Consider the following 144,179-nt stretch of genomic DNA (forward strand, 5'->3'; position numbering starts at 1 on the left):
CACATTTTCCATGATAACTATTGCAAACGTTTTCTTATTTCTTCAAACTTCCTATCATACTTTCTATTCTCTTCCTACTGGATCCTTTGATAAGACACAGAAGGACCCATTCTCCTACATTATGGTAGCACTCCTTGCTTTGTAGCTCTTCTCACTTTTCTTTAAGAAGTAATAGACAATTTTGGCTGGAGGATGAAGAGAGGAAGGGAGAGATAAAATGACAGCAGAAGGAATGATGGTAAAGTTCAGTGAAAGTGAGAGGATCTAGGGACATGTAAAGAAAATTAAAGACAGTGATGGTACTGTTCCTTGCCCAGGTTGGCTGCCAATTCCACTAGCCATACCCTGGGATACGGTAAATGTATCCAGACATGGTCTGAGGTCTCCTTCAGCAAACAGATTCCTGAGGGAACATTTTCCACCAGATCCTTTGTTACAATTCCTGTCCCATGAATGAATGTGGATCCTAATGCTAGAAGTCCTAGAGTCTTAAGCCTGCTGATTAGTCATATAGGGAGTATGAGTCAAGCATCTTGAAAGAACTGTGATAACATTACTTTGCCAGATCAAAAGAGATGTTTATAAGCCCTAAAACTCCTATGTGAGAATTAATCCTGAGAGCAAACATCTGAGGTCTAGGAGAATGATAACCCTATAGCTATTCATAGATATGAAATATTGTATGCTAGACAGCCAGGTGGGACAGTGGCTGGAATGTAGAACTCAGGAAGATTCAAGATCATATCCCTCAGACCTCATAAGGATATCAGTCAGCTGTTCTGATACCTTCTTTTTTGAAGGACTGTAGCCCTTCAACTAATGGAGACAATAAAACCTTTACCTATAAAGCCAAAGGATGATAATTTTTCCTGATCACTCCTACTGGGTCATTTGGAAATTTCCCCTCTGAAATTGGAAATTTCAGATACATTATCCTTATAAATGGGATTTCTTATCTCAGGACTTTAGATCCCTGCCTTGACAGCTAACAGCAGATTTTCCCTTATCACAGATCCCTGGTTCCCAGAAGGATGACTTTTAATACATGGTCTTGCTTTAATTGACCACCTCAATCTTTAGCAATTTGTTTTGTTCTTATCTTGAATTTAAGGGCTCTATAAGAGTTTGATAGCCTATTGACAAACCAGATTGATTCTTACCATCACTGAAACTAAGTAAATGTGAATGAGGTTAAAGTAGCTCTAGAGAGGTAGATGGGATAGTGAATAGGATAAAGAACTTGAAAGTAGGACAGATCTGAGTTCAAATACTGCTTTCAGTATTTATTAACTAGGTGATCCTGAGCAAGCCATTTCAACCTTTCTTGATTTTCTCATCTGTAAACTGGGGATTACAAAAACCCTCTTTTCAAAGGGTTGTCTGAGGATGAATGGACTCAATAGCATATGTATAAGCACTCTGCAAATCTTCAAATATGATGTATTACTTATCACTATAATACAACATAAAAATGTTCAGTTAACTGATTTAGAAATATTATTACCATTAGAACAAAAACTAGGTATCAATATGAAACCTCAGTCCATCGGTCAAAAAACCTGGGAGGAAGTTAAAAATTAACTACAAAGTAAAATGAAAAGTTTTAACTTTCAGGAATTAAGGCCAAAGTATTTCTGATGAAATCTGGGATGTCACATGATTATTTATTTGCCTGCAGGATCCTGGATAATGGTGAGAAAGTCTTCAGGAGCAAGAATCGACATTTTATTCTCCCTCAGGTTTGTCTTTGATCTTTTATGATAGGAATTGGTTTTCCCCTTTGTGTGCTTTCTCCCATTTAATAACTGTGTTTACTAAGACCTTGAGGACAGCATCTTTGGTAAAGGTGAGGGGTGGATCAATAGTGCAATGCAGATTTATTATGCAGATTTATTATACTTTCCTTCCTTTGGGAATAGATAAGAGTTTTGAGTGAATTTGTTTAAGAGAGAAGGCAATCATCTGGAATATTCTAAGATGATTTCATTAAAAACATATGCAACACATGGTCCAAAGGGAAAAAAAATTTGTGAATTATCTCATTTGTGACATGGAAGTATAATCAGAAGGACCTTAGATTTTGAATCAGAAGACTTGGTTTAGAATCCTGGCTCTGATATTTATTAACTTTGTGACCTTAAGCAAGCTGATTAACCACCATGCACCTCAGTTTCTCCATTTGTAAAATAAAAGTATTGAATTAGTTAATTGCTAAGTTTTCTCACAGCTCTAAATCCAACCATCTTTTATCCAAGTATTCTCTTCCAAAGTGCCCAAGGCCTCATAGGAGAGTTATCATCATTCATCCCAACTGTGAATTACTTAATCAGATCAACACCTAAATGAACACATGGGAACTAGAACTTTGATTGGCAGAGGGAAAGGAGGAAAAGGAGTCAGGAAGGACACTCCTGATTGGGGAGGAAGTTAAGGGAGGAATCTAACAGCCAAAAGAAATTATGAAGAAAAAAGAGCACTGACTGCCCAAAAGTGGGCCCTCTAAGTGTTCAATCTATGTTTATTACTGATAGTAATATTGAAAGAGAGAGTATGAGAGAGGAAAAGAAATTAGAAAATAATAGGAATTTCAACTGACTACTTTATAATTTTTTCAGGTAGGAGTCTAATAATTTATGTGAATTGTCAGTTCCTGAGCTGAGGTAGCAAGACTTGCTTGGAATATAGTATATATCAGATTTATATGTTCCATTCAGTGCTACAAATTCATCCCAGATTCCCTAATTTAATCTAATGTCTGTCTGTATTCATCTATCATCTATCTATCTATCATTTATCTATCTGTCTGTCTGTCTATCTATCTATCTATATACCTATCTATTTATCATCTATTTCTTTATCTCCCTATTCCTTTCTTACTGTTGAAGGCACCCTGTCCACTGTCCCATACGTCTGCATAACTGTTTAACTTAATTCACGATTACTTAGTTTCGGTGATGGTAGAGTCAATGTGGTTTGTCAACAGACAATAAAACTCTCACAGGATCCTTAAATTTGAGATAAAAAAAATTACTAAAGAATTGAGCAATGAAAGCAATACCCACGTCTTATGAGTAGCAGCAACAAACAATGAGCATCAAATATATGTAAGGAACCAAACCCTCATCACACTTGCAAAGAAAACAGAAAAAACTGAAAGAAGTGAACCTGGCACCTACGTTCTCTTTATTTATTATCATTAGACTACTGTGAAAGGTAGGAGAGATTTGGATATTTGAAAGACTTTTGTTGTATGTTCTTTCAGATATCACAGGTTTAGAAATCTGCCAATTATCCTTTGGTGACATTTAGGTCCCCATGTATATACCTTGAAGCAGATGTATGCACCTTTTGAATTAAAGGTTTTGGGGAGAGAGGGGCTTTCAGACTTTTAAATCATGACTTGTAGCCATTTGGGAAATGGTTGAGGTATTTATTCTCTTCCTCTTTTACCTAAACCTATTCTCTAAAAGCAGCATCATAGAATGGAAAAAGCAGATAGGTAATACATAACCTGGAGTCAGGAAGAAATGGATTCAAATCTGGCCTGAGATACTTATAAGCTATATGACCTTGGACAAGTCACTTCATCTTTGTTTACCTCAGTTTCTTTATCTGTAAAATGGGGAAAATAACACCACCTACTTCCAAGGATTGCTGTGAAGATCAGATATTATAGTTTTAAGTCACTTAGGACAGTTCCTGGCATACAATATGTACTCTAGAAATGTTCAATCATTTCCCAGTCATATCTGACACTTCATAACCAATTGCGGGGGGGGGGGGATTTCTTGGCAAAAATATTGGAGTGGTTTGCCATTTTCTTTTCTAAATCACTTCATAAGTGAGGAAATTAAGGTTAAAAAAAAGTTGTGAGCCCAGAGTCACACAGCTAGCAATTGTCTGAGGAAGACGAGTCTTTTAGCCTCCTAGTCCAATACTATCCACTGCATCACCTCGCTGTCCATATAAATCAGCTATTATTTTGAACTCAAACATCTTAGGTTTGTTTTTGTCACCTGTGTGACTCTGAGCATGTCACTTAACCTTTCTGAACTTCTGTTCCTCATCCATAAAAAAAGTGGATTGGACTAGCTAACTTCTAAGATCCCTTTTAGCTCTAAATCCATAATATGATATTACTGTTGGCAATTCTTGCCAAGGATTGAGCAAAGACAGTGACTCTCTACTTTCTATAGCTTGGTATATATAACCACTGATGAAAAGCTGGACTTGGAGTCAGGGTGATCCTCTGACATATATTGGCTGTGTGGTTCTGGGCAAGGAACTTAATCCCTCAGAGCCAAACAACTCTCTAAGATTACAACTTGCACTTCAATTGCCAATTTGCATTTCTACAAAGGGTTTTCTAATAAAAAGCTCATTACATGGTGAACTCACAGGCCCAGATAAAAGAAAAAGAATTATATTAATTTGGTTTTGTCTTCCTCAGTATCCTATATGAGATACTTTGATGTAGAGGAGATAAGATGTTTTTAATCTTAGATTGTTAAACATTCTCTTTTTAAAAATTTTTTTTATTTAATGGCCTTTTATTTACAGGTTATATTTATGGGTAACTTTACAGCATTAACAATTGCCAGACCTCTTGTTCCAATTTTTCCCCTCCTTCCCCCCACCCCCTCCCCCAGATGGCAGGATGACAGTAGATGTTAAATATATTAAAATATAAATTAGATACACAATAAGTATACATGACCAAACTGTTATTTTGCTGTACAAAAAGAATCGGACTCTGAAATATTGTACAATTAGCCTGTGGAGGAAATCCAAAATGCAGGTGGGCAAAAATATAGGGATTGGGAATTCAATGTAATGTTTTTAGTCATCTCCCAGAGTTCTTTCGCTGGGTGTAGCTGGTTTAGTTCATTACTGCTCCATTGGAAATGATTTGGTTGATCTCGTTGCTGAGGATGTCCAGGTCCATCAGAATTGGTCATCATATAGTATGGTTGTTGAAGTATATAATGATCTCTTGGCCCTGCTCGTTTCACTCAGCATCAGTTCATGTAAGTCTCTCCAGGCCTTTCTGAAATGATCCTGTTGGTCATTTCTTACAGAACAATAATATTCCATAATATTCATAGACCACAATTTATTCAGCCATTCTCCAACTGATGGGCATCCACTCAGTTTCCAGTTTCTAGCCACTACAAAGAGGGCTGCCACAAACATTCATGCACATACATAAACATTCTCTTTTCAAAGGAAGGTGGATTTTTCTACTAAGATATAAATGAAGTTATCAAATCTATAGCTATAACTTGACTATAGTTTTTTTATAACTTGATAAAATTCCTTAAAGGAGAAAAAGTCTATCTGATTTTGAGCGTTAGTGGTCAGTGAACAAAATCAGTAAGATATTTTTTGTGGAATGCTAGTAATTTCTTAATTTCAGATGTATAAAATGTCAAGGAAAGGACTTCAGAATTTCACTTAGTACAACTCATACCTCGAGAACCCATTATCAACAATTGGTCATCAAACTACTTAAAAATTCTAATAAGGAAGAATGCGCAACCTACTAAGGTAGTCCATTCTCCTTTGGGTTAGCTCTAATTTTTAAGAAGTTCTCCCTTAGATTCTTTTTATACAGCAAAATAATGTTTTGGTCATGTATTAAAAAAAAAAAAGTTCTCCCTTAAAATGATTTTAATATGTCTTTCTGAAACTTCCCAACTTCTTTCCTTTTACCAGTCAAAACTTTTCTCATAGCTCTGCCCTCTTGGACAAACACAATTAAAATTCCTCTTGTATTCTTAAAGGGATCTCTCATACTCATATTAAGTGTTATCTTATCTAAAATTAAAAAAAAACCTCATGTCTTTATATTGATTCATTGATAGTATGGTCTTGAGATCTCTCAACATCCTCCTTGAATTACTCTGGAAACTCTCCAGTTGATCAGTATCAGTCCTAAAATATGGATTTCAATGTGGATTTACTAGGGTAAATTACAATAGGACCATGAATGCCTGTATTCTGTATAGTATTCTTCCTTCAAGGACTTCGATATTGTACTAGCATTTTTGCTTATCACAGCACCCTATTGACTCCTTTTGATTTTACAATTCATTAAAACTCATTTTTCAAATTAACTTGAGTAGCCTCATCTCTCCATCTTATTGTACTTGGGAAGAATTTTCTTTTCATGTAGCTGATAACCTCTTCATCTAGAAATAAGACTTATCCTTATTAGATGTCTATACAATAGTATATTTGGACTGTCTACCATGTCAAGGTATTTTAAAATCTTGATTGGCGTCCATTGTGTTATCTTCAAATATGATGGATTTATTTGAGTCATTCCGGACTCTTAGAGATAAGAATAAGACCTGGACATGTGCCTTCATTGGTACATGAAATAAGATAGGATCTGACCAAGACAGAATAAGATGGAAAAAGTTTCTCCACATTTCTAACAGAAAGCTAGGCAGTCTGGTGGCTAGACAATTACTTACTATCAGGAAGATCTGAACTTAAATTGGCCTCAGACATTTCCTAGTTAGATGACCTAGAACAAGTCCCTTAATTCTACTGTGTCTCCTCATAAGTAAAATGGGGATAATAATAGCACCTACATTATAGGGTTGCTAAGATTGTGATGATAAAATAATATTTATAAAGTACTTCCCCAAATTTAGTTATATGTAAATGTCAATCCCTACCATTTTTTAAAATTTTGGACTCTTTTCCTACTTGATCAATAAATTTCATTACTTCTTCACACATATACTCCATAACTAATTGTTAACAAGTCTTCCCCCAAACTGGCTGGCTGACTCTAAATTTATCAGTAACATTTTTTAAACCTTCAGTATATCTCTTATTTTACTTACAGGATATTTTCTCTGCCTTCTCCAAGAGTTGATGAAAATAAGTTTCCAGTAGGATCTTTGTCTTTATCTTTTTGGCCAGTAAGATATCATCTTCCTTCTGTAGACAATCAATCAGTCAATAAATCTTTATGATATCCCAGGCAGTAAGCCAGTGGGCAGAGATGAGGAGACAAAGTATTACAGGAATGGGAAAGAAAATGTCAAGAGCCAAGAGGTGGAGTATTTTTCAAAGTGAAATGGAAATATCTTCACATATCTGCCAAGAGCTGACGATGGATAGGATACTGGGTCTAGAAGACTTGCATTTAAGTCCGGCCTAGACACTTAACAATTGTGTGACTCTGGGTAAATCAACTAACCTTTGCCTCAATTCCTACAATGATGATAACAACACCTACCTGGCAGTGTTGTTATAAGGATTAATATTTGCAATGTGCTTAACACAGTGTTGGCACATAGAGAAAATGCTTATTCTCCTCCTTTAGACTCATCTGCCACTATTTGTTAGCTGTATTCTCTATGTTTGCTACGTCACGTATTTCCTCCATTTCAGATGCCTTATTTTCTGAGACATACTGTGGGGACCCAATGCAGCATCCTTTTGTTCTGAATATGTTTCAGCACTGAATTTCAGTTCCTCACAGCAAAAACTTTCCAAAATAACACTGAATTTATTTTTATTTTCTTTTTTTGAGAAAAATTCCTCAAATGAATAGCCTTTCTAGTTTGGTGTGAACTGTGTGTGATTTCTTGTTAGCAAATTTGAAATATGTCATGAATTGTACAAAGTTTCTTTTCTATATAATAGGGTAAAATATTTGTTAATGTGAATTCTTTTTTTTTTAGGTTGACTTTTTTTTTTAATAACGTTTTATTGACAGGACACATGCATGGGTAATTTTTTTTTTTACAACATTATCCCTTACCCTCATTTCTGTTCCAACTTTTCCCTTCCTTCCCTCCACCTCCTCCCCTACATGGCAGGCAGTCTTATACATGTTAGATATGTCATAGTATATCCTAGATACAATCTATGTGTGCAGAACCGAATAGTTCTCTTGTTGCACAAGAATTGGATTCAGAAGGTAAAAATAACCTGGGAAGAAAAACAAAAAATGTAAACAGTTCACACTTATTTCCCAGTGTTCCTTCTCTGGGTGTAGCTGATTCTGTCCATCATTGATCAAATAGAACTGAATTAGATCTTCTCTTTGTCGAAGAAATCCACTTCCATCAGAATACATTCTCATACACTATCGTTGTTGATGTATATAATGATCTCCTGGTTCTGAATGTAAATTCTTAATAGACATATTCAGAAATATATGATGCAATCTCATGGAAGTTCTTTTCAATTGTACTAATGGTGGTTTTCTTTCAGAAGGTAAAAAAACAATTCTTGGAAAAAGAAAAAACATAATGGCTGTCCCAGAAGATGATAATATAATCAAAGAGAGCATTAATTTACAAGACATGCAACTTGATGAAAATCAGCTGAAAAAAAAAGGTAAAGCCATGAAAGTGTTATAGAGCAAAGAATCTCTCTCTACACTGAAAAGTCATGAATTCATTTCGGTGAATTTATTGGATACTTACTTGAAACAAAGTATTCAGCACCAACTTAATAAATATCTATTGAATATTTTCTCTGTGTCAGGAAATTCATAAGATCCTGGTGATAGAAACAAAAAAAAATGCTCCCTTTCTTGAAAAAGTTTGCCTTTTATTGCAATAAGATATAAACAGATAAAGAATTGTAAGGTAATTTGAGGATGGAGAACACATTAAAAACTCATGGAAGGCAGAGATCAAGGAATCTTTACATGGAAAATGACATCTGAGCTACCTTGGAGGAAGCTAAGAATTCTGAGAGGTAGAGATGAGGAAGCATTCTAGGAATGGGTAACAGCCAGTTCAAAAATTTTCCAGTGTATTCACATTCATTTAGCTTTTCTAATTAATGTTTAGTGTAAGGCGCATGGGAACAGGAGATAGAATGCTCAGTTTGAGAAACTGTTATTAGATCATTTTGACTGAAATAGAGTATGTGAATGGGATTTAGAAATAAATCTAGTACAATATATCTGTGACTCTACTCCAGATGCTGGAATTCTGAGAGCTCCAATTCCTTGAGATACGGGGTAAGAATTGCCCCATCCCATAAAAGAAAAGGACGTAGCTATACAGTAAATGGAAAAATGTTCCCCTATCTTTATGTCAATCCCAGATCAGAATCATGTGGATAGCCAATCGTATTGAGCTAGACTTAAAGTCAGCCAGTTGGGATATTTTTCATTCAAGAGAAAATGCCATGAAAAAAATTGAGGCAGGATAACCCTACCTCATCCTGTGCCAAAAGTCATTCTTCCAACCTTTCCTATGAGAATTTCACCTGCAGTTTATGGAGGCAATCCCCTGGGGTTGCTGGCATCATGGATCAGTGACTTAATAGCATTTCTTTACAATTATACCTAAAGTCAAACAGAATGACATCAGCTGGAAGATCTTAAATAACAAATTCCAATAATTATAGCTCCAGGTGGATTCGTCTTTAAATACACTTAACCTTCCCCTCTGCCTTTATATAGTTTTCTTCTTATTACTGGAATGTATTTGCTTCTCATCTCCACATCTTAGAATTCCTAATATTTTTCAAAGTTCAACCTATATAGTATATAATAATTATTATATTATATATTATGACACAATATATTTTGAAATATATAATATATTGATATTGTAATAATGTGTTATAATATATTCTATAAAATATATTAATATATAGAATTAATTAATCATTAATGAATTAATAGATAATCCAACAAAGGAGATTGAGAAGTAATGGTCATACAGGTAGGAGGAGATCCAGGAGAGAGCAGCAGCACAGAAGACAAAGGAGGAGATTATTCAGAAGGAGGAAATGATCAACAATTTCAAAAACTTCAGTGAATTCAAGTATGTTCATGACCAATAGACCTTTCAGTTTGAAACCAAACTAAACTTTATTACTAAACTTCGCAGAGCACTTTCAGTCATATGGCAGAGCTTATTAGGGGTTGAGAAATGAAGACAGTATAGACAACTTTTTTAAAGAAGTTTGACTATGAAAGAGAAAAAAAGATATAGAGTCCAACTCTTCATGACTCCATTTGGGGTTTTCTTGACAAAGATATTGGAGTGGTTTGTCGTTTCCTCCTCCAATTCGTTTTTTTTAATTTCTTTTTTAAAAATTATTATTATTTAATAGCCTTTTATTTACAGGTTATATGCATGGGTAACTTTACAGCATTAACAATTGCCAAACCTCTTGTTCCAATTTTTCCCCTCCTTCCCCCCTCCCTCTCCCCCAGATGGCAGGATGACTAGTAGATGTTAAATATATTAACATATAAATTAGATACACAATAAGTATACATGACCAAACTGTTATTTTGCTGTACAAAAAGAATCAGACTCTGAAATATTGTACAATTAGCTTGTGAAAGAAATCAAAAATGCAAGTGGGCATAAATATAGGGATTGGGAATTCAATGTAATGGTTTTAAGCATCTCCCAGAGTTCTTTCTCTGGGCGTAGCTGGTTCAGTTCATTACTGCTCCATTGGAAATGATTTGGTTGATCTCGTTGGTGAGGATGGCCAGGCCCATCAGAACTGGTCGTCATATAGTATTGTTGTTGAAGTATATAATGATCTCCTGGTCCTGCTCATTTCACTCAGCATCAGTTCGTGTAAGTCTCTCCAGGCCTTTCTGAAATCATCCTGTTGGTCATTTCTTACAGAACAATAATATTCCATAATATTCATAGACCACAATTTATTCAGCCATTCTCCCACTGATGGGCATCCACCCAGTTTCCAGTTTCTAACCACTACAAAGAGAGTTGCCACAAACATTCGTGCACATACAGGTCCCTTTCCCCTCCAATTCATTTTTACAGAAGAGGAAAAGAAGGCAAACAGGCTAAAGTGACTTGCCAGGGAAATATCCTGAAGATAGGGAAAGGCCTTAAAGTTATATCATATAAGAGACTGAAAGACTTGAAGATGTTTAACCTAAAAAAGAAGAGTGGGGGGCATAATAGCTCTCTTTAGATATCTAAGAATTCATATGACAGAGCGATTAGACTTTTTCTCTTTGGCCCCAGAAATATGAACCAGCAAAGAATTGAAAAGTGATTTAAATGTGTTTGTTTATATGGTTTACTTTATATATGTTTATATAAAATGTATGTTTAATATTATATATATCCATGTATATCCATGTGTATATATATAATTTATTTCCACATTGCAACTAATCTTTAAGAAACTACTATTTGTGAGTTTGGACCTTGTGCCAAAGACTAACTATATAATTATCTTAAAAGATTAAAAATATTCCTCCTTTCTCCAACTATATATTTGTTAGGAAAAATTTTCTTCAGCCAAGCACTTAAACCAAAATAATATAGGACAACGACTTCAAGGCAGCTGTAGAAATAAAATCCAGCTGTCTTCTATTAATCCAAACAATAATGAGATTTGAAAGAATTTTTGTTTAGAAAATCAATTTTTCATTTAAAATGTTATACATATTAACACTTAATTAATTTATTAATTATTTAAATTAATAAAAACATTTTAATGAATGCAGTTATTAATGATAGGTATAACCCCAAATCTTTCTATAAACAAAATCTCTTTGTGATTCTCAACAATATTGTGGAGTTATGTAAGGAGCAATAATCAATCTGAAACTCAAGGAGCAAACGATCAGTTGATGAAACATGCTTGCCTTTTCTTGGTAGAAAGGCAGAGAACTTTAGAATCAAAATGCTATATTATGATGAGAGTTCCTTAGTCACTTTTGATTTTTTCTTTTCCCTATTATAAAACAGGGTTCATAGAATAGAACTTATCAGGAAATTATTATGATGCAAAAACAAAACAAAAGAAAAATGTGGCAAATGGAATGGGCTATTTATTTAGTTGGTAACCCTATAATAACAATCCACACTAGCTTATTACTCTACTTTCTACAACCTAATAAAACCAGATTGTCAATTAATTAAGTAGCAAGCACATTATATAATTTGGTTAAGAGGTGATGCTACCATATGGCACCAGCCAAGTAGCTTGAACCAAGGATAATCAGTAAATGTGCATGTTGGTTGACTTTGCAAAAGCCTACAGTATCTTCTCTGCTCACCAGAAAGTATTAATTCATTCAACTTTTATACTACTTTTGCTTTCCCTTTTCACTCCCCATCCCTAAGGTTCCAATCTCACTCAGCTTTCTGTGAATGAACTTTCATTCTGAGTCAATATAATCTAGTGTTCTGTAAAATATGCTTCAAAAATTATTAAAATGGAAACATCGCTAACATCTAGTCTAAAAAATACTATCCTACAAATAAGAAATATGCTCTCTTCTTGAGCAGCTTTATTCATAAGATTTACATGATTGACTTTAGTGACTACATAAATTTGCAAATACACACACACACACACACACACACACAATAAGGTAATCAAAATGGAGCTGAGTTGTGGTAAAAATGATGAAGAAGCAGGTCTGCAAATGCAATATTGTCCTAAACAGAGAAATCCTTCCCTAAAGAAACTGTAAAACAAAAGAAATTAAGCTCCTACCCATTGGTGTCAAAGTCCCAAAACATCATCTAGGGATCTATTTGCCACTAAGATAATCTTTTTAAAATCTTACCAGCCAAGGAAGAATTTAACATAAATATAAAACAACAAGAAGAATTTTCTTAAAATGAGGTTGTTAGAGAAGTTAGAGATAGTTAACAGAAGTTTTCTGAAATGAAAAAAAAATCATTCTAGCCTGGAATAGCACCAGGAACACTGGGTCCATTAAACAAATGATAATAATCTTACATTATCTAACAAACAACCAGTTAAAAAGCATTTATTGAGAATCTATTATTTGACAAGAACTATATCAAGTGCTAAAGATTCTCAATCAATGCTTAAAAGACACACAAACTTTTCTTTTTCTTTTTTTTTTTTAATTATAGCTTTTTATTTACAAGTTGTATGCATGGGTAATTTTTCAGCATTGGCAACTGCAAAACCTTTTGTTCCAATTTTCCCCCTCTTTCCCCACTCCCTCCCACAGATGGCAGGTAGACCAATACATGTTAAATATGTTAAAGTATATGTTAAATACAATATATGTATACATATCTACACAGTTATTTTGTTGCACAAGAAGAATCGGACTTTGAAATAATATACAATTAACCGTTGAGGGAAATCAAAAATGCAGGCAGACAAAAACAGTGGGATTGGGAATGCAATGTAGTGGTTCACACTCATTTCCCAGAGTTCTTTCACTGGGTGTAGCTGGTTCTATTCATTATTGAACAAATGGGACTGATTTGGTTCATCTCATTGTTAAAGAGAGCCACATCCATCAGAATTAATCATCATATAGTATTGTTATTGTTGTTGAAGCATATAATGATCTCCTGGCTCATTTCACTCAGCATCAGTTCATGTCAGTCTCTCCAAACCTCTCTCAAATCATCCTGCTGGTCATTTCTTACAGAACAATAATATTCCATCACATTCATATACCACAATTTATTCAGCCATTCTCTAATGGATGGGGATCCACTTAGTGGATATCATTTTATCATTTTAAGGCTTGTGTGCTTCTTAAGCCAGAGATGTACATGGATCACAATACAGAACACATACACATATGCACATCTTCTCCTCAGTTTAACTCATGAGATATTTCTTGAGAACTTACTATATACTAAGCTACACCCTAAAAGAGATTTAAAAAAACTGTATTAATCATAGTGCACTCTTTCTAGGATTTTTTACTTCCCCTTCATGCATAAATTTCTTGAAAAATGTATCCACATGATACATTCTCACCATATATTATTTCCTCAAGCCCTTAGAATCTGACTTCTGACAAACCAATTCATTCATCATTCACTCATTCAACAAGCGTTACTATGTGCTTGTTGTGTACTATGTACACACTGCTTGGATGGTAGAGATAAAAAGACAAAAATGAGATAATCTTTCTCTGAACCAGTTTTCCTTCTCTCTCAAGTTTTATTTATTACTTCCTAAAAACCCAGCGATTTTCTTTCATTTATCATCCTCCTTGACATTTTGGTAACCTTTAGCAGTATTGACCAACCCTTCTTTCTGGAAATCTGTCCCTTGGTTTGTGAGACATGACACTTTGCTGGTTCAATTCACAGTTCTTAATTTCTCCTTCTGCCTCATCAACATTTTAAAAATCTATTCATTAATATTTTAATCAATATTCTTTTCTGTATTTTCTTTCTATCCTAATCTTTATTCATTTGCAAACTCATTCACTCCCATAATTTTAATTATCATTTCTCTTGAAATGAGTTGCAAAAGTTATCATTTTTGCTGACTTTTCTCCTGAATTTCATATGCCCAGAAGACTTTTTCCTCCAGGATATCCCACTGACACTTGGACCTCAACACAACGAAAACTAGTATTATCATCTCATCTCAAAACAATTCCATTTCTCTTTTTGACTTTTGTGTTTCTGACAATAGCCTCAATTCCTTCTTTTCCCCATTGTTGTTATCTTTGACTTCGCTCTCTTCTTTTCTTATATTGTAGAGATATCATTGATCTTTTTGATTCTGATTCCAAGTCTGTTTTTTTTTTCTTTTTCCCCCAGCAATCATCTTAGTTAGGGACACCATTACTATCTGTCCGAACTAATTGCATTCTCTTAGTCAGCCTGTGGACTTCTGGGCTTTTGTCTAGAAGTTTGTCTTTATTTGTCTTGCTATACTTTGTCTTGCAGAACATCATCAGATTAATTTTCCATATGAAATATGGTAATGTTCCTCCTCTCTTTGAAAATATTTCATTTCCCCCTACTGTCTATTAATTAAAATTCAGTCTTGTTACTCAAGTCTTTCAATTTTATAGTAGCACACTCAATTTCTTTTGACTCTCCTTTTTTATTGAGCTAAAAACAAAATAATAAAAAAACATAATTTTTTTCATTCAATATTACAAATAATTTTGCTGGATATGATTTTTTGGCTGCAGACCTAATTATTTCGATTACCAGTTTATATGATTTCAGGACCTGTGGTCTTTTATTGTGATTTCTGATGAGTCTTATACAATTCTTGTTGTAGCTCCAAAATATTGTTTTTTTCTTGTTTCTTGCAAAATTTTTTCTTTGATCTGGGAGTTTCGAAATCTGGCAATAATATTCTTACATGTTTTCTACAAAGGATTTCTTTGAGGTGGTAATCAGTGAATTTTTTCTATTTCTGCTTTTTCCTCATATTCTATCATTTCAGGACAATTTTCTTGGGTTGTTTCTTGCATTATTGCATCAAGATTCTTTTCTTGGTCATGGTTTTCAAGTAGTCCTATTATTTTTATATTTTCTCTTTTTGATCTGTTCTCCTGATCTGCTTTTCTTATATGATGTTTCACATTCTGTTCTATTTTTTCATTCTTTAGATTTTGTTTTGTTATTTCTTGGTCTCTTATAGCTTCACTGGCTTCCAACAGTAAATTTCTACCTCAACTATATTTCATCCAATCTGGACTACTGAAATTAGATATTGTATAGCCCACCTTTTTCTGCCTCTGAGACTTTGCTTGTGTTTAAACAAAGCCCCACAACATCTCAACTCTTTGTTGAATTATTTCCCATTTGTTAAAGTCTAACTTAATTGTTACCTATCTTGCCAATTAGTCATTATTTCTGTAGTTTACCATCTCTCTTTTCCTGTAAACTACCCATAAAATTTTATTTGGATCCCTCATGAATTCATTATGTATTTTATGTTGTAATAATATTGCATATGTCCTAAATCTCTTCTTGTCCTTTAACTTCATCACAGAGTCACTGAATTTAAGAATTGGAAGAAAATTCAAGGCACATCTATTCCAACCTATAACTATCAAGAGATATTTTCTACAATGACTCCAACAAGTAGACATGTAGTTTCTGTTGGAAAGAATACAGTTAGAAAACTTATACCTTTATATAGCCAGCACTTTTGAAAGGTTCTAATTTTTAGAATACTTTTCCTTAAATTCCCCATATATGAAATATCTGTCCATTTTTACTAGTTTTGCCTTCTGAGACAGGGCTCTAGTCCCTCTTCTGTATGATTCTACTTTATCTGTTGATCACCTTCCCTCATACTTACCCCTCCCTCCAATTGAGGTCACTTGCCAACACTTCTATTTTCTCCCCTTATTCTCATTTTATCATGAAGACACCTTCCTCCATTCTTGTCTCATATAAAGTGGTAGCTAACTCTTACCCTGCCAAAGTACACTCCTTAACATGCATCTTTAATAGCATAATTTTCTGACTTCTTTAGCACATTATTTCTTATATCATCATCACTTACTACTCTCACTAATCTTCAATCTATCCCTATCTACTGACTCCTTCCTTGCTTCCTATAAACACACTCATGTGTCTTCCATCCTAAGGAAAAAAACCCCAAAACAAAAATACTCTCTTTCTTGATCCTCCATTTATCATATTATATCTCTTTATATATATTTTATATAAATTTATATGAATGTATATATAAATATATATAATAACCTATACATATTATGTATCTTGAATATACCAAATTGTTTCCATATTATTCCCCCAATCTAAAGATCACTTCTTGAGGACAGAGGGTTTTTAACTTTTTTGTCTTCAATGCTTAGCACAGTGCCTGGTACAAAGTAAGAATTTACAAAATGTTTCTTATTGGTTGATAATAAGGATAAGAGTCTTACGTATGAATTTAAAAATTCAACTTTTGATGCTCAATATGAGAGGCACAACTAGACAATAAGTCATCTCAAAGAAGAACTAGAGGTTTTAGAATTCTGAAAAATCAAGGTGACTACACACAGTGTGATAGGCAGTCCTCTATCATCCCCACAAAATTGGAAACAGCCTAAATTAAGAGTTTTAGTGTCTGGGATTAAGAAGGTAATAGCCCTAGTTTACTCTGCTTTAATCAAATCTGGAGTGTTGAGTTCAGCTATGGGTATCACATTTTAGGAATTATACCAATAAACCTGGGAATATAAGGAGGAGGTCCACCAACTTGGTAAAAGGTCTAAGGATCATTCCATATAGTTTAGTTGAAGAAACAATAGTATTCCTGCTGAATAAGAGAACATGTATTTTGGGTGTGTGACCAATGCAACTATATTACTTAGAATATTAAATATATTCCATTTTGTTCCAGAGAATAGAATGATAAACCTGAATGGAAATTGCAGAGATGAATTTGAGTTCAAGTAATGGAAGTGTCATTATATTATATTTAGTAAACTGATAAATATCATGAATTAGATGTGTTCTCTCATTTAAGGTCATTTGAACCAGGATAAGCCAAATGGAGATATAAGGAGATTCTTGCCGGACATGGATTGTTCTACTTGGTTTCTAAGATCTACTGCAATTCTAAAATCATGTGATTAATGATAGCTCTATTTTTTTGTGAGTCAATAAGATAACATGGAAACAGTACTGTACTTGGCATCAGAAGACCTGGGTTAAAGGTCCAGATGCTCCACTTAGTGGCTGTGTGATCATGGGCAAATACTTTACAAGGTTAATGTGAAGGTAGCATTGGGTAAACTCAAAAGTACTATATAAATGTGAGCTATTATTGTTGTTATATTTTATTCCTTTTGGATTTTGCTCTTTTCTTTGTGTTCAAAATTCCTCTTCACTATTTCAAAACCTCCTTTTCCAAGTTATTTTACTTTTCCTTTTTCATCTTTTTCCAGTGAATAATAGCCTATGTACTCTGAGAATATAAGCATCTTTCTCAGGTTCTAGTGTTTTCAGGAAATTTTTCATGTTACATGAAGGGAGAGAATAAATTTAGTAGAGAGTAAAGAATTATGGGCAATAGTGTTTCCTTTAGTAAACTGATGAATATCATGAATTAGATGTGTTCTCTCATTTAAGGTCATTTGAACCAGGATAAGCCAAATGGAAATATAAGGAGACACTATTGCCCAATCAGGAAGATTTAGATTCACATCCCAACCAGGCATTTAATAATTCCACAAACCGTTTCAACTCCTAATCATCACTTTTCTCATGTAAAATGACAGCATTAAGCTTGATGGCCTCTTAAGGTTCCTTCCATCTTTGAATCTATAGACATATATCTGCTGGAATCCTACCTTTATCCCTGATCAAAGAGGAACTGGGTCCCTTCTCATTTGAAATCTACAAGAAAAACTTCAATAACCACTTCTCAGGAAGAATCTTTTATTTTTTTTATTATTAAATAACTTTTTATTGACAGAACCCATGCCAGGGTAATTTTTTACAACATTATCCCTTGCACTCACTTCTGTTCCGATTTTTCCCCTCCCTCCCTCCGCCCTCTCCCCAAAGCAGTCCTATACATGTTAAATAGATTACAGTAGATCTTGGATACAATATATGTGTGCAGAACCAAACAGTTTTCTTGTTGCTCAGGGAGAATTGGATTTAGAAGATATAAATAACCTGGGAAGAAGAACAAAAATGCAAGCAGTTTACATTCATTTCCTAGTGTTCTTTCTTTGGGTGTAGCTGCTTCTGTCCATCCTTTCAGGAAGAATCTTTTAAAGAAAAAAAAAAAAAACTTAAGGAAATTGGTAGCTGAAAAAACCACATTCTTTGACCTAAAGAGGTTTGTGATTGGGTTTGATCACCTCCTGCTTGACAAATGAGAAGTTTCAGAATCTGGATTTGGGGCCAGGGTTTCTGTTGGTTCTGGAACAAGTTATTTCCTCCCTTTCCCACAATATCTGGATAAAAATAAAGGCAGCATCCTAGCCAAGATTTTAGGTGATCTAGAAGTTAGAGGTAGTGTAGAGTAAGGATGCAACAAAGGACAAGCAGAATCCAATGGAGGAACAGCACCCAGTGGAGCAATGTTTGACAAAATAATATTCTGTAGAGAGAGCAGCAGCAGCAGCAGCAGCATGCTTTGGAGATTACAAGAATATCTCCCTGTATCTAGTAGTGACTAAAAGAAGGAAGATTATGAGATTAGTGTCAATAGGAGCTGAACACATAGAAAGAAATTTGTTATGTGGTGTTTTTATATGAATTCATCTTCTGTGGGTCTGCCTTCACCATAGCTGTTCTATGGCCACATGTGTTCCTTATTTGTACATCCCTCCACATGTATGCCCTAACTAGTTTTGCACCCCTCCCCCATGTGTATGTCTTTCCATGTCTTTTATCTCTATATGTCCACCATTTTTCTTGTGTTTATTTTAGGTCACCTATGTTTATGGGTGAATGTTTTATTGCTACTTTTCTCATTATACCTGCCATTCTACCAAATACCTCTTATTTTGAGTGAATCGTGTGCTCTGTCTCATTATTTAAAAATAAATACATTTACAAGGACTCATGTGTAATTTTTAGGGTTGTGAACCCACAGCATACATGGTGTACTCTAAAATGGAAGGAAACACTCCTGAAGAGATTTACTCCCTATAAGTTGGGGGAAGGTACCCCTGTGAGCTATAAGTATATAGTGAATAAATGATATATATATGTATATATATAATGAATATATATATATATATACATATATAATGAATAATATATATATAAAATGAATAAAAAATTTAACATTTCTAGTACTGGCAAACAAGAAAAGAATTATTAAGTATCAGGGTAAGGTGCAAGAGGTATATTTTATATCCAAGTTCAAATTCACTTTCTTCCCATAATCTATAGATTATTTGTCCCTTTATAATATGCGCACACAATATGTGTCTACTCCAGAGCAGGTGTATAGGAATGTATGTTGGCAGGGGTTATGGAAATGGTGAAAGGTATGGAGTGGAAACAGTTTGGCTGGATGAAAAATAATTAGTCTTGAAAGAAAAGAGAATGTAAAGGGATGAGATTCATAGTTACAGGATGAAAAAAGTACAAGAATAATTGGTACAGTTTGATTGAGGTTGATTGGGTGATGAGGATATTCTCTTGGGATCTATTTCAATCCAATATTTGCCCTGCCAACCATTGCCTTTTATACTATTCTGTTCAAATGCCCGTGACAAACAATAGACTAAGCAGAAAGACAATGGCCCTATGCAGGTCTTACTAAAATATTTTAGTCTAAAGAGACTATTAGCACAATAACTCTTTATTTGTTCTCCAGTTCCAGGATTCTGGTCAGTAAGATATGGTCTGGCAATCATCATACACTTCTGTCTATTTGTAACTACCTCACAAAATTTGAGTCTGAGTATTGCCATTGTTGCCATGGTGAACAGTACAGGCCAGTCTAATCAGACCAATGTTTCCATGAAGGGGCAGTCTGATGTCACCCCAGATGCAGGGGTAAGTTGATGACAGATCAAACTTTTTCATTGATTGATTAATTCCAAAATCATGTCTTTTTTCTATCATATGTGATATTGTGTTAGGCCCTAGAAATCATACAGATACAATGGAAGGGTGGACTCTACTAGACAGACTAATATATCATAAACTTAAGGCCCTTCACCATCCTGTTTGTCCTGCTCTAGTCACTCTTCGGTTTATCAGTGTCCAACGATGGGCAATACTTCAGGTGAAGACTAAAATGAAAAAAAAATACAGTGAGATGATTACTCCCTCATTACTAGAAATGATCTTCCCCCTAATACAGTAAAATAATTCATTATTACATTATTAAACAATTGGTGGTACAGTCAAGAATATCTGATTTCAAATCCAGTCCCCAATATTTACTTGCTGTATGACTCTGGGGAAACCACTTAACTGCTATTTGCCTCAGTTTCCTCAACTGTAAACTGAGGATAATTGTGGCATCTATACAAGTTACTTACCCTGCATTTGCCTCAATTGCCTCATCTGTAAAATAACATTAATAACAGCATCTCCCTCTCAGAGTTATTGTAAGGATCAAATAAGAAAAACGATCTTATTTTAAGAAAAAGGATTTAAAAAAAGATCAAATAAGAAAAAGGATCAAACAAGAATAAGGTGATTAGGATAGTTCCTGGCTCGTGGTAAATGCTATATAGTATTAGTTCTTTATAGTCATCAATAATATGAATTCCGATCTAAGCCTTGAAAGAAGACAAAAATTTGGAGAGATTAAGATTAAGAAAAACTGCAATTTTAGAATGGCAAATGGCCTGTGGAGGAGGGAAGAAGTCAACAAATTACTAGTGACTGGAATATGGTTTATGAAGTAGGAACACATGTGAAGAAATAATCTAATAATAAGGATGGTTAACATTTATGTAGCACTTGAATATTCGCAAAGCATTTTTTCATATTATCTCATTGAATCTTACATAGTATCTTATTTACATAATATCTCATTGAATCTTACATAGTATCTTATTTACATAGTATCTCATTGACTCTTACATAGTATCTTATTTACATAGTATCTCATTACATAGTATCTCATTGCATCTTACATAGTATCTTATTTACATAATATCTCATTGAATCTTACATAGTATCTTATTTACATAGTATCTCATTGACTCTTACATAGTATCTTATTTACATAGTATCTCATTACATAGTATCTCATTGACTCTTACATAGTATCTTATTTACATAATATCTCATTGAATCTTACATAGTATCTTATTTACATAGTATCTCATTGAATCTTACATAGTATCTTTTTTACATAGTATGTCATTGAATCTTACAACAATGATGCTATCATTATTTTCATTTTACAGATGAAGAAACTGTTGAGATAGGTTAAATAACTTGTCCATGATTACATATTGAATATGTAACTAGTAAAGGACAAAATTAAAATTCAGGCCTTTTTGACTCTAATTTCAGAAATGTATCCATTCAACCATCTGGCTGATTAGTTGAAACACTGAGGAAAAGATAGGTTGGAGCCAGCTTTGTTAAAGGTTCTGATTCCAACTGGCAAAGTTGTCATTTTTCCCTCTAAACAATGAGAAGATACTAAATGTTTTGGGGCAGGGTAGTGATATAGTCATCTATAGTTTGGGAAGATTATTTTGGCATCTTTGCAAGGAAAATATTAGCCAACAAGTCAATAATCTTTTATCAATTACCAATTATGTTTCCAGAACTGAGTACAAAGAAAGACAAACGATAATTTCTGCCCTCAAGAAGCTTATAATCTCGTGGGAGAGATAATAAGGAAGTAAATACATGCAGATAAATACAAAGAAGCTACCATTTGGACAAATTGGAGATAATTAACAGAAGGAAGGCATCAGAATCAAGAGGGGTTGGTAAAGGCTTTTTTGTGAAAGGTAGGATTTTAGTTTCAACTTAAAGTGAGAGAATACAGAAAGTGGAGATAAAGAGATAGAGAAATTAATTAGGAGGTTATCATATTAGATTAGACAAGAATTTGTCAGGGCTGCAATTATGATAATGGTGATGTTAACGTAGAGTGATGAATTGGAGAGATCATTTGGAGGTAGAATCCATAAGACTAACAAACTGGCTGGATATTAGGAGTAAAGGAGAGGGAAAAAATCGTTAAATCCTCCAAATATATAAATTTAGGATGATGGAAAGGCAGTTTGCTCAACATAAATAGAATTAGAAAAAGGATTATTTTATGGTAGTGAATCATAATCAGTTCCATTGAAGTTGAAAAATCAAAAAGATATTTGATATGCAATTGATAATATGAGACTGAAGTGCAAGGGAGAAATTAACTGGGATCTGGGAGTCAAGATGATACTTCAAATCATGATGAGATGAGATGAAATCATCAAAAGAAAGGCTTGAGAGAGAAGAGAACTCTAGGAAGAATTGTGGGGAGCATAGTGTGTATTATAATAAGGGCATGGAGTATAAAGTCATAGAAAAAGAAAATTGAGAAAAGATCATTGAGAGGCAGAGCCAAGATGATAGAGTAAAAAGAATTTTTATCCTACCTCACTTCCCACACCAAGGTGTGGAGAAAGCACCATGCAGAATTCTGATTGAGAGAAAGAAGGAGAAGTCACAGTGAGTTATTTTTTTTTACAGCCCAAGGTGGCTTAAGGAAACAGAATTCTGTGGATATTTGGGAAAGTGGTGACAGGGAGCATTACAATGCCTGGTGATGAAAAGAAGCAGGGAACAAAATCAGGAAGCAAAGAATCAAAGAGAGATCCCAAGATATCCCTGAGCAAACATTGATTGTAAGAACAGATGCCATCTGGCAGCTCTGTCACCTACCCATTTCTAGGTCATAGATTCAGAGTAGAGAGATATGGTTGTGAGCATTGAGCTCTAATATGGAACAAAGTCTGGGAGGCAAACAATAGATGTTTGGCTCTGATCTCAGAAGCAGAGTACAGTATCCCGTATCAAAGGGGAACAAATGATTTAATTGCCCTAAACTGCCAAACCTCCCATTGGGCCAATAGTTTCTGAAGCAAACAGAAGTTTACAGAAACAACCAACCAATCAGAAGTAGACTGAAATATGGGCCAGGAATTTGTAGAACTCAGACTACAAGAGCAATGATCATACCACTTTGGAAGGCATGACTAGAGCTGTCAAAGAAGCAGAACATCATGAGTGGACAGAAGCTCAGGTTAGATATTCCTACACATCCCAGAGTTAACATAAAATCCAAAGTCAATAAGTATGTTGGCTAAATGAACCAACAAAAACAAAATCATCTCATCATAAAAACTTATTTATGGTGACAGGGAAGTTTAAGATAAAACACAAAAGAAAATAAGTTGAAAAAAATCTATATGTAAAATCTCACCCACCCTCTCCCAATGCACTTGGACACAAGTTCAATAAAAATTGCTAGGAGAATTAAAAAGGAAGTTAAACAATTATTTTAAAAACCAAATGAGAGGGGTAGCTAGGTGGCTTAGTGGATAAAGCACCAGCCCTGAAGTCAGGAGGACCTGAACTTTGATTGGGAGAACCAAGGAGAAGTCAGAGTGAATTATTTTTTACAGCCCAAGGTGGCTTAAGGAAACAGAATTCTGTGTATATTGGGGAAAGGGTCATGACAGGAACAGGCCATTAGTAGTGACATTGAGCATTACAATACCTGGTGTTAAAAGGAAGCAGGGAACAAAAACAGGAAGCAAAGAATCAAAGAGAGATCCCAAGGTATCCCTGAGCAAACATTGATTGTAAGACAGGTGCTTTCTGGCACCTTAACACTTCCTCAGACCTCAGACACTTAACACTTCCTACCTATGTGACCTTGGGCTTAACCCTAACTGCCTCAGCAAAAAAAAGAAATACCAAATGAGAGCAGGAAAGGAAAGGATAGGAAAATGGATAAGAGTGAATGAAGAAAAAATATTGTAATGCCGGAGAAATTGAGGCAAGATAGAGATTAGAGAGTTTTTAATATTTTATTTGGATTTCTGAGAGGAAGATATTTTTGGTCCCAGAGCTGATGTCTCAAAGCATTTGGCAGCAGCATTAGCTTAAACATCAGCAAGGAATGTGTGTTTCCAATGAAATAAATATATGTGGCTCTTAAGCTATCACGGTAGACAAAGGCAGGGGGATGGAGTCCAAACTCTGGTGAGTGGGACTCTCCAAGAAGGAACCATCAATCCAATTCTGACAGGTTAGGGGGTAGAACCATAAATTTTGATAAACTGGGAGTAAAGGAGATGTCCAGCTAGAGCCAGGAAGTCTAAAACTTAGAGATAGAGGATATCAGTTAGGTATCTGAGATAGGACATCTGGAGTTTTATGACTCTTTTGGAATGTCAGAATAGCCAGCTACAGCCCTAATTATCTCAGTCCTAATGGTCAGGAAGAGGGATTGCAACCAGGGGGATTGCGGCAGAACAATTCAAGGAACCAAGGCAGAACAATTCAGGGAAACTGAGGCAGAATAATTCAGGGAAACTGAGGCAGAACAATTTAGGGAAAATGAGGCAAGACAATTAGGGAAACTGAAGCAGTACAATTAGGGAAACTGAGGCACAACTATATGAAAAGAGAATTTGTAGCTTGGATTAAGAAGACTAAAACCTTACTAAAGAAAGTCATTCCTTGAAAATTAGGTCAAATGGGAGCAAATGATTCCATGCAACATAGAGAAATAATAAAATCAAGTTTATAGACTGAAAAAAATGGGGGTGTATGAAGTATCTCATAGGAAAATCAACTGATTCAGAAAACAAGTAAAGGGGAGATAATTTAGGAAAAACTATCCATATATCTTAGAAGCAAAAAGAAAAGTAGAAATTGAAAGCATTGACTGCTCACTTTCTAAAGGAAACCTCAAAATGAAAACTTCCAAGAATTTTGTAACTGAAATCCAGAGGTCTCTGATCATAGAAAAAATACTGCAAGTATCCAGAAAAAAACCTATACCAAGGAGTCACAATCAGTACCACATGTAGTTTAATAGCAACCAGTATAAAGGAGTGAAGTTGGAATATGATATTCTGAGGCAGGGGTCCTCAAACTTTTTAAATAGGGGGCCAGTTCACTGTCCCTCAGACTGTTGGAGGGACGGACTATAGTCAAAACAAAAACTTTGTTTTGTGGGCCTTTAAATAAAGAAACTTCATAGCCCTCGGTAAAGGGGTTAAACATCCTCAGCTGCTGCATCTGGTCTGCGGCCGTAGTTTGAGGACCTCTGTAAATCTAAGGCAAAGACTTACCAACTAAAAATAACCTATCTAGTAAAATGAGTACAATTTTACAGGGGGCAAATGAATACTTAATGAAATAGAGGACTTTCAAGCATTCTGAGGAAACCATCAAAACTGAGCTTGAAATAAGGCACAAAAATTCAGGAGGCTAAAGAACCATAAAAAGGTAAATATGAGTGAGAAGTCCTAAGGGACTATACACAGTTAAACTGATTACATTTTTATATGGGGACTAACACTTCTTTCCTTCTGATTAGAAGGACTGATAGCAGAACAAAAATTTTCTCTCAAAGCTTCCCTTAAAGAGAGTCCAGGAGCTCAAGCAATATCACTTTTCCCTCCAGTTTCAACTCTCACACTCCACCATTCTCCATCCCTTCCAACCTTCATCACCACGAGATTGCTTTGGTATTTGGGTACTCAGACTTTATCAGTACCTTCAGTTGTCTTGTCCTTCTGATTGGAGGGCTGGAGAGAAAAGCACAAGTCCCCTCCCCAAATTTCCCATCAAAGGGTGCCCAAAAGTTCAACAAACTCTTCACCTGCTTGATCTCAACTGCATTATCATTATTTCCAGGCACTTAATACTCTCTATGCCTCCACCCATGCTTTTCAGCTTCCTTTTGTGTAATCCCCATTAGATTATAAATTCCGGCTCTCTTTCTTTTTTCTTATTTGTAGGCCCAATACTTAGCATAATGCTTGGCACATTGGAAGTAATTTGTATTTTACTGTATTTTGGAGAAGGTACATATAGCTTATCAGAATTTCATTATCAGGAGTCATAGAACTCTAATTAGACAGAGGCCTTGGATGTGATTCTATTGTATTTAGATGATTTCCAGGGAAGAATAGAATAGGTAGAGAAAATAAATGCAATAAGAGAGAAAGGGGAGGAAGAGGAAGAATGAGGAAAATTATCTCACATTAATGGGATGAGTAAAGAGGACTTTATACAATAAGGATGGAGAACTGGACAGGGAATAGATGATGTCTTGCTTTCAAATGAATTTATTAAAAGAGAGAATAATAAATATGTACAAAACTTGGGTACAGAAATATATCTTTACCAACAAGTAAATGAGAAAGAAATGGTTAAGGGAAATGGAAAGAAGAACAAAAGTTAGCATAGGTTAGGGGAGAAATTAAAAACAAGAGGGCAATGGGGGAAAAGAGGATAAGTGTAAGAGAATGGGATAGAGAGAAAATAGGCAGGTAATAATCATAACTATGAATGTGTTTGGGAGGAAACTATAAAACATAAGAGAATAGTAGACTGCATTAGAAACCAGAATTCAACAATATCTTGTTTAGAAGAAACACGTGAAACAGAAAAAAACATTCTAAATTAAAATAAGGGGCTAGAGCAGAATATATTATGCTTCATCTGAAGTTTAAAAAAGATGGAAGTAAAAAAAGGTATAGCAATCATGATTTCAGATAAACTAAAAGCAAAAATAGACCTAAAAATAGCTCACCTAGACAGTGCAGTGAGTAGAATGCCAGGCCTAGAATTAGAAGACTCATTTTTGTGAGTTCACATCTGGTCTCAGATGCTTACTAGCTATGTAACGCTAGGCAAGTATCTTAACCCTGTTTGCCTCAGTTTCCTCGTCTGTGAAATGAACTGGAGAAGAAAATGCAAACCATTCCAGGATTTTACCATGAAAATCCCAAATGGGGTCAGAAGGAATTGGATATTACTGAATGACAATAACAAAAAGAGCTAAGTGGGGAAAGATTTTGTTAGAAGACAACATACACAATGAATTAATATTAATATAAGACATTTATGTATCAAATGGCAAAGCATCTAAATTCTTTTTTTTATCAATATATGAGCAAACATTTATATTTTTATTGTTTGCTTGCATTGTTTTCTTCCTCATTTTTTCCCTTTTTGATCTGATTTTTCTTGTGCAGCACAATAATTGTATAATAAATAATAAATGTATATATACATATATTGGCTTTAACATATATTTTTAATATATTTAACATATATCAGATTACTTGCCATCTAAAAAAAGTGGGTGGGAGGAAGGGGAGAAATTTGGAACTCAAAGTTTTGTAAGGATCAATGTTGAAAACTTATCCATGCATATGTTTTGAAAATAGAAAGCTTTAATAAAAAATAAATTTAAAAAATAAGGTGAGTAGAACTAGGAGAAAAATTTATACAAAACAACTCCTATATCCAAGCTCTTGCAAAGAGTAATCGATTTCATCTTTCTAATATATCTTGAATATGCTGACTTCTCTCCTGTGACACTGTCATCATCAGGTACAAACCCTCATCAATCATGTCTTGATTATTGTAATCACGTGCAGATAAGTTTGTCTCAAGTGTCTTCCCATTCTAATCTATTCTCCTTTTGACCATTAAAGTAATTTTCCTAAAATGTGTGTTTGCTCATGTCATCCTCCTACTTGGTAAATTCCAGTGGTTTCCTGATATCTCCAGGAGCAAACACAAAATGCTCTGTTTGGGTTTCAAATCTCTTCATAATCTAGTCCTCTTCTATTTTACCAGTCTGCTTACACTATATTCCCAAAAACATACTTTTTAATTCAGCAACACTAATGTCTTGTTCTACAGACAAAACATTCCACTGATCAGCTCCCTGCATTCTCTCTGGCTGTCTCCTATGGCTAGAATAATTTTTTTTCATTCAGGACAATTAATGACCTCCTTGGATTCTTTTAAGCCCCAACTAAAAGCCCATCTTCTACAGAAAACCTTCCCCAACTCCACTTACTTCTAGTGCCTTTCCTCATTTCCCATTTGTTCTGTATATAGTTTGCTTTGTATATATTAGTTTTCATGTTGTATCCTTTATTAAATTGTAGTCTTCTTGAAGGCAGGGACTGCCTTTTGCTTCTTTTGCATCCTTATCACTTACTACAGTACCTGGCACAGAATAAGATTTTTAGCTTCTGATGTATATACTAGATCCATACTATTAGGATGATAAAGAAAAGTTCAAAACTTCAAATTCTCTGAGATTCATGAGGTACTACTCTGGCAGAGGGGAGGAGCTTTCTCCTACCCAACAATTCCTTTACAGTAACTTGGCTGGAGACTTCCACCATTAAGTTGCTGAATGATTGAATCCCTGGCTCCCAAAATGTTCTGCTACTTTATAGATAAACCACAGACTTGACCACATTTTCTCAGCTAATTCAAACATCCCTTCTATTCAACATCCACTTCCAGGTCATCCAATGGCTTTTAATGGCATCTACATCTACATCTTTCCCAATCTTAGTCTAAAGCCTATGATTCTATTGATTCAATAAAGAATCTTTATTATATATAATATAATATTATTATTATTTTATATATATTATATTATTATATATATCATATAGTTGAGGTATTAGAGCATAATATTTTGTCACTTTAAGTGGAATGGGATAATTGATTGGAACGACCTTCATCCTTACAATGTCTTTCTACTTTTTCTGAATGTATCAACTTTTCTAGAATGTTTTTTGTAACTTTATAATTCCACTCTCCTTTCTGCTCTTCCTTTAACATTGTCTTCTCTTTTCTTTTTCCTTCTGTATACAACTCATGTCATCTTCCTGTAGGAATCATTTAATATGTGTTTGTTAAAATGTGGAAGAAGAGTGGAAAGAATCCCCTTGTTGGATGGGAATGGAAGGCAACATAGAATTTTGAGCTGAAAGTGACCTTATATATGATCAAGTGCAACTATTTCATTTCCAAATGTGGAAACAGAGGTCAAAGAATATGAAATGAACAAATATGAAAATTCACTGGTGCAGAATAACAGAACTGAAATTCTAACCAGCTCCTCTGATTCAAAGTTCAGCCTTTCTTTCATTACACAAAGATGTCTCTCTTATACTGCAATTATAGTTCAATTTGGTCCTCTCCAGCACTGGTAAAACTATTGCATCTCCTACATGGACCATTTAGAAATGATATCTCCTTGTCTTGCAGGTCCCTGCTTATGACTGGAGTCCAGAAATTCAGGGAATAATTCTCAGTTCTATTACGTATGGTCAAATCATCACATTAACCCCAAGTGGGTATTTTGCTGGAGTGCTTGGAGCAAGAAAAATATTCATGATTGGATTGTTCATCTCCTCAGTTCTCAGCTTCTTGATACCATTAGCAGCAGCCCAAGGAATGGTTTACATAATTCTGACAAGGACAGCCCAGGGCATGGCCCAGGTACTAAGATATGTGCTAAACCTAACTAACATATAGTGTTCCTCAACTTTCTTTAGGGATTAAAAAATTATGGTATCGTCATTTCAGGGGATGGAATTTGGAACTTCACCATCTTTCTGGGTAAAATGGGCTCCGCCACTGGAACGGAGTAGAATAAGTAGCATTACCTCATCTGGTAAGAAGTCTAAATTGTGGTAGCTATGCTACATTTCCTTATTTCTTTATCACTATCTTCTATTGTTGGTTTACCAAAAAAGAGACTCCCTTAAAATAGGATTATAAATAGAAGAAGAACCCGGGATCCTGAATATTTGTGTATTTTTCTCTTAATTGCCTTAAATATTGTGTTACTTTAAAATGTCCATTACTCACTTTCCCTCTGTCCAATGGCCTACAGTCAGCATAATAATTTAACTTTCAATACCATAATTCACAACTTATTTGCTGTCTTCTGCTCAGGTGCAATTTTAGGGATCTTCACTGTCCTCCTTGTGGGTGGATTCATCTGTCAATCCCTAGGTTGGCCATACATCTTTTATATCTTTGGTAAGTTATCTCCCCTCAAATCTAAATGTTTCCATTGGGTTTTGGAATTTAACTATGATATTCTTGTAAGTTTTCCTCATATGGGGTCTTTCAGGTGATGAGAGGTGGATTTTAACTGTTTCTATTTTGCCCTCTTATTTTCACACTTCAGGACAATTTTCTTTAATTATTTCTTGTACTATTATATTGACACTCTTTTTTGTTGTAGTAGTTTTCAGGTACTTTTGTTCTTATGTTTTGTCTTAATTTGTTCTCCAGATCAGTTGTTGTTCTTGTGAGATGTATCATATTCTTTTCAATTCTAGTTTTAAAGGAATCATTATGGATCTCCTTTTCTAGTTAATCAACTAGATTCTTTTCATAATCACCTTGCTTTTTCTTGGATTGTTCTTATTTCTTGAAAAAATGGTTCTTTGATCTTTCTTATTTGATTTTTAAAGTCTTTTTGGAGTTCTAGAAGTCTTTTTTTTTTTTTGGCTAGATGTTCACTTGATGTTACTCTTGGGACAGGAGAGCTTTTTTTTCTACTTCAGTATTTCATTCATGGTAGGGCTTCTTGCCAAAGCTTAGAGACCATAAGTTCCAGAAGGTGAGTGCAAAGGATTGTTATGCCAAGTTCAAGGCACAGCTTGCTTTTTCTGGGCTTTATTTCTGGAAAACGCGGTGTTTTCTGACAATATCTTTACACTGCTAATCTCTCTTACTGGACTGAATGTATGCATTCAGGCATAAAAGAGTAAATTTTAAAGCATTTAAATTTTGCTTATAATCAGTCAACCAGTGTTTGTTGTGTCAGTATGCTAGATGCTAGAGATACAAGTACAAATAATAAAACAATCCCTATTCAAAGAGATCTTACATTTTAATTTATTATATAAATAAATATAAAGTAAATAATTACAAATATATGCAGCATAGATAAATATAAAATAATAATGGAAATAAAACACTAGTAATAGTTGGGGGATCAAGAAAGATTTTATGTAAAGTCTTGTGCTTGAGTTGTATATTAAGGAAGAGAATAACTCCATGAGGCACACTGGTATATGTGCACAATGGATAGAAGGAAAGTAATATAAAATGAGTCTATAAATTGTTGTTTTAGAAAATATTGTATAGGACATTAAATGCTAGACAGAGGCATTCAAATTTGGTTCCAGATGCAAAAGGAAGCCATTGTAGTTATCTGAATAGGGGACTCATTGTGAGATTTAACTTAAATAAATTAATTTGGCAGAAGTGTGTAAGATAGCCTGGAGTTATGAAAGACTTGAAGAATGGAGATTACTATTACTACAGTCATAAAGTTGATGAATCCTAAGCTAAGGTGGCATTTGTATGAGTGGAAAGAGGGTTTAGATGAAAGAAATATTGTAAAGGTAGAAATCTTAAGATTTGACAATTGTACATGTGGGGAGAGAGAATTAGGAGTTCAGGATGATACCAAGGTTACAACCCCAAGAGATTGGAAGGATAATGGTCCCCTTATACAAAAACAGAAGTTTGGGGAAAAGAAAGCTTTAGATGGAAAGATAATAGTTCTATTTTTAGAACTATTTTATTTTATTTTTTTTAGAATTATTTTATGTTTATCATTCCAGGTCATCAAATTTGAAATGTCCAAAAGACAAATTATGAAGACTATCATTTGGATAGTGTAAAAGGGGAAGACTATCCAAAGTAGTATTTTGAGTAATAATCTGACCACTACAAATAGTAAATCACCAGAGTTGACTGAGCCATCAAAGGTGACTGAAATGAAGCAATGAAATAAGTAGAGAGATAAGAAAGAGATATCACCAAAAATGCAGAAGGAGTATCTGGAATAGAAGATAGTTAACAGTGTCAAACTTAGCAGAGAAATCAACAAGGATGAACAATAAGAAAAGACCATCAAAGTTGACAATTAGGAGAATGGAAATCTTTATTTTCCCTTTTAGATATCATTGATAACTTTAGATAGAGCAGTTTCAGTTGAACGATGAGATCAGAAGTCAGATGAGCTTGGCTTAGAAAGGGAAGAGAGATATAAGATGATAGCTTGATGGTATGGTAGGATTTAGTAACAGAGATAGAGAGGAGAGGAGACAGGTATGTTTAAAAGCAGCTGAGAAACAACTACTCAATAAGGATAGGGGAGATTTTTTCTTCGATTCCTGGAATTAACTTCTTTCTCACATCAGCCTCTTAGAATTCTTAACTTCCTTCAAGGTTCTACTCTTGTATCACTTTCTAGATGAGATCACTCCAGACTTCCTCACTGTTAGTGTTCCCTCTTGAAATTATTTTGTATATATCTCACATTAACTTTTCTGTATGTATCATCATTCCCTATGGTAGAATGCTGGCAAGGACTGTTTCATTTTTCTCTTTGAAACTCCAAATGTGGGCAAAGTACCTTCCATTTTTATTAAATGTTTCATAAATATATTTTGAATGAATGTATGGCCTATGAACCTCTGTTTTATTCTGTGCTGTTTAATAGCAATATAAATGACTTAGAAAGAATGAAAATTGATTTCTATTTCATTGTTATGTTGATATAGAATGGGGAGGCATCGCTAACACACTAAATGGTAGTTGGTAACCACAAATATCTTGACAAGCTTAAATGCTGGGTTGTATCTAAAAAGGTGAATAAATGGAAATAAACTCTTATATTTTGTAATTTTTAAAATCAACTCTATGGTACAAGTTAGAAGAGATTCCTTAAGCAATTGTTTGCCTGAAAAAATAGATCTTGGTGTTTTGTCAGAGCACAACTTCCATATGGATTCATGTAATGGTATGGCAACTTAAAAGCTAATTTAGTCCTATGCTACATTAACAGAAAATACAAAACATATTGTGGCCTTATAGATCACATTCAGATTATTCGTTTGGGGGCAAGTCATTGTAAAAGGATTAAGACATTTGGTATTCTGGAACTTACCTGGAGAACAGCACCAAGGATAGTACAATCTCAAGTTTATGCCCTATGAGAATCAGCTGAAGGGACTGAAGGCTTGAAGAGAGGTTTAGGATGAACATGATGGTGTGGTAGATGATAGTGGGTATGGGGTGAATCCCACTGACTCTTTCTTGTGACTTAATACTGGTTCTAGTTCTGTCTTGGGAGAAAACTTTATTTAGAATTATAAAACAAGACAAAAAAACAAACTATTGTGTTGTTTGAATCTAGTCCCTGGGAAGTTGAAACACTTTTACTTTGCTGCTTAGAGATCCTTAATTAAGGACATAGGTTAGGCTGACCAGAAACCCAGTATTATCCAAAGATAGATGCAAGAAGATTTTTCAGTTATACATCTTAATCAGCCCATAGGTCTTATCTTAAAAATGGCCCTGTATGGATCAATCAGTTACTGTTTCCATATTCCTTTGTTTACAGACACTGGGGAAGAGGAAAATACCTCTTTTTCTGATTTCAAGAAAATAATCCTGTTTTCTGTCCTCCTTCCAAATTGGAAAGTCCCTAATTTTTCCTCCAATTAGAAATCATATTACCTTATAAAGTCTGGACTAGTTCTGTGGAGCCTCAGAGTCAGGATAAGCACAAGTCCTTGGTCTTTAGGGGGAGAGTGAAGGAGATGGACAAAACTACCAGGAGTTTTGCCAAGGATCCTTCCTTGATTCTAGAGTCCAGAATCTCCACACTTTTCTCTTCTCCATCCTGCAGCCAAGTGAAGTTCTCTCCCCTCTCTCACTCCATCCCCTTATTCTTACCAACCATTCTTTCAACTCCAAGCATTGAGCCAGCATTAACTGAGAGAAGAGAAATTCCAAACATATGCTAATAGGGTTATTGTCCATTAGGTAATTAGCCTTAAGTGCAGTTGTCTGATTCAAGCACACCTGTTAAGAGTTTCAGCCCTTTATATTACCTAATATGTGTATTCTGGTTAATTGTGATTTTTAATTATTAGATATCACTCAATCATTTTTAATGTACAAAAATCTGGCTCTCCTTGTATTTGGGGCCTAGTGTCAAAATTGAGGGGGAATACTAGTTCTGATTTGTTAGGCAGTTGGCCTTCATTGATTAACAAATCAATATGCTCAGAAGCTTTAACCTCTTTCCTCAGTCATTTCCTCTTTCATGCCATAATAGTAATCTTTATATCTTTGAAAGACTGAATTTTGGAAGATCAATTGGGTGTCTTCTGCTGGACTTTCAAAGGTAGAGCTAAGAGCAGTGGTTGAAATGTGCAAAACTATGAACTCAGAGACATAAAGAAAACTTTTAAACAACTAGTTGATTAAGGTGTAGTCGGGTCCTACAGAATGGCAGTTCTCCAGGCAAATGGCAGCTAACCAACATGATGCAGATAAAATTATTTTCAGTTAGAAATTGAACTATACTGACCATAAGATTCTTTCAAATCAAGAAATTTTTTTACTCTCTGATTTTGTGGGATTCCATAAGGCCCAGTCCTAAATAAGGGAGACTATATATCGAGAAGGAAAAAATGGTGGTTAGAAAGTTGAAATGATAGAATGAGTTTGGGGAAGAAATGAACAATAAAAGACATAAGATGAGTAAAAGATTTCTGAACATTGAAGCTATTACATAAAATACAGAGACAGATATTTGTGATATAGATATAGATGAAGACGTTGATATAAAGATATTAATATCATAGATATTAATATACATAGAGATACTGAGATATAAATGTTGATATGGATTATATAGAAATGATATAGATACAGAGAGACAGACAGACAGACACACACAGAGAATGAGAGAGAGAGAGAGAGAGAGAGATGAGAGAGATGCCAAGATGAGGCAGAATCATATCAAAGGAAGAAATCCATCAACATTATCTTGGTATTGTTTTTCCTAGGAGGAATTGGCTGTGTCTGCTGTGTTATTTGGTTTTTCCTAGTTTATGACGATCCCATAAATCACCCCTATATAAGTGAGAGTGAAAAGGAATACATCACTTTTTCATTGGCTGGAGAGGTATGTTAATAAAAACAGCTTACATTTATATTGTGTTTAATTGTTTACAAAAGCCTTTGTATATTAAACTACCAGCACTCCTAGCCTTAGTCTGATCACATTCACCAACCAGGCAAGAAAATTATCATATTCATTTGATCATGCGCTCCATTCAAAATTAGCCACTCTGCCAAAGTGCCAAGATCACTCTGGTTTTCCTTGGGAGGCAGCCATTTTCATCAATTGGTATCCCCAGTGTGGAGTTGGCCAATCAAAACCTCTTGAATCCTCTATTTCATTAGAAAAACTTTCCCCCCCAGAATATCACCTGTTTCTCAATTCATTCTCATTTCTGTGTATAGTTTATTGTGTCAACAAGAGGCATAGAATCTTAAATGCATTTACACTAGTAATGTATAGGCTAATGTATAGGCTACTCAGTTTCTCCCAGATGATCAGTCAACAGACATGACAAAAATCAAAGAATTCTAATGCAAAGTATTTAGGCCAATGAGCTATTCTCTTCCAAATCAAAAGTGAGGGGAAAATGTTCATGCAATAAACCAGAGCTTCCAAACATTCTTGACTTCCAAGATGGGCTTAGCTAATTGAAGGGATTCTGATTGAAAATAACTTAGTTCAAAAAAGGGAGGAGAAAGTTTTTTTTTTTTTAAATTACTTGAGTCTTACCTGGGACATTGGGCATACACTTAGAAAAAATCCTTGTGCAGAAGGATGCCGCTCTCTATTTTTCTTCTGCCAGCTTCCTCCATTCTTCCTGACTCTCCTGAATCACTGCTCACCTCATCAACTGACTGTCTCCCAGAAATACTATACTCCTCTTAGAGGATATTACTTCTTCAGGCAAATCAATTCCTCTTCATCGCTAATACAATCTTGATTTCTCGGTCCTGGGAATCCTCTCTCTCTCTCCCTCTTTTTTTCAAAGCTATTCTTCAGAAACTATTTTTCTACCTTGAAGAGTCAAGTGAAATGTTGAGAAAAAGGTCTCAGTTGTCTTTTTCATCATTCCAACTCCTACACCTTGCCCATAAAGCTCTTTTCTTTGAGCCTCAGCTTTATGCATCTCTAATCTAAAATTCTTGGCCCAGTGCCCTTTCCAAAAGAGGATGCCACCAGTTTTTCAGATTGTTGCTTCTACCTTATATTTGTGTTTTGATTTCTTAGAAACAAGGCTCTAATTAGCACAGCAAATGGAGTTTTGACCAACATGGACAAGGAAAAGGAAGAGAGAATTCTTCTTTCTGGCAATGACCATCCTCATACTTTACCTTATAATTCTCTGCACCATTGGCACGATTGTACCTGGGCTTCCCTATCTAACCTCCAATCACAATAGCACTTAATTCTTTAGTGTGAAGGCCCAGTCTATGAAAGACAGGATGTGCCTTTTCCCTGTATAATTACATTTCAGTGGGACTATCCCTGTACTTTCCCCTTTCCATCCCTACTAGCATTTTTTCTGAGTCACAGTTCTGGTCAGAAATGGTGAGTGATAGAACACTTTGCTTCAAGCAAAACTTCCTCTAGGCTTTATTTTCTGTACTGACTGTTGCATTTCCTTTTAGAACAGCTCTCCCAGTTGGTCTTTGCCCATCAATGCCATGATCAGGTCCCTTCCTCTTTGGGCCATCATAATCACTGGCTTTTGTCGATTCTGGTTAGTCACCAACCTGACAATATCACTGCCACTACTGATAAACATTATGTTTGATTTTGACATCAGAAATGTGAGTATATGATTCCTGATTTCTTTTATTTCTGTGAATGACTTATTCAATTCTCAGTTGCTTCCTATGAAGCTGATAAGACTTCTGTCATGGTAGGTAGGCATGGTGATATACAAGTTTACAGAATATTAGGGGTACTTAACCACACAAAGATGGGTATGGAAAAGTAAGCCTGAGTGAACCAATTATAAGACTTATCAACTTTATCATTTTATTCAAGAGCCAATCCTTGTGATTAGTCTGAGCAACCGAGTATTTTTTTTCTGGTATCCATGTCTTCCTTGAACAATTCTTCTCTTCACAGAATGGAATTCTGAGTGCACTGCCTTCTATTGCTGCATGGATCTGTATTACCATAGGAAGCCAAATGGCAGATTTCCTCTTGACCAAGAAGATTCTGAGTCTAGTAGTAGTTCGGAAACTCTTCACAGTTCTGGGTGAGGCATTTCCACATGGGCAATTAACCCTAGGAAATTTCTTACAGTAGACCTCAAATTTTTCCCAACAATGTGTGTATGGTTTTTTATGTGTCCTTGCTCCTCAGGAATGCTTCTCCCATCAGTATTCATCACAGCTGTGCCATACGTCAATTCCATCACTGCTATTACCTTACTGATGCTCTCTATGGGAATAAGCTGCCTGTGTTACTCGGGATTCATGATTAATTCCCTAGATATCGCTCCCAGGTAGGGCTCCCAGCCTCTTCCCCTCTTCCATATGCAGTGTGGGATAGTGGGAAGAGCACTGATCTTGGAGCTAAAAAGCTTGGGTACAAATCCCAGATGTTACACTTTGTATATGACCTAGAAAAAGTCCCAACTTTTTAAAATTTCAATTTCTAAATTTGTGGAATGGGATGAATATTACCTACTTCACAGGATTATTATAAGGAAAGGACTTTGTAAACTTTGGTGTCAAACTAAAAAAGAAAAAAGGGATCACTAAGCCACATATGAGGATTCCTGTGGGCTGCATATTGACTCAGAAAACCACATGTCAACATTATTTATATTTTATTTATTCTGTTAAATATTCTCTGGTTCCATTTTACTCTCATTCAGTCTACACCTAGTAGTACTATAGGCCACATGTGACCTGTGGGCTATATGTTTGACACTTCTGTTGTAAACTATAAATTGATAAATAAATGTGACTTACTGTTACTATGATCCTTTTTAAAAAGGCATTTTCTTCCACTAAGATTCTGTTCTGATGCTGCAGAGACATATGGAGGTGACATAGTTTTCAACTATAATGGTAGCAAAACATACCTGAACCTCTAGCTTTTCCTACCAATTTAGAAACTCTTTAAACACAGAATTGGTAATGGAGACTCTTTTTATTGCTCAAGGACCAGCCCAATTAAATACAATTTGTTATCATGTGCACATCAAGGCAAATTTTTTGGCTATTGCTACTCTCAGAGATGATCTATTGAGCTATAGAAAAGATTTCAATCTGCATTTGCAGAAGGAAAGAATGTCCACACATGAAACTCCAGATGTTGGAAGTAATAAGCTAACAAGTTTTTCAAAATCCACTAAACTGTGTCTTTAATGGAATTTTGCCCCATCTGGTAATAATTCTCAGCTATATGTATGATATTCTCTGAGGTAGGTGCCTGGATTATCAGATCTGCTCCTATTTGTTTTGGATCTATCAATCACCTCAATTCATAGAAGCAGACCACCCATAAAATTGAAGTTTATAAGTATAATAAGTGCTATGGGAACAGAACTGCCAATAGGATGTCTGTCTTTCATTTGGGACTAAACAACTGGTGACTGTTCATCCATTTCCAGAAAGAAATTAAATGAGCCAGCAAGTAATTTCTATCCACTTGATGATTTGCATCTCTTTGTACCCAGTCACAATATAACAAACTTAATTAGTGTGTTGACACCTATTCTTGGAGTTTTGTAGTATCCATCAGTATCATTCCTATTCTAATCACGGCAGGTGAAATAGAGAAAGGGACAGAAATTATTGAGATTCCATTATTGCCAAACTGTTGTAGATGAGTATTTTGAGAATTGGGATAATATTCTGGATATTCTTGGAAGGTGCTAAATATCTTGTCTCTGATGTTTCAAAAATGCCTGCCATTTGAATAAGGATCAGAGGAATAGTTGATGCTTTTGGACAAGAATAATTTTATACGACCCTACTGTTTACTTCTTTGTATTATTGTATATGCATATATATGCACATACACACATGTATGTCTATATAGCAAATGTATATATGTAAATATCCTTACAATTTGAATCTATATATACAATTTGTATATGTATGCATATCATATATGTAATATATATATATATATATATATATATATATATATATATATAGTGGGTCCTTCCAGTAGAACATAAATTTCTTGAGAGAAGAAATAGTTTTACAGTTTTCCCTTATCTCCCCAGTGTTTTGCCTCTAGCAGATGGTTAAACAAGAAATGCTTGTTTAATTGAATTAATCCAGGACTGAGGTTCAAAGTCTACTGCTTAGCAAGGCCACAAGACAAGGCATCAATCTATAACAATCGGGGACCTCAAAGCTTCATTATATGCTGTGTGGGTTTCATGTACTTTACTCAGGATACAGACCTTGTGTTGTGGACCCAGGACAAAAGTTATATTGTCATCTTAAGGCTCCCTAAGAATAGGAATGTAATTTGATGTCTCCTTGGTACAAATGAGCTACTATATCCGTGTGTTCCCTGATAGATTTTTAAGTACTGAGCCACGTACCATCGGATTATGTCTATTCGTGTCAGTGTAGAAGAGGTTAAAATTTAATTTGCTCCTAAAAGATTGGACCTATCAGTTATTGAAGTTACTGTTTTTCTAAGAGTCTATCTTCAAATAACCAACTAAATTTGTGATCTTTTTGAGCCAGTGATACAGATCAAAACTCAACCATGTCTGTTCATCTTGTGAAATTGTTATCTATATCCTCCTAGACCCTACAGGGGTCTGCCCTACATAAGAGAGCCCATTTTAGCTTTCTCTTGACATTGCCAAGGAACTAATGTAGAATTCAAACTGTCTACTTCTCATCCCTTGACTTCACTACCTTGTCAGACTATCTTCTTCTCCCATCATATATTTCCTTTTTTTCTTGTTTTTTTTTTTAAAGTTCTTCATAGGGTATATGTTGCAGATAGCTCATACCTACAATATTGCCCTTCTGATATTCATTTTTAAATCTTTGGAGATAATTGTATTCCATGTATTGATGCTGTACAATAAAATTTATGGTATTTTGGTATAAAAAAAAAAGACATTTATTTATATGAGAAGCTTGGGGTCATTGAAGAAGTCTTGCCACTTCCCAAAAATAATTCAACTCACTTTCCTGCTCCTATTCAATTTTTGTTATAATTTGTTGTCCAATTATACTGTCTAACGCAGATTTACAAACACAGATATACAAATTGAACAAACTCTACAACTTTCCCATCCAATTACATGTTATAAACATTCTTCATTTCCTTGGTTTTTACTGTATGAATGGTTAGGCCAAATTCTTTGGCATGATTATAAATCTCTTTCAGGAAGTTCTTCAGGGTTTTAGGACTCAATGTCACCACCTTAATATATGATTTGCAAACAGAAGCTTTGAATAATCCCAACATCCATAGAGAAACTCTCTTCAGGTGGGGCTTTGCACTTTTGCATCTCCATCACATGGTGAACTTTTTTTTTTAATTTGATGTCTTTCCTGATGTTTATCAGGTAGAGATCAGATGGTCTTTGAATGGGGTTATTTATTATATTGAAGCTACTTAGTATCACAGTTGATTTAATTTGAAAAACCTTGGCATGTTCAAAATAGACTTTTCCTTTTCATGCTCAGCAGTTGACCCTAGTTAAAAAAAACTTCAATACTTCAATCATCGCATGGTGGCCTTTTGGCAAATAGTTACAGTACTGTGATACAAGATTAACAGATATTCCAAGAAACAACTATATTTGTTATTACCTTTGGACATGCAGTAGATCTACTTTGTGAATTCCTTTCTTCATTTTTTCCATGGAGTTTCTGTGACTCATCCTTCCATTTGGCTCCAAAGTGCTTTCTTCTGATTTTATTTATTGAAAGAATGTGGACATTGATGTGATACAGCTATTTGTATGCAAGGTATACAATACTGTATACAATATTGTATACAATGTATACATTGTATTCCCTATTGCTGGTGTCTCCTCATTTTGTTTTTTTTGTTTTTTTGAGGGGAAGCTATTTATGATTTTTAAAAGATATGCTACAATTCTTAACCTCTCTCATTCATATATATACATATATGCCATCATTCTCATCTTTCCCCACCTTTTTTTTTATTGGAACCACCTAATAGCAAAGTAGGTATTGATTTAATCTAAAGGATCTTGTCAAGTTCTTCATAGAACTTTCCTAACTCTTCATCCTCACTAAGAAATGTTGGTATATAAGCTGCAATTGTTTAAATTGTCTTTTGGCAAATACATATCAGTACTACAATGTGAGAAAGCCTATGGAAAAATATTTTTATGCCTATATGATCCACAGTCAATATACTCCACCAGCTCCTTTCTTTGCCTCTCCGTGGAGGCTGTGACTCAAACTTTTATTTAGCTCCAAAGTCCTTCTTTCTTTGGGCTTTATTTATTGAAAAAAGTAAAGATTTATATGATTTGGGTCCTCTACAATATGTCCATTTATTGTTCATTAACCAAGAATTTTACATTTGGAATATTAACAACTAAATTCATATTTATACATACTCTAAAAACCAGTGTTATTATGGCACTTTTTGACCTCTTTCCACCATTCTATTATTGCAAAAGTGAAAGGTGCTATTATATAGAGCTTAGAGTCATTTTTCCATTTTTTTCGTGAGTTGTCATAGCCAAAAATTTCATCACCAAGTGGCCAGGTGAAGTTTTCCCATACTTAACAAAGCTGGTCCTGCTTTCAGTCTGTTACCATGGTTGTACTCAAAGCCTTGACAACATGGTAGAACCTTATAAAGCTTATACCTTTCTGGTTTAGTTTAAAGAACCCATAGTCATCTCCATACTGTAATGAAGCATCAGAGTAGGATTTTTAAAGGCCAAATGCCATTCAAACATGGAGTAATTTCTCATTTCAGGCTAATTGAAAAATCAGTTTCATCTGGAAACTTTTTTTTTTTTACTCTCAGATATACTAGTTTTCTTATGGGACTTGGAGGAGTTTTTACTATGATACCAGGAATTATTTCACCCATTGTTACTGGATACCTTATAAATCAGGTAAAACATAATCTCATTTAAGAAATAGAATTTAGACCCTGCCCTGACTAAACATTTTGTAGAGAGAAACACAAAATAAACCCCAAGCAGTTCTTGTCTCAGAATAATTTGAATTTTACTTATCAAGTGAAAACTACTTAGTAAAGAAAAGGAACTAGAGAGTGTTGAATCAACGAAGGGAAGAAAGTAAAAATTTATATAGCACCTACTATGTGTTAGGCACTATGCTACGTGTTTTTTGGTTAACAAACATTTCATTTGGTTTTCACAATAAGGCTTTGAGATAGACATTGTTACTATCTTTGTATTATAGTTAAGGAAACTGAAGCAAACAGAGCTTAAGTAACTTGTTCAGAGTCACACAGCTAATATATGCTCCAGGTTAGATTGTGCTTCCTGATTCCAGGCCTGAGTTAGTACAGGTAGTGATTTCATTGGTAAATCCAATTCTAAGATCTAAACTGTGATGGAATCTGTGACTAATTCTAATATAGCCTTCACAGAGATCACTTTGTTCATTTTTTTTTTTTTGGATAACCACCTAAGTAAGGATTTAATGATCTAAAAAATAGATTGCTAGAGATTTTAAAATATCAATCACAAGAATTTGTTTTTTAAAAAACCCTCTCGTTTATATTGCTGTTTACATTCCTAAGGACAACCACAAGCTAACATACAAGTACATGAATAAAACAGAACAAGTCATAATTCTATTGTAAATGCCTTTTGCCCTGTCCATGTTTTGAAGCTTGTTTTTTGTTGCCAATCAAGCTCTAAAAATTAATCTCTCCATAATGCAAGATGAAAACCCTATATTAGATCCTCTACCATGGGACTTTTCTACATTTTACCAGCAGGGAAAATTTGGAGACTTGGAAGAATGGAAAATTTTTGGAATGATACTAGTGTAAGTTTTATACCTACAGGATTCTGTATCTGGCTGTAAGAATGTCTTCTTGCTATCAGCTGCAATTAATCTGGCAGGAATGATCATCTATGTAATCTTTGGTCGAGCAGACATCCAGGACTGGGCTAAGGAGAAAAGACTCACGCGCTTCTGAAGGTTTATGAATGATGAGCCAAAGTCAAAACTTTTCTAGAAACTTCGAAAGGGTTTTTATTTGCTGTCATTTTATTTTTTTTCAATCACTCGAACTGCTGAAGTTTGAATTGCTTTTAATTCTATTCCCAGCTATTATTTTGAGACGCAAACTGTGTAAGCTAAACATACCTTCTAAAGAGTTTATATGAAGCCTGACTTGCTAAGGTGGGTTACATATACAGCATATTCTGATATCCTGTTTAACTGAACTTTTAAATGCCCATTGTATAAAGCAGAACTGTACAAATGCCTTAGGAGAATTCATCGATCCATGAAGGATATGATCTTATAGTAATTGATAGAAGAATTGTTATTTTTTTAAAAGCACTGAATTTGCTTTCTGACATTTTTCATCTGTGTCCCTACAATGTAGTTCTCTTTATCTAGATCACTAAAATTATTCATTGGGGCTTTAGTAACTTTTGCATTGGTGTCTTTTATCACAGACTCAATTTCTTCCTGACCAGATTGATTGCAATTAATGTTATTTTATAGAGGGAATCTGTGAACGTATAAAATTAAGAACACTAACCACATGCCTAGATGAAGAAATTGGCTTCCCTGAAATGGCTAAATCAGAAATATGTCATGCCAGGCCTCTAGCATCATACCAATAAATAGTTATCAGTGGATTCAGAGAGGTTTAGAGAACAGAGGTGGGATTTTAACTTGGAGAATGTAAAAAGTTAAAAGAGCTCTATAAGATCCTATAGTCTAGTCCACTCATTTTGCTGATGAGGAAACTAAGGAAAAAAGATGAAATGTAAGGAAAGTAGAGAGGATCACTGGGTATCAGGCAAGGCGACTAGGTAGTGCAATGGATAGAACGCCAGGTCTGGAATTAAAAAAAACCCTCATCCTCCTGAGTTCGAAACTGGCCTCAGACACTTACAAACTATGTGATCCTGGGCAAATAACTTAATCCTGTTTGCCTCAATTCCCTCATCTGTAAAATTACCTGGAGAATAAGATGTCAAATCATTCCAGTATCTTTACCAAGAAAACTCCAAAGATTCAAACCGAACTAAAGTGAACGAACAGCAACATATACCAGATCCTATGCTACATTCAGAGGATACCAATATAAACATGAAGATGGTCCTAGTCATTCTAATAGTAAAAGATAACATCTGTAGGGAAACAGTAGCCAGGGAAGAATGTTTTAGTAGTGTTCATTTGCTTATTGTTTTCAAAGTCAAAGTTAAAAAGCAAGAGGGGATGACATGAAGACAAAAAATGGAGCACACTGAAGATGTGTGAGGAACAAAGAGTAGTACAGTATAGTTGGATCATAGAGTGTATGCAGGTGAGCATACACAAGGATGAAGCCAGTTTGTAAAGAGTCATTAATTTAAAAAAAGAAAAATTTATATTTGATCCTAAAATTATAGAGTCAGTAGTTTTTTCTGTAAGACTTTGATATGGTCAGAGATGTGATTTGCAAAATGATTTTGTCACTTGAATGGAGGCTAGATTAGAATAAGGAAATACTTGAGGCAAAGAGTCAAGGTTATAAAGGAGAATTCAACATTCTTTGGGAAGAAGTGTTCTAAGGAAGAAACAAAAAATGACTTAAAAAGACATAAGGAAATTCTAAGCTATGATTATCAGTAAAATAAGAATGTGACATGGAAAAGTAATGAAAGCTACTAAACTTAGGGAACTAAATGAGCCCTGTTTTTTAGTCTATTATTGAAAAGGGTGGGATATGGAATGGTCCTAGATCATTTTTAGAGAAAGAAGCTTTTGTATTAAAGAATGGTGATGAAGAACCAGTCCATCATGTGAGGGGTCATCTCATCATGATCAGACAAAGACAAAATAGTGGGTGTTAATGAGTACCTGCCGAGTGCTACCAACACAGGGATTTGCTGGCCCAGTATAAATAAGAGAAGTATGCTGTCTTCTTGTGCTTTGTTTCTGGGATCTAATAGAGAATATTCCAAGGCCTGAATTATAACTGATCACTTCTGCTGACTCAAATGGAGACAAATTTACCGCCTAAAGGAACCAGAAAAGTCTTATTAAGAATTATGATTCCCTGATCAATGAGAGATGAAGGCTTTAAGGACATGGATTATCTCTTCAGTTATAATACCAATTGAAGGTAAGTGATTCAGAAGAGAAAGAAATATTTGGAAGATGATTGACTGGCTAAGAAGATGACATCTGAAGTCAGTATTTGCATTTCTGGATCTCAGTTAAAAATATAGGAGCAATGTTTGAATGGCATACAATTTACCAAGATCCATAGAAACATGCTTGTCTGAAGTCTAAGAAGTTTTATTCAATTAATACATCAACAAGTATTTATTAACCATTCATTATAAGCCAGGTTCTGTGCTGAATACTAGGTATACAAAAAAAGTTAAAAAAAAAAAACTATAGTCCATCTTCAATTCTATAATTCTATAATCAAAAACCATAAAAAAAAGGAAGAGAAAGAAAGAAAACTGACCCCAAAGATATGCCAAGGCTGGTACACAAAGAATATTGGGCAGATATAAGGAAATGGAATAACAAAAGAGAGGTCTAATAATTTATAGGTAATAATATTCAAAAAGAGAGCCAATAATAAAACTCATGACCTCAGATGCCTCTAAGTGATCTGCTTAGGATTTACATAATGGAAAATTAGCTACCAATGAGTTATTCAAAAGTAGAATGAACTGCTTTAAGAAATGGCAAACTTATTATCACTGATGGTCTTTAAAAAAATCTGAATTTTTGCTCACCGGGTTTATTGTGTAGAAAATCTTTATTCACACTTGAAGTGGACTTCAAGGCCTCTGATCACTGGCTTTGTTGTTCCCCTTCTAATAACAAAATTGTTTAATATCTCTACAAATTATTTGAAGTTCTGACTCTAGCTTGGGACATCAATGTTCAAAGAACATACAATGGTGTAAGAGAATTGAGAATTATCCTATGTAGGAAATGATTGAAGGAACTCTGGATACTTAGCCTGGATAAAGGGAATATTAGAGAGGAAAAAGCATTTCTCATATCTGTAGGACTGTTGTAGAGCAATAAGATTAGACTTAGAATTCTAGCTGCCACATGAATACAAAACCGAGAAATAACTGTTAGAATTTGCAAGCCAGACCTAAGTCTGATCCAAATATACCTGGGTTTTAAAAAGTTCTTTTTAAAGTAAAATTTAAGGTTTTTAAGTTCTTTGCCTGAGAGCTATAATCAATAATTAATTGGTTAATTTGTAGGTTGTTAAAATGGGGAGAGGAATTCTCGGGCGTGTGCATGTTGGATAAGATGGCCTCTGTTGTCTCTTCAAACTCTTAGGTTCTGTGATCCTAGGATTTACTCAAGATCAAAAAGTCCATAAGAGACAGAGTCTTCAGACCTCCTAAGTTCCAGTCTTTGGCTCTTTCCTCTATTTTTTTCTGAGGCAATTGGGGTTAAATGACTTGCCTAGAGTTACACAGCTAGGACATGTTAAGTATCTGAGGCCAGAGTTGAACTCAGATCCTCCTGACTTCAGGGCTGGTGCTCTATCCACTGCACCACTTAGCTGTCCTTCTTTCCTCTATTTTTACTGAATTGCAGTACATTCCCTGGAAAGAAGTCAGTTCTTCTCAGAATCTTTCAAAAAACATTCTCCCCCAAAAAGTGATGCATAGAAGAAATATCTTCCTTCCTTACCAAACCATTAATTCTCTCCATTTTCTACCTACAGTTCTATTTGGTTTAAACTCTATAGAATGATGCTACTAATTCCACCTTGGATATTCAACGCTTTGGATATTTCCACCTCTCTTAGCCTCTTCTCCCCTCTTATTGGATGACTTCAGAGTGGAATACTAAAATTCATTCAAAGCTTTCCTTTATAGAATGCAAACTTTGGTCTTTGCAGGTTAATGTGCTCTTGATCTACATCTCTGCTTGGTTTTAACTCCATGAAACAAGACATTCCCTCACTGCATACAACCTGTAATCTACTCCCTGACCACTTTCCTTTTCCATTAAATTGTAAGTTCCTTAATGACATGGACTGACTTTTTCTAATTTGTATGCCCAGTGCTTATGATAGTACCTAGCATATTGTAAGTGGTTAATAAATGTTTATTGAATTGAATTGAAAAGGGAGCAAGAGAGAACTCAGTAAAAATTAACCAGTGGACCAATCTTGCTGAATCTTCTTTTCTTCAGGCCAAACACCTCCAAGTCCTTGAAGATCCTCATATTGGCATCAACTTAAGACCCTTTACCATCTATCAATATTTGAAGTACCTTCATCATTTCTGGGTCATTCCTCCATTGTGGTTTTATTATTTTTCAATTCCTCTTCTGTCTTCCATGAAAATATCTCTGCATTGCTCCAGTTGCTAATAGTAGGTAAGCACCTAATGGAAAGGAATGGTTTGATTCCTGTTTTGTTTTGGTGTTCTGTTTTGGTTTGGCTTGAGTTTATATAGCACTAAGTACAATACCCAGTGTACACTTAGTGAGAAATTAATAAATTTTTATAATAATTTAATTCTTAATCATTCTTTGCTTTGTGATTCAAGGATTTTGACAGAGAAGTAATTTTCTTGATATACAGTGCTTCTTCATTAAATTCAATAAAAAATTATTAACCACCATTTTTATAAAAAAGCTTTGAGGATTCAAAGAAAAAAATGGGTATACCATGAAGGAGTTAATATTCTACTGATAGAGATATAGAATTTTTACACAGCAAAGAAAATTACACACATAAGTATAAGTATGTGTGTTTGGAAAGAGAGAATATATATTATAGTGCTGAAACTGGCCTGTGGTGACAATATAGATGTATATAACCTTTAAATCATGGGGACACAATGCAGATAGACAGACAGATAAATATATAGCTCAAACTCATATCAGTTACATTGTCTCCCAGGATTCTAAAGCATCATTGAAGGGTTAAAGTGCTATTGACTTAATCCCCCATTCTTTTATGGTTCTACTAGAGACTAATCACCCTGATTAACACTTCAGTTCTATTTAACCAATTAATGTCAATTGAAGATGTTTTTTACAAAATGGAAATTACTTCAAAGCAATGATAAGAACAGGAATGTAAACATTATATAATGCTTTAGGGTTTGCAAAGCATTTTGCATATATTATTTGATCTGTGAGGTAGGTGTTGTTATTATCTCCATTTTATAGATGTAGAAACTAAAGCTCAGAGAGTTTAAATGAGTTGGCCAGAATCACATAGATGTTAATTGTCTAAGGCAAGATTCAAATATAGGTCTTCCTACTCTAGGTTCAGGATTCTATCCCTGAAATGATTACATTTATTCATTCAGACTGTTAGTCAATCATTCAATAAACGTTTATGGAATGCTTACAATCTATCAAAAACTGCTCTGTGCTTTGGAGCTGAGAAAAAGGTAAGGAAAAAATAGCCCCTGCCTTAAAAGAACATGCAGTCTAATAGAGGGGATAACATGTAAATAACTAGCTACATTTAAGATATATACAGAGTAGGTAGAAAGTAGTTTAAGAGAAAAACTTCTTTCATTGAGCCAAAAAGGAAAATCTGATTGATCAATCAAATAAGCTAACCATACCTCTGGCATTTTTAAATAGATAGAAAAAGTTCAGCAATGAGTTCATCAATTGGTGAACTTATCTAGACATTATGGTGGTACAATTCAGAAGACTGGATCTATTTGAAGCTAAGCACCTGAAAAGAAATGGTTCTTTAGAGGAGGGAGAAAGAAACCGTTTCCTACCTCCTTTCTTTTCCCCTCCCAATGAGAAGAGATATTGGAACAGGAAAATAACACATTTAACCAGAAGCAAAGAAACACCATAAAGAAAAGAAGCAAAGAAATACCATATGTTTGTCATAAAGACAAACATAGATATTGAACAATTCAGAAAGATAACTGGCCAAGGGAAGAAGCAGTTTTAAGGAGTATGACCCTTTGTACCAGAGTTTATTAGCAATGGGTTCAATAAAGGTATCCAAGAAATTTTATAGTTTTAAATTTACATAGAAAGCATCTTATGTGAGTTTATAACCCAAGTAAGTTATCAATAAGAAAAAAAGTCTTTATATATTTAAAAATATTTAGAGAAGAAGTTTTGTGATATTAAAGAACTAGAAATAAACTGGTTGCCCATCAGTTAGGGAATGACTAAACAAATTGTGGTTCAAGAAGGTAATGGAAGATTATGGTGCTGTAAGAATATGAATTGATGTCAAATGAAGTGAGAGCCAAGCTCTCACATAGTAACCAAAATAATGTAAATGGAGAAAATGACACACCAAAAAATTAAAAGTAAATGTGATAAGATTATGAAGATCAAGTGAAATTTGAATGAAGAATTAGAATAAGACACCTCCAACTTATGCCTTCATAGAGGTGAAAGATCTAAGATGTTACATCTTGCACGTTTTTCATATTTTTTCACTATTTGGTTTGATGACTTTTTTTCATCTCCAAAAAGTACTATTTGTCATATGAGGTGTGGGGGAAGGATACATGAGGTTCATGTTATAAGAAACAGAAAAATCAACAAAAACCTTTAAAAAGCAAATATCTCATAATCTTGAATAAATATTGCTAAACTGACTTGGTGAAGATATTGATTTCCTCATTCTCTCTAGTGACCAATATTTTTAACTAGTGTGGTAAAATATTAGCAGCTGAATAAAGATATACATTCTTTCCAAAAATCTTATCTTTTAAAAACAGTATTTTAAATTTTAAAAACAGTATAAAGATAGTTTATGCATTTTTCACTCCAGTTTTTATGATGCAACAATTAAATTCTTTCTCCTGTTTGTTTTTTTACAAAGCTTTTTATTTTCAAAACACATGCATAGACACTTTTTTAACATTCACCATTTCAAAACTTTGTGTTCCAAATATTTTTCTCCCTCTCTTACCCCCACTCCCTTTCCTAGCTGTCAAATAATCCAATATATGTCAAACATGTACACTTCTGTTATATATATTTCCACAATCATCATGCTGCACAGGAAAAATCAAATCAAAAAAGGAAAAAAAGAAAAAAGAAAACAAAATCAAATGAACAACGATAAAAAAAAAAGTAAAACTACTACATTGTGATTCGCACTCAGTTCCCACAGAGATCTCTTTGGATGCAGATAGCTCTCTTCAATCACAAGAAAACAAAATTATTCTTTTATATGTGGCCATTGATTTTTACCTAGATGTGAGGAAATAAAGTTTTCTATCACTTGGGAACTGAGTAAGAATGATTTGGTTGGGCTATTATTGATCAGTTTTGTTCCACTTGGAAGTGTCAAAGATGCAGTCACCTATAATGAAATAATTGCAATCAAATAAAGAAATATCACATAGTGTCTTTAATCAATCATTTCTCTGAGAGGTGAGAGCATCCTTTTAAACAAAATAATAGCTGGAATTTACATAGTGCCTTAAGATTTACAAGGTGCTTTACATAAGTATTCTCAATAGATTCTCACAATGACCCTAGGAAGTTGATGCAATTTTTATTTCCAATTTATAGATAAGAAAACTGAGTTTGAGAAGCTAAATGGTTTGCCGAGGGTTAGGTAGGATTTGAAATCAGGGCATCTTGATTCCAGGTACAGCATGTCACCTATTGTACCAACTCATTACCTAAAATGAATTAAGGAAAGAATAGTGAATACATTTCTTAGAATACTCATAAGTTCAGTAGTCTGGTTCCACTGTCTTCTATTTGGTCATATTTGATCTGGAGTTTGGTGGTTTTATTATACCTTCAGTGATCATCTAAAAAGCAAGATTCACAAAAGCCAGAAGCCTGAGTAACATGATTAAATGGTTCTCCCATCTTACCTCATCCCAAATAAAAGAGGGAATTCATATTCCCTTCCTCAAAATAATGTTAAAGTTTAAACTTATTACAAACCACTTCTAGCAATCATGACTCCAAAAACAAAAGCCAGCATCCGAAAGGTCAAATACCTCTATTATGAAGCATGGCTTCACAATAACACCCTCTCTGAAGAACACAGATAAAAATTCTATCCCAATTTAGTGATTAAAGTCCTTAATCTTGAAAAGACAATTAAAATGTTAGGAGAGAAGTGTTGTCCACAGCTTTAAATTTTAATATCTCTTTGTCCATTGATCTACAAAGAATTTATCAGTTGTTTAAGGAGAATAGAAAATAATGTTCTAACTCTAACAATCTGTGATTTGGTGACTATGGATTACGTGCGATTTTTAATAATTTAAGTAGATTGGTGAATATGAAAGCTAGATTGTAAAGTGTTGAGTTGAAAGTTTGGTAGAGGTTAGGAAGGCTGTAAGCATATTGAGACACATTTTCTTACTGTCAGACACAGAAAAACACCATTTAAATTGAAGCTCATTTTTTGAATGGTTCTGGAAGGTTTACAGGAGGGCAATGCCAATTAGAAATAGAAAGAATATACTATATTTAACATATACTGGATTTCTTGTTGTCTAGAACTAGAGATAGGGGAAGGGAGGGAGAAAAAAATTTCCAAGGGTGATTGTTGAAAACTGTCTTTGAATATATTTTGAAAATAAAAAGCTATTCTGTCAATAAAAAGTTATTATAATAAAAAAATCCAGAAAAAAAGAAAATAAAAAGCTATTTAAAAATTTTTTTTAAAAGAAAGAAACAATATGTCAGCAGAGTGACATGGTTTAGTCAACTGGGAACATATGAGTAATCAGTTGATTCTAATTAGGGCATGTAGATGTAATTTACTTTATTTTTACTTCCATAAAACCACCCACAGTGGTATTACTACAGAAGGTCCCTATTTCTGTGGGTTTTTTTTTTGTAAGTGCTGTCAATCATGTTCTTTTGCAATAATTATTTTCTTTTACACATAGAGAAAATTACGACACCTCAGGTCCAAATGGTTATCTCATCTACTGGTTTACTGAGTTTATGTGAAATGAAAAGTTAGGAATACAATCACCATTTCTTAGGCCCTCAAGTTAAAAATATCCCTTCTATTTAGGCAGAGGTTTGGCTCTGTGTAAAAAAATGCTAGATTAGGAATTAATAAGATCTGAGTTCAAATCCTGCCTCGGACACTTAGTAGCTGTGTAACTTTGTACATGTTACATTGAGCAGCTAAGTAATTTAGCAGATTGAGTGCCGGGCTAGAGTCAGGAAGAGGAGTTCAAATCCTGCCTCAGACATTTACTTGCAGTGTGACCTTGAAGAAATTACCCTGTTTGCCTTAGTTTTTTCATTTGTAAAGTGAGCTGAAGAAGCAATTGGGAGGAAATATTAGGGATTTTTCAAATTGGGAAGAGGAGAACAAGGTGTAATTCCCTGAAAGCAGAAAAAGAGTTGTCCTACTTCCCCCTCCCATCCAATGGCTGTAAGCAATCAAAGGAACATGGAAACAATAAATGATTGTTCTGTATAAGGTCACTTTTCAGGTAAGCTATATAGATTACTTGAAATGTAAATTGTGATAAATTCCTTGATCAATCTTTGAATCTTATTGGGCTTCTGGTCAGATCAACTTTAGATACATTTAGTTAAGGGTATCTAAGCAGTAGATAGGGATTGTCCAGCTTCCCAGACACATGAGCCAAGGCAAATAACTTTGTCACAATTACCACAATTGAGTAAGTTTTCTCACAAAATAGAAATTGAATTAGACCTAGAATTGAATAGAAATGGAAATAAGCTAGCTCCAGAAATGAGCTGTCATTTGCTATTCTAATTCCTTTATTTAATGAGATTTGAAAAAAAAAATCTCCCCTCTCTTTCCACAACTCCAACCCCTTTATCTCTAAACCTTCCATTCACATTATGTCAGTGAAAACAGACTGCAACTTTCTTTAACTTTCCACCCATTCTTCTCTTAGATTAAACTTCTCTTTTTTTTCTCTCTCAGTGGAGTTAGATAAAAAGCCTTTCAAAACTGCTCCTTTCTTATTTTCATATTCTGATCCGATATTTCACTGCCTTTCTTCTACTTTCTCGGTGTCCTCGTCTTTATTTCCCAATCACATCCCAGACTATCTATAAAACTAATTTTTACACAGCTGAACTTCTCCTTGACAAGTTAGCACAAGTTTTTATTGTACAAAAACAATTATTTGCAATACGGTTATCTTTTGAAGTTTTTTAAAAGCTTACAAACGCATAATCTATTCCAAAATCTTTAGGTGACTTTGCTTTTAGTTTAATCAAATCCTGTTATATTATTCATAGAAAGAAATATGACAAGGTAAAATAGTTTCCCAAATGAATTTTACTTACTTTCAAGTTGCTCTTTGAGAGAGAGGTTAATAAAAGGTGGTTCTTAAGCAGCACATAAATTAAATTGCATACTTTTCAAAATTCAAAAATTTTGGAGCTCACTGTGAATACTTTCAAACTCACTGCAGTTCCTTCCTCCCCTTTAATATATGAAATAATCTTCCTTTCCTGTACTAAAACAACAATTATCATTTTCTAGGCAAAGACAAGAGATCTAAATACCGTTTCTATGTAACTCTCACAATGTTTTATTTTTATTTTTCCTTTAAACAAATTCTAAAGTGGTTCCTCAAAACTCAAAACAAAACAAAAAAAGATACCTTTCAAACCACAATTTGGAAATTTATAGCAGAGAAATTACATGTCAGTTAAATTTAATCTCTAGTTTATGATGCCTGCTATAATTTCTTTAGATGGGAGTGGGGTGGGTGGGAGTTTACCCTCTTTCTTTTTTGCTTTGTCTGACTTTCTAACTTGACCAGTTTCAAAAATTCCACAGGACAGTGTTCATTCTTTACATCCCTTTTTCTTTTCAGGACGCAGGAAAAAGTCTATTAGATTTATCAAGGTACACAATATAGACAATGTTAATAATATACTGGATGTTACACACACACACACACACACACACACACACACACACACACACAAAATATGTCCTCACTTTAGACCTCCTTAAGATCTCCTTAAATTTTTATAGTAGATGAACTTGTCAGCACCAAAAGTCTGTCCCTTCATCCTTGCAAAAGTTAAGTCCATTTTCTGTTTTTTAGCCATCTTGATAAAAAGTGAAACTAATTCAGGAGATCTTATTTCACTTCCCCTACAGCTGACATGGTTGAGGTGGCAAGTTAAGCCATTCCTAGGAACTGCTCCAAACACAGGAATTTTGTCACTAAAGCCGTTAGCTTAAAACACACAAGACTCCTAATGTTTGCTGTAGGTTATTTCTAGAGGTCCTAAAACACATAAACTTCTCTAGAATGTTTGCCCTTGGAGGTGGCTCTTAATTGTCATCCTAATCTGTACCCAAGGTCTATCCTAGAACACAAGGATTTATAAGCTGAAATATAGATCAAAAACAGGCAATTAGAATGCCTTTCAAACAAAGTAACACCGTGTAGATTAGTTATTTTTTCCCCAAATTTCTATTGAGGCATCTGAATATTGTTTGTCCACATGAACTGCCTTCATGTCTATATAATTCCAGCAACCTGCTGACTGCTCCAATTGTTTGAAACAGTCTCCTGGCATTAGAGAGTCCCTCTCTAATAGGGAAGATGTGGAGTTCTCCAACTTAACCTTGCTTTCACAGCTGAGTTGACAGTTTCATACACCCCCTTTAACTGTGGCTGTCAATAGAATAAGTCTTTGTCCAGGTATCCAGTTTATATATGAGGAAAGATGGCTAGACGGAGATATAGAAGAAACCAATTCCTTAATGGGTTCAAGTGATCAGAATGACATGTAAAACAAAAGGAATTATTTCAGTGCAAATCTTTATTTCAAGCAATGGGGATGACAGGGAAGGGGAGAGAGAAAAGGAGACCAGACATACAACTCAAACAGTAACATAGATCATAAATCATTTAAGGGTAGCACAGAGTTGGGGGACACACAGAATCTATTCCATTCAGGAGGAAAGGGATATTTTGGCTCTTGCTGGAAGAAATGATGTTCTTCAAAGTATTCTTCTAAATGGGGTTCTTACACTATGACTCTGGTTGACTTGACTATATTTGGCCAAATTGCATATCAAAGGTCAGTGATAAATAATTATTTTGGAAGTTTGCATATTAGGGAGAAAAAGCAAGTTGATGACGGGTAAAATGTTATTTCAAGGAGATAGCTGTATCAACCTTCAAAAAATGCTATTGCATTTTACCATAAACAAGTTCTATAAGCTTATATTTCTATGCATAGATTCTAGAAATTACAGCCTCCCTTAAGGGGAAACTGTCAGGGTAGTCTCCAGACTATCAGTTCTCATCTTAGAATGATATATGATACAAAAAGAAAAACAAAAAACAAAAAACAAAAAAACAAAACAAAAACAAACCTAGAATGATATATGATACAAAAAAAAAACCAAAAAATAAACCTTACCTGAAAAGCTAGATCTAGAATCATCAGGCTACCTGCATATCCATAGTCAAAAATTATTTTTAAATAATGTATACCATGTTTCAAGAACTGATAAATGAAACTCATTAAAATTAATTAAAGTCAGAGGACAAAAAGCAAATAGAAATAATTCATTGGTTACTTCCTGAAGAAAAAAAAGAAAACTTTCAGAAATTCCATAATTTAAATCCCAAGCTTTTAGGTGAAAAAAAAAAATACAGTAACTAGCTAGACAGAGAGAGTTCAAGTAACAAGAACCCATAGTTAATATAACAGAAGATGTGGTAACTTTGAGAGAGACCTTACAATATGAATTCCAGAAGCAATGGACAAAAACTTACAACCAATAATTTACTCCATTAAATGTCATAATTTTCCTATGGAGGAAAGCACTACGCATGAATAAAAAAAGAAATAAAAAATGAAAAAATTAAATTTTAATAACTTTTAAATTATCAACTTATAAATATATCCATAAAAAGAAAACTATAAAGTTAAATAAATATGAATTTTGGAAGAGGACATACAATGATGAAGTGTTTATATCCTATTAAAGCAGAAGAAACAAATATATATTTAAGAGTTATAGAAAAAGTTAAATGAGACAGAAGGTCTGGGTGATTTGTGTGCTGTCTTGATGGTTTTAGAAGACAGAAAAGAGAAAAGAATATGCTGGGAAAGAAAGGAAAAGGAAGAAGAGGGAACTTAGTATCTCATATAATGTGCTGTGTGAGATGACAAATATATCAAAAGGGAGAGAAACTGTATGAATACAGGCAACTCATGAACACCACTCTCATCTGAACCAGAAAGGATTACATCTATACCTACACACACACACACATACACACACATACAAACACACACACAGAGTTTAGCATAGTGCTTGGCATATTAAGCACTAACTTGGCAAATACTTTAGTTATTTATCTCTATAAAAAAATCATCTTAATTTAGTTTCTCTATCCAGTTAACCATCAAGCTGTTTTCTTGAGAAAATAAAAAGACAGTTAAAAATTAAACTGCAAAGGGAGATAAACTTTAATCTGGAAAAGGCAAGCCAAAGTATCTCTAATAAAACTGAATATGTTACAGGATGAAAGCTATTTGCTATCAATATCCTGCATGGTGATAAGAACATCTCAGTGAGGAAAGAAGGAGCATTCGGTTCTTCGTCAGGTTTGTCCTTCATATTTTCTGATTAAAATGTCCCTTTTGCACTAATGGGACTTTCCTCAATTCTCTTTATCTGAGCAATACCTAATTGACTGTTAAAGTTCTTTATTCAAAAGTTGTAACTGTCACAGTTGTGACGTTAATTCCTCATATTTTAACACCTCAAAAATAAAGAAAAGGATAAAGTAGGAAAGGGAATGAGTGATTGTTGTCATGGAGGTCAGGGATTTATAAACCATAATGATCTCTGGCTTAGAAACAGCTCTGTAGTATATCGTAAAGCTTCAGGATTATTTTTAGCCCATAAATTCTTTCAAAATATCTCTTGGAATGAATTATTTCAATCATTTCAGTCATCTAATTGAACATGTCAACAAGTATATTTTTGTTTACTAAGCAAGATTTGGAAGAAACAGTTTGGTGGGAAGGTAGGATACCAGACAATGCATAGTGGGGACAATGAATGTGCTTCAGGTTGAATAATTAATAAAATAAATAATAATAATAATGTAAATAGAATTCATATAGCATTTTAAGGTCCTCAAACAGATTACAAATCTTATTTGAACACAAGGATCTGGGTTCAAATCCTGAATCAGATATTTACTAATTATGTGAGGATGAGCAACATAGGGAAGCAAAGAAGGAGAAAGGGAAGTAAGCATTTATATATGCCAGGCACTATTCAGAGTGCTTTTTACAAATATTATTTCATTTGATCCACATAACAACCCTTCAAGGTGGATGCTATTATTATCCTCATTTTGTTGCTTTTTATTCGTTTTCCGTTGTATTTCACTCTGTATGATCCCATTTGGGGTTTTCTTGGGAAAGTTATTGGAGCAGTTTGCCATTTCCCTCTCCAGCTCATTGTACAGATGAGGAAACTGAGGTTAAGTGAGTAAATGTGGTTAAGTGAGGCATACAAGGTTAACTGACTTCCCCAGGGTTACATAATAAGTGTCCGAGACCAAATTTGAATTCTGAAATTTCTGATTTCAAGTCTAGTTTTCTATCCTCTGTGCCATTAGCTGTTCCTAATTAATTTAAATTTTAGGTTCCTGGAGCCTTCAAAGGTGGGTAGGGGGAAATTGGCTAGGGGGTGGATAAGTCCCTCAAAATCATTTGAACCTGGCCCTGCTAAGACAATTGCAGGGTGAGTTAATTAAATTACAACAGGGATGAGTTAATTAAATTTGACCAAATATAGCAGGCCAATGTTTGAGCTGATAATTTTGTACGGCTAGTGAATGATGTTATAAATATCCAAATGGTCTTTGGCAGAAAAAAGGTTCCTCACTTCTGCTTTAAAAAAATAGAAAAACCAATCCCCAAAACAAATTCTACACTAGATCTGACTGCCATGGACCAGGAGGAACTAATTGTTGAGATAAATTGCTAACACCTAAAAATAAACCAAAGATAGTGAGGGATAATACCTATTATGAAAAATAAATCATTTGGATCCCTGCTCTATTCTAATCACTATTAATCAATTTGATAGAATTATATCAAAATTCTGCACATAAGGCCCTAGAGCTATAAACTGCAGATTCTAAGTTTATTTGCTTAATTATAGGATGTTAGGGGCTTTCCACTCTTGTTTTTCCTTATCATGGTGACTAAGGCCAATGGCTGGGGAAGATGACACAATTACTTGGAAAGTCCTCCTAATTTATTTGTATACCACAGGACCAATCTCTTATCCAATAGGAACAGGTGACCATCTTATGACCACTCAGGTCACTGACCGATAGCTTGTACTATTTGCTCCTGCTTAACCTAAGAAGAAATCCATTCATTTTATGACCACCTACTCATTGGAGATACTTCTTGCTTCAACCAACTTTTAACCCTGCTGAAACAGTATTTTGCTTATTTTGGTCTGTGTATCATATGTCAATAATGAAATTATTTTGTACTTACTATAGCTAATCTTGAAAATCTGGATATCTAGCCCTATAAAAATAGAATCCTATAATGAGGAGGTATCTCAGATCATGAGGAAGATCTGAGGTCCACTTCATTATAGGGGACCATGGATTCTTCAACAGGTGCCATTGGCTCAGCGCTCTGCTTCAGTCTCTTTTATTGCTGTAGGTGGGACAATCTTAATCTCCAAAATGTGTTAATCAAAAAAAGGAGGCCCAAAGAACATGAAACCCTCTACTTGTATGACAAAAAATGAAAGCAGAGAGACAACAATGCTGCTCAAAGTTTATTTGAGTTTATTTTTTATGTTTTCTCTGCTGAAAAGTAAATGACTTTTGTCCTAGAAATGACAATGAAAAATTTGTAATAATTAACTAAAGAATGGTAGTTCTAGGAATTTCTAGTCTCACTGTTAAGGAATCTTACTATACTCTATTCTAAAAGTCACAATGCCATTTTAAAATAATATATTGATGTCCTTGTCTTTTTGTTGAACTCTGCTGGAATTATTAGTATAAGGTATAACCTGATGGTGATCTGAATCCTCTTAGAAACCCCACAAGGGAAACCAATGAAGTGTTTAACATGCAAATCTTACTATTTAAAAAATAGCAAAAACCTAAGTGATTTTATACTAGTTGGAAAGGAAATCTGAAAATGGACAACTGAGATTGAAGAGGAACAATAGTTTTGAACGGATTCAAGAAACAACATTATATAAGCAATCAACTCATTACATAAGTAAAGATACTCATGATATCAGAAAATAAGAGGAATATAGCAGAGATATCCCCTTTACTAGGCATGAACCAAAGTACAAAAATAAGACTCTATTTCACTACCTGAGACAGCTAGGTGGTACTATGGATAGAGTTTTAGGCCTGAAATCAGGAAGACTCAACTTCCAGAGTTCAAATCTGGCTTCAGATACTTACTTGCTATGTAATCCTAGGCAAGTCACTTCCCTCTGTTTGCCTCAATTGCTTCATCTGTAAAATGAGCTGGAGAAGAAACTCGAAAACCATTCCAGTATCTTTGCCAAGAAAACTCCAAATGGAATCACGAAGAGCCAGATATAAATGAAACAACTAACCAACAAAAACTTCATGATCTAACAGACTAATCAAAGCAGGCCATGACAAAGAGAAATCAAAAGTTGAAGAAAATAAGTACTTAGGATGTGAAACTGTCCAAGACTCTTAGGATTGCAGGCAATCAGTGAGGTTCAATGTCAATAAATTTTACTTGTCTGTTGATTGCCTGGTGCCATGGTTTTTAGCCATTTTACCAAGAAGCACAGTGAGGACCAGAAAAGAGAGGTGACTCTTCTAAATTATACAGCTAATACAGAACCAAGCCAAGGTCTATTCACTGCAACTCCAATGCCTTTTCCTACTGTACTGCACTGTCTCCTAAATACATTTAAATTTAAATATATTAATATTTAAATCTACAATAGTTGAATGTTGATGAATAAGGCAGCTACTTTTACTTTATATTTCTTTTAATTTACACTCCAAATCCAATGTGTTATAACATTTGAACTAATGATAACCAAGTTTATGCACAGCTTTATTAATAATCTGTCTTATGTCAAAAACACAATTGCTAACATATTTCTTAGTTAATTGTCCTAAAAAGGGGAAAAGCTTTCTAGACCAAAGGAAGTATCAACATTGATATGGGCTTCTTTGCTATTCTTTGAGCACAACATTTTATCTTCCAACTCTAGGTATTTGCCCTCACCATCCCCCATGTCTGCAGTGTTCTCCCTCTTTATCTCAGCCTACAAGCTTTCCTGGCTTCCTTCAAGTCCCAAGTAAAATGCCATATTCCACAGGAAGTCTTTCCTAACCCTCCTAATTCTAATGTTTTTCCTCTGTTATTGCCAATTGATCCTGCATATACCATACATGTATGCTATTGTCTCTCTCATTAGATTGTGAGTTGCTTAAAAGCAGAAACTTTTGGGGTTGATTGGTTTCTTTGTGTTTTTTTGGGGGGGTAGCCTTTCTTTGAATTCACAGTGCCTGGTACACAGTAGGCATTTAATTAATGGTTATTGACTAATTGGTCATTGGTGCATTTAGAAATGGCAGCTTAAGATGATTAAAAGAAATGTGCTAAAGAAAATAAAGAGCCTCTAGAATGAGTATTTAAATGTGTTGAGGAGAGCAAACATCACAGAGCTGACTATCAAAACGCATCATAAATATTAAAAAATTACGAACTAAAAGCCCAACGTTCTTCTTGATTGTAGATAATGATGATGATTTTAGAGAAAAGTACTCAAATACCTATCTGAGTCATGAGAAAATTGTATTTCAGAATTGAAGTTTACCATAGACATTGTTTTTTCAGGAGATGAACGCCAATTCCTGGGAAAGGACCAGCCATAAGAATTCTTTGGAAACTGCTAATACCTTGATGATGGAGAACACCAATCCACAGGAAGAACACAATGAGCAGCAGCACCCAAAAGTGAAAAGTAAGGTTACAGAAGTGCTATAAAGTGCATTTTTCCTCTCAAGAATGACTACCCAGAGACCTCTTGAATTCATTTAGATTCAGTCCAACAAATTGTTTATTTTGAATAGTGATTATCAAATTGCTTATATTGCTTATCTGCTGGATGGAGGAACTGTATTAGGTATTATGACAGATACAGAGATGAATAAGAAACACTCCTCCTCAAGGAATTTTACAGTTGTATTAATGAACAAATAAAATCACATATAAAAGCTTTCTATGTACCAAGTATTGAGTTAAGTGCTACAAATACAGATAAAATATCAAAGACAGTTCTTGCCCTCATGTTACTTATACATTATTAGACGAAGTCAACACATTAAGAGGAGTACTGGTCAGAAAAATATTTTGTTTTGGCAATAATCATCATAACAACTAGTATTTATATGCTGCTATAGATGCTATTTCATTTGATCCTCGAAATCTTGGAAGCTTATTATACCTATCTTAAATATGAGGAGCTGAAGGCATTAAGTGATTTGGGTATATACCATTATCTGAGGCAAGATTGGAACTCATCTCTTCCAAGTTCAACATTCTATCCACTATGCCATCTATGTTAGATTTAAAGGGAGTGTTTAAATGAATTAATGATTATCGATTGACACACACCTTATAGTAACAGTTAAAAATGTTTTTATGATTTTATGAATTAGAAAGCTAGTGGATTAGAAAAGTAGCAGAGAGCATACTCAAAGCATTACTTACGTTCTCTCAGCCATGGTCTCAGGTCTGAGTGACAAAGGAACTGAAAGGACGATCAGGAATAAAGTAGGAAGAAAAGCTAAGATAACCAAAAACAATACTAGATAAAAACAAAGCATGGCACATAGATGGAATATGTATATATACACCACTTCCCAGACAACTCTCTCCTTTCCAGGATCTGCCTCAATCCAGAACTGAAGGCCTCACTCCTGTAGTTCTGGACTCTGGTTAGTAAGCTCCTGATTTAGCCAATCTCAGGTTCATGACCATCCCCATGCTTTATGGTAGTGCACATACTCCCACTTTCTTACTTACATTCCCACTTTATCTCTGAAAACAGCAATCAAATGGGCACTACCATTTCTGGGAAGGACAAATCAATCAAATTCCTTTTTCCTAATTGCCATTCTTTCTTGACTTCACACTTCAAAACACTCCTCTCTGGCTATTTCTATGACTTGTCTTTCCACATTCGAATATAAGTTCATTCAAAGTAGGGACTGTCTTGTTTGCATGGGCGTGTAGCCCCAGTAGAGAGCCTGACACAGTGTTTGATAAATGCTTTTTTCATTGATTCATTTAATCACTCATAAAAACATAATTTATGGAATATTATAGATATCTGAAAAGAGGTACAAAGAAAGTACTTTGGGAATTCTTAAGATCATCCATATGTATTCTATTTTTATATACAGGGAATTCCAAAATTCTGTTATCTAATCACTATTATTGGTCATTCTATCTCTTCTGATGCATTATGACCCATAATTGTAGTTCTCTTTACCATGACTCCTAAAGCCTCTAGCCCCAGTTCTTTCCCAGGAAATTGCCCTTATATTGGATATATTGATCTCTCTTCCCTATGTCAATCTCTTGGTGAACCAATTTACTCCCACATCACTATCTACACTCAAAGCTCTTATCTTATGAACAGTCACATTTGCCAAACCCCAAATCTGGTTACCATCTCATCATCATCCTCTAAAAATCATAGTTAATATTTACATAGTATCTAATATGAACCAGGCACTGTGCTAAACACTTTACATGTATTATATTATCTGATCTTTACAATAATCCTTACAATAATGCAAGGCATTATAATTATCCCCATTTTACAGATGAAGAAGTGAAGGCAAAGAGAAGTTAAGTGATTTGCCCAGTTTATAAACAAGTAGGGACTTGATAAATCAATAAATAAAGACCTTTTTATTATATCCATCCTAATGTTCCATCTAGAGCTGAGGATGTATTATGTGTTCAGATAAGTTGAGTAACAGAAATATATCTGATTGATGATGCAATTAATTAACTATAGTTTATATATATATATATATATATATATATAGTTTTTCATTCTTCTCCAAGTTATTAGGGAAATGAAGTTATCATACAGGCACTATAGTCTACTTAAAACTAGTCCTAAAATTTTCAGAAAGAACAGAATAAAGAACACTGAAATTCAATTATTAGCTGAAATAATTTGTAAGGAAAGATACATCCAATTCAACAAACCCAAAAGAAAATCATAAATCCAGACAAAAAGGTAATTTGTAAGAAGCCTCTAACCCTGAAGTTTATTATGCTCCCTCTAAACTTAGAACTTTGTGGAGAAAGATAATAATTTCAGGAACAAAGTACAAAATGTGCTTTTGATGGATGTGCCTATCTATCAGCATATTATTTCAATGAAAAAATAAAGGCTTTTCTTTTAACATTGAAAACCTTGACCAAGTACCTCCTTGCTATACTATTTTCATTTGTATAATAAACCATTTTCTCTACAAGTTCTAGTGAGAGATTGTAGTAACCATTTAATCATATTGAGCATCGCTCTATCATAGGTGCTTGGGCAATGTTTGAGAAAGGAACAATCAGTTTACTAGCCCACTACCCACAGAGGATTTTCTAAACCTTTTTGTTCCTTCTCTGCTTAGCTCATATTTTAGTGAAAAATGGGACCATTTCCTAAGAACTCCCTCTTCTTGTCCCCCTTTTCTGTAAAGGGCTGAAACTCTTGAGTTGATGCACTGAGGTTGGACAACCGAGTACTTATGGCTAATTACCGATTGGACAATACTCTATAAACATATGCTTGGAAAATGGCTTTTCCCACTATTCTGTGCTGGCTTGATAATTACTGTATACAGAAATTGTAGGAGGGGCTAGGGGGTGGAGTAAGACTAGCCAGTGTTACTTCTTGGTGGGAGAGGAAGAGAAAGGAGGTGTGGAGATTGCTGTTTCCATTCCCTTCACTTCTACCCCTAAGACCAAGAATAAAGACCAAGGACTTTTGCTTATTCTGACTCCAGCTGATTCTAAGGCATCCAGGGTGCTAATTCAGTCTTCACTTTTCCCAAATCTCTCAGATGCCTTCCTCCATTATTTTCTCCTTTATCACTGTCTTACTTGAAAATGTCATCCTTCTCATCAAGGCAAGCCCCTTTAAATACACAAGCAATTTCCTTCCATCCTACCTTCTCCAGCAGGTTGTCCTATCTTCCCTATTCTCTCATTACCTTTAATAGCTACCAATCTACTAGATGCTTTCAATTGCCCACAAATCACTTTATTTTTATTTACTTACTTTGTCTCTCCAATTCTCAAAAAAAAAAAAATCAATTCATCTATCCCTACTAAGTTATCATTTTGTTTTCTCTCTCTTTTATGGTTAAAATCTTTTTCTCTCACTCTCAACTATCTATAGTAGTTCTTCAGACTTCATCATTTAACTAAAACTGCTCTTTCCAGAGTTACTAATAATTTCTTTAATTTCGAAACTTAATGATCTTTTCACAATCTTTATCCTTTATCCCTCAGCAGTTTTTGACACTGTAAATCATTTCCTTCTTCATATTCTTCTCTTTCTAGGTTTTTGTGACACTGCTCTCTCCCAGCTCTCCTCCCTCATGTGAGACACTCCTCAGTATCTTTTACTGGATCTTCATCCAGATTATAACCACTAACCATGTGTGTCACCCAAGACTTTGTCCTTGTTTTTCTTCTCTTCTCTCTCTATATTATTTCATTTGACAATCTCATCAGCACCTATGGATGTAATTACAATCACTGTACCAATGATTCTCAAATTCATTTGGCTAATTCTAACCTTTAGTTTTACATTTCCAAGTGTCCATCTTGATCTAGACATCTTAAATTCAATATGACCAAACTAAACTCATTCTTTTCCCCTCCAAGCTATTCCATTTTTCTATCTTACCTATTAATGACAAAGATGCCATCATTCTTCTAGTCCACTAAACTCATAACTTAGGTGTCTCCTTGACTCCCTACTCTCACCCTCTAGTTATATCTAATCAGTTGTCAAGGTCTATGAATTTTATCTTTCTAGTATCTCAGCTAATATGCACCCTTCTCTCCACTGACACTGATAGCACACTCTTGCTGGCCCTATCACCTTGTCTGGTCTATTTGCATAGATTACTGCTATATCTCCCTGCCTCAAGTCTCTTTCCCTACTTCTTCCTTCTCTCAGTTGTCAAATTCATCTTCCTAAAGTACAAGTCTGACTGTCTCTCTCTCTCTCTCTCTCTCTCACACACACACACACACACACACACACACTAAACTAGAGTATCTTCCTATTATCTCCAGGATCAGATATAAACTCTCTGTTTTATAAAGCATTTTATAAATTGGCTACTCCATACTTTTTCATTCTTCTTAAACTCTTGCTTTTTCCTCTACAAATTCTGTAATTAAGTAACTCACTAGGTTCCTTGCTATTCCTGCAACAGAACAGTCTAATTCCTGTCTCTGCAACAATACTATTATATGATGTTTAATTCTGGTGGACATGGCTCTTTTCAACAGTGAGATGATTCAGGCCAGTTCCAATGATCTTGTGTTGAAGAGATCCATCTATACCCAGAGAAAGCACTGTAGGAACTGAGTGTGGATCACAACATAGCATTTTCACTTTTTTTGTTGTTGTTTGCTTGCATTTTGTTTTCTTTCTCATTTTGTTTTCTTTTTGATCTGATTTTTCTTCTGCAGCAAAATTATTGTATAAATATATTGGATTTAACCTATATTTTAACGTTTAACATATTGGATTATTTGCCATCCAGGGGAGGGGGTGGGGAGAAACAGGGGAAAATTTGAAATACAAGGTTTTGCAAGGGTCATTGTTGAAAAATGATTCATGCATATGTTTTGAAAATAAAAAAATACTTTAATAAAAAAACACAACAATCTAATGGAGGAGGCAACAAGAAAACAACAACAACACATATCTAGATAATCAAAGTTTCCCATGAATATTTATGTTCTGTCACTGGGTCAAACTTATGAATTATTGCCCAAATTTCATCTTTCCGTCAAGGAAGTTTGTGGTATTTATTCAGATAACAAACTTAGTTCTAGCTCTATCATGCTACTTCCTCATCCTGGTTAATAGATTTCTTATCATACACCTCTTTAAAAAAAATTCTCCACTTCTTCCAAACCCTTTAATCTGAAATTTCTACAAAGTTCTTTCTCTTATTCTCCTCTCTTATCTTTCTATACTTTGTTCTTTTGTCAAATTTATTTACTTCTTTGGATTTAGCCACATGCAAATGATTTCCAATTGTATATTTTTGTCATTAATATTTATCTGGGTAATAGACATGTATCTCCAACTGTCTATAGGACAGCTTCACCCTTAGGACACTTTCATCTTTTGAAATGTCTCAATAGTATCTCATGATCAACATGTCCAAAGCCTAGCATATTCTTATTTAATCCTGACATCATGATTTATATGCGTGATTCTACCATTCATCTAACATCCTGTATTTCAAAACCAATATGTCATCTACTACGTAATTCCATTTTCCTTTTCTGTGGTACTCTTCTGTCCATATAGCAACCCAAAGCTAAGTTAATCTGAAAGGGAATAATCCTAGAGGGCCTGTGATTTATTTTTATTTAAAAGAAAATTAATTTGTTTATATAACTACTACATGATTGCTGTCTTGGTTTCTCTCTGAAGGGTTCTGTTCAGTAAGATATGGCATGGCCATCTTAATACATCTCTGTAATTTAATATTATCTGCACAACATCAAAGTATGAGCATTGCCATCATTGCTATGGTGAATCACACAGACCAGTCAAATCATTCCAGCATTTCCACAAAAGAATATCGTGATGCCACTACAGACACAGGGGTAAGTAATGGCAGATCCAACATTTTTCTTTTATTCAAACAATAGATATTTATAATACATATTATATATAATACATACATTGGTGTAGAAATTAGATTAACAACAAATTAGGCAAGGTATTTGTATATGTATTGGACTAGATGAAGATCTCTTTCAAATCTAAAGTTCTCTGATTCTGGGAGATTAAACATACACCAATAAGTAAAATATAAATCAGAATGTAGATATGTAAGAATTCAAAATGCCATATCATCCAATAAGGGGGAAAATTATTATTGGTTGGATAAGGAATAAACTTCATAGATGATTTCTGTTATGAGTTGAACAATTTATGTCTAAAACTGATATCGAGATGAGTGGGTTCTGGTGTGGGGAACATTGTCAACAAAGGGACAAAATCATAAACATATGATTTTTCAGGAGATGGTAGGTAATCCAATTTAGGTAGAGTAGAAAATACATAAGAGAATGGAAGCAGCTACTAGAATATGGCGCTAGACTTGGAGTCAACAGGACCTGAATTCAAATCTGGATTCAGGCACAATAGAGACTTTGGACAATATGAATAGAAAAATGAGCAAAAAAACCCTAAAACCAAAACAAAATAAAAACCCAAATCCTAGCATTCAAGGTTCTGGTGACAAGGAGAAGTCACAAACATGGCAGATAGAGTCCTAGAAGTAGAGTTTGGAAGACCTGAGTTTAAAACTGTCTTCAGATACTTATTAACTACATGATCCACATTAAACTCTGTTTTAGTTTCTTCATCTGTAAAATGAAAAAAAAAAAGGCCTTGTTCAAGAAACAAACTTATTGAGAATTTAAATGGACCAAACAAGGGATAATGATACTTAGGCTATTGTTTCAGTCATATCTGACATTTTGTGACCCCATTTTGGGCTTTTTTGGGGCAAAGATACTAGACTGCTTTGCCATTTTCTTCTCCGACTTATTTTACAGATGAGGAAAATGAGGCAAACAGGGTTAGACTGTCACATGACTACCAAGTATCTGGAGTTTGATTTGAATCCAGGTACTCCTGACTCTAGGGCTTGTTCTCTGTGTGCTATGGTACCACCTAGTTTCCAAATAAGTGGTTTACATTGGTATTAATACTTCAGAAGGTATTTCTATTACTTATCCCAGGAATTTCAACCAGTGTCAGTTATGTTCTTCCTACACAATAGTTAATCCCTCATCTCTGAACATTTGTATTGACTGAAATTCCCCCTCCGTAGCTTTACCTCTTTGACTCCTTAATTATTTTCAAGCCCCAACTCTAACACCTTTTTCTCTATGAGAAAGACCTTTCCTCATGATGTCTTTCCTTCTAGACCCTCCCCATCAAATTGCCTTGTATGGATTTTTCTACATGCCCATATGCAATATGTACATACTGATCTCCCTTGGTCCTTCCACTCAACCAGAATTACACTGTTATCTCTGACTTCTTACCCAGATTTACTCTGAATATCCAACTTGTTTCCAAATCTCATTATTTCTATCTTACAAACATCTGTCTTATACATGCTGTTCTCTGGACTCATTCAGCCAGCTGCAAGTTCTCATCCCTTACACTATGAATATTGCAATCATAATCTTGTGTATTTTCCTGCTTGAAATCTCCTTCCTACCTTTCCCAATCTCTTAAATTTTGTTTCCCCCGTGCACTCTAAATCTAGCCACAATGGCATTCTTGTTGTTCTTCAAACCAGCTCCACCTCATATCTTAAAATATTCTTCTCCCTAATCTTGACCTAATCTTGATTTCTGGTTTCCTTCAAATCTCAGTTCAAATCCCAAATTTTGAAAGAAGTCTTTCCTGGTCTCTTCCCACTTTCTCCCATCTCTAAGTCAGTCAGTAGTAAGACAATAAATATGTCCCAAGTGCCTGATATACTGGAAATACTCTGCTAAGACCTTGGAGATACAAAGAAAAGTAAAAGACTATCTGATTTTAAAGAGTTCAAAATCTAATAGGTGAGAAAACATGCAAAAAACTTTGTACAAACAAGCCCTAGATGTCTATCTAGCTAATTATTTGATAAATCAGAGAGAATCAACAAAAGGAAGGCACGAGAATTAAGAAATGAAAAAGACTTCCTGTATGTGCGGTTTTAGCTGGAACTTGAAGGAAACCAGAAAAGACTGGAGGTAAAGAAGAAGGAAACAATTTCAGGTGGTGGAAAGACAGTGAAAGTGGCTAGGGTAGGGATAGATGGTGCAATGAATAGAGCACAGGCCCGGATATTAGGAGGACTTGAGCTCAAATCCAGTCTTAGATCCTGATACTTACTAGTTGTGTGATCCCAAATGGCTCATCCAAAAAAAATGCCTTGGGTAAAGAGATGCAGTGTTTTCTTGGAAGAATAGCAAAGAAGTCTTGTTGCTACTTTACTGGGCGGGGGGGGGGGGGGGGGGGGGGGGGGGGGGGGGGGAAAGGGGGGGGGGGGGGAGGGGGAAGGGGGGAGCGGGAGTCTGTTACTAGCATGATCCATTTCCTACTTTTCTATTTTTCTGATATCTTACACTCCTTGTACTCTGCAATCCAGTTACACTTAATTCCTTGCTATTCTTCCAACAATGGGTCATGTTAGTAACAGACCAAGATGTCAGTTCCAGGCCCCAGCACAGTAAAAAACCTGTAAAGAAATAATCAGGGCAAAAATTCCTAGAGCAAAGGGCAAGCCACAATCCTGCCCCTCTGCAGAGGTTTCCAACTAGCTGATAGTGGTTGGGTACTGTAGCAGTCTTCTAGAGCTCCAACAAAGGGAAAATCCAAAGATTTGTTGCTCAGACTCAAACATTATTGGAAATATTCAATGTTCAAACCAGGGAGCCAGAGATCAGATTTTTGTTCAATGGGAGCACACCCCCCCACGCCCACCCACACACTACAAAATCTTGTTCAAGAAACAAACTTCTTAAAAATCATAATGGATCGAACAGGAGATAATGATTCTGTAAGACAACTAAAAATATTTTTAAAAAGTTAAAATAGGGGGAAATAATGCCTTTCATAACAAAGACAAGTGAACTGGAAAACCAAGGATAATTTAAGAATTACTAGAACATTACTAGAAGAATCTAGCAAGCCTATTTTAAGAAATTATAAAACTGCCCATATCTCTTAGAACAAGAGTAAAAAGTAAAAATTGAAAGAATTCACCATCACCTAAAAGACCCCCCCCAAAAAAAAACAGAGAGAGAGAGAGAGAGAGAGAGAGAGAAAAGAAGGAAGGAAGGAAGGAAGGAAGGAAGGAAGGAAGGAAGGAAGGAAGGAAGGAAGGAAGGAAGGAAGGAAGGAAGGAAGGAAGGAAAGAAGGAAGGAAGAAAGGAAGGAAGGAAGGAAGAAAAAGAAAAAAAGAAAACTCTGGAATAGCCAAAATCCAGTTTCCAGGTCAACTGATCACTCAAAAAATATTAATTAAGCACTTATCACATGTCAAGCACTGTGCTAAGTGCTGGTATGTTTTTTTTTTTTTAAGTGAAAGTCACTCTCTGTTCTTGAGGGACTTACAATCTAATGGCAATTAGCAAATGTCTACAAAGCAAGCTATATACAGGATAAATAGGAATAGAGGTAAGTCATTGTAATGATGAGGGATTAAGGAAAGCTTGCAGGAAATGATGGAGGTTCTTTCTCACTCAGAACTGTCAAGCATTCAAACCCTACTGCAGAGAGCACAACTCAAATGGGCTGGCCACATTGTTTGAATGCCAAACATGCATTTGTCTAAACTGGGCTTTTTAAACTTTTTCACTCCGATCCCCTTTCACCCAAGAAATGTTTACATGACCCTGTCCCCAGTCTCAGCTGAGGCGTTTGTTAGCATTCATGCATGCCTAGTGCAAGGTACATGTGTTGTACATTTAGAACCAAGGCTGTAGTGAAGTCACAGGATGCAACACAGAAAAAAGCTCAGCCAGGAACACCTCAGATTTATGACACATTTTGTTTTGAATTAATTTTTGATCATTGTGTTCAGAAATTTTTGACTATGGCCAAATTTTTGTGACTCCCACATTTAAGGGGACAAACCTTACTGTTTAATAAGCTTTGGTCTAAAGACTATTTTACAGAGAACTAATACCAAAGAAGTGCTCAATGGAGATCAGAAGAGGCATTAAAAGGACACCATCAAGGTCTCTGAAGAACTTTGGAATCAATTATGAGACATGTAAGATACTGGTAGAGTTCACCTGGCATGATGCGCCCACATCCAAGAAGGTTTTGTGCTCCAAGCAAAACAAGTACCTTGAAAGAAATGTGACAAATTTAGAGACAACTCCACTCTAAAAGTTCATAAGAATTATTTGTTTCCAACCTGTGGTAGGGCCTTCAGAGCTCATTTTGGTCTCAGCTATAGTCAGATATACTGTGTGTGAGGAGGTTAAGGTGCACTGGATAGAGCTTTGATTCTAGAGTCAGAAAAACTCATTTTCCTGAGTTTAAATATGGTTTCAGATACTTATTAGTCATGTGACCTCAGGCAAATCACTTAATTCTGCTTGGATTCTTAATTCTGCCTCAATTCCTCATCAGAAAAATGAACTGGAGAAGAAAATTGCTAACAATTCCAATATTTTTGCCAAGAAAATCTCAAAATGGGATCACAAAGAGTCAGATACAGTTTAACAATAACAACAGTGGTGAAGATCTATGCCAGGGTTGAGGCAATAGCAGAGGAGAGAAGGGGACATATTTTAGAGATACTTCAAAGGTGAAACTGACCTGCCTTGGCAATAGCTTGGATATGGGAGTGAGGAGTTCAGCCACCTAAGAGAATGGGAGGATGTTATTACTTTTGACATTAATACAGAATGTAGAGAGGGATAGGCAAGAAGAAAAGAAGATAATGACCAAAGGTCAGTAGAGATAGGTAGTGTGGGGTTTTGGACAGGTTGAGATTAAGATTTCTACTGGATATCCATTCTAAATATCTAAAAGACTCATAGAAATGCAATACCGAAGGTCAGTAGAGATGTTGGGGCACAGTAAGCAGATGTAAAAAGCATCAAATTAAATCCATCAGAGCTGATGAGATTAGTGTAGTGTAGTGATGAGATGATGAAGTAGTGTCACAAGGTAATAGACCTAGGACAGAATCCTGAGTGGACTGAGAGGGAGATGATCTGGATAAGGATCCAGAAAAAGAGACAAAAGCAGCTATCAAGTATGTAAGAGGAGAAGCAGAAGAGAACAATGAACAAAAGTGTGGAGATAATAGAATGTCAAGGAGAAGATAGCGTCAAAGACTGCAAAGACATAATGGGATCACTTGAACAAGTGGCGGAGTTAGCATTGTTAAGGAGTAAGTCCACTCCATCATGTGAGATGTGGCAGAAGGCATAGAGGGATAGAAGATGAAGAAGAAGAGAAAGAGGATGCACAGTGAAATGGCTTGAATTTTCTGCAAAATGTAAATCACAGACTTCTATGGAGAAGGTGGGGGTACAGAAAGTTGTAAAAAGTTTGAAGAAGCAAGAAAAGGTTTAGAAGAGCATCTACAGTAGGGCATTGATAAGGGAATGAAAGTAGGATTGCCTAGTAGCAGTGAGGACCCAGTTAAGATTATGTAACAATTTTGTAATAGGTATACTCAGAATGATTGTGTAATTTTCTCCATCTTTGTTCAGAAGCACATGGGTAGGATCAATGGAAGTTAGCAATGAGACTGATCCAAAAGCTGAGACTTGAAAGGGCTTAATCAGTGAAATGATAAGGAGCTAGGGGTTCAAGAGAAAAGGACAATGTAGAATTGAATTTTGACACCAAGTAGTCAAAATGATGAGGGAAAGAGAGTGGCTAATGCAAGGGAAATTACCAGGTAAAGAGTTAAAGGGTCAAGAGATTTAGAAGTTACAGTGCAGATGAAGCGTGGTGTTTCATAATGGAAGGCAAAGGAGAAGTGAAATGCCATTATGATCAAATAAGGAGATTTTATAATTCTTTTTTTTTCTTTTTCTTTTTTTGATTTTATAATTCTTAAACATGAAAGTGGTGCATTTGTGAGTCATGGCAAGATTATTGCATGATCATCTTTGTATGTGGCTGAAGTGGGATAAAGAACTGAGCACTTAAGGAGTATGAGGAAGAGTCAATATGTATGTTGAAGTCTTGGAATAAAGGCAAAAGTTAGAAAGGAGAGAGAATTTGGAAGCCATGTGCCAAAGTCATTACAGAAGTTCTTTACTTTCTTTAAGTAACCTAGGGGATTGAGGCAACAGCTAACAGGATTTTAATTGAGTCTTTGAAATGTGAAGTACAAATCTGAAAGGGAACCTGGAAATGGCCCCAAATAGTATAGTCATATAGGAAATGGCCTGGAAATAGTAGCCAAAAAAGAAAGCTAACATCATCTTGGACTACAAAAGGAATTTCATCACTTCTAAGGAAGACAAGGTAAGAGTTACGCTTTCTTCTGTCCTAGTCACATCTCATTTAGAATCACGTTCAGATTTGGTGGGCACTGCAACTGAGAAAGGGACTGCTTAGTATAGCTCCTGGTACATTTAATAAATACTTGCTGATCGGCTGACTGAAATAATCTAGAGTAGAGCACATGGAATGTTAAAAGGCTTTCAGTCTGTCTAATATGAGGGTCAGAGGAAAAAAATAGTCTTTCATCTGGGAAAGATAAAGGCAGGGGAAGAGGAAGATGGCATGATAACTCTTTTTAAGCATTTTAAAGTATAAGTAATGTTATGTGGAGAGAGGATTAGGCTTATCTGTTTGGCTACACAGATAAAGTCTAGGAATGGCGGATGGGAATTTCTAGGAGGCTAACAGGTTTGGTATAAGAAAAATCACCTGAAGAATAAAATATTTCCCAAAAAAACTGAAAGGAAAGGGCTTCTAAGAACAAAGTGAGTGGGGTTCTGCTTCTCACAGACCTTCACAAAACACAAAGATGAGGTGGAATCCTCATGTGAGATTCTTTTCCAGATGTGGTTTGGACTAAATGGACACTGAGGTCCCTAATTTTTCTGAAAATCTGTAATATAAATTTTAAAGCTTGAAACACAAGAGGTGAGGTCATTTAATTCAAACATACAGGTAGTAAGGAGAAGGATGGGGATTTCAATGAAAATTAGAGAGCAAGCATTATTAATCACATTATATACCAGGCATTGTGCAAAGTGCTAAGGATATAGAGGTAAGCAACATTTCTGTCTCTACCCTCAAGAAATTGATAATTTGCTGGAGGGGAAGGGGGAAAGGAGGATAATTCATAACAAAGGAAGCTGGGAAGCAAGGAGAGGAATAATAGGGAGCATTGTGAAAAGTGGAAGGGAAGTGAGGTAGAAGCCTGGTTCTTGGCAAAATAAGGCAAAAGACTCACCTATCAGTGTTATGAGAACTCTAAGCATTGTTCTTGGGGTAGGATTCAAGCTGTGTTGGGCAAACCATTTAACTCTTCTGAGCTTCAGTTTCTTCATCTATAAAAAGAAAATTGGATTTGATGGCCTTTGAGGTTCCTTTGAATTCTTAATCTATTTTCCTACATATCACTCCCCCCCCCCCACACACACACACACTTATCCCACAATTACAGAACTCCAGATGCTAACTGAACAGTTGACTTTCCTACAAGGTAACCATTTTTAAAAGTTATTTCTCTATCTTGCAGATTCCATCATATGAGTGGAGCCCAGAAATGCAGGGTTTCCTCCTCAGTGTTAACATGTTTGGTATAATGATCACTACAATTCCAACCGGATATTTTGCTGGTGTTCTTGGAGGAAAGAAAATAGTTGGGTTAGCACTGCTTATCAGCTCAGTTCTCAACCTCTTGGTACCATTAGCAGCAGACTATGGACTGCCTTACTTGTGTCTCATAAGGATAATACAAGGCTTGAGTCAGGTATAAGCATATCTTTAAAGCAGGTGAGTAGCATAGATTGTGCCCCAATTTCACTCACAGTTTAATTTTTTTATTGTTTTGATTTCAGGGGATGTCCAGTGGTGCTTTACCTGCATTTTGGCCAAAATGGGCTCCACCACTGGAACGTACACAACTAATTATCATTGGTCTTGCTGGTAAGAACTCAATCATAACAGTTGCACTACAATTTTTTTATCCCTCTTTATATTTCTCACTTCAATGTTGATATTACCAGAACAAGAATTCTTCAAGATAGGAACATAAATAAATTAGAATCACAGAGCTTAAAAACTAGCTATCTAATCCAACCCATGCACAAAATTAAAATGCTGAAGATACAATAGGTTCCTCCTTAAATATTGTGAAGATCAATTCCAATCACTTACATAAAGTCAGAGAGACTTTAACTGTTGATGCTCAAACACCGAACTTGCTCTGTATCTTCAACTCAGGTACCACAATGGGAAGTTTCATTGGTGTCATTGTTGGTGGATTCCTCTGTGAGTACCCAGGCTGGCCAAGTATCTTTTACATCTTTGGTATGTAGCTTCATCTCAAATCCAACTGCTTCCACTTTTTAGGAAATCTGTGTCCTCCTAGGACTGCAATCTCCTAGAAATGTGTCCCTTGTGATATCCAAGTAGATCACACATAAAAAGTTTAAAAATAATTAGATTTAGAAAATACATAAAAAGAATTTTATTCAAACCTTTAATTCAATGAAGAAAATTATATACCAAAAGTTGAAATAATTTTTTCAAGGTCACATAGTAAGTTAATAGCTGAATCACTATAACTAGGATCCCTTACTCTGGCCAATAGAGCCCAACTGATTCTAAAAATAGTATTCCAAAAAGAGTAGAAAGCATTTTTAACTTACTTATTTTGCAAATGTGCATTCAGTCAGTTAAGCAATAAATGTTTGTTAAGCATCCACTATATGCCACACTCTGTGCTAAATGTTTGAAATATAAAGGTAAAAGCAAACCCTTGATGTCAGGGCTCACAATCTAATGAGGAGAGTGGGTAAACAGCAAAAATAAATTATTGATGGAATGAATTAGAAATTATCTCGGGAAAAAGGCATTAGAATCAAAAGGAATTTCGACTTTTCCTGTAGAAGGTGGGATTTTTGTTAGTGCTAAAAGATGGAAGCAACTATGAGATGCAGTTGATAAATGCTGGGTCTGAACTCAGGAAGACTTATCTTCCTCAGTTCCAATATGGCTCTATTCATCGTATCCTTTATCTTTCAAAAAGGTCATCAGGTTTGTCCATAAAGAGATTTTTAGTAACTTCAGTTGAATGATGAAGATGAGAAGCTAGATTTTAAAGAGTTAAGAAGAGAGTGAGAGGAAAAGCAGCTGAAGTATCTAATATAGATTGTCTTCTCAAGTTTGGATGATGAGAAATGGGCATATCAATGATTTCTGTTCCAATGAAATCATCACAAGATTATCAGTTCTCAGGGGATGAGTTTTCTTCAACAAACCTCTGAGATTCTCAAGAGAGGGACTCTGGTTTTCTGACTAAGGCCCAAGTCCATGGATTTTTAAATTTTCTTTTCATTGTAAATTTAACATTCATCAAGAAACAAACATTTTAATGTACAAAGAAGAATAAATAAACAACTATAACACCATTTTGTTCTTGTGTAAAAATATCAATTATGAACCTCAAAACATACTAATCATCTTTGCTGAGACTTTAGAGCACCCCAGAGTAGTCTTTGCTTTTTTCTAAGTATAAAGAGTGAAAATAACATGCCATTATTTTGTTACTGCTCTAAGTTTTTACCATGCATCACATATATGAGAGCTGGGGCTATCTAAGTGGTGCAATATTTAGGAGAAAATAAACCTCAGTCCCCTAGGTCAGAAAGCCCAAGATCTGCCACATGCAGTAAACTCCAATAAATGTCCAAATGAAGTCTCCTATAGGTGGTTTTATAAATGTTTCTAAATCTGGTAACAATCCTCAGATCTATCTATGCTACATCTCTGGGGCAAGTGTGAAGAATACACAGTAGTGTAGTAGTAGTAAGATAGTAAAGAAGATATTACTCCCATTTCTGTAGCCACCTGTGATACTTAATAACTTACTTCACAATAAAAGTCTGCCAATTTGGAGGTGCTTCTAGAAACAAATTTAGAGAATTAGACAAATCAAGAATAATATTGTAAGTTGGAGAGATGAGTGATTTGGGATAAGACTAAAAAGTAAAAGGGCAATATTGGCTCACTAAAAATAAGTAGAATTCAATGCTTAATGGCTTTTACAAATGAAGAAGACAGAGTTATATCAAACAAAATATAAATCTAAAAGTATTAACTCAGTCCTCTTCTTCCTAGGAGGCTTTGGCTGTGTCTACAGTATTGTCTGGTTTTTTCTAGTTTATGATGATCCCTTAAATCACCCACTCATAAGTGCTAATGAAAAGGAATACATCATTTCTTCAATAATTGAACAGGTTTGTTATGAAAAAAGGTACTGTATAATTTTTTTTTAGATCTGGCTAAGAAATAGAGTGGTGGATCAGTAGAATAGGTTAGATACCCATGGCACAATAATCGATGACTATAGCAATCTAGTATTTGATAAGCCCCAAAATTTCAGCTTCTGGGATAAGAACTCACTATTGCACAAAAATTGCTGGGAAAGCTGGAAAACAACATGTCAGAAATTTCGCATAGACCCACATCTCACATCCCATACCAAATAAGGTCAAAATGGGATGATTTGGGCATAAAGAGTGATACCATAAGCAAATTAGGAGAGCAAGGGATAGTTTACCTATCAGATCTTTGAAGAAGGGAGGAATTTATGACCAAAGATGAACTAGAGAACATTATTATTCTCTTTGATTACATTAAATTTAAAAGGTTTTGCACAAACAAAACTAACACAAAGAAGATTAAAAGGTAAGTATAAAGCTGGGGGTGAGGAGGATTTACAGCCAGTGTTTCTGATAAAGGACTCTTTTCTAAAATACATAAAGAACTGTGTCAAATTTATAGGAATACAAGTCATTTCTCAATTGTTAAATGCTTAAAGGATATGAACATATAATTTTCAGATGATGAAATTAAAGCCATCTATAGTCACATGAACAAATGTTCTAAATCACTATCCATTAGAGAAATACAAATTATAACAACCACTACATATCTCTCAGATTGGCTAAAATGACAGGAAAAAATTATAAATATTTTAAGTTGTGTGGGAAAAGTGGGACACTACTGCATTGTAGGTGAAGTTGTGAAATGATTCAACCATCCTGGAGAGCAATTTGGAATTATGCCCAAAAGGCTATGAAACTATGCAAATCCTTTGATCCAACAGTGCTACTAGTAGGTCTGTAGCCCAAAGAAATCATAAAGAAGGGGAAAGGACTCTCAGGTAGCAATTCTTTTTATGGTGGCAAAAGTTTGGAAAATAAGTAGATTCCCATCAATTGGAGAATGGCTGAATAAGTTATGGTATATGAAAATAATGGAATATTGTTTTTATGAAAAATAATAAACAAAATGATTTTAGAAAAAATCTGGAAAGATTTACACAAACTGATGCTGAGCAAAAAAAAAAAAAAAAGCAGAACCAGGAATATACTGTACCCAGTAACAGCAAGATTGTGGGATGATCAACTGTGAAAGACTTGGTTCTTCTCAGCAGTTCAGCGATCCAAGACAATTCCACGAAACTTTTGGATTAGAAATTTTGCATTAGAAAATGCATATATATATACATATGTGTGTGTGTATAAATATATATATATACATACACAATGCAAAAATATTTTTGGAGACAAGACACAATTATTATCAAGAGCAACAAGGTTAGTCAGGTTTTCATTTTTTTTTTTAAAGGGAGGAAAGAAGTGGGAATTAAAATGTTTTACATTCAATTTATCAAACATTTATTAGGCACCTATTATGTACAAAGTACATCAATAAAATAAAATACTGTAACTCTATTATGGTTTTTTTTTTAGTTATGTACTGTCTCTCAGAGACATATATACTAAAGGCAAGATCTCACCTAGACTCAATTCTGTTTGTAAGGTCTTTTAATTGGATAGGGTCCCATTCAAGATCGAAAAATATATTCTCTGAGGATTTGAACAATCACATCTATCAGTAATCTCTTTCAGAAACTAGGTAAATAACCTACGGAAGGGTATTTTCTGAATGAGGTAATGGAAAGGAAAAAAAATTAATCCTAATTTGTTAATTGGCCATTAATGTTGGAGAATAAGCATTTCTCTTGAAAGAAAATTGCCCATATTGCTTAAAACCAAAGAGCAAAGTGGAAACATGAAGAGTACAATGGTCACCTTCTGAATGCAATTCCAAAATGAAAACTCATAAGAACATCTGCACCCAAATCTATGGCATCCAAGTCAAAGAAAAGATATTGCAAAATGAAACAAAGAAAGAATGAAAGTTCTAAGAAGCCACAATCAGAATAACACAACATTTAGTACTATAAAAAAAGCAGAAAACTTGGAAAACTATTTAACAAAAGGCAAAAGATATAGGCTTACTACCCAAAAAATGTGCCCAGCAAAAGTGGATATAATCCTAGGGGTGCTCAAATCAGTTAATATTTAAAGAAATTAGCTCAATCAATTCACTGATAGGTCAAATACTGAAGCTCAAGTTTAAATACTTTGGCCACATTTAGGGTTAGGGTTAGGGTTAGAACTCATTGGAAAGGACTCTGATGTTGGGAATGATTAACGGTAGAAGGAAAGAAGGATGGCAGAGTGTAGTGTTCTGGTTGGTTTTCTGAAGGTCTCTGGAGGCAGCCTTCTTTTCAGTAAAGTAATCACCACAAGAATAGCCAGGTGTTAAAATCCAATTCCTTTATTATCTCCTTCACAATCTGGTTTCCTTGCCTGGGGCCCAGGCTAACTTTCTGGAGAGCCTTTTAGATTGGCCTTGGTCTCAGTGGGGGAAGCTCAGGAGGCCAGCCACCACAATGACCACAATGGTGTGAGATGAAGATGAATGAATCTGGCTCTGCTCCTGGCTGTTGGTCCCAGCTTATATGCTCTACACTGAGTATAAACCAATCATTATATCACTAGGAAACCATTATTTGTAGTAAGATTAAATCGGTCATACTGAATTTAGAGAACTATTAATCATGCTAAACTAGATAATCATTTTCCTATCAATTCCACTGACTTAACACCCTGTAAGAATCCCTGTTTTAAGCACAAAAGTGCTGGCCCATAACAGCAGAGGACAAAATGGATAAATAGTGTCAAGAAAGCAGCAAACATGAACCTGAACAGACTTTGGGAGAGAATGAAAGATAGAAAGCTTTGGTGTTCTATGATCCATAGGATCACAAAAATTGGACACAATTGCATGACTGAACAACACCAAGTATTCCTTATGAAAAGACCAGAGCTTCATGGAAAATTTGAAATATAAATTAAGAGAAAAGTAAAGGAAACACGATTGATATCAGGGAATTGAAATTGCAATGTAACACTACTAACCTCCAAGGTTATTTCAGGTAAGATATAAGGTACCAATAACAAAACTAACAATGAAACCCTAGAAAGCTCTGGACTTAAATATACTGAATTCAAAGTTTTGAGAATTTGTCCCAAGCAAAATATATGGTTGAGGTACTAAAATATTTTTCAAAGTTTCAGCATATGAACAATTTCTATAAATGTCGACTTTTTAAATGATTTTTGCTCTCATTTCTCACCCTTTTCAATGAATGAATTTGAGCAGTAGAATTAGAACTGGTATAATATGATATAATAAAAATACCAACTGACACTGCAAATAATGGAGGGAAAGAAAAATGTAGGGGTGTGTGTGTGTGTGTGTGTGTGTGTGTGTGTGTGTACACAGAGAAAGAGGAAGGGAGGGAGGGAGAGAGAGAAGATGGCTGGCAAGTAAGTAACTAAAAATAAATTTCTGGATTTTTCTTTTCTGCAAACATATTACTTAACCTAAAAGGAGAATAAAATATATATTAGAAATATTCATAGTGGAAAGTCACTGAAATATGCCTTTAATTTTATAAGCTTACAGTCTTTTAAATATTCTGTACCTTAATACATTCTTTGTTTTCTAACTATTTTATTGAAAGCTACTAGTGAAACAAGTAAACAGAACCTGCCTCAGTCTTATGAAAAGAAAAGAAAAGAAAGAGGAGGAAAAAAGGAAAAGAAAACTGAATGTTGCACAAGTATAAAAACCAAGCCCTAAGAAAAGATAATGAGAAGACATCTCCCTCAACTCACCTGCAGAAATAAGAGGTTTATACATATAGAAAACTGCATTTTCAAACTTTTTCAATATATTGACCAGTTTTATTGATTTCTTTTTCTCATCTTCCTATTTTTATTTAAAAAATATTCTGTGTTATACAAAAAAGCTCTCTGGAAAGAAAGAACGGGAAAGATATGAGAGAAATTTAGGCAACATAAGAACAAAATATATTGATAAAAATTACTTTAAAATAATAGCTTTTCTGTAATTTTTAATGCTTTACAAAGTAAATTTACACATATCCTTATAAGAACTGCTGAGGGTAGTAACAAAGCATTACTCTCCTTATTTTACAAGTGAAATAAACTATCATGAAATAAAATGAAGTGACTTACTTCAGATCACACAAATAGTAAAGAACTGAGCTGTCTTGACTCCAAGTCTCCTGTAGCCACTTCAATGGTCTTTCTACGATATCATGCAATCAGAATTGAATGGCATTGCAGATGCTATCTTAAATCTTCACTTATATTTCTCACAAATGCTCAGCACATCAAAAGTTATAAGAAAAATGCTTTAAGTCAATAATAATAAGAGAAATGTGAATCAACAAAATCTGAAGGATTTTTACCCCATAGTACATGTCGAAGGGAATTTAAAAAGACAGATACAGAATGCACCATGTATTTGTTGAGCTCTGAATTGGCAAAATTATTCTGAAACAATAAATTGAAATTACATAATATTAAAAGTGATGAAATATCCATAATTGCTGAACAAGAATTACTACATCTGGGCATATATTCCAAAAATGTTAAAGGCAGAAGAAAAACTTCAAATAGTGAAATATTCACAGCACCACTTTTTTATGATAACAAAAAGCCTAAAAACAAAATTGTTTGTCTATTGGGGAATGATTAAATAATTATAAAAGGGAACAAAATGGAATATTTTATTCTCATAAGTATTCGAAACTATGCAAAATTCTAAGAAACATAGGAAGACTTATTATCACCTGATGCAAAGCAAACAAAGCAGAGCAAAGGGAACAATGTACACACTGGCCATGATAATATCAACAATCCAGAAATGTATTGGAACTGGAATTAGTACAAAGACCAATTTCAATTCCAAAGCTTTAAGGATAAAATTAGATTAAAAAAAACAAATGAATAATAAAATGATAATAAATGAAAAACAAATGAAAAAAATAAATGAATAATGAAATAATAAAGCTACAAATGGGTGCTTTGCTTTTCTCTTCTGTGCTACAAGTCATTGAAGCCTAATAAGTCATGTCAGAAGCATACAGTGATGCTTGTGAAGAGGGAGAGGGAGAGGAAAGGTAACAAAGCATTTTTTAAAAACAGAAATGTTTGTGACAGTCTAACCAAAGTATTGATAATTTGTTTTTTTTCTTCCTAGGTCAATTATTCCCATTGGTCTTTGCCCTTCAAAGCTATAATCAAGTCACTGCCATTTTGGGCCATTATAATCCCTGCCATTTGTCGATTCTGGCTAGTTAGCAACTTAACAATATCACTGCCAACGCTATTGAATAATATGTTTGATATAAACATCCAAACTGTGAGTTCATAATTCCTACCTATTGTTTATTTTTCTAGTGGAGTTTTCACTTGTGCAAGCATTTACAATGTTCCAAATACTGGCTAGGAACTGAGGATTTGAAGACAAAAATGAAAGTTTTGCCTTCAAAAACCTTACATTCTATTGGAGGAGACAATTTATAAATAAGAATATACAAAATAAATTCAAAATAAATCCATGGGAAATTATGAATAAGGGGAGTAGTAGATGGAAGATTCAGAGTGGTTTTATACAGAAAATATCACATAAGTGGAGATTTGCCTTCAAAACAAGGGATTCTAAGAGGCAGAGTTGAGGTAAGAAGAGCATGTTGCAGATATGAGGGAGATGGCCAGTGTAAAGGTACAGATGGTAGATTGAATGTTTCTAAAAAACAGCAAAAGATCCAGAGACTCCAGGGTGCTAGTTTTAGGGATAAAAATGTCAGTTTTGTTTTTATGACAGTAGCCCAGGAAAGAGAAAATTAGAACCTGAACTATGGTAGTGGCCATGTGAGCAGAAAGAAGTAAATAGGGAGCAAAACACAGCAGGGAGAAGAAATGGTCATATTGGACAAATACCTATATGTGTGAAATTGCTAATCTGGGTCACTGAGATGATAATGGTACCCTAAATAGAAATGGGGAATTTTAGGAGAGGGATAGGTTTATAGGGAAAGAAGCTGAGTATTGTTTTGGATGTTCTGAATTTTAGATGCCTAAATTAGACATGTCCAACATGCATTTTAAGATGTATGAAGAGAGAGAAGGAGGAAGAGAGGGAGAGGGAGAGCGAGAGCGAGAGCGAGAGGGAGAGCGAGAGAGAGAGAGAGAGAGAGAGAGAGAGAGAGAGAGAAAGAGAGAGGACAGAGACACAGAGAGAGACCCAGAGAGAGGACAGAGACAGAGAGAGATATACACACAGACAGAGACAGAGAGAAAGACAGACTCAGGGACAGAGACAGAGAAAGAGAGAAGTTGAATGTATGGATCTTGAAATTGTTGGTACAAAGATGATAATTAAATCCATGAGAACTAGTGAAGTCACTGGATAAATGAGTAGAAAAAAGAAGAGAGTCTAGGCCAAAATCTATATAACTATGACAGTTATAGTTATAATGTTTGATGTAAATTGAGTAAATTAAACTGAAAAAGAACAGTTCTAAAAGTGAGAGGAAAGAAACCAAAGTGGAGGATCGACAAACCATCCAGAAGCAAGTGGTTTACCATCAAATGCAGATAAGATCAAGGATTATTTCAATTCTCAGTAGACTACCATATAGGTGACACATATGTTCTCTCTGGAACCACAAATCACAGAATTCTAGAGCTAGAAAGAGCTCTTATACTAGTACAAAAACTCTTAAACTCTTCTGTGTCATGGCTCCTTTAGGCAGTCTATCTGAAACCTATGGGCCCTTTTTTGGAATAATAGTTTAAAATGCATAAAATAGAGGCAGCTAAGAAGTGTAGTAAATATAACATCAGCCTTGGAGTCAGGAGGCCCTGGATTCAATCTGGCTTCAAACACTTGACGTTGGACTGGGAGCCAAAAACATTAGGTTTATTTAGTTCTTGGCTTTACCATTAAATTGCTATGGAATAATGGATAAATAATATTAGCTCTTTGGGACTCATGCTCTTTTTATTTTTTATTTTTTTATTTTTTGCTGAGGCAATTGGGGTTAAGAGACTTGCCCAAGATCGCACAGCTAGGAAGTATTAAGTGTCTGAGGTCACATTTGAACTCAGGTTCTCCTGACTTCAGAACTGATACTCTAATCACTGCACCACCTACCTGGCCCTTGTTTTTATTTTTAAAAGAGGATATTGGGGGCAGCTAGTTGGTGTAGCAGATAGAGCACTGGCCTTAGAATCAGGAGGATCTGAGTTCATATCTGACCTCAGACACAACACTTACTAGTTGTGTAACTCTGAGGAAGTCACTTAACCACAATTGCCTTGTTTCCTCCCTTCCCCCCAAAAAAAGATACATGAGGATATTGGACTAAATCAGACTTAGACTTGTTTTAAACTGTGCTTTCTTTTAAAATCCTATGTAAATCAATCAATCTTTTTTTTTTTTTTTTTTTTTTTTGATGAAGCAATGCAAATTAAGTGCCTTGCCCAAGGTCATAAAGCTAGTAAGCATCTGAGGTTAGGTTTGAATTCAAGGAGATGACTTATTGACTTCAAGTCTGGTACTCTATCCTCTTCTCCACTGAGCTGCCCCCAAGTCATTAGTCAGTTAGTTTAAGTGCCATAACATAATGCTCTAACTCCAAAGTCAGCGCTCTATCAGCCCTCCTATGTTGCTTTGCAACAGCTTCCTAAAGGAGAGAGCTGAAGAAATTGAAGTTTTGATGGGAGGACCTAACATAAATAATATAAGGATGTATTTACTACCTATTTATTTCTATTACTATTTACTATCAATTACTACCCATGTGGGATGTATGGGGTATTATGGAAGGACTAGCACCTTTGGTGTGATGAGCCCTTTCCAAGGCTGCTCATCTACCTCTGGTATCCACCTATTCACCTGTATCCACACTCATCTGTGGTTGCAAGAAATTGTATGACCCAGTGGTCATACCCTGGTAAACCATCTTTGCAGATGGGCTAACCCAGGTTGAAAGTAACTAACAAACCTCAAACCCATTTCCAAATTAGGGGGGGTGTCTACCCCAAGAACATGAAGATATCTCCCAGTGGCACAGGCTGATGAGAACAATTTATTCCAACAGTAGGAAGGCAACTGAAGGAGGTGCTTTGAAACACTTCGAGCTTGGTCAGACATCAAAGACACCAACTTCATCGACTATTTCCCAGGCCATTGCCAGTCAACTTGACTTTTGTCCTGCTGTGAGACTTGGATAACTCTGGAAGAGACAATGAGACTGATAACTTTGCAACTCTGCCTTATTTAAATCTAATTTAAAACACAAGTCAAGACATCTCCCATCATCCACTATTTTATCCATAAATGGTGATGTCATTGATCCAATGAAAATGATAGATGAACAGCTACCTATGTGACCTTGGCTCAGTCCCTCTTTGCCCTAATTTTTACAACTATAAAAGGAGGGAGTTGAATTAGACACATGCTAATGTTCTTTCTGGTCTTAAGTCCATAAACTTGAGGCAAAGATAGGTATGCCTGCACTCTCAGTGCATGAGAGGAGCGGCGCCAGAGCAAACATGGACACTTGACATGGAGGCTGGATGAACCAATGACAAATCTTGTCTGCTACATTTGCTTGGCAGTCTTGTCTCTGTGATCACTTTAGATAAGAGTGCAGTTTGCTGCAATGAATGAATGAATGAATGAACAAAACACATATCCACTTTGCTCAATTCTGCACAATTTTTTCTCCATAGAATGGGTTTCTGAGTGCACTGCCTCTTATTACTTCCTGGATTACTATGACCTTGGGGAGTCATACAGCTGATTTCCTCCTGTCCAAGAAGGTTTTCACACTCATCCGAGTTAGGAAACTCTTCACATTCTTGGGTAAGGACAGTAAAATATATTACATCATTTCAAGAGATTTCTTGCTTTTATTTCAAGAATGTGTTGTGTCAACAATCATTTATCTAGAATTCATTATGTGCAAAGCACCTTGTAGTCAAGATACAAAAATAAGGAAAAAATTGATCTCAGTCCTCAAAATTTATCTTCTAATGGAGAAGAAAACATATATATACATATATATATATATATATATATTTTTTTTTGTGTGTGTGTGTGTGTGTCTTTGCTCTATAGGAATGCTTCCCCCCTCTTTATTCATCTTAGCTATGCCATACGTCGAAACCATTATTGCTATAATCTTTTTGATACTGGCTCAGTCATTGAGTGGCCTGTGTTACTCTGGATTCATCATTAATCCTCTAGACATTGCTCCCAGGTAAGATGCTCTGTTTTTTCTCTTGTTTCTCAGAAAATATGGAATAGTGGAAAGAAACTGAATGCATATTACAACTGCAACACTGACTATTCTTGGGAAAGAGGAGGAGAAACTCAATAAAATATGGCAGCTGGGGGTGTGTAGGAGGGCATTAATGAATTATATGTCCAAACCTGGAAGTGTGATTATATGTTTATAAAAACAGGGATGTTTGGAAGAGGAATAGGGTTTTATGGATATTCCATGGATTCTGTCTTGAAGAGAGTCTGGAAGAGGGTTTAAGGGTCTGCAGGACACTCATATGGAAATAATAAAATCATAAGATCATAACTTTAATTATGAAACATTAGAAGTCATCTAATTCAACTCCCTCATTTCATAGATATGAGAACTGAGATCTGCTACAGTTCTTCCTTTTGCCAAAAGCAGTATAGCTAAGTATTTCTTGGGTCACATTAACAATAATTTCTTCCTTTAAAATGTGGAGGAAATAATTATAGGAAATGCTAGTTTGGATTTGATTCTAACCAATATGGAATATCTGCTTCCATAATGGAATAGAATATTGGAATGGAATTGAGGTGACCCTTGGAGTTAAAAGTGACTACTCCTTCAGATCTTATGATAGAAAGACAAAAGAAATTTGGGTAATTAGTTATAAATCCTAGATTTTAGGAGAGCAGAATTCAAAGCCTTCACAGAGAAGAATAGATAGTTCCCATGTACCAAATTCAGTGGGGAAATTTAGCCATTGAGGAATGGAGAGTTCAAGAATAAAATTCTGAAGAGAAAACTAAACCCATAGGGACTGGTCTTTCAAGGCAGGGAACAGAAAGGAAAAGGGAAAAAATGTCTGAGAGGGAATGGCCAGAAAGGAGAATTAAGGAATAATAACACTGCAGTGGTGAAAGGAGGCTGTATCTGGAATAGAAAGTGGTCAACAATGTCCAAAAGTGATAAAGAAATCAAGTTAAGGTTAAGCACGTATTAAAATCCCCTGGATCTGCAGTTGAGAAATTGTTGATAACCTTGAAAATGCTTTTGGCCATTAGCTGTGGTATTGGAGAGCAGCCTGTAATTAGTTTAAATGAGGGTGAGAAGAAAAAAGAGGGAAATGAGTTCAGATGAACCTTTCCAGATATTTTGTTATAAAAGAAAGAGAAACAAGAAAAAGTTTGAGGGAATAGCAAGGAAAGATTTTTAAAGATAAGGAAGAAAGGGAACCTAGGTATGTTTCTATGAAGAAGGGAAGTACCAGTAGAGATGGCAAGAGTGATGATTAGACATAACTCCCAGAAGAAATGGGAGAAAGAAGATCAAGGTCATAAGTAGAGGGATTGGTATTTCTTAGAAGATCTGGTTCATCATAATATCTGAGAGCAAATGAGAAGACGGTGTTGTAGAGGGAGATTGAAGAATAAAAAGGGGAAGAAGAGGGAATAAATGTGTGTGACAGCCAATTAGGAAGAAAGGCCCACTGGGTAGTGAAATGATTGTGAAGATAATCCAGCACTGGATTTTCCAAAGTATCAGCGGCAACAGAATAAGGAAACAAATCAACAAACATTTATTAAGGTCCTACTACGTTCCAGGCACAGTAGTAAGGGCTGGGCAGAACAGCAAAACAAATTGTTGTTGTTGGCGATAACACTGAAACCAACTATTACGTATAATGTGCCTACAGGACACAGTAGAGATCATCTCAGAGGGAACACGATAGCATTAAGAGGTAATTAGAAAACTCCTGTAGAAAGAATTCAAAGAGAATGATAATGTGTAGCTTCATATCAATTCAAAATGCAAAGATGCCTGTTGAAATGCCTTATTTTGAAGACAATATTCATAATACATGGGCATGATGTTTCTTTGCTATCAAAAGCTCTTGGGTTTCTGTCATTGCATTTTCTTCATCAGTATATATCAATGTATTTTTAACAGTTGTCTCCTGATCCCATCTTTGCATTAAAGTCCTCAAGTACTGATATGTGTACATATATATGTATTCCATGTGTGTATGACTGATACAATTCCTCCAGCAGTATACCTACTTGATTGATTAGTGGACAAGATTCTTACATGTAGAGCACTAAAGGCTAAATTCATGGTTGGTTTACAAGTAGTATGATTTTTAGCCCCCATTCCTTTTTTCTGTTCACTGTCCCTGTCATTGCAGAAACCAAAAATGCCTACACAAAAATGAGGATTATTTCATGGTTTTATTTGCTTTGTTGATTGCTGTGGTCAAAAAACCATCCCCATGGAAATACCTCAATAAAAGGAGCCTCTCCATGTTTAGATAGGCTATTCAGAAAGCAGACTCCACCTTGTTACCAGGACTTTACCCTGAGATTTTCCAGCATAACAGAACGAGGCAAACCACTCTCCTAGCATGGCCTTCAAAAATCCAGGCTTGCTCAAGTGTTACAATTAGTTTACAGAGTATAACTTTGTTGAGCCTCATTACTTCTTTCATTACATTGACTTTCATATATTATTTTGCATTTTATATAAAGACTCAGATTTGGTGATTTACAAGAAGTTGGTACTCAGAAAATTAGTTCAAGCATGAGCTTTATTATTATGTGGTGCAGCAAGAAGGCAAAAAGAAGGGGGGCGGAAACCAAACACATGCAACATATGGCAATACAAACAGCCAGAGTTTGGTCATAAAGATACAAAGAAATTCAATCAGCTCAAGGGAGAGAGATATGTCTAAAATAACAAAGATCTCAGTTGGAATATGTTTTTTGGGGGGATGTGAAGGTCTAAGTAAGAAAATTTTACTTAAAAATGAGGTTGGTTGATAATAGATGATCATTTCATATGTGGTAAAAAATTCTCCAAGTCATTTATCAATGCCAGACTTGGTGAAATGGGTTTCTAAACCAAAAATTGGGGAAGTTGACTTGGGAGTCTTATTCAATTAAAGGTTGTGATTAACTGCTTGCCATAGAATCAGAGTAAGTCAGGAGAGTGAACAATGTCACTGATAATATGCTTATGGTCATCAGAACCATTTAGACTAAGTGACTTTACATTGAAGCTCTATCATTTGTAGCTGTGATATCAAACAAAACATCATAATTATCAGTCATATTGGCTTTCAAGATTGTTTGATGATGATGACAGCATGGAGATATCCCTTTAAGGTTTATAAAACACTTTACAAATATTATTTCACTTTATCCTTATGACAGCGTTGGAGATAGGTGCTATTATTATTCTACAGAATAGAAAACTGAAGAAGAGAAAATTAAGGCAGAAAAAGTTTAGGTGATTTGCCCAGCACCATACAACTAGTAAGTGTTTGGGGCCCCTTCAGTACAGCTCTTCTTGATTCTAAGTCCACACTATCCACTGTGCCACTTAGCTGCCTAATATCACATTGCTGATATATGGAGACTGTGAATCACAAAAATCACCGCATCTTTTTCAGACAAACTTTCTTATCCAAATCTGCCTCATCTTGTTCTTGTGAAATTGTGAAAACATAACACTTTACCTTTATCCCTTTTAAATTTTATCATATTAGACTTGGTCCAATGATACCATCTTTTAGAATTGTTTTCTTTAATATCCTGTTCTTATATCCAGACTCTCGCTTTTTAATGATCTGTAAATTTGATAAAGATGTTATGTATGAGACATAACCAGACACAGATCTCTTAGGCCTGCCACCAAAGACATCTTGACAAGTTCATGTCCAACCATTAATTATTCTTCTTTGTATCTGATCATTCAACCAGTTTCAAATTCATCTGTTTTAGCATGTAGTATAGGCTTCACTATCTTTTCTACAAGATTAGCATGCAAGATTTTGTAAAATGCTTTTATATATAGTATTTCCCTGATCTAAATATCTAATAATCCAGTCAAAAGGAGAAATGAGATCAGTCTGGCACGACTTGTTCTGGATGAGGCCATGTTAGCTCTCTGTGGTGATTACTTTCTTTTCTCTACTACTCATCCATTAATCTCCTTAATAATGTATTCAAGATTTATATCAGGAATTAGAATCAAACTTGACTGGCCTATAGTTTGCTGACTTCATTCTCTTCCCTTTTTTAATAAATGGAAAAACACTTGAAGCTCCTCTTAATGTTCTTTCAAAGATCAGCCACAGTAGTCAAGTAAACACATCTACCATGGTTTATCTGGGTCAAAAGACTAGCTCTGTTTGGCCACAAAAATTAGAATCTAAAAGAATAAAAGAAGGGAAGGAGGAGAAAAGATGGGGAGAAGTTGCCAAATGCACAGACCTGGTAAGATTATTCTAAGAAAAAAAAAAACAAAACTTCAGTGACTCTCTACTGCTAACCAAAGAAAATCTCATTTAGATAAAAAAAAAATACTTCTTAAGTACCTAGTGCATTCAAGGTACATTTCTAAGATAAAAATAAAAATTCTTGAACTCCAGGTATTTTCATTCTAGTGGAGGATGACATGAACTCAAACAAGAAAGCCAAAGTTTGTATAAAGTAATAAAAATTGACTTTAAGGAGAAATGAAAAATAGCAAATATTCATCTTTTTTAATATGTAATACTTTTCATAACACTTATATTTTCAGCATTCTATCATAGAATGTACTTTTCAATGCTAAAATGGGGTTATTCTTTGCTCTGGTGCATGTTCTGTACTTTTCAGCCTTTCTACCTCTACTTAACTGTTACCTGTGACTAACTAACCCTCCATCTCCTTGTTATTTGTTGAATTCTTACCCATCCTTTAGCACCTAAATCAAATGTCACTTTTTCCATGAAGCTTTCTGGGATCTCTAATTTGGAACAGCATCTTTCTCCTTTCTCCTAGTGCTTTGCTTTTTGCATGATTTGTACATTTATTCTCTGTTGTTTTATGGTATGATTATCTCTTTTAATGTTGCTATGAGTAACTCCTTAGTATCTCTCTGGTCAGCTAGCTTCTCATAGTCACAAAGACTAGCTCTGGTCACAAAAATGGAGGAGGGGAAGGAGGAGAAAAATAGGGAGACTTTTTAAGAAGCTAATTTTATCCAATCCACTGATAAATATATAAGAGATTAAAGCTGTCCAAAAGTGGACAAAAGCTCCTGCCTCAGAAGTTCATACTCCTTCATGGGTGGGCTTCTAAAGAAGCTTGGATAACTCCTTGTCAGGGATATTAATCAAATCATATATCAAAAACTGGAAGGGACCTCACAGTCCACTTCATTCAACCCCTCATTTAACAGATAAGCAAATTGAGACCCAGGAAGGTTGTTTAAGATAATACAGGTAAAGTTAGGGGACTCTTGTTCAAATGTTACTTGTAAGGTCCTTTTCAACTTTGATATGCTGTTCCCTAGAACTGAAAAAATATATAACATATGGAAAGAAGGAAGGGAAAGGGAGGGAAAGAAAAAGAAAGGGAGAGAGAGAGGGAGGGAGAGAGAGAGAGAGAGAGAGAGAGAGAGAGAGAGAGAGAGAGAGAGAGAGAGAGAGAGAGAGAGAGAGAGAGAGAGAGAGAGAGAGAGAGAAGGAGAGAGGGAGGGAGGGAGAGAAGGAGGGAAAAAGGGAAGGAGGAAGACAGGAAAAGAGGGAAGAAGGAATGGAGGGAAAAAAGAAGAAAATCAGTGTTCATTTGAATCAAAAAAAATTTTTTCCTACAGATATACTAGCTTTATCATGGGACTGGAAACTGTTTCAATGTTGATTTCAGGGCTCATTTCTCCCATTGTTACTGGTCACTTCATTAAACAGGTAAAGCATCTACACTTAAAGGGGATGTATATGGAACAAACATTGTAAGGAAATCAAATACACACAGAGTCAGGAGACAAAATTGATCCAAAGAATTATAGAATTCAGAGCAGGAAGGGATCTCAGAGATTAACTGTTCTAACTCTCTTATTAAGATAGAAAGAAACTGAGGCTCAATGGGTTTAAGTGACTATACAACTAATAAGCAAACTCTAACCCTTCCCACTCCCATGCTTTGATCTGAGATTAAGGAGGGAAAGGCACAGTTTAGAGGAAAATCCTCAGGGACAGTCCCAGGAATAGGAAAGACAAGAATCCAGATCCAGGTTATATTTCAGTAGAGAGAGAGAAAGGGGGCCATATATTCCCTACGAAGGAACTCTCTGCTGTCAGAGCCTATATCTCCCTGTTTTAATCGACACAGACAGTAATCATTAGGTAGCAATAGGCACAATCCTATGACTGCCTTTTCCTTGAGTTTTTACCACATATTAAAGGCAAAAGCCTCAGAAATCTTACTAGGCAAGTGGTAGGAACAAATCCAGGGAGAAGGAAGTCAAATGGAGAGAAGCAGATTTAGGCAAGTGGAGAAAGAATAGGAGAGACAACAGGGAAGAAAGCAAGAAGACTAGGAGCCATCATCTTTTGCCAGTCCCACTCTCCCAGACCTACTCTCACAGTCATATATTATCAGCTGTAGCAATATCAGTAGTTGAAGTCTATTTCCAGGAATCCCAAGGGTTTGCAATAAAATTCTTCAGTAAGAAGGACAAGTCATTTGGGGGGGGGGTGTCTGTGTGTGTGTGTGTGTGTGTGTGTGTGTGTGTGTGAGTGTGTGGTGTGTGTGTACACATACATGTAATGTCACTGACAGAGGAAACTTACTGTGAGAACACTCACTGTTTGGCAAATGTAGTCTCAGAGTTGTTGTCTGAGTCACTGAGAACCTAAGTGATTTGACAAGGGCCCTAGTCCCTAGTATGAGGCAGAACTGAGACTTGAACACCAGACTTCTCTCTGAGGTCAGTGTTTCGCCCCTGATTCTAAAATGAAGCATTAAAATTTACAGATCACCCTCCTCACAGCCAACCTATGAAAAGAACTATTCAAGGCTATCATTTCATATCTTTACCTATAAAGAAATGGAGGTTCTGATCAAATAGGTGATCCATGGTCACAAACATGTATCAGAGTTAATATTCATTTCATATTTCCTGAACCCAAGTCCAAGACTCCATTTACTCTATGTCAATACTTCTTGAGCCCTTTGCTTCATCATGTTTTGAAGTTTCATTTAACTGCCACCAACTCAAGAAAAGGCTCTTTAATCAAGACCAAAAATGATAATCCCATGGAAGGCTTTCTCTGACCTGAAGAACTTCATGTATCTTCTAACTTATGATAAGATTGAGGAAAGTAGAACAATTTATAGACCAATATTCCATCTTAAACTGACAATTTTTGCACTCACAGGATGCTGCAACGGGCTGGAAGAATGTTTTCTTTATATCATCTGCTATTAATCTCTTAGGAATGGTTTTCTACCTCATCTTTGGTCAAGCAGACATCCAAGACTGGGCCAAAGAGGAGAGACTCACCCGCTTCTGAGTACCCATTGGTAATGAACTGAATGCCAAAAGCATCCTTAATGATTTTCACTGTTATTTCCAACTTCTCAACTCTTAGCCAAGATATGTGAATGACCAGTTTCTCTTTTTAATATCCACATTTCTTGTGAATGTCTCCCCATTTCCATTCACTTAGCTACCACCCTAGTTTGGGTCCTCATCACCTATGGCTTAGTCTATTGTAATTTCCTTTTGGGTCTCCATGCCATATTTCTTCCTTACTCTGATGAATCTTCCACACAGCTGACAAAATGATTTTCCTAAAGTACAGGTCTGATCATGTCATTCCCTTCTAATCAACAAATTCCACTATCTTCCAATTGTCTCTAAAATCAAAAACAAACTCTTTGACATTTGAAGCCCTTCACAGCCTGGCCATTTCCTACCTTTCTGATCTTCTTATAGTTTATCCCCCTTCTCATATTCTGCTGGCTTGCCTTCTCATTATTCTGCACATATAATATTCTCCATCTCCAGTCTTCATCAACAATCACTAGTTTTCATATTTGAAATGCATTTCCTCTTCAGCTCTGACACTTAGAATCTGAGATTTTCTTCAAGATCCAGTTCAAGTGGCATGAATCTTTCACTTGTCCCTTCCCCAGCACTAGGAGATTTCCCAAAAACATACCAATAAAGTAATTATCTTGTATTGTGGTAATTAAAATCATTCTGTTTCATTTAATAATTCTATACTGTGATTTTATTTTATCTTACTGCCCCATTTTGTATAATTGCTCAAATCATATTTCTCTGAGTTAGCTCAGGAATGCAGTTTTCTTTCCGAGTCACTTTAAAGGTACAATTAAAAGGGAATGTTTTATCACTCTATTAGCCCCTGGAACATCTGCTTGCTGTCTAAAAACTCGACCAACTTAACCTGGTGCCATCCCCCAGAAGATGTCTTTATTCTTACCCGCAGTTAGATGAGATTTGATTTCCTCCAATTGGACAACAAGGCCAATGGTAGTGATCCCTAGTGAGTATAAGAAAAGGCAGGTGAATCCCATAAAACAACATTCTTTAATTGTCAGAGAGGTCCCTCAAAATCAACACATTTTTATCAGCATAGGTAATTGTATTCTTTCCCAACCAACCAGGTCCGCTTCTTTTCCCACATATCAGTAAAGAAGTTCTCTCTTTTGTCATTGGGGTGACTTACCACAATAGTCAATCTGACTCATTTTGTGAACAGTTATATAAATCATGGTTAATAAACTGATTATGCTCAGAGTGTGCATCTCATTTCAGTCTTGTCACACTTTTTGTGACCCTTATTTAGTTTTTTTTGGTTTTTTTTTTTTTTGGCAAAGATACTAGAGTGGTTTTCCATTTCCTTCTTTTCCTTATCTTTTACAGGTCTTTCACAGATAAGGAAACTGAGGCAAATTGGGTTAGATGACTTGCTCAGGATCCTACAGCTATTAAGTATCTGAAGCGAGATTGGAACTAAGGAAGATGAATATTACCAATTTCAGGCTCAATTCTCTCTCCACCGTATCACCTTGCTATCTGTTTCTCAGTTGACCTTTTCTGAATTTATTTGAGATAGTACATATGCTATATATAATGAGTACATAATCATTTCTTCATTAAGATATAAGTTCCTTGAAGTCAGGGAGTATTTCATTTGTCTTCATATCCCCAGCATTTAGTCTAATGCCTCTAAGAGAGTTGATGTATAATATAAGCTTATTGATTGGTTTTAATTTTTTTATTCCCTTATCTACTTGTTCCTCAGCTACAAGTCTTGGCTCTAGCTTCAATTTTGTTCCTGAAAAATGTGGTTAACCTAAGCAAAGAATACTGTCTGATGATTTTATACATGTTGTACTATGGTCAAAAGTCCTAATGAGATGAAACAACTATCACAGAATCACAAAACATTAGATTGGTGACCATCTACTCCACCCATTACATGAAAAGTAATATCTAAAGCAGGAAACGATGTAAAGAGGAGTTTTTATTGCAACCCCAAATAAACCTGGAATGGCTATCAGGCATAATCTGATATAATCAATGATGGACAGAAGCAGCTACGCCCAAAGAAAGAACAGTAGGAAATGAATGTAAACTGTTTGCATTTTTGTTTTTCTTCCCAGGTTATTTTTACCTTCTGAATCCAATTCTTCCTGTGCAACAAGACAACTGTTCAGTTCTGTACACATATATTGTATCTAGGATATACTGTGACATATTTAACATATATAGGACTACTTGCCATCTAGGGGAAGGGGTGGAGGGAGAGAGGAGAAAAATCGGAACAGAAGTGAGTGCAAGGATAATGTAAAAAATTACCCTGGCATGGGTTCTGTCAATAAAAAGTTATAATAATAATAATAATAATAATAATTTTTAAAAAAGAGAATAGGTGATCATCCCATATGGGGTGAGAAATTCTCCAAGTCATTTATCAATGCCAGACCTTGGTGGAGTAAGTTTATTTTCTTTCTTTTTTTATTAAACCTTTGTATTAAATGCTAAACTTATGCATGCATAAATTTTTCAGCGTTTACCCTTGCAAAACCTTGTGTTCCAAATTTCCCCCTCTTTCCTCTCACCCTCTCCCCTAGAAGGCAAATAATCCAATATATGTTCAACATGTGTAGTTCTTCTATACATATTTCTATAATTGTCATGCTGCACAAGAAAAATCAAAAAAAAGAAAAATGAGGAAAAAAAATGAGAGCAAGCAACAACAAAAAGAGTGAAAATACTATGTTGTGATCCACACTTAGTACCCACAATCCTCTTTTTGGGTGTAGATAGTTCTCTTCATCACAAGACCATTGGAACTGACCTGAATCATCTCATTGTTGAAAAGAGCCACATCCATCAGAATTGAGCGTGGTATAACCTTGTTGTTGCCATATACAATGATTTCCTGATTCTGCTCACTTTGCTTACTTCTCTGAGAGTGGGATTGTGGGATATCTCCCAGCATGCTCTCTGAAATCTCCCAAGCATGTGAACTCCATTGAGTTCTTAGATACTTATGAGCTCTCTAAATGTATGAACACAAGCATTGTTTCCATCAGTATTAGCAACTTATCACCTTGTAAGGATTCGCTCTAAGGTGTGAACCAATAAGCGCTGTATCAATTCTATTAAGTTAACACCAGGATTCTGACATCACCCTTGAGTTTTCACCTTGTTTGAAGTTGAGTTGACACTAGGATTCCAACAACTCAGTTTCCAGTTTCTTGCCACTATGAAAAGGGCTATCACAAGCATTTTTGTACATGTGGGTCCCTTTCCCTCTTTTATTATCTCTTTGGGATACAAGCCCAATAAAAATACTGCTGGATCAAAGAGTAGGTACAGTTGGATAGCCCTTTGGACAAAATTCCAAATTGCTCACCAGAATGGTTGAATCAGTTCACAAATAGTGGAGTGAGTTTCTAAACCAAAAATTAGCAGTGGACTTGAGCTAATAATCAGAGACCCCAGGAATTTGATATGGGTAGCTTATTCAATTAGGGGTTGTGATTAAGTACTTGCCACAGTATCAGAATAACTTAAGATAGTGGGTAGTGTCACTGATGATATATTTATGGTCTTCAGAACTACTTTGACAAAGTGACTTCATTCTGAAATTGTTTCATTTAAAACTATGATATCAAACAAGGATCACAATTATCACAATCATATTAGATTTCATGATTGCTTGCGATGATGACATGTAGGTATCTCTTTAAGCTTTATAAAGCACTTGACAAATATTATTTAACCTTATTCTAATAGTAGATTTGAGAGATAGGTGCTATTATTCCCATCTTTAGAAGAGAAAACTAAGAAAGAAACAGTTTAGGGGATTTGCCCAACACCAAACAAAGAAGTGTCTTTGGGCACTTGAGTACACATCTTCTTGATTCAAAATCCACACTATTCACTCTGTCACTTAGTTGACTAATAGCATATCGGTGATATATGGAGACTGTGGATCACTAAAATCACCGAATCTTTTTCAGACAAACTTTTATCCAAATCTGCCTCATCTTGCTCTTGTTTTTCACAGCCATAATAAGACTTTATGCTCAGTCTTTTTAAGATTCATCATATTAGATTTGGCCTAATACTACCTCCTACCTTTCTTTTCTGAGTAAAATCAGGAATTACTTATTCATAGGAAAAATCATTATTTCATTCTTTTCCAATCTAGCCTATCTTGATAAAGAACCATGTTATTTTAATGCATAATTTAAAATTCCAGCTCCTGACAATCCTAGAAAATTTTATAGGACTCAAAACCTGACTGGAATTTCCAAGTGTAATTTCTAGTTTTGGGGGAAGTACATTTTTATTAATCCATGTGAAATACATTATTTGTCTATGTGGATTATTTGATAACTCAATATTTCAACCAATCAAATGACAGTTTCTTTGCTCTTGCATTTGAAATCTTTATTACATGCAATTCCAAGGGTTTCAAAGGAATCATCATCTGTTTAAGTCCTCCCTTCTGCTGGATAATTTAAAATTTCTTTCTACATCTCTTAGGGTTATGTTTTCTTCTTAGGAGATAAATTAATGGTATCTAGGCCTCTTTCAATTTCCAAATGAAAATATCCATGAAAAGAAATCAAGATGTAAGAGGAGAGTAGGAATCCAATCATCACTTTGCTCTTTATACAGTCGTTAATGTCACATCTTGTCCCTCTCATTAACTTCAGAAATGTAAAGGAGAATAAGGAGGTGCTATGTCTTGTAGGCCAGCAGGGTGGGCTTGGGGAGGTCTTTAAGGCTGACAGGAGGGAGAAAACAATTTTGGAACACAACGTTTTGCAAGGTTGATTGTTAAAAATTATCCATGTTAAAAATTATCCATGTTTATGTTTAGAAAAAAAGCAAAGCTTTTATTTATTTTTTTATAAAAAGAACCATTGGGACCCCATGAGCCATTCGCTGAGTTTTTTACTAAGACACATCTCCCCTCCCCTTGTCTCTGGAAGATTTGGACTGGGTTGCTGACAACTAAAGAGTGGTTTGCATCAAACCTTTGTTTTGAGACTCACTGAGATGCAAAAGGCTCTGGATTTTCCTCGGGCATCTCTCTCTGTCTCTCCTTGAGCTTCTCTGATTCTTCCCTGATCCGCATCAGGGACGGACTAGATGAAGACAACCGGAATCAAGCCCCCTGCATATTTTCCGGCCATCTTACCCGGACTGGGGCACTTCCGAGCTCTTCCTCGCCCGTTTCTCTTTCTCGCGCCTTGCTCAAAGAGAGCAACTCGTGGTGGCGGTGCTGGTGGTTTTCTGAGAAAGCGATCGCCCTATGGATCTGTGCTGAGCAGTGGAGCGCCCCCAGTTAAGAGTCCTCGGAAGAGTGCTGCTGATGGCCACAGGAACTCGGGAGTTTCGGTCTTGCCTCAGGCAAGGTGCTTCTGGACAAGCCGGGCAAGTTACTTGAGTAGCCGAGCCTCCAACAGGCTCTTTCTCCCCCCTTGAAAATAGATGGAATAGCACCTAGCTGAAAGGGGAGCTGTCCGAAGCAAGGGAAATCCGCTGTTGGAAGGGACATGAATCAAGCCGAAAATGCCACATCGTTGTGGATTTTGACCAATGGCAGAAGCCTGAGAACACCGAGGTGTGGTATTCTTTTTTTGTATACTATAATCGTTCTCTCTGGGAGCGGGTTCCTTGGGGAGGTTTTCTGGAGGCAGCCTCAGTTTCGGTTCAAAATAATAATCACCTCAAATGCAGCCCAGGATTTAAATACAGTCTTTTATTGTCTCTTCCAAAATAGCCCGGTTAATTTTTCTTAGGGGCCCATCTCTCTGCTTGGTTCCAAGAGCTCTTGCAGCTTGTCCTTTGTCTCCTCCAACTCCCTCTGAATCTTGGTTCTACTCCTCCGAATCCTTCTGTGCGACTGCAATCTCTAGCTTGTCAGTCTTCTGAACTAACTGATTGCACTGACTCAGCTCCTATTTACGCTCTTTTAGAGATATAAACTCAAAGGTTGACTCCTCCTCCGAGAGTGGGGTTATGGGAGTTGGGAATTCACAGTTACAAAGTTAACTTTGTGTATCTCCCGGACCTGTGAACTCCAATGTGTGAGCTCTAATGTGTAAACACTTAAAGGTGCAAACCCAAGCACACAAGCATTGCTTCCATCAATTCCGTTGAGTTATCATCTTGTTTCAAGTTCTGGCTCATAACACTGAGGTGTGAATCTGGCAGCTGGGCTGGGCACTCCGTGGGAGGAGGCGGATTCACACCTTCTCAACGTCCAGGAGGAGGAGGAGGAGGAGGAGGGCGCTTATAAAAAGCCAGCCCCTGCTCCTAGGCAGGCATTCCCTCCTCCAGCCAGCTTGGAGCTCAGTCACGCACAAACGGTGGAGAGGAGAGGTGAAAGTGAGAGAGGTGAAAGGAGAAGTTCCGAAAGAGAAGGACTCGCCATCCCTGGCTGCAGATCATCCAGCCTGTCGCTCCGGCACCAGGTCAGCCAGCAGTGCCGCCGCCATGTCCGATTCAAGGCATGAAGCAACGAGAGCCAGGGGACAGAATGCTGAGGAAGGATTCCTTTCGCTTCCTGCGCCGCCCCAGTTTGTGGAGAGTCAATTGGAAGACGCGGCAGATGCCCTGTTGTGCCCCGAACGCCTACCCGCCCACCCAATCCAGAAGAGGAAAGGCCACGGCAGTGACTACGCGGATGCGGCCGGTTCTGACCACAGCGACGGCCAGCTCCCCAGCAGCAGGGATCCCAGGGCCAGTCGCAGCCACGGTGATCGGAGAGATGCTGTCTCCAGTGTCGGCCGCGGCAAGTATCGGGCGGGAGGCGGGACAACTGGAACAGGGCTCCAAAGCTGGGGAAGTTGCCTTTCGGGGAGCGAGAGGGGGAATCCCTTTAGGAAGGATTCAGTGGATGGGCTCTGACAACTTTGGGGGAGTCATTCCCAAGGATCCGCAGGGACGTTGCCTTCATTTGTTTTGAAAAGACGATTGTCGCCGCGGGCATTTGTTCCCTTCTTAAAATCGCCAGCCTGTAAGTCTGCTCACCCGCTTAATCCCCCTCTTTTTCTCTTTCACAGGCGAATGGCAAGAACGGAGAACGCGCTCTGGTGGCTACCGCCGGCACAAGGTGCACAAGAGACACAGGAGGCACAGGATGCGGGGACACAGCTGCCAACTAGGTGCAAACCAGAAGCTGGGAGCGCACCGGGAGCGGGAAGCGAGACACGAAGAGACAGATCAGCGAGCATCCTTTCCCGGCTGCGAATTCGAACATGGGGAGGCCGCGGCAGGATCCGGTCACGCTGGAAGCAGCGGCGCTGAAGTGCTTTGCGGGAGAGCAGGCCTTGCGCCTCCTTCCTCACCGTGCTCTGTCCCAGAACCATCGCAAGATGTGCAAGATGCCCCTCGACGCCCCGAACTCGCAGCCGACTGCCAGAGGTGCCATAAGAGGCCTTGTCGCTGGGCTGCGTGGGAGGAGCAAGAGCTGGGTCCCAGCTGCTCTTACCCGCATCTTGGCCCTTATGAGTGGAGCTGCGGAAGATCCGGGCCCACTTCCCCATGTCAGCTCGCAGCTGGCTGCCAGATGTGCCACGGGAGTCCCTGCCATTGGCCTGTATGGGTGAAGCTAGAGCTGTGGCCCAGCCGCTCTTTCTATCCGGACCTTGGCCCCTGTGAGTGGAGCTGGGGAGGACGCGGCTCCACTTGCCGATGCCCGGAGCATTGCCCAACGTGCTGTCCTGCACACAGATTCTAGTGCCTGACAGACCTCCAAGGGCACGGGGAAAATGCTGCAGAAACCCATCTTTACCACACAAGGGAGAAGGGAAGTTGGGCCTGCCCGGGAACTGGGCAAAAGTGCAAAGTCCTTGCCGATGGGCTTTTGCAAGGTGCCTCGAGAGCCGGGATATATTTTCGGGCTTTTCCCCTTCCCCTTTCACGCTTTGCTTTGCTTGCCACAAAAAGCCATTGCTTAACTGAGATGCCTCTCTGGGAGGGGAGGGGGGGGGGGGGGGGAATGCTAGAGGAAATTGTGCTCATGGACAAAAGCTACACCTCAATAAAGATTTCCTTGCAAAAACCCTCCTTGCTTTGTTCATTTTACTCGGGTTTTCTCAGTTCCATTCTGGCTGGGGATGGGCTTTGCCATCTGTGTCACTTCCACGTGCTAGACTGGGAGGGTGACATTGGCCACCAAGGGAAGACTTATCCTGAAAGGGAGGAGGGATGGTAGGATTTTTGAGTGCACTAGGCAAAGCCTAGTGCCTGGCACAGGGGAAGCCCCAACTCCACAGACATTTCAGAGCTTCGCAAAAAGGACAATGCATTCATTGAGGGCCCAGCAGTGACTGACCTCTTAATTTTCCTCATCTAGCCAGTTGTCAGAAAGTAGCCCCTACCTCATAAGTTTGCTTTCAATAGCAAATGAAACAATGTCATTCAGTACCTGCAGTCTCAAAATCGGGCAGCTGTGAAGGTGGGGCCTAGTGTTCTCAGATTATCTCCATTCTTTTCTCCCTCCCTCTCATGGTCTCTCTCTGCCTCTCTTGATGGCCCTCTTTGTTTCTCTTTGTGTGTCTGTGTGTTGAAGGGGAGGGCTGTGTATCTATTTTCCCATAATTGGGGCCTACTCTAGGCCCCAGGAAAAGTGGGTGGGAAGGCTATAGGACACAAGATGATGATTGTAATGGGCCAGAACTCTGGAGAAGTGTACTTTAAATAATGATTCTTACAAAAGGTGTTAACTCAGTGGAGTTAACATTGATAAGGCAATGGATGTCCAGTTTAGCATGCTGATTAATTGTTCTCTAGTTCAGTATGATTGAATTAATCTTACAAGAAATAATGGCTTAGATCCACACTCAGTCCCCAGTCCTCTCTAGGTGCAGCTGGCTGTCTTCATCACAAGGCCATGGATCCCAGTGGTCTTGCTGGAGCGAGTGATCTAGCCATCTGGAGGAGAGGGGGAAGCTGTTTGGTGGGGTGGTCGGCACCCGCAGGAACAAAAAGAAAAATGATTCCAGGTTTTAAAGACTTGCAATATCGAAATCACTTCCAGAGCCTGCAAATCACTAAAAGGAAGAAAATGCCGAGTATTCTGAAGGGAACTTCAGTACAAAAGTTTCATCCCGAGTTCTCTCAATTCTGTTCTTTTAAAATTTTTAAAAATTAAATCCAGGAGATTAAAAGCGGTGATTGCACCTGTAACTGCAAATCTATTGTGTACAACTTGACAATTCTTTAAATATAAGAAAAGTTATCATGTAAATTTTTCTTCCCCAACTAGTTCTGGAGATGACTACCATTAGACACAAATATGCATGTAAACTCATTCTCTGCCTTACTTCTATTGATCAGATCCTTTTGTTCTTTATTTTTAATTTATATATTTACTGACAACCCTTTAATATATATATATATATATAATATATATATATTATTACTATATATTTAATGACAACCCTTCAATGTCATTAAAACATTGTTACTTGATTAAGTTTTCTTGATCTTTTTGTGCAAATATTTTCATTCCCTTTCTCCTTCCTTTCAGCCTTAAAGATCTCTCCTAGCCTACCCTGCTGGCCTGGAAGACAAAGCTCCTCCTTATTCTTATTATTCTTATTCTTATTATTATCATTGGGGTTAAACCTTATAAATTAAACCTTATTAACTCTGCTCGAGGATAGACTCCTAATGCTATTGTCACATTCTCTATGTGTCTAAACGCAAAACAAAGCATCAAAAGTCTGTAAGTAAAGCCATATTTACAAATGAAGAAAATGTTAATATAATATTAATACTTTTGGAATTACTTCCAAATAATACAGACCGACTATACCTACCTCAAATACTGTCAGAAACATAAGACTACACTGAAGCAGTGACCACAAAGATAGTTTGAAAAAAATAAGATTTTATTGAAATGTTTTTCTCCATCACCAGAATTCCTCCCCCATCCTCTCCTCTAAAGGACTGTTACAAAAAGGGAAACACACACACACACCTCCTATATCTTCAAATTGGGGTTCATTGAGACTGTTTTTCTGTATAATTGTCACATTCAATTGTTTTGAGATTGGTCTGAACTGGCTTCCCTAGTGTCTTGTGCCCAGCCAGCCACATGGAAGAAAATAAAAAGAGGAAGAGAATTCGAGGAAAACCCCAGGAATCAAAATCCTTGAAAGCATCATAGAGTCACTAGCAGGCTCTAGAATCTGAGTGCCCATTGGCTGCCTGCGCTTTCTTGCTGGTATTGTCACCAGGTATTTCCAAGCTCTACGAAAACAGGGAAAGCAAGGAAAGTGAAAACAGGGAAAGCATCTGGGGCAGGGCTCTGGTTCCACCCTTTCAACAAGAGCAGGACTGGGAATCAAGAAAAGATTATCATGAACCTCAAAGATGTCTTCTATTTCTGAGTCTGATGAAGACATGGGGACACCATCAACCAAAGTGAAGCCTGAAGGTGAGCCTTCCTGATCTTTCCACTGACTTCTTCCTTTGTACTCTTTGTGCTCTTCTTCCTGTTCCTCTTCCCCTTCTACAGATTTTCCACTTCCTTCAACCACTTTTGTGTAGTTGTCTTCTACCTTACTCTGCAGGATGTGAAGATGGAAGTCAGTGTCCATTTCTTGTTTGATGTCTGAAAGAAAAATGTAACACGGAGTATCGATTATGTCAGGAGAGGATACTAAAATGGTCTCAACAAGAACAAAATTATGTAGGGAAAACCATATTTGAAAGAGGAAAATGTCAATGGCTTCCAAACTAATCCTTTTCATTCAATGTCTCACTCATTTTGCTCCCATGGAAGCAGATTCCCAACATTGAGCCCTCCCAAGTCCTTCTCAGCACCCTTTCTCCTTACTCACCATTGTCATTGTTGTAGACACCATTGCCATCAGCATCATGGCAGTGATTGTCACTTTGATCACTGCTGCTGTCATGGCTCTTGTAGCTTTCATGAAAATGGTCACCTTCACTGTCATCACTGCTGTTGTAATCACTGGCATAAGTCTGGTAGTCAGTTGGCAGGTCAGGACACATGAGGGCATCTTCCAAGTGTTCCATATGTCCTGGGACAAACTTGGGTGCCAAGAGGAATTCTTCCTCAGAGCTTTGTTCACTTCTACTCTTCTCTGGATCACTTCTAACTACCATGGTGGCATCTATGGCCAACATGGAGCCTGAGGAGATGTTTTTATTGGCTCCAGAGAGGTTTCCCGATTCCTTCTCTTTCTGCAGTTCTTTGAGGGGTGACATAGGAAGAAAGGTGAATTCTTCCTCAGAGCTGTGTTCACTTCCACTGTTCTCTGGATCACTTGGAACTGCTATGACAACTGCTGTGTCATCACTGCTGTTGTAGTCACTGGCATAAGTCTGGTAGGCAGCTGGGAGGTCAGGACACATCAGGGCATCTTCCAAGTATTCCAAATGTCCTGGGACAAAGTCAGGTGGCATAGGAAGAAAGGTGAATTCCTTCTCAGAGCTCTGTTCACTTCCACTGTTCTCTGGATCACTTGGAACTGCTATGACAGCATTTATAGCCAACATGGAACCTGAGGACATGTCTTGATTGTCTTCAGATAGATTTCCCAATTCCTTCTCTTTCTGCAGTTCTTTCCTTCGTTTTTCTTCCACGAATTTGTCACTTTTTTCTACAGTTTGTCTTTTGAAATAGTGAAACATCTCTGCCTTTTCCTAGAGGTTATGAGTGAAAAGAATGAAGGGAATGGCTTTTCATTAGAGGTTAGGGTCATGTGTACTATGGGTAAAGGTTAAGTGCAAGTTTCAACAAAATTACAGGGAAAATGTCCTGGTGAAATGGAAAAAGAGTATCAACTTTGAATTGCTTTGTTTTGTGAGTATTGACCAGTCTTTTCCAACTCTGTATCTGGAATCATAATCTCACTGCCCATACCAGCTATCTTCAACCTTTCCAGGCCTCTCAGTTTTTCTTAGCATGTCTTTCCTCAGCTCTAAGACCCTAATTCTTAATTGGTTGACCCTACAGCCATTGGATTATGGTCTGCCTATTTTCTTCCCAACATGCCTCTCTATCTCTATCTATCTCTTGTAGCTTTTCTGCATGGCAGGACACACCTCTTTACAGCCATCCCAGAGCCCAACCTTTCCTTACCTCCCTGGAACATGTCCCCTTCTCTAATTTTCATTCTCTTTCAATGTGTTGGCTCCTAGTCTGCACAGAAACAAACTCTCCTTGGTTACACCGTTTTCTCCTAGGTGTCCCACTAGGAGTCCGATTCTGCCTTCCCAGTCTTCTTCACTTAACTTAGTCCCTTAACTTAGCCCATCAGCTAATACATGTGAAGGGCTCTATATAGGCTTTCATACAGGCTAATTGCTCTACGCTGCTGGGTGACTGGCTGCCCTCTGTGTTCAAAGAAAGTGCACTATCACATTAATATCTTTTGGGGCCTGGTTGAGGAGCTTCCCCATGAATTCTCTGTGAATACCTATGGCAGCTAGTCCAAGTCCTCCACATCTAATTAGCAGAGGAGATAAATCCAGAAGCTGCTCCCTAGAATGGCCTGGGTCTCACCTGTTCACCTACAGCTATTTGTCTTTGCATATTTGACACCCAAAACTGTGGAAATGAGTATATTGCAAGTAGGAAATGCCATATTTTGATAGAGGAGCAAACTGAAGTTTAGATAGGATGGGAAAGTTGACTTTATATCAAGAGAATTCTCGAAGAGCATTGAGAGTCTCAAGCACCGAGTCAAATACACTAGGGGTTTCTAATCTAATGTAGTAGAGGATTCCGAGGTCCCCAAATAGATTATGCCTCTCTTCACTTCTTCAGGTATCACTCCATTTTCATAGAAGGCAAAGAAACAAACATTTCCCCAGAAGGAAAAAAAATTGGTCTGATGTCTTACCTTTGATGTCCTCCCAAGAGGTTTCTCAGCCAGGAACACAGTGGCAATGGGAATCTCTTCTTTGAGCTGGAATCACTGAAAAGGAGCTGGTGCTGGCCTTTTATATACTGCTCCTCCAGGAATCTCTTGTCCTGTTCTAATTATATTTTGAAGATGTGAATGCCCTTCCCTCCACACCCTCTGGGTTTTCTTTTCCCTCTCCATTCAGCTCTATCCTGAGCATCTCCCAGAGTTCACTTCAAGTCTGATGTACTTCTTAAGGGCAATCCAATTTTTTACTCCCCAGAGACAATTAATCTTGATTAGTTTATCTCAGCAATCTTCTAAGCATTTGTTAACTGCCAAGTTCTCAGGGAATGAAGGCAGTGAAGAGAGCTTTCATATCAAATGTTCACACAGATTCCTGTGGGTCCGATAAGCTGCATGCCAGCAAATCTGGGAAATCTAGCCAGGCTCAAACTTCACCTTTTCTGATTGTTCGAATAAACAATTTCCAGCTGCTTGATAGATACAGTCAAATTATTCTCAGTTTCCCCAGTCCCTGGAAGGACAGAATCCCAAGGTCCATGCACTGCAGCCATGGCCTCAAGAAACAAGGTTCTAATCCAACCATTCTGGAGGCAAATTGGAACCATGCCCAAAGAGCAATAAAACTGCATACCCTTCAACAGTGCTACTCCTAGGCCTGTATCCCAAAGAAGTCATAAAAGAGGGGACAGGACCCACTGGTGCAAAAATGCTTTTAGCAAATCTTTTTGTCATGGCACTGGAAAGCTAGTAGACTCCTATCAGTCAGAAAATGACAGAAGAAGTTGTGGTATAGGAAAGTGATGGAATATTATTGTTCTATAAAAGTTGATGAAGAAGCTGATTTTAGAAAGGCCTGCCTAGATTTACACAAATTGATGCTGAATGAAATAAGCAGAAGCAAGTATATATTGTACGCAGAAACAGCCAGATTGTATGATCATCAACTATGGAAGAGACAAGTCTTTGAGTATACTGAACTTTTCACTGAATTTCAGAAGTTCATTGATGTCACACAAATTCAGTCATCTTTGCAAAGAAAGGCCATCTGCATTCAGAGAGAGAACTGTGGAAAGTGAAAATAATTCAACATGCAGTGTTCACTATTTTTTTTTCTTTTTCTCCTCTTTTATTTTCCTTTTCTGGTTTGTCCCTTTTGTTCTGAGTTTTCTTTTTCAACATGATTCACAAAGAAATGTGCATTAAAAATCAATGTACACATATGAACAGAAAATATATATACATATATATATATATTTTTTTTTAAAAGAAGCAAGGTTCCAGAAGGAGACAGCAAGAAAAGGTCATCCCTTAAGTCAGGAAGATTATTTAGCTGAAAGGAGCCGAGGTTCTAGGGAAGGCTACAGGTTTTCAATTCAAGCTAGAAATTTACTTTACTTTTTTATTATAGCTTTTTATTTACAAGTTATATGCATGGGTAATTTTACAGCATTAACAATCGCCAAACCTTTTAATTTCTGTCTGCTCTGTAGACTCCATTAGATAAAGAGTTCAGCTGCATTTCATTTTCAAACTGCTGGCAGAATTCACTGTAAGGAGGGCAGAGTTTGAAAGACAGTCCAGCCCTGGAGTATTGCCTAAGTTATATTAAAACCAAGACCTTAAGAAGGCACAGGGAGGTTTGCTCAAAACTGTCAACTTTGCATTGTGTTGTTTTGTTTGGGCTTTTTCCCCCCCCAAAGCATCTGTTTTGAGGAGTGGATATTAAATCCCAGCTCTGAGACTTGCCCTAGTCAGGAATAGACTTCCTCTTATGGCATCAGAAACACCTTAATTTCGATTTTTCCTCACACTATTAGTATTTTAGACAATCTTGGAATGTTGTCTAATTATTAAGCCTCCTTCAAACTCTTTACCATCTGTAAAATTGGCATAAATGCATCTATTTGAATAGATCGTTAACCAGTGAGCTGATTTAGTCTCAGAATTGTGTACAATCACTGCTATGATGCTGATGGCAATGATGTCTGCAACAATGACAATAGTAAGGAGAGAGGGTGCTGAGAAGGACTTCAGGAACAAAGCAGGACCTTCCCCATCTTCCACAACTCTGAGACTATCTCTCCTTTTCAAAGGTGATCCTTGATTATAAAAGGAAAATACTTCTTTGGTTTATTCATCACATTTCTTGACCAACAAACTTCTTCGCTGCACACAATCAGCTCTCTCATCCAAGGAGCGAGAATAAAATTAGGGTCAGATCTATGGGGATTGGAATGGGGTGGGCTGCGGTGGGGCTGGGAATGGAGGGAAACCCTAATGACCACAGGAGACATCCAGAGTTGCATGGGTGATCAAATAGAGAAAGATGATTATGGAAAAGACCAACTGTTTAACACAAACACAACCAATGCACCTAAAAGTAGACAACACAGGATAAAGTAGAGAAAAACCTTCCTTCTTTCCTTCATTTCTTCCTTTCTTCCTTCATTTCTGTTTTGCTTGCTTTCTTGCATATCTGCCCCTTGACTTGCTATCTATATTTCCCTTTTAATTTTTTCATCTCTTTTGTTTTCATTCGATTTTTGCTTGTCTTCCTTGGAAGTAGGAGTATAAGTAATACTTCCTTAGGATAAATGTCTAAGTTATATTAAAACCAAGCCCAAACTATACTTCAATAAAACTTCCTTGCAAAAACCCTCCTCGCTTTGTTCATTGTACTCTTTCTGGTTTTCTCAGTTCCATTCTGGCTAGTGATGGGCTTTGTCATCTATGTCACTTCCAAATACTAGAATGGGAGGGTGACATTGGCAACCAAGGGAAGACTATCCTGAAAGGGGGGAGGGAAGGTAGGAACTCCTTTCCCTAGTGCCTGGCCTAGTGCCTGGCACTGGGGAAGCCCCAACTCCACAGACATTTCAGAGCTTTGTGGAAAGGACAATGCATTCAATCACGGTCCAGCATCGACTGACCTCTTAACTGCAGTCCACCTCATTTTCCTCATCTAACCAGTTGCCAGAAAGTAGCCCCTACCTCAGAAGTTTGCTTTCAATAGCAAATGAAACAATGGCAATCTGGCAGCTGTGAAGCTGGTGCCTAGTGTTTCCAGATTTCCTCCATTCTTTCCTCCCTCCCTCTCATGGTCTCTCTCTGCCTCTCTTGGTGGCCCTCTTTGTTTCTCTTTCTGTCTCTGTGTGTTTAAGGGGAGGGCTGTGTATCTATTTTCCCATAATTGGAGCCTATTCTAGGCCCCAGGAAAAGTGGGTGGGAAGGCTATAGGACACAAGATGATTGTAATGGGCCAGAACTCTGGAGAAGTGTACTTTAAATAATGATTCTTACAAAAGGTATTAACTCAGTGGAGTTAACATTGATAAGAAAATGGATAATTAGTTTAGCTGGTGATTAATAGTTCTGTAATTAAGTATGATTGAATTAATCTTTTTTTTTTTTTTTTTTTTTAATTTAATAGCCTTTTATTTACAGGATATATACATGGGTAACGTTACAGCATTAACAATTGCCAAACCTCTTGTTCCAATTTTCACCTCTTACCCCCCCACCCCCTCCCCTAAATGGCAGGATGACCAGTAGATGTTAAATATATTAAAATATAACTTAGATACATAATAAGTATACATGACCAAAACATTATTTTGCTGTACAAAAAGAATCAGACTCTGAATTATTGTACAATTAGCTTGTGAAGGAAATCAAAAATGCAGGTGTGCATAAATATAGGGATTGAATTCAATGTAATGGTTTTAGTCATCCCCAGAGTTCTTTTTCTGGGTATAGCTGGTTCAGTTCATTACTGCTCCATTAGAAATGATTTGGTTGATCTTGTTGCTGAGGATGGCCTGATCCATCAGAACTGGTCATCATCTAGTATTGTTGTTGAAGTATATAATGATCTCCTGGTCCTGCTCATTTCACTCAGCATCAGTTCGTGTAAAGTCTCTCAGGCCTTTCTGAAATCATCCTGTTGGTCATTTCTTACAGAACAGTAATATTCCATAATTTTCATATACCACAATTTATTCAGCCATTCTCCAACTGATGGACATCCATTCAGTTTCAGTTTCTACCACTACAAAAGGGCTGCCACAAACATTCGTGCACATACAGGTCCCTTTCCCTTCTTTATAATCTCTTTGGGATATAATCCAGTAGTAACACTGCTGGATCAAAGGGTATGCACAGTTTGATAACTTTTTGAGCATAGTTCAAACTACTCTCCAAAATGGTTGGATTCGTTCACAACTCCACCAACAATGAATCAATGTCCCAGTTTTCCCAATCCCCTCAACAATCATCATTATTTTTCCTGTCATTTTAGCCAATCTGACAGGTGTGTAGTAGTATCTTAGAGTTGTCTTAATTTGCATTTCTCTGATTAATAATGACTTGGAGCATCTTTTCATATGACTAGAAATAGTTTCAATTTCTTCATCTGAGAATTGTCTGTTCATATCCTTTGACCATTTTTCAATTGGAGAATGGCTTGATTTTTTATAAATTAGAGTTAATTCTCTATATATTTTGGAAATGAGGCCTTTATCAGAACCTTTGAATGTAAAATATTTTCCCAGTTTATTGCTTCCCTTCTAATCTTGTCTGCATTAGATTTGTTTGTACAAAAACTTTTCAGTTTGGTATAATCAAAATTTTCTATTTTGTGGTCAGTAATGATCTCTAGTTCTGCTTTGGTCATAAAGACCTTCCCTTCCACAGGTCTGAGATGTAAACTATCCTATGTTCCTCTAATTTATTAATGATTTCATTCTTTATGCCTAGGTCATGAACCCATTTTGACCTTATCTTGGTGTACGGCGTTAAGTATGGATCAATGCCTAGTTTCTGCCATATTAGTTTCCAATTTTCCCAGCAATTTTTATCAAACAGTAAGTTCTTATCCCAAAAGCTGGGATCTTTGGGTTTGTCAAAGACTAGGTTGCTATATTTGTTGACTGTTTTATCCTTGAACCTACTCTATTCCACTGATCAACTAATCTATTCCTTAGCCAATACCAAATAGTTTTGGTAACTGCTGCTCTATAATATAATTTTAGATCTGGTACAGCTAAGCCACCATCATTTGATTTTTTTCATTAATTCCTTGAAATTCTTGACCTTTTGTTTTCCATATGAACTTTGTTGTTATTTTTTCTAGGTCATTAAAATAGTTTTTGGGAGTCTGATTGGTATAGCGCTAAATAAATAGATTAGTTTAGGTAATATTGTCATCTTTATTATATTTGCTCGCCCTATCCAAGAGCATTTAATATTTTTCAATTGGTTAGATCAGACTTAATTTGTGTGAAAAGTGGTCTGTAATTTTGCTCATAAAGTTTCTGATTTTCCCTTGGCAGATAGATTCCTAAATATTTTATATTATCAGTAGTTACTTTAAATGGAATTTCTCTTTGTAACTCTGACTGTTGGATTTTGTTAGTGATATATAAGAATGCTGATGACTTATGTGGGTTTATTTTATAACCAGCAACTTTGCTAAAGTTGTGGATTATTTCTAATAACTTTTAGCAGAATCTCTGGGGTTCTCTAAGTATACCATCATGTCATCAGCAAAGAGTGATAATTTGGCTTCCTCATTGCCTATTCTTATTCCTTTAATCTCTTTCTCAGCTCTTATTGCTATAGCTAGCGTTTCTAATACAATATTAAATAGTAACGGTGATAGTGGGCAACCTTGTTTCCTCAGATCTTATTGGAATGGTTGCAGTTTGTCTCCATTACATATGATGCTTACTGATGGTTTTAAATAGATGCTGCTGATTATTTTAAGGAAAAGTCCATTTATTCCTATACTCTCAAGTGTTTTTAATAGGAATGGATGTTGGATTTTATCAAATGCTTTTCTGCATCTATTGAGATGATCATATGGTTTTGTTAATTTGGTTATTAACATGGCCAATTATATTGATAGTTTTCCTAATATTGAACCAGCCCTGCATTCCTGGTATAAATCCTACTTGATCATAGTGTATTATCTTGGAGATGATTTTCTGTAGTCTTTTTGCTAATATCTTATTTAAGATTTTAGCATCAATATTCATTAGGGAGATTGGTCTATAATTTTCTTTCTCTGTTTTCAGCCTACCTGGTTTAGGTATCAATTACCATGTCTGTGTCATAGAAGGAATTTGGTAGGACTCCTTCATTCCCTATTTTATCAAATAATTTATATAGCATTGGGGCCAATTGTTCTTTAAATGTTTGGTAAAATTCACATGTAAATCCATCTGGTCCTGGGGATTTTTTCTTAGGGAGTTGTTTAATTGCCTGTTCTATTTCTTTTTCTGAAATGGGACTATTCAACATTACTTCCTCCTCTGTTAGTCTGGGAAGTCTATATTTTTGGAGGTAGTCATCCATTTCACTTAGGTTATCAAATTTATTGGCATAAAGTTGAGCAAAATAACTCTTATTATTTCTCTAATTTCCTCTTCCTTGGTGGAAAGTTCTCCCTTTTCATTTTAAGACTACTAATTTCATTTTCCTCCCTCCTTTTTCTAATCAGATTTACCAAAGGCTTATCTATTTTATTGGCTTTTCATAGAACCAACTCTTAGTTTTATTAATTAGTTCAATAGATTTTTTACTTTCAATATTTTAATTTCTCCTTTTAATTTTAGAATTTCCAATTTAGTATTTGATTGGGGGTTTTTAATTTGGTCTTTTTAGTTTTTTAGTTGCAAGCCCAATTCATTAATCTTTTCTTTCTCTGTTTTATTCAAGTAAGCCTCTAAGGATATAAAATTCCCTCTTATTACCGCTTTGGCTGCATCCCACAAATTTTGAGTATGATGTCTCATCATTGTCATTATCTTGAGTGAAATTATTAATTGTATCTATAATTTGCTGCTTCACCCAATCATTCTTTAAGATGAGATTGTTTAGTTTCCAATTACTTTTTGGTCTATTTCCCCTAATTTTTTTGTTGAATGTAGTTTTATTGCATCATGATCTGAAAGAAAGCATTTACTATTTCTGCTTTCTTGCATTTAATTTTGAGGTCTTTATGTCCTAATATATGGTCAATTTTTGAATAGGTTCCATGAACTGCTGAGAAGAAAGTATATTCCCTTCTATCTCCATTCAATTTTCTCCAAAGATCCAACATACCTAATTTTTCTAATATTCTGTTTACTTCTTTAATTTCTTTCTTATTTGTTTTGTGGTTTGATTTGTCTAATTCTGAGAGTGCAAGGTTGAGATCTCCTACTATTACAGTTTTGTTGTCTATTTCTTCTTGCAACTCTCTTAACTTCTCCTTTAGGAAGCTGAGTGCCATACCACTTGGTGCATATATGTTTAATATTGATATTGCTTCGTTGTTTATGCTACCCTTTAGCAGGATGTAGTTTCCTTCCTTATCTCTTTTAATTAGATCAATTTTTACTTTTGCTTGATCTGAGATAAGGATGGCTACCCCTGCTTTTTTGACTTCACCTGAAGCATAATAGATTTTGCTCCAGCCTTTTACCTTTACTCTATATGTATCCCCCTGCTTTAAATGTGTTTCTTGTAAACAACATATTGTAGGCTGACTTTTGATCCAGTCTGCTATCTGCCTCCTCTTTATGGGGGAGTTCATCCCATTCACATTTACGGTTAGAATTACTAAATCTGTATTTCCTGCCATCCTAATAACCCCAGATTGTGCTTTACTTATTCTTGCCTCCCCAACCCTCTTTCCCCTTTTAAACTTATGTCCCCTCTTGTATCATGATGCTTATCCTCTTTATAATCCCTCCCTCCCCCTTTGGTCTTTCCCCTTCCTTCCCTTATTACTCTTTTTCTTTTCCTTTTCCTCTCCCCGTTTTAATGAGGCGAGAGAGAATTTTCTCTAAAACAAATGTCAATTATTTTCCTTTGAGCCAACTCTGATGAGAGTAAGATTCACACAATGTTCCTCCCCCTCTCTAAATTCCCTCAGATATGATAAGTTTCCTTAGCCTCTTTGTGGGATGTGGTTTCCCTCTTTTTATCCCTCCTTCCCACCTTATTCTGCCATCATCCCTTTTCCATATCTACTTCCCTTTTTTATGTTATATCAGTACTATCAAATTTTACATGTATTTTTTTTGTATATCCACAACAGAAATACAATTCTCAAGAGTTATTTTACCTTTTCTGCATCTCTTGAGTTCTATTCTTGGAGATCAAATTTTTTGTTTAATTCTGGTTTTTTCTTCAGAAACAAATGGAATTCATTTGTTTCATTAAATGTCCATCTTCTTCCCTGGAAGAAAATGCTCAGCTTAGCTGGGTAGTTTATTCTTGGCTGCATCCAAGTTCTTGTGCCTTTCAGAATATCATATTCCAGGCCCTTCTTTCCTTTAATGTAGAGGCAGCCAGATCCTGGGTGATCCTTATTGTGGCACCTCGGTATTTAAATGGTTTTTTTTTGGCTGCTTGTAAAATTTTTTCCTTTATCTGATAGTTCTGAAATTTTGCCACAATATTCCTTGGTGTTTTATTTTAGGGTTTCTTTCAGAAGGTGTTCGATGAATTCTTTCAATGCCTATTTTACCTTCTGATTCTATTACATCTGGGCAGTTCTCTTTGATGATTTCTTGTAAAATAGTATCTGAGGCTCTTTTTTCATCATAGTTTTCGGAAGAGTCCAATAATCCTCAGATTATCTCTCCTAGATCTATTTTCCAAGTCTGTCATTTTAGCAAGTAGATAATTCATGGTTTTTCAGTTTGTCATTTTTTGGTTTTGCTTGACTGATTCTTGCTGTCTCAATGCATCATTAGTTTCAATTTGTTCAGTTCTAATTTTTAAAAATTATTTTCTTCATTAGCTTTTTACTTCTTTCTGTATATGTCAATTGGTTTTGAATGTATTGTTTTGGTCTGTGGAATTTTTTCATTTCACTAATTTTTTTTAGTGAATTATTTTCTTTTTCAATTCACAGATCCTACTTTCTTGCGTGTTCTTTGTCTTTTCAATTCACGGATCCTACTTTCTAGTGAATTCTTTATTTTTCAATTCACAATTCTTACTTTCCTGTGATTTTTATTTTTCCAATTCACAATTTGCACTTCCTAGGGAATTTTTAACTTTTCAATTCGTATTTCAGGAAGTTGTTGCTCTCTTGTAAGGCTTCTCTTTCCTTTCCCCATTTATCTTCTAACTCTCTTTTGGAGACTTTTAATGGTCTCTTCTATGAGAGCATCATGTAAGGAGGACAGTCTGATGCATTTTGCTGTTTGAGGGTCTCTTCAGGTTTGCTGACCTGCTCTTTTCTGCATAGAAGCTGTCGATTGTTCTTTTCATCTTTTTATTCATGTTTTAAAGCCGTTAGGGTGGGTCTCCTAGGCAAGGGGGTTACCAGCTTCCTCTGCAGAGCAGGGAAAGATTAAAGCGATTTCCGGCTCCGAGGTATGGGAGTGCTCTGGGTGAGAATTTTCCCTTCCCCCAACAGGAAGTGGATTCAGCACTGGCCGAGCTATCAAACGGCTTAGTAGGGCTGAGTGGATTATCGATTGCCCTCGGCTAGAGACTAAGTGGTGAAAGTGTCACTGCCCCAGGCCGGAGCCTCTTGTGGGACTGTGAGTATTAGCAGCTGAGCGCAGACCGCAGACCGCCGGAACTCTGCCCCAGTGTCTCTGCCCAATGCAAATCGGCCCTGGAAAAGCTCTATGGCCCCAAGCCGAGCTCCCCACTGCTCAGATTGGAGGCTAACCCGGGCTGCGTCCTCCTGCTGTGCAGGATCACAACTGCCCCAAGGAAAAGCCCTTACTGCGGGTTGGGGCTGCGCGCTTGTGCTGAGATCTGTGCTTTCACCCTCGGTTTGAGACTCTCCTCGGAACCTAATTTCTCTCCCCGTCTGCGCCGATCTCCCCCTGGCCCCGTAACCAACCTTTTTTGGCGAGACTGCAGATTTTCTTTGGCAGGTGAGTTGTTCTACTTCTTATCTTTCCGAATTGTAGCAGTCAAGACTATTTTTGAGGCTCGATATAATATTGGTAACGAGGGTAAGAGAAGAGCTTAGAAAGACGCGTGTGTCTTCTCCGCCATCTTGGCTCCGCCCCCAATCTTACAACAAATAATGGTTTGCTAGTGATATAATGATAGGCTTATACTCAGTATGATGAATGGATTTAATTGTAATAGAATATTTAACACGTCAGACAATACAGTGGCCTCTCAGTCAGGGAGGTCAGAGAACTGCACCTGCCTCTCAGTCTCCTTGTATCATTCTCTCACAAGAGAAGATCCATTCTGAGTTGGATCTCCAGCAGCCACTCCCAGGTGGCTTCCCTGTATTTCCAACAGATGATGACTTTGTGATTTATTTATTTTTCCATGATTAGCAAGGTATTCATAAGAGATTGACAGTTTCATGAGCAGCCACCCCTTCTTAATACCATGTTAGGCCCTAAATTGAAAAGAATAATAAAATGAAAAAAAGTGTTTTGGAGCTACTTCCAAAGCAGGATTCATTTATGTTGACTTTCCTTTTGCTGGAGAATCTGGCCATGGATCAAAGCCAATGCCAATTGTTTTCATTTTCTGTTAAAAGGAACCAAAGCAAGACCTTCCCCATCTTCCACAACTCTCCTTTTCAAAGGTGAAAATAAAGTAAATCTCTAGCTTGAATTGAAAACCTGTAGCATTCCTTAGAACCTCAACTATTTTCTGCTAAGGGATGCCCTTTTCTTGCTGTCTTCTTCTGGAACCTTGGTTTTTTTTTTAATATTTTATTTTTCTGGTGATATGTGTACATTGATTTTTAATGCACATTTCTTGGTGAATCATATTGGAAAAGAAAACTCAGAACAAAAGGGATAAGCCAGAAAAAGAAAATAAAAGAGGAGAAAAAGAAAAAAATAATGAACATTGTATGTTGGTTTATTTGTACTTTCCATAGTTCTCTCTCTGAATGCAGATGGCCTTTCTTTGCAGATGACTGGAATTGTGTGACATCACTGTACTTCTAAAGTTCAGTGAAAAGTTCAGTACGCTCAAAGACTTGTCTCTTCCATAGTTGATCATCAAACAATCTTGCTGTTTCTGTGTACAATATATGCTTGGTTCTGCTTATTTCATTCAACATCAATTCGTGTAAATATTTGCAAGCCTTTTTAAAATCAGCTTGTTCATTAATTTCTATAGAACAATAATATTCCATCACTTTCCTATACCATAACTTATTCAGTTGTTTTCTAACTGATAGGAATCTACTAGCTTTCCAGGTATTTGCCATGAGAAAAAGATCTGCTAAAAACATTTTTCCACAGGTGGCTCCCATTTCCTCTTTTATGATTTCCTTGGGATACATGCCTTGGAGCGGCACTGTTGAAGGGTATGTTTTATTGCTCTTTCGGCATGGTTCCAAATTGCCTCTAGAATGGTTTCTTGATGCCATGGCTGCAGTGCATGGACCTTGGGATTCTGTTCTTCCAGGGACTGGGAAGGTGGTCCCCAGGGATTGGGGAGACAGAATAATTTGACTCTATCTATCAAGCAGCTGGAAACTGTTTAGTTGAATAATCAGAGAAAGGTGAAATTTGAGCCTTGCTAGATTTCCCAGATTTGCTGGCATGGCAGCTATGGGACCTGCAGGAATCTGTTTGAACATTTGATATGAAAGCTCTTTTCACTGCCTAGAAGACAGCAGTCCTTCATTCCTGAGAACTTGGAGGATAACAAATGCTTAGAAGATTGCTGAGATAAACTAATCAAGATTAATTGTCTCTGGGGAGTAAATAATTGGATTGACCTTAAGAAATACATCAGACTTGAAGTACTCCACCAGGTGTTAAAGATAAAGCTGAATAGAGAGGGAAAAGAAAACCCAGAGGGTGTGGAGGGAAGGGCATTCACACTTTCCAAATGTAATTAGGACAGGACAAAAGATCCCTGGAGGAACTGTATATATAAAAGGCCAGCAAAATCTCGTTTTCAGAGATTCCAGCTCAAAGAAGAAATTCCTACTGCCACTGAGTTCCTGGCTGAGAAACTTCTTGGGAGGACATCAAAGGTAAGACATCAGACAATTTTTTCCTTGTGGGGAAATGTCTATTGCTTTGCCTTCTATGAAAATGGAGCGATACCTAAAGAAGTGAAGAGAGACATAAGCCATTTGGGGAACTCGGAATCCTCTACTGCATTAGATTAGAAGCCCCTATTGGATTTTACCCAGGGACTCTCAGTGCTCTCCGAGATTTCTCTGATATAGAGAAAGTCAACTTTCTCACCCTATCTAAATTTCAGTTTGCTGCTCTATCAATATGGCATTTCCTACTTGCAGCATCCTCATTCCCACCGTTTTTGGTGTCAAATATGCAAAGACAAATAGCTGTAGGGGAAGAAGTGAGATCCAGGCCATTCTAGGGTGCAGCTTCTGGATTTATCTCCTCTGCTGATTAGATGTGGAGGACCTGGACTAGCTGCCATAGGTATTCAAAGAATTCATGGGAAAGCTCCTCAACCAGGCCCAAAGGATATTAGTGTGAAAGTGCACTTTCTTTGAACACAGGGGAGAGCCAGTCAGCCCTCCGTGTAGAGCAATTAGCCAGTATAAAAGCCTATATGAAGCCCTTCACATGTATTGGCCTGTAGGCCAAGTTAAGGGGCTTCATATGAAGAAGCAGCCAAGAAGGTTGGGAAGGTAGAATCAGACTTCTAGGGGGACACCTAGGAGAAAACGATGTAACCAAGGAGAGTTTGTCCATGATTGGGAGGGGATGGGCTTCTGTGCAGATTAGGAGCCAACACATTGAAAGAGAATGAAAATTGGAGAAGGGGACATTCCACGGAAATAAGGAAGGGTTGAGGTCTGGGATGGCTGTAAAGAGGTTTGTCCTGCCATGCAGAAAGTCTAAAAGAGATAGACAGAGATTCTGACAGAAATGGAGAGACACAGAGAAAGAAACAGAGGCAGAGACAAACAGAGAGAGACATGTTGGGGAAGACATCAAATGAATTTGAGAGGAAGAAAATAGGCAGAGACCATAATCCAATGGCTTTAGAGTCGACCAATTTAAGAATGAGGTCCTCATCTTGAGTTCATGAGAGGACATACCAAGAAAAGCTTAAGGAGTGGCCTGGAAATGTTGCAGATGGCTGCTATGGACAGTGAAATTACGATTCAAGAGTTGGAAAAGGACTGTTCAATACTCACAAAATTGATGATTTTCCCATTTCACCAGGACATTTTCCCTGTAATTTTGTTCATAAGTTGCACATAATCCTTACCCATAGTATACATGATCCTAACCTCTAATGAAAATCCATTCCCTTCTTCATTCTTTTCAGTCATAATCTCTAGGAAAAGGCACTTTGTAATCCCAGCAGGGATTTCAAAAGAGAAACGGTAGAAGTGACAAAGTTGTGGAAGAACAAAGGAAAGAACTGCAGAAAGAGAAGGAATCACAAAACGGATCTGAAGATAATCAATCTTCTCTTCGGGCTCCATGTTGGGCATAGATGGCACCATGGCAGTTCCAAGTGATCCAGAGATCAGTGGAAGTGACCAGAGCTCAGACGAAGAATTTATCTTGCTTGCTATGCCACCCGAGTTTGTCCCGGGACATTTGGAAGACTTGGAAGATGCCCTCATGTTTCCTGACTTCCCATGTGCCTACCAGCCTTATGCTAGCGACTACAACAGCAGTGATAAGACTGAAGGTGACCATTCTAATAAAAGGAATAAGACTCATGTTAGCAGCAGTGATCAAAGTGACAATCACTGCCATGACGCTGATGGCAATGACATCTACAACAATGACTATGGTGAGTATGGAGAGGGGGTGCTGAGAAGGACTTCAGGAGGGCTCAAAATATTGGGAATGTGCTCCCATGGGAGAGATTCAATCTTGTAAGGAGCATCAAAAGGATTATTTTGGAAGCCATTCCAAAGTCTTGATACTGACATTTTCCTCATTTTCAAATATGGTTTTTGCTACATAATTTTGTTCACTTGTTGACAGTGTATCCTCTCCTAACATAATTGATACTCCATGTTCCATTTTTCTCTTTCACAGTCATCCTTCAGAAACAAATGGATACTTTTCTAGACTTGCATCTTCACACTGTGCAGAGTAAAGTTAAAGACAACTACAGAAAGGTGGTTGAAGGAAGTGGAAAACCTGTAGAAAGGAAGGAGGAGCAGGAACAAGCACACAAAGAATACAAAATAAGTCAATGGAAACATCAGGAAGACTCGCCTTCAGGCTACTCTTTGGATGACGATGTCCCCATGTTTGCTTCAAGAGACCCAGAACTTGGTGCTGCAAATGAACAGAGTTCGAAAGAACAAATCTCTGACATTGAAAATCTTCCCTTGAGTCCTGCTGTTGTTGAAAGGGTGGAACTAGAGCCCCATCCTAGATTCTGTACCTGTTTTTGCTTTCCCTGTTTTCCCCTGCTTTCCCTGGTTTTCCCAACCAGCGTTTTGGCTCTTCTAGTGCTCTCTTTCCTGAGAAGGCAATCGTGAATCTCACTACCCAGATCTGTAAAAATACAGGATGAGTCAGAACTGTTCAGGGAGATACTGTGAGATACTCCATGGAAGTGGGATATTTCATGGCTCTATACCCTTTTTCTTTATCCTGCCAGGGCTTTAAATCATAGGTCCTGACCAAGTTACCATCTTCAGGGGGGTTTTCCTGACAAATTTTGGAAAAGAAACATAAAAGCTGGAGGGCGAGTATAGTCTATTAGTAAAGGTGGGTTTGGGCCCACCTTTCTGTTCAAATTGAACAATTGAAACAATTGAAAAATTGAATTGAACAATTGAAAATTGAAAAATTTTTTGCCCAATGATTCTAATTTAAACCTACACTCTTTCCTTTGCCTCTGAATACCACTTATTACAGCTGTACCATTAAAGCAGCATTAAAGGAAAAATAACTTTTTCCTTGTTCAACAGTTCTTGACTTAAATACTTCCCCAATGATCTTCCCCAACAAGGGAAGCCAAGTTTAGGACCGTCACTAGTCAACTCAATCCTGGCAAGAGGAGGTTCAGTCAGAACCTTAATTCTCATAGAATTGAAAGGCACAAATTTTATACACGGATCATAACTGGGAAGGGAGGGGAAAGGGATTACAAAGCATTTTTTTTTTTTCAGGAGCTGAATGGTTTCCCAAGACAAGTGATTGTTTCAAGTCATGGAGGTAGTTGCTTAGTGGGAGACTAGACCAGAGTTCTGTGGCAGGAACAAGTTCTACAATCTTTTGACTTCACACATGAGAATGTTGTGTGACCCTGGACAAGCTTTTGATGCAGGAACTAAAAACTAAAAATTTGTAAAAAATAAAACTTTTGCAAACTTTGTACTACACATGTACTACATGAGTATTGTTATTATCATTATTATCGGGAAGGTTAGTGTGAGGCAATTTGTTTGAGGAACAAAAAGTAACAAGTGAAGTCAGTGTGGGACAAGATTGCACATGCTTGGAGGATAATGACAAACAGGCACATACACAGGGAGAGCTCCGAGAACGAGCCTTCTGATTGGTGGAGACTTCTTTTGCTCCATGTCGCTATCACTTTTAGCGACTTACAAAAGAACCCGGGACCTTTGTGTTCCGAGAAATGTTAGGGAAATTTCTGCTGGAGTGGCAGAGGAAAAAACAAGAACCAATAAAGGTGAGGATGCATCCGTTTTGAGGAGTGGAAATAAAATTAGTTCTGAGACTCCCCCTTGTTAACCACTTGCATAGAATTCTTCTCATGGCATCAGCAACTCCTCAAATTTGATCTTTCCTCAGACCATAGGTGAACTAGGATTAGGAGTCGAGGAAAGATTATCCTGAAGCGGAGTTGATAAGGTTTGATTAATCCAATTTAGATCTGTCAGTATTATACTCTGAGGGTTGCTGCCATTCCAAAGTATTGATATTATATTTCTACATTCGTACATATGTCTTTTACTTACATAATTTTGATGCCTTTTTGAGACCATCCTCATATGGAGAATGTGATAGTAGGATTAGGAGTCAAGGAAAGATTATCCTGAAGTTTATAAGGTTTAATTAACCCAATTTAGATATGTCAGTGGCAGTTGCTGCCACTTCAATGAGATTGAGAAAGCATTCTACAGGGTGTGAGACATTTGCCAATTCTCTGATCCTGGGGCATTCCCATATGTGTTCTCTTCCTCTTCCTCTTTCTCTGCTATAGTAATGACATCTACCTCAACGTTTTTGGTTTATTTTTCAGATCAAAAAACAAATCTGTTAAATGCTTAGCACAATGCGAAGCACTGGTAACTATTAATTTGTGCTTTATTAATGCTTCCTTCTTTCCTTTATTCTTTATTGCTAGATTTCTCCCCATATTCCCTACCTTTTTTTGAGTGAAATCAGGAATTACTTTTTCATATTACAAATTATTTTCCAACCTAGCCTATCTAGATAGAGAAACATGCTCTTTTAATACATAGTTTAATTTTCCAGCTCCTGACAATCCTAGAAAACTTTATTGGACTCAAAAATTGACTGGAATTTCCAAGTGTAATTTCCAGTTGGGGAGGAAGTACATTAATCTCTGCAAAATACATTGTCTATGAGGGTTATTTGAAAACTCATTATTTCAACCAATCGAATGACTGTGTCATTGCTCTTGCATTTGAAATCGTTATTGCATGCAATTTCAAGGGTTTCAAAAGGAACTAGTCATCTATTCAAGTTTCCTTTCTGCTGGCCAATTTAAAAATTTCTTCCTAAAACTCTTAGGGTTCTGTGTTTTCTTAACCCAGAAATTAATGGTATCTAGGGCTCTTTCAATTTCCAAATGAAAATATCCTTGAAAAAAAATCAAGATGGAAGAGTAAGAATCCAATCCAATCATTTTGCACTTTACACAGTCATTATGATGTCACATCTTGCCCCTCTCATTAATTTCAGAAATGTAAAGGAGAATAAGGAGATGCTATGTCTTGTAGGCCAGCAGGGTGGATTAGGGGAGGTCTTTAAGGCTGAAAGGAGGGAGAAAACAATTTTAGAACACAACGTTTTTGCAAGGTGGAATGTTTAAAAATTATCCATGCTTTTGGCTTTTCTTCCCGTGTTATTTTTGCCTTGTGAATCCAATTCTTCCTGTGCAACAACAGAAGTGTTCGGTTCTGCACACATATATTGTATCGAGGATATACTGTGACATTTAACGTGACTGCTTGCCATCCGGGAAGGAGGTGAAGGGAGGGAGGGGAAAATCGGAACAGGAGTGCAAAGGATAATGTTGTAAAAAGTTACCCAAGCATGGGGTCTGTCGATAAAAAGTTATATTTCAAATAACTAAAAAAAAATTATGAAAAACTGCAAAGCTTTTATTTAAAAAAATTGGGGACCCCATGAGCCATTCGCTGAATATTTTTACTAGGACACATCTCCCCTCCCTTGTCTCTGCAAGATTTGGACTGGGTTGCTGACAAGTTGGAAAGAGTGGTTTGCATCAAACCTTTGTTTTGAGACTCCCTGAGATACTAACTGCTCTGCATTTTGCTCGGACATCTCTGTCTCTCCTTGGGCTTCTTTGATCCTTCCCACATCGAGGACGGAGTAGGTGAAGAGACAACCGGAATCCTCCCACATCGAGGACGGACTAGGTGAAGAGACAATCGGAATCAAGCCCCCTGCATATGTTCCGGCCATCTTGCCCGGACTGGGGACACTTTGGAACTCCTCCTTGTCCGTTTCTCTTTCTCGCGCCTTGCTCAAAGAGAGCAACTCGTGGAGGCGGTGCTGGTGGTTTTCTGAGAAGGCGATCGCCCTATGGATCTGTGCCAGGCAGTGGGCCCCCATCAAAGAGTCCTCGCGAGAGAGTGGGGCTCCTGGCTGCAGTAACATAGAGTTTCGGTCTGCGCCTGACCAACTTGGTTCTGGACGAGCGGGGCAAGTTGCTTGAGTAGCCCAGCCTCCAACAGGTTGCTCCTTGCAAATGAATAGAACAGCACCTTGATGAAAGGGGAGCTGTCCAATACAAGGGAAATCCGCTGTTGGAGGGACAGGAGCCAAGCCGAAAATAGCACGTCGCTGTAGGTTTACGCCAATGGCAGAAGCCTGAGAAGGCTGAGGTGTGAATCTGGCAGCAGGGCTGACATTCTTTGGGAGAAGGCGGATTTACACCTCCTTGACGTCCAGGAGATGGAGCAGGAGGGCGCGTATAAAAGGGCAGCCTCAGCTGCTGGGCAGATTAGGAGTCAAGGAAAGATTATCCTGAAGCAGAGTTGATAAGGTTTGATTAACCCAATTTAGATCTGTCAGTATTACACTCTGGGGGTTGCTGCCACTTCCCTGAGACTGAGAAAGCATTCTACAGGATGTGAGACATGTGCCAGTTCTGTGATCCTGGGACATTCCCATAACTGTTCTCTCGTAGTGACATCTACCTCAATGTTTTGTTTAGATCAAATGATATTTTTCAAACTATCTTTGTGGTTACTGATTAAGTGTCAGTCTATTAATTTGGAAGCAATTCCAAAGTATTGATATTATATTATATTAACATTTTCTTCATTTGTACATATGGCTTTACTTACATACTTTTGATCCCTTGTTGAGACCAGTTGACCATCCTCACATAGAGAATGTGCATTAGAAGTCAAAGAAAGACTATCCTCAAGCAGAATTTATAAGGTTTAATTAACCCCAATGTAGATCTGTCAGTATTACACTGTGGGCCGGGTTTGCCGCCACTTCACAGATTATGAAAGCATGTTATTTTATGTAATGTAATATTGTTAATGTATTTATTACATATGTTATTACGAAAGAACCATTTTAATGCATTCCAGTTCCTGACAATCCTAGAAAACTTTACAGGACTCAAAAATTGACTGGAATTTCCAAGTGTAATTTCCAGTTTGGGGGAAGTACATTTTTATTAATCCACGTGAAATATTTGTCTTTGTGAGTTATTTGAAAACCAATTATGAATAACCACAGTGTCATTACATTACTTGCATTTGAATCGTTAGCCCTTACACTTCAAAGAGTTTCAAAAAGGAACTAGTCATCTAAGTTCCCCTTCTCTTTTAATTATTTCTTCTAATTCTTCCACCTCTTGTGACTTCTATTTTGTTCCTATACATAAATTAAATAGAATCTAATTACCTCTTTCAATTTCCAAAAGAAAATAGCCATCAAAAGAAATCAAGATGAAAGAGGATGGAGAAGGAATCCAATAATCACTTTTCTCTTTACACAGTTTCCCCCTTTCATTAACTTCAGAAATGTAAAGGAGAATAAGGAGGAAACTATGTCTTCAGGCCAGCAGGGTAAACTGAGAGAGTCTTTAAGAAGCTGAAAAGGAGAAAACAATTTTGGAGGAGGGAATGGAGATTGGGATGGATAATCAGGATTGGAATATCTGTATGCTACAAGAAATGAGGAGCTGAAATGATCTTAGAAAGTCAGGAAAATATTTGCCCAAAAATTTCAAGAAAACTTTCAGAATAACAATGTTTTAATAATGACATTAAAGGGTTGTCATTATGGTTATTATAAATATATAAATTAAAAATAAAGAACAAAAGGAGAAAGACGCTATCGCTTTTAATTAGATTATCTCCTGGATTTAATTTTTAAAAATTTAATTATTTTAAAAGAACAGAATTGAGAGAACTTGGTATGAAACTTTTGTACTGAAGTTCCCTTCAGAACACTCGGCATTTTCTTCCTTTTAGTGATTTGCAGGCTCTGGAAACGGTTTCCATATTGCAAGTCTTTAAAACCTGGGCACGGGGAAAATGCTACTGTCATTTGTTGATCATATTACAAAGTGACGGAAGGAACAGGCCTGCCAGGAACTGGGCAGAAGTGCAAGTTGCCTTGAGAACCGGGACATATTTTCGGCCTTTTCCCTTCCCCTTTCATGCTTTGCTTTGCTTACCAGCAAAAACCATTGCTCATCTGAGATGGCTCTCTGGGAGGGGAGGGAAAGGGAGGAGGGTGGGTGGGGGAATGGCAGGGGAAATTGTGCTCATGGACAAAAGCTACACCTCAATAAAATTTGTTGCAAAAACCCTCCTGGCTTTGTTCATTGTACTCTTTTGGGTTTTCTCGGTTTCATTCTGGCTAAGGACGAGCTTTGCCATCTGTGTCACTTCCAAGTACTAGAGTGGGAAGGGCAACATTAGCAACCCAAAGGAAGACTATCCTGAACAGGGAGGTAAGGTAGGATTGTTGAGGAACTCCTTTGCCATGTGCCTGGTCTAGTGCCTGGCACAGGGGAAGGCCCAACTCCATTCAGAGCTTCTCAAAAAAGACAATGCATTCAGTGAGGGCCCAGCATTGACTGACCTCTGAACTACAGTCCACTTCACTTTCCTCATCTAGCCAGTGGCAAGTAAATAATTCCTACCTCAAGAGGTTGCTTTGAAGAGCAAATGAGACAATGGCAATCAGTCTCCGCAAAGCCTCAATCTCAGACAGTTATGAAGGGGGTGCCTAGTGTTTCCAGATCTCCTCCATTCTTTCCTCCCTCCTTCTCATGGTCTCTCTTCCTCTCTTGGTGGCTCTCTTTGTTTCTCTTTGTGTGTCTGTATGTTGGAGGGGAGGGCTGTGAATCTATTTTCTCATAATTGGAGCCTACTCTAGGCCCCAGGAGAAGTGGGTGGGAAGGATATAGGACACAAGATGATTGTAATGGGCCACAACTCTGGAGAAGTTTATTTGAAACAAGGATTCTTACAATAAGGTGTTAACTCAGTGGAATGGATAAGACCAATGGTTAATTAGTTTAGCATGATGATTGATAGTTCTCTAATTCAGCATAATTGAATTAATCTTACAACAAATAATGCTATTATTAATAAACATACTCAATATGATGAATGGATTTAATTGTAGTAGAGTAGTGCCTCTCAGTCTCCTTGTATCATCCTCTCACAAGAGGAGAGCCATTCCTGGGTTAGATCTCTGGCAGCCACTGTCAGATGGCTCCCATGTGTTCCAACAGATGATGACTTTGTGATTTATTTATTTTCCATGATTAGCAAGGTATGCATAAAAGATTGACAGTTTCATGGTCAACTATCCTGTCTTCATACCATGTTAGTCCATAAATTGAAAAGAACAATAAAATGAAGGAAGTGTTTTGGAGCTCCTTCCAAATCAGGATTCATCTATGTTGACTTTCCTTCCTCCAAGGGGATGAGCCCCTTGACTCATCCAGATCAAAACCCACAAAACTCTTCCATTGTTTGTCAAAATTAAGGAAAATTACTGCTACCCTTTACCTCGAATTCCAGTGGGCCTCTCCAGAAAGAAGACATCACCAGTCTGGTTCATTCTAGAGAAAGGCATGCAGGCTCAGGGAAGCATTCTCGGTCCCTCTCCAGGAAAGGAAACAATGCCGACAAATTATGCTGGAGAATGTGGCCATGGATCAAAGGCTATGCCAATTGCTTTCATTTCTTGCTAAAAGGAACCAAAGCAGGACCTTCCCCATCTTCCACAACTCTGACAGCATCTCTCCTCCTCAAAGGAGGTTTTAGAAAGAAAAGACTTCTTTGCTTTGTCCATCACATTCCTTGACTTATGAACTTCACTCTGCACAATCAGTTCTCTCCTCCTTGGTGAACCAATGAAATGACTGGAGCATGGACGAAATTCAGGGTCAGAAATATTGGAGGTCGGGATGGGGTAGACTGCGGGGCTGGGGATGGAGGGAAACGATGATGACCCCAGGAGAAATCCAGAGTTGCAAGGGAGGTCAAATAGAGAAAGATGATTGCGGAAAAGGCCAACTGTTTGACACAAACACAAGCAATGCAGCTAAAAGTAGACAATCAACACAGGATGGGGAAGAGAAAACACTTGCAGCCACTTTTGAGGTATCTCAAGAAGCAATTCTTCTTTGTCTCGGGCGAGGAAGGAGGAAACATTCTCTAGATCTGAAAGATTGCTCAAGAATATGAAGATGTGATTCTCAGAGGAGGGAATAAAAGTTAGCAATAGCCACATGGAAAAGGGCTCTGAATGACTGGCCAGTAGACAAATACCCATTGAAGTGATGCCCCTAGAAATACTCTCTCCAACCCATCTGATTTTTGGAGAAGCTTCAAGGATAAAGACAAGTCCTGAAGGGCTTTGGCGAAAACGGGCTCTCTCGTGCACTGTTGTTCATTCTGTGAACCAATTCAACTTTTCTGGAATATCAGATGGAAACACGCTTGCAATGCATGTCAAATGGAAATGAGGCAAAATTCTGTTCCACATTATCACCCCCAAACTTTCCTGAATCCTTGGGGGGAAACTTAGGAGGTTTCAGTAACACTGTTCCCATGTTCCTAGTGTAATACCTGGCAGAGGGGAATCCCTAAACTCCATGGAAATTTCAGAGCTTAGAAAAAAGAATACGTTCAGAATCTCAGATGTTGATGATCCACCATTGACTAACCTCTTAACTGCTGTCCACTTCACTTTCCTCATCTCTCCAGTGGCAGGAAAGTCAAAAGTCAAAGAGGTCATTGGCAGAGGCTCAGTCTCAGGAAGCAGTGAAGGAGGTGCCAAGTATTTCCAGTTTTCCTCCCTTCCTTTTGTTCTTCTTATCATATTAACCTCCCAACCTCACTCTCTTTTTTCTCTTTCCTTCCTTCCTTCCTGCCTGCCTGCTTTCCTTCATTTCTTCCCTTCCTTCCTTCCTGCCTGCCTTCCTTCATTTCTTCTTTGCTTGCTTTCCTGTCTATCTGCCCCTTGGCTTGCTATCTAGATTTCCCTTCCACTTTTGTCATTTCTTTTTTCCCTTTGCTTTTGGCTTGTCTTCCTTCCCTGTCCTGAATTCTGTCTGCTCTGCAGATGCCACTTGATAAGATTCCAGAGGCATTTCTTTTTCAAACTGCTGGGAGAACTTATTGTAAGGAGAGCAGTGCTTGAAAGAGCATGCAGCCCTTGATTATTGCTTAAGTTTCATGAAAGCCCAGCCTGCAGGAAGAGAGAGGGAAAGGCCCTCTGGCTCCAGGTAACTTGGAGCCAAATCAAATTTCTGACCTAAATGTCTTTTCTGAGGTTTACTCAAAAATGTCAACTCCCTGCATTTTTTTGGGGGGGGGAGGATGCATCTGTTTTGAGGAGTTCTGAGTCTCCCCCTCATCAACCTCTCAGGGATAGAATTCTTCCCATGGATCAGAAACAACTCAATTTTGATCTTTCCTCAGACCATTAGTACTTGAGACTATCCTGGAAAGTTGTTGAGTTAGTAAGCCTCCTTCAAACTCTTTCCCCATCTGTAAAACGGGCATAATTGCATCTATTTAAATAGATCATTATCCAACGAGCTGATTTAGACCAGTTATACAATGAGTGATGGGGAGAATCAACTACACCCAGAGAGAGGAGTGTGAAAAGTGAGTGTGGTTCATAACATTGTATTTTCACTCTTTTTGTTGTTGTTTGCTTGCATTTTATTTTCGTTCTCATTTCTTTTCTATGTGATCTGATTTTTCTTGTACAGCAAGAAAATTGTATATATATATATATATGCAAATATGGGATTTAACAAGAAAATAATAAAATAATTATGGAAAAAATAGTTATCAAATACAACTAAAATCACATGTTTCAAGGGACATTAGTCAAGCTTACCATGCCACCTCATTGATATTGGTTATCAGCAGAGACACAGCTGTGTCTGGGAGAAGAATGAGGTTTCTGAGTCATTGCTAGGTTATTTGGCCTTGAAATGATCATGACCCTTTTGAGCCATTGCTTTTGTATTTTTCTTTGAAATGATCAAGTCCCTTATTAAAAGGCACAGCACCAGGATCAGTCACATTCATCCTGGTGCGTGCCACAACTGCTTAGACTTCAATGAAAACCTCTTCCCTCAACTGAATCCTCTAGCCTTCCTTGGAAATGCAGCTACATCCCTCAGTACTCCTGATGACGATTCTTCCTGACTGCAGGGTTGCCCTTTTCTTTCTGTCTTCCTCTGGGACCTTTCTTGTTTTGTTTTTTTTTTAATTTTTCTGTTTATACGTGTGCATTAATTTTTAGTACAATTTCTTTATGAATCATATTGGAAGAGAAAAATCAGACCAGAAGAGACAAATCAGAAAAGGAAAACAAAAGAGAAGAAAAAGAAAAAAGTGAACATGGAATTCTCTGACATCACTGAACTTCTGAGAAGAGCAAAGTCTTTCATAGTTGATGATCATACAATCGTTTTTTTTTTTTTTAAAGCTTTTTAACTGGTGCATTTTGGTGACGCAGTGTATAGATCACCAGCCCTGAAGTCAAGAGGACCTGAGTGCAAATCTGTCCTCAGGCACTTAGTACTTCCTAGTTCTGTGACCCTGGGCAAGTCACTTCACCCCAGTTGTCTCAGTAAAATAAAAGTTTGCTATTTACAAAACATATGCATAGGTAATTTTTCAACACTGACCCTTGCAAAAAGTGCTGCTCCAAATTTACCCTGCCTTTCCCTCACCACCTCCCCTAGAAAGAAAATAGTCCAGTACATGTTAAATATGTTTAAATATGTGCTAAATCCAATATATGTATACATATTTATAGTTCTCTTGCTGCCCAAGTAAAATAAGATCCAGAAGGGAAAAAAACTGAGGAATAAAACAAAACGCAATAAAACATCATCAAAAAGAGTGAAAATGCTATGTTGTGATCCACTCTCAGTTCCCACAGTCCTCTCTCTGAGTATATATGGCTTTCTTCATCAATAAACAATTGGAATTGGTTTGAACCACCTCATGGTTGAAGAGAGCTAGGTCCATCAGACTTCAAAGGGTCATACAATCTTGCTGTTTCTGTGTACAATATATATGTGGTTCTGCTTATTTCATTCAACATCAGCTCACGTAAATATTTCCAGGCCTCTCTAAAATCAGCTCGTGCATCAATTTTCATGCGACAATAATATTCCATTACTTTCCTATATCATAACTTATTCAGCCAATCGCCAATTAATAGGCAACTACTAGGTTTCCAGTTCCTTGCCCCTGCAAAAAAAAACTGCTACAGACATTTTTGCACATTTGGGTCCTTTCCCCACCTTTATGTTTCCTTGGAATACAGGCTTAGGAGTGGTACTGCTGGATCAAAGCAAATGCAGTTTTATTGCCCATTAGGCATTGTTCCAAATTGCTCTCCAAAATGGTTGTATTGGGACCTTATTTCTTGATGCCATGGCTGCACTCCATGGACTTTGGGATTCTTCTCTTCCAGGGACTGGGAAGCCTGAGAATAATTTGACTCTATCCATTGAGTAGCTGGTAATTGTTTAGTCTAATAATCAAAAACGGTGAAGCCTGAGCCTTGTCTACATATCCCAGATTTGCTGCCATGCAGCTATCAGAGCTGCAAGAATCTGTATGAACATTTGATATGAAAACTCTCTTCACTGCCTACAAGCCAGTAGTCCTTCATTCCCTGAGATTTTGGCACTTGACAGATGCTTAGAAGACTGCTGAGATAAACTAATCCAGATTAATTGTTTCTGGGGAGTAAATAATTGGATTGCCCTCAAGAAGTACATCAAAATTGAAGTTGACTGGATGACGTGTTAAGGATAGAACTGAATGGAGAGAGGAACGAAAGCCCAGAGGGTGTGGAGGGAAGGGGATTCATACTTTCAAAATGTAATTAGGACAGGGTTGGAGATCCCTGGGGAAAATATATAAAAGACTAGCACCAGCTGATTTTCATTGATTCCAGCTTAAAGAAGAGATTCCCACTGCAGCTGTGTTCCTGGCTGATCAACCTCTTGTGAGAACATCAAAGGTAAGACGTTTTTCCTTGCGGGGAAATAACTTTTTCTTTGTCTAATATGAAAATGGGAAGATAGCTGAGCAAGTGAGAGACAGAATCTGCTTGGGGAACTCAGAATCCTCTATAGAGATGATTAGAAATGCCTACTGGGTTTGACTCAATGCTTGAGACTCTCAATGCTCTCTGAGAATTCTCTGATACAGAGAAAGTCAACTTTCCCATCCACCCTAAACTTTAGTTTGCTGCTCTATCAAAATATGGCATTTCCTACTTGCAGCAGCATCATTGCCACAGTTTTTGGTGTCAGCTATATAAAGACAAATAGCTCTAAGCCAAGAGGTGAGGAGGGTGATAACGGGAGACCCAGGCCATTCAAGGGAGCAGCTCCTAGATTTCTCTCCTCTGCTAATTAGATGTGGAGCACCTGGACTAGTTGCCAAAGATATTCACAGAGAATTCATGGGAAAGCTCCTGAATCAGGCCCCAAAGGATATTAGTGTGAGTGAACTTTCTCCTAACGCAGCGGGCAGCCAGTCAGCCATCAGTGTAGAGCAATTAAGCAGTATAAAGAGCCTCTATAGAGCCCTTCACACATTAAACTGGGGGCTGAAGCTGAAGGAGAGGCCAGGAAATGTTGAAGATGGCTGCTATGGGCAGTGAGATGACGATTCCAGACACAAGAGTTGGAAAAGGACTGGTCAATACTCACAAAACTTAAAGCAATTCTATTTTTCCATTTCACCAGGACATTTTCCTTATAATTTTGTTCAAAGTTGCACATGACGCTAGTGCATAGTACATATGACCCCTATCTCTAATGAAAATCCATTTCCTTCTTCATATTTTTCAGTCAAAACCTCTAGGAAAAGGAACTTTCTCAACATGGCAGAGATGTTTTACTATTTCAGAAGACAAACTGTAGAAAGAAGTGACAAAGTTGTGGAAGAGGGAGAAAAGAAAGAACTGCAGAAAGAGAAGGTATCAGGAAACCTCTCTGGAGACGATCAAGACATCTCCTCAGGCTCCATGGTGGCCATGGTAGTTAGTAGTGATCAAGAGAACAATGGAAGTGAAGAGAGCTCTGAGGAAGATTTCATCTTGGCACCCGAGTTTGTCCCGGGACATTTGGAATATTTGGAAGATGCCCTGATATGTCCTGAACTGCCAACTGACTACAAGACTTATGCCAGTGACTATAACAGCAGTGATGACAGTGAGGGTGACCATTCTATGCCTCCCCAGAAACAACTGCAGAAAGAAAATGAATCAGCACAGCTATCTGAAGACAATCTAGACATCTCCTCAGGCTCCATGTTGCCCACAGATGACGCAGTGGTAGTTAGTAGTGATCCAGAGAAGAATTGAAGTAAAGAAAGCTCTGAGGAAGAAGTCATCGTGGCACCCGAGTTTGTCCCGGGACATTTGGAATATTTGGAAGATGCCTTAATGTGTCCTGACCTCCCAACTGTCTACCACACTTATGCCAGTGACTACAGCAGCATTGATGACAGTGAAGGTGATCATTCTAATGATGGCTACAAGAACCACGGCAGCAGCAGTGATCAAAGTGACAATCATTGCCATGATGCTGACGGCAGTGATGTCTGCAACAATGACAATGGTGAGTAAGGAGAGAGGGTGCTGAGAAGGACTTTGGGAGGGCTCAAAATGTTGACAATGTGCTCCCATGGGAGCAAAATGAGTGAGACATTGAATCTCATAAGGAGCATTAAAAGGATTAGTTTGGAAACCATTCCAAAGTATTGACATTTTCCTCTCTTTCAAATATGTTTTTCCCTACATAATTTTGTTCACTTGTTGAGAACACTTGAGTGTATCCTCTCCTGACATAATCGATCCTCCATGTTCCATTTTTCTCTTTCACAGTCATCCTTCAGAAACAAGAAATGGACCCTGGTGACTTGCACCTTCACATCCTCCAGAGTAAGGTAGAATACAACTACACAAAGGTGGTTGAAGGAAATGGAAAATCTGTAGAAAGGAAAGAGGAGCAGGAAGAAGAGCACAAAGAGTCCAAAGCAAGAAGTCGATGGAAAGATCGGGAAGATTCACCCTCAGGCTTCACTTTGGTTGATGGCATCTCCATGTCTACTTTAAGAGACCCAGAAATAGGTGCTACAAATGAACAGAGTTTTAATGAAGACATCTTTGACGTTCATGATAATCTTCTCTTAATTCCCAGTCCGGCTCTTGTTGAAAGAGTGAAACCTGAGCCCTGTGCCAGATGCTGTCCATGTTTTTGCTTTCCTTGCTTTCCCTGTTTTCATAGAGTTTGGAAATGGCTGGTGACAATTTTCAATGTGAGCAAGAAAGCGCAGGTAGCCAATGGGCACTCAGATTCTAGAGCCCGCCAGTGATTTGCAATGATGCTATCAAGGAGTTGATGGTGACAACTATTTGCACATTGATTTCTGGGGTTTTCCTTGAATTCTCTTCCCCTTTTTATTTTCTTTTTCCCAAGTGGCTAGCTGGGAAGAAGCCAGGTCTTGACACTAGGGAAGCCAGCTTCTCCCTTTTTGAGGTCACTTTTAAGAGGACTATAACTACATGTTCAGACCCACCTCCAAACAATAATAGTAAATGTAACAATTACACAGAAAAACTCATTCTCAATGAATGCCAATTTGAAGATACAGGAGGTTACTAAGTTTTGCTGACATTTCCCTTTCATCCTTTTTGTAACAAGTCATTTTTAATTTGAAATGCTTGTCTGGGAGGGGATGCTGGAAGAATTCTGGTGACGGAGAAAAACATTTCAATAAAATCTATTTTTGCACACTATCTTTGTATGTGGTTACTGCTTCAGTGTTTTCTATGTGTTTCTGACAGTATTCGAAATAGGTATGGTCAGTCTGTATCAATTTGGAAGTTATTCCAAAGTATTGATACTATATTAACATTCATTTGTACATATGGCTTTACTTACATAATTTTGATCCCTTGTTGAGACCAGTTCACCATCCTCCCATGGAGAATGTGAAATAGGATTAGGAGTCAAGGAAAGATTATCCTGAAGCAGAGTTGATAAGGTTTGATTAACCCAATTTAGATCTGTCAGTATTACACTCTGGGGGTTGCTGCCACTTCCCTGAGACTGAGAAAGCATTCTACAGGATGTGAGACATGTGCCAGTTCTGTGATCCTGGGACATTCCCATAACTGTTCTCTCGTAGTGACATCTACCTCAATGTTTTGGTTTGTTTTTCAGATCAAATTAATACTGTTTAGTGATTAGCACTCCATTCTGGCTAGGAACGAGCTTTGCCATCTGTGTCACTTCCACGTATTAGAGTGGGAGGGCAACGTTGGCAACCAAGGGAAGACTATCCTGAACAGAGTGGGGAAGATAGGGTTTTAGGGTAACTCCTGGCACTAGGCGGGGACTATGGGAAAGGCGTTACTCAAAACCCTACTTTCCCCACTCACTGGCACAGGGGATGCTCCAACTCCATTCAGAGCTTTGCAAAAAGGACAATGCATTCAGTGAGGGCCCAGCATTGACTGACCTCTGAACTACAGTCCACTTCACTTTCCTCATCTAGCCAGTGGCAAGTAAGTAATTCCTACCTCAAGAGGTTGCTTTGAAGAGCAAATGAGACAATGGCAATCGGTCTCAGCAGAGCCTCAATCTCAGACAGTCATGAAGGGGGTGCCTAGTGTTTCCAGATTTCCTCCATTCTTTCCTCCCTCCTTCTCACGGTCTCTCTGCCTCTCTTGGTAGCCCTCTTTGTTTCTCTTTGTGTGTCTGTATGTTGGAGGGGAGGGCTGTGAATCTATTTTCTCATAATTGGAGCCTACTCTAGGCCCCAGGAGAAGTGGGTGGGAAGGATATAGGACACAAGATGATTGTAATGGGCCACAACTCTGGAGAAGTTTATTTGAAACAAGGATTCTTACAATAAGGTGTTAACTCAGTGGAATGGATAAGACCAATGGTTAATTAGTTTAGCATGATGATTGATAGTTCTCTAATTCAGCATAATTGAATTAATCTTACAACAAATAATGCCTAGTGATATAATGATAGGCTTATACTCGATATGATGAATGGATTTAATTGTAGTAGAGTAGTGCCTCTCAGTCTCCTTGTATCATCCTCTCACAAGAGGAGAGCCATTCTGGGTTAGATCTCTGGCAGCCACTGTCAGATGGCTCCCATGTGTTCCAACAGATGATGACTTTGTGATTTATTTATTTTCCATGATTAGCAAGGTATGCATAAAAGATTGACAGTTTCATGGTCAACTATCCTGTCTTCATACCATGTTAGTCCATAAATTGAAAAGAACAATAAAATGAAGGAAGTGTTTTGGAGCTCCTTCCAAATCAGGATTCATCTATGTTGACTTTCCTTCCTCCAAGGGGATGAGCCCCTTGACTCATCCAGATCAAAACCCACAAAACTCTTCCATTGTTTGTCAAAATTAAGGAAAATTACTGCTACCCTTTACCTCGAATTCCAGTGGGCCTCTCCAGAAAGAAGACATCACCAGTCTGGTTCATTCTAGAGAAAGGCATGCAGGCTCAGGGAAGCATTCTCGGTCCCTCTCCAGGAAAGGAAACAATGCCGACAAATTATGCTGGAGAATGTGGCCATGGATCAAAGGCTATGCCAATTGCTTTCATTTCTTGCTAAAAGGAACCAAAGCAGGACCTTCCCCATCTTCCACAACTCTGACAGCATCTCTCCTCCTCAAAGGAGGTTTTAGAAAGAAAAGACTTCTTTGCTTTGTCCATCACATTCCTTGACTTATGAACTTCTTCACTCTGCACAATCAGTTCTCTCCTCCTTGGTGAACCAATGAAATGACTGGAGCATGGACGAAATTCAGGGTCAGAAATATTGGAGGTCGGGATGGGGTAGACTGCGGGGCTGGGGATGGAGGGTAACGATGACGACCCCAGGAGAAATCCAGAGTTGCATGGGAGGTCAAATAGAGAAAGATGATTGCGGAAAAGGCCAACTGTTTGACACAAACACAAGCAATGCAGCTAAAAGTAGACAATCAACACAGGATGGGGAAGAGAAAACACTTGCAGCCACTTTTGAGGTATCTCAAGAAGCAATTCTTCTTTGTCTCGGGCGAGGAAGGAGGAAACATTCACTAGATCTGAAAGATTGCTCAAGAATATGAAGATGTGATTCTCAGAGGAGGGAATAAAAGTTAGCAATAGCCACATGGAAAAGGGCTCTGAATGACTGGCCAGTAGACAAATACCCATTGAAGTGATGCCCCTAGAAATACTCTCTCCAACCCATCTGATTTTTGGAGAAGCTTCGAGGATAAAGACAAGTCCTGAAGGGCTTTGGCGAAATCGGGACAGAAGTTCGAATAGACAAATCTCTGACATTCAAAATCTTCCCTTGATTCAGTCCTGCCGTTGTTGAAAAGGGTGGAATTAGAGCCCCATCCAGATTCTGTTCCTATGTTTGCTTTCCCTATTGGCCCTACTTTCTCTGGTTTTTCCCAACTAGCGTTTTAGCTCTTCTAGCGCTCTCTCCTTCCTGAGAAAGCAATCATGAATGATACAAGATCTCACTACCCAGATCTGTAAAAATACAAGGATAGTCAGAATTATTCAAGGAGATACTGTGAGATACTCCATGAATTGGGATATTTCAGGGCTCTATACCCTTTCTTTATCTTACCAGGAAAAACTTTAAATCATAGGTCACAATAGCTACCATCTTCGAGGAGGTTTTCTGACAAATTTTGGAAAAGAAACATATTAAAAAGCTGGAGGGCAGTATAGTCTATTAGTAAAAGGTGAGTTTGGGCCCACCTTTCTATTCAATTGAACAATTGAAACAATTGAAAATTGAATTGAACAATTGAAAATTGAAAATTTTGCCCAATGATTCCTAATTTAAACCTACACTCTTTCCTTTGCCTCTGAATACCACTTATTACAGCTGTACAAATAAAAGCAGCATTAAAAGGAAAAATAACTTTTCCTTATTTCCAACAGTTCTTGACTTAATACTTCCCCAATGATCTTCCCCATCAAGAGAAGCCAAGTTTTAGGACTGTTACTAGTCAAATCAAATCAATCCTGGCAAGAGGAGGTTCAGTCAGAACCTTATTTCTCATAGAATTGAAAGGCACGTATTTTATACACGGATCATAACTGGGAAAGGAGGGGAAAGCAGGATTACAAAATTACAAAATTTCATTCAGGGCCTGAATGGTTTCTCAAGACAAGTGATTGTTTCAAGTCATGGAGGTAGTTGCTTAGTGGGAGACTAGATCAAAGTTCTGTGGCAGGAACAAGTTCTACAATCTTTGACTGACTTCACTTAACACACACATGAGAATGTTGTGAATTTATTCCTGTGTGACCCTGAACAAGCTTTTGATGCAGGAACTAAAAACTAAAAATTTGTAAAAAATAAAACTTTTGCAAACTTTGTACTACACATGTACTACATGAGTATTGTTATTATCATTATTATCGGAAAGGTTAGTGTGAGCCAGTTTGTTAGAGGAACAAAAAGTAGCAAGTGAAGTCAGTGTGGGACAAGATTGCACATGCTTGGAGGATAATGACAAACAGGCACGTACACAGCGAGAGCGCCGAGAACGAGCTTTCTGATTGGTGGAGACTTCTTTTGCTCCCCGTCGCTATCACTTTTAGCGACTTACAAAAGAACCGGGACCTTTGTGTTCCGAGAAATGTTAGGGAAATTTCTGCTGGTGTGGCAGAGGAAAAAACAAGAACCAATAAAGGTGAGGATGCATCCGTTTTGAGGAGTGGAAATAAAATTAGTTCTGAGACTCCCCCTTGTTAACCACTTGCATAGAATTCTTCTCATGGCATCAGCAACTCCTCAAATTTGATCTTTCCTCAGACCATAGGTGAACTAGGATTAGGAGTCAAGGAAAGATTATCCTGAAGCAGAGTTGATAAGGTTTGATTAACCCAATTTAGATCTGTCAGTATTACACTCTGAGGGTTGCTGCCATTCCAAAGTATTGATATTATATTTCTACATTCGTACATATGTCTTTTACTTACATAATTTTGATGCCTTTTTGAGACCATCCTCATATGGAGAATGTGATAGTAGGATTAGGAAGTCAAGGAAGATTATCTAGAGATTTATAAGGTTTAATGCTTAATTTAGATATGTCAGTGGCAGTTGCTGCCACTTCAATGAATGAAAACATTCTACAAGTGTAGAGACACATTTACCAATTCTCACAGTCCTAGGGGGCATTCCCATATGTGTTCTCTTCCTCTTCCTCTTTCTCTGCTATAGTAATGACATCTACCTCAACGTTTTTGGTTTATTTTTCAGATCAAAAAACAAATCTGTTAAATGCTTAGCACAATGCGAAGCACTGGTAACTATTAATTTGTGCTTTATTAATGCTTCCTTCTTTCCTTTATTCTTTATTGCTAGATTTCTCCCCATATTCCCTACCTTTTTTTGAGTGAAATCAGGAATTACTTTTTCATATTACAAATTATTTTCCAACCTAGCCTATCTAGATAGAGAAACATGCTCTTTTAATACATAGTTTAATTTTCCAGCTCCTGACAATCCTAGAAAACTTTATTGGACTCAAAAATTGACTGGAATTTCCAAGTGTAATTTCCAGTTGGGGAGGAAGTACATTAATCTCTGCAAAATACATTGTCTATGAGGGTTATTTGAAAACTCATTATTTCAACCAATCGAATGACTGTGTCATTGCTCTTGCATTTGAAATCGTTATTGCATGCAATTTCAAGGGTTTCAAAAGGAACTAGTCATCTATTCAAGTTTCCTTTCTGCTGGCCAATTTAAAAATTTCTTCCTAAAACTCTTAGGGTTCTGTGTTTTCTTAACCCAGAAATTAATGGTATCTAGGGCTCTTTCAATTTCCAAATGAAAATATCCTTGAAAAAAAATCAAGATGGAAGAGTAAGAATCCAATCCAATCATTTTGCACTTTACACAGTCATTATGATGTCACATCTTGCCCCTCTCATTAATTTCAGAAATGTAAAGGAGAATAAGGAGATGCTATGTCTTGTAGGCCAGCAGGGTGGATTAGGGGAGGTCTTTAAGGCTGAAAGGAGGGAGAAAACAATTTTAGAACACAACGTTTTTGCAAGGTGGAATGTTTAAAAATTATCCATGCTTTTGGCTTTTCTTCCCGTGTTATTTTTGCCTTGTGAATCCAATTCTTCCTGTGCAACAACAGAAGTGTTCGGTTCTGCACACATATATTGTATCGAGGATATACTGTGACATTTAACGTGACTGCTTGCCATCCGGGAAGGAGGTGAAGGGAGGGAGGGGAAAATCGGAACAGGAGTGCAAAGGATAATGTTGTAAAAAGTTACCCAAGCATGGGGTCTGTCGATAAAAAGTTATATTTCAAATAACTAAAAAAAAATTATGAAAAACTGCAAAGCTTTTATTTAAAAAAATTGGGGACCCCATGAGCCATTCGCTGAATATTTTTACTAGGACACATCTCCCCTCCCTTGTCTCTGCAAGATTTGGACTGGGTTGCTGACAAGTTGGAAAGAGTGGTTTGCATCAAACCTTTGTTTTGAGACTCCCTGAGATACTAACTGCTCTGCATTTTGCTCGGACATCTCTGTCTCTCCTTGGGCTTCTTTGATCCTTCCCACATCGAGGACGGAGTAGGTGAAGAGACAACCGGAATCCTCCCACATCGAGGACGGACTAGGTGAAGAGACAATCGGAATCAAGCCCCCTGCATATGTTCCGGCCATCTTGCCCGGACTGGGGACACTTTGGAACTCCTCCTTGTCCGTTTCTCTTTCTCGCGCCTTGCTCAAAGAGAGCAACTCGTGGAGGCGGTGCTGGTGGTTTTCTGAGAAGGCGATCGCCCTATGGATCTGTGCTGAGCAGTGGAGCGCCCCCATCAAAGAGTCCTCGCGAGAGAGTGGGGCTCCTGGCTGCAGTAACGCCGAGTTTCGGTCTTACTTCAGGCAACTTGGTTCTGGACGAGCGGGGCAAGTTGCTTGAGTAGCCCAGCCTCCAACAGGTGGCTCCTTGCAAATGAATAGAACAGCACCTTGATGAAAGGGGAGCTGTCCAATACAAGGGAAATCCGCTGTTGGAGGGACAGGAGCCAAGCCGAAAATAGCACGTCGCTGTAGGTTTACGCCAATGGCAGAAGCCTGAGAAGGCTGAGGTGTGAATCTGGCAGCAGGGCTGACATTCTTTGGGAGAAGGCGGATTTACACCTCCTTGACGTCCAGGAGATGGAGCAGGAGGGCGCGTATAAAAGGGCAGCCTCAGCTGCTGGGCAGATTAGGAGTCAAGGAAAGATTATCCTGAAGCAGAGTTGATAAGGTTTGATTAACCCAATTTAGATCTGTCAGTATTACACTCTGGGGGTTGCTGCCACTTCCCTGAGACTGAGAAAGCATTCTACAGGATGTGAGACATGTGCCAGTTCTGTGATCCTGGGACATTCCCATAACTGTTCTCTCGTAGTGACATCAACCTCAATGTTTTTGTTTGTTTTTCAGATCAAATAAATCTATTTTTTCAAACTATCTTTGTGGTTACTGATTAAGTGTCAGTCTATTAATTTGGAAGCAATTCCAAAGTATTGATATTATATTATATTAACATTTTCTTCATTTGTACATATGGCTTTACTTACATATTTTTGATCCCTTGTTGAGACCAGTTGACCATCCTCACATAGAGAATGTGACAATAGCATTAGGAGTCAAAGACTATCCTCGAGCAGAGTTTATAAGGTTTAATTTATAAGGTTTAACCCCAATGTAGATCTGTCAGTATTACACTGTGGGCCGGGTTTGCCGCCACTTCACTGAGATTATGAGAGCATGTTATTTTATGTAATGTAATAAATTGTTAATGTATTTATTACATATGTTATTACGAAAGAACCATTTTAATGCATTCCAGTTCCTGACAATCCTAGAAAACTTTACAGGACTCAAAAATTGACTGGAATTTCCAAGTGTAATTTCCAGTTTGGGGGAAGTACATTTTTATTAATCCACGTGAAATATTTGTCTTTGTGAGTTATTTGAAAACCAATTGAATGACAGTGTCGTTGTTCTTGCATTTGAATCGTTATTACATACACTTCCAAAGGTTTCAAAAGGAACTAGTCATCTAAGTTCCCCTTCTGCTGGAGAATTTATTTCTTCCTAAATTCTTCCTCTTGAGCTTCTGTGTTTTGTTCCTAGCACATAAATTAATGGAATCTAGGCCTCTTTCAATTTCCAAAAGAAAATAGCCATCAAAAGAAATCAAGATGAAAGAGGATGGAGAAGGAATCCAATAATCACTTTTCTCTTTACACAGTTTCCCCCTTTCATTAACTTCAGAAATGTAAAGGAGAATAAGGAGGAGCTATGTCTTCCAGGCCAGCAGGGTAGGCTAGGGGAGGTCTTTAAGGCTGAAAGGAGGGAGAAAACAATTTTGGAGGAGGGAATGGAGATTGGGATGGATAATCAGGATTGGAATATCTGTATGCTACAAGAAATGAGGAGCTGAAATGATCTTAGAAAGTCAGGAAAATATTTGCCCAAAAATTTCAAGAAAACTTTCAGAATAACAATGTTTTAATAATGACATTAAAGGGTTGTCATTATGGTTATTATAAATATATAAATTAAAAATAAAGAACAAAAGGAGAAAGACGCTATCGCTTTTAATTAGATTATCTCCTGGATTTAATTTTTAAAAATTTAATTATTTTAAAAGAACAGAATTGAGAGAACTTGGTATGAAACTTTTGTACTGAAGTTCCCTTCAGAACACTCGGCATTTTCTTCCTTTTAGTGATTTGCAGGCTCTGGAAACGGTTTCCATATTGCAAGTCTTTAAAACCTGGGCACGGGGAAAATGCTGCACAAAACCATTTTGATCATACAAGGCGGAAGGGAACGCGGGCCTGCCCGGGAACTGGGCAGAAGTGCAAGTTGCCTTGAGAACCGGGACATATTTTCGGCCTTTTCCCTTCCCCTTTCATGCTTTGCTTTGCTTACCAGCAAAAACCATTGCTCATCTGAGATGGCTCTCTGGGAGGGGAGGGAAAGGGAGGAGGGTGGGTGGGGGAATGGCAGGGGAAATTGTGCTCATGGACAAAAGCTACACCTCAATAAAATTTGTTGCAAAAACCCTCCTGGCTTTGTTCATTGTACTCTTTTGGGTTTTCTCGGTTTCATTCTGGCTAAGGACGAGCTTTGCCATCTGTGTCACTTCCAAGTACTAGAGTGGGAAGGGCAACATTAGCAACCCAAAGGAAGACTATCCTGAACAGGGAGGTAAGGTAGGATTGTTGAGGAACTCCTTTGCCATGTGCCTGGTCTAAGTGCCTGGCACAGGGGAAGGCCCAACTCCATTCAGAGCTTCTCAAAAAAGACAATGCATTCAGTGAGGGCCCAGCATTGACAGCCTCTGAACTTCTGATCCATACTTTCTACTCC

At 36.9% G+C, this 144,179-nt stretch overlaps 2 protein-coding genes across 3 annotated transcripts; both read left to right on the forward strand.

Annotated features, from left to right (window-relative positions):
* Positions 1-1,681: 1,681 nt before the first annotated feature.
* Positions 1,682-95,398, forward strand: LOC100929658 (sodium-dependent phosphate transport protein 3-like). Its single transcript, XM_012545827.3, has 22 exons — positions 1,682-1,739; positions 8,239-8,364; positions 20,050-20,231; positions 29,466-29,699; positions 29,787-29,874; positions 30,159-30,245; positions 35,090-35,208; positions 36,777-36,938; positions 37,243-37,375; positions 37,483-37,624; positions 42,124-42,214; positions 61,146-61,272; positions 67,018-67,193; positions 74,828-75,061; positions 75,150-75,237; positions 75,535-75,621; positions 77,434-77,552; positions 82,747-82,908; positions 86,289-86,421; positions 86,677-86,818; positions 92,447-92,537; positions 94,011-95,398. Exons 2-22 carry the CDS (start codon positions 8,277-8,279, stop codon positions 94,143-94,145), a joined length of 2,820 nt encoding a protein of 939 aa, XP_012401281.2. The 5' UTR covers positions 1,682-1,739; positions 8,239-8,276; the 3' UTR covers positions 94,146-95,398.
* Positions 95,399-134,123: 38,725 nt separating this feature from the next.
* Positions 134,124-135,521, forward strand: LOC116423046. 2 transcript variants are annotated; one of them, XM_031963942.1, is made up of 2 exons: positions 134,124-134,340; positions 134,607-135,521. In XM_031963942.1, exons 1-2 carry the CDS (start codon positions 134,166-134,168, stop codon positions 135,095-135,097), a joined length of 666 nt encoding a protein of 221 aa, XP_031819802.1. In that variant the 5' UTR covers positions 134,124-134,165; the 3' UTR covers positions 135,098-135,521. The 2 variants fall into 2 exon arrangements, with proteins under 2 accessions (XP_031819802.1, XP_031819803.1); XM_031963943.1 differs by having other exon boundaries at positions 134,126-134,340; positions 134,618-135,521.
* Positions 135,522-144,179: the final 8,658 nt, after the last annotated feature.

Source organism: Sarcophilus harrisii, chromosome 3 (assembly GCF_902635505.1).
Source record: "Sarcophilus harrisii chromosome 3, mSarHar1.11, whole genome shotgun sequence".
Lineage (NCBI taxonomy): Eukaryota > Metazoa > Chordata > Mammalia > Dasyuromorphia > Dasyuridae > Sarcophilus > Sarcophilus harrisii.

What these genes read in the sequence shown, in the direction of transcription:
- LOC100929658 (XM_012545827.3), top strand. Translation starts at nt 8,277, where the DNA reads ATGGCTGTCCCAGAAGATGATAATATAATCAAAGAGAGCATTAATTTA. An exon ending in ATGTCACCCCAGATGCAGGG is followed by an intron (nt 20,232 to 29,465) that starts GTAAGTTGATGA and finishes CTTGTCTTGCAG; the next exon opens with GTCCCTGCTTATGACTGGAG. An exon ending in GAAACTCTTCACATTCTTGG is followed by an intron (nt 86,422 to 86,676) that starts GTAAGGACAGTA and finishes TTTGCTCTATAG; the next exon opens with GAATGCTTCCCCCCTCTTTA.
- LOC116423046 (XM_031963942.1), top strand. Translation starts at nt 134,166, where the DNA reads ATGTGTCCTGACCTCCCAACTGTCTACCACACTTATGCCAGTGACTAC. An exon ending in TGTCTGCAACAATGACAATG is followed by an intron (nt 134,341 to 134,606) that starts GTGAGTAAGGAG and finishes TCTCTTTCACAG; the next exon opens with TCATCCTTCAGAAACAAGAA.